We start from the raw sequence: 117,334 nt of genomic DNA on the forward strand, positions 1-117,334 counted from the left end.
ATCTAAAAATAGGCTAGTAAAAGGTCTAGATTGTCAACACGGACATTCTGACTCGTGTGTTGCCGTTTTAACGAGACGGACTGTTCTATGATATCGCTTCTCGACCGGTAGGGTTTGATACAAGGCTGAACAAGTTTCTTAACCCCTGGGTAAGGCCCAGGGCTGTATTAACCGTTAAGCAGACTAAGCACGTGCTTAGGGCACCAGGGCCAAAGGGGGCACCACAAAGTTGAGAAAAGGGTGAAAAGAAAAAAAAAAAAAACGAATGAAGATTTGTAAAAAAAAAAATGATAAAACTAGTGCAAATTGATCATAATGTTCTGTTTCTTGATCATGGTGCACCCTAGGGTTATCTTCCCAGGTGTACGTGGAAAGGATGGGGCCACCAAGATTTGTCAGTGCTTAGGGCACCAGTGAGCCTTAATCCGCCCCTGGTAAGGCCACTACCGCGTGGTTTCAGCTAATTTCATGTTAACAATTGGTGAATAGCTCCGACCTCTCAGCCTATCATAACTGTCCAAAAATTGAACACGGCACGGGAAAGGTAGAAGGAAACTCCGGCTACAGCTTAACAATTAACCTATCTGAATCGGAATATTACTTTCTTCGAGAAAACCAGATACGCGTTTGTTGAATGTCAGTATGACTTATACATACCGATAGGTGCAAATTTCAGGCTATATCATCACTAAATGTCCCATGAAGCCCTTGCCCCAGGGTAGCTTTCTTGTCTTTATGCTTAAGATCCATATCCTCCATTTTCTGAAAGAAGAAGGAAAATAGACACAACATCTACAATAACTATATTTGTTATGTATATGCCTTCAGTCTATGCGACGAAATATCAGATTAAAGTACATGTATAGTATTGTTGCTGAGCCTTTACATGGAAAATAAATGTCGAAAATGTTCTGTAAAATCTTTCTATTCAAAACGCAATATCTATAATCAAACTTTACATGAAAAATAGATGACCAAAATCTGTCTATTCAAAACGCAATAATTGTATCCACCCTTTACATGAAAAATAGATGAACAAAATCTGTCTATTCAAAACGCAATAATTGTATCCACCCTTTACATGAAAAACAGATGACCAAAATCTGTCTATTCAAAACGCAATAATTGTATTCACTCTTTACATGAAAAATAGATGACCAAAATCTGTCTATTCAAAACGCAATAATTGTATCCACCCTTCAAACGAAGAATAGATGTATACAGCTCAAGAATAAAACACGTGTGACTCACGTAGATACGTGTTGTGACTAATGATGTAGCAGTGACATTACCAAAAGCTCCAAACACTTATAATTTTCAAGGTTCACTTTTCTGAGTGCTATAATCCTAGATAAGAGGAAAATAAACAAGGGTGGACTGGATTACTCGAAATAGTCTTTGATTCTTTGAGCAGTGTATTTTTGGGTCTGTGTATTGATTGACTGCACCTTTTTTAAATGTCGTACTAGACCTAATTAGTAACGCAATTTCTGGTGTATACCGAGCAATCAGCTGCAAACAACGCACACCCATATCTTTATATGTTCGCTCTACTAACAATTTCAAGTGTAAAGCGTAGACACAGATATGTGGGCACACTGGCTAATACAGATCCGTGTCGATTCTGCTCGAAATTTAATGAGTAATTCATGAAGGTTCATGCACAGTGTATATATATATATATATATATATATATATATATATATATATATATATATATATATATATATATACTGACAGAGTTGACGTTGTAATGGATATTTAGTAATTATTGTCATTGTGCACAGAATCACGTTTGCCGTATAGCTACAGAATCACGTATGCCGTATAGCTGTAATACTATTGCGAGAAAACGTTTCAACGTAATATCTAAGATATTTTATTCAAGAAACGGTCCAATGCATGGGTGTGCTGAAATTTTACCGATTAACTCCAACGAAGGCTATAGGTATGATACTCATTAATGCCAAATTTGGATTTATCTCAGTTTCAAGCAGGCATTTCTGAAGTACAGTTGACTGTAGTAATAAAAAATAAAATGATTTTTTTTCATCTCTGGTATTAAAGAATCGTCGAAATTAAGCGCACCCACTGTATCTCAATTAATTTATTGAAATTTTAAAGTTTCATTGCAAAACTTAAGGTAAATTAAAAATAATGGTAGATGTTGAAACTGCTTCGCTGCTAATTAAACGGGCAATTAAACTGGAAAAACATGTATTACCTTTCCTGATTATAATGAAAAAATAGTTGGGATACAATGGCTAAGCTATGAACCCAAACACCCCCCCCCCCCATAATACACACATCCACAGTCTTCGTCGGTGTTTTAACATTCCATGCATTTTATTGTGATAGCAATATTTTGTACTCCTACACGAGTTGCCTAATATTATAAAATGCTACAGTATGGTAATAAAGTTCCCGTAGAATTATTTTGAAGAATGTATAGAGCAATAAACTAGGATGGAAAGTAAATTAACAATTCCTTGTATTTACTGCAAGAAATGAGAATCGCATTGGTAACGTTTCTGAGCAACATGTGTAATGATCTAAGACATTATGATGAAGTATGATGATTGGATTTTAAAAATGTGGTTTATGTAAGCGCTAGAATGGCGAAACAAAAACAGGAGACATAGAGATATAAAACAAACAATATGAACGTGGAAAGTTTGGTCCACGAGAGAAACATATTAATCAAAACTCCACAATAAACTAATGATGGTAAATTTTGTAAAATAAAAACGCGGATATTATTATGATCGATTCAGATATATTTAATGTGCCATCTGACAACGCTTGAAAATGTCTAGCGAGGCAGCTATTAATATCATTTTTGTAAGTCTTTGGTATGACTCGACCGGGGTTCGAACCCACGACGCTGTAACCACTAGGCCACCGAAACGGTCCGTAAAGTTTAAGTACATTAGTAAAAACATATTTAAAAAAATCAGGTGCCTATAAAATACTGCATACATAAAATTTCAATAGGTGTCCGATACAAGTTGAAGACGATTGAAAACACAAGGAAATTAATATATTTGTAGATGTGCATGAGTAATTAAAAGTGTGGGAGGTGGGGGTGGGATGAAACTAGTTTAGACCAGTAAGAGTTTCAAAGTAATAAGCTTACGCATGGGGACGGGTCTAATGAAAGAAGTTCAGTTAAATTAATATCCACAAGGATACGTATTACGATAGATTCAAAATGAACAGTTTTCAAATCAATTAGATATAAATGTCAGATATAGTAGATGTATACATTGTAACGAAGATTTGTTCGAATGGTATCTGTCCAATAAAAACTGTGATCGAATAAAGAGAATTTAAACCTATCACTAATAGTAGTAGTAGTAGTAGTAGTAGTAGTAGTAATGCACGTATTTTCAGAGCTTGAAATAGACCCAAACATACCGTAACAAGCCAGAGTGGTTTCTTGACCGAGCGATGTCAACTCTGGCCCGAATCCCGTAAGAAGTAATATGTTTCCCCTGATTCAGGACCGCTCCAGTGGCCAAGTGGTTAGATCATTCGCCTCGGAAGCAAGGGATGTGGGTTCGAACCCCGGCCGAGTCATACCAAGGCTTACAAAAATGGTACTAACAGCTGCCTTCGCTAGGCGCTCAACATTAATAGGCTAGTCTTATGACTGGTCGGCCTGGTGTCAGGATAATGTGAATGGGTGGGACATCACGCTACATGTCTGCGGCATCATGCCCCAGTGCTAGACATCACTATAAACTGCCACACTGCAGACATCGTATCGATATGACAGAAAAATTGTTAAAGCTACGTTAAAAATCCAGATCACAAACACAAACCTAACACAGGGAACTATTTTTACTACGCCACCTTAGGTCAGTCAAATCACATTTCGCCTTTAACTCTATACCTTTTGTTTTACAACCGTAGCAACAATAAACGACACCTGCCTATGACGGAACAGCCCCTTCTCTTTTATTCCATTGTAGACTTTAGCAGTCTCAATCGTAAATACTGCACCTGGAGTCAAACAATCAATGTACACAATTAGATTTTCAAAGGGACTACTGTGTGTCAGGGACACTCATACGGCTCTGACCTGAACTTACCAAAAGTAACCATGGCATCATAAAGTCTCACTACGTGACATTTGCTGCTAGTAATTAGTTAATTGTTCTGAAGACTATTTCCCCAGCACCGGCTTCCCATAAGCAACAAATAATCACAAAACTCTAAGAAAATGGAGTACTAAAAACAAATGCGCATGCTCCAAATTTATTACAATACGCAGAATCTACAAAAATGATACACGAAACATATACTACCCAATAATGTCGGAGGTTCAGCATCCAATCTCCATTTAGATATATAAACATTAGACCGATTAGGATGAAAGAAAAAATAAATGAAGCATCTACGAAGTCGAATACCGTTGCACATACAATGAAGTGTTTTACGGAATTCCTCAAGTGTTCCTTCAATATCATCAACAGAGTTCTCTAAATGTTCCTTAAAAAGAAATTAAAATACACCTCAATGGAGGAGAAGAAGAAAAAAGAAGAATTTTTATCTGAACATCAATCTCACGAAGAGGGAGGAGACACAATAAAACACACACAATAATGAAAATACTGTGAATATAGTTATTAATGAAATGGAAAATAAGATGAATCATTCATATATAATTAATGAACGATATCTACGAAAATATCAGAGTTAATTAGTGATAGACAATAGATGCGCATGCTCAAAGAAAAGGCAGTACTGGTACCAAAACCACACATATTATCTAAACCTGGTACAAAGTTAAATCCCCTTGTGGCGTGTCGGTGTTTGTTATGCCGACACTGTGGTAGGTGTGGGGTGGCGTGCTTCGAATATTTATTTAAATTATTATAGAAGTCCCACCCATGCTCGAATTTGGTTGGAAGTTAAATTAGTGAAAGATGGATGTAAAGCTCCGAGGCCCCAGTCAGCAATGCCGACGGTTAAATGACTGAATATACAAAAGGTGAAAATCAACTAATAGCAATTTAATGACAATTCAATAGTCAAATGATTAAAAATTCCCAAGTACTCTCCTTCTGCTCGACCCTGTGATAGCCTATTGCATCAGTTGATTTGTAGAGTGAGATAGCTTTCAACCTGTTCTTGTATTCTACTAATCTGTGTATTCTTCTCTCCTGTTCCTTCAGTTCCTTCTCCTCTTCCTCTCGATTTTCTCCAAATTCCTTCTCTCCTGGACTTCTCTATACATCTCTTCCTTTTCCACTTTCTCCTCCTCGACTCCTTTTCCTCCTCCTCCTCGACTCTATACCGACTTGACTTGTCCACTCCGACTCCTCTGCTAGTCTTGCTTCCGTCTCCCCTCTTAGAGACTCGGGACTTACTGAACCGGAAGTTCTGTCCCCCAAAAAGTTTCCTGTGAAAACACAAGGACGGTTATTATTTTCCTGAGCCCTCTTATCTCACACTACACCCAACCTATCATCAGAAAGCGATATTAAATTTCTTTCGTCACGAATACGTTCACATAGAAATACTCATACGTCCTTGTCTGGTAAAAACAACGTCGTAATACAAGCACAGTATCAATTACTTCTCATACATACATCAATAAATTGCGTCACATCAGTACATATTCCTAATCCCATTATACAAAACAATATCACAACAAGGTGACGCATTTCTTTACATTACAACTCATGCAAAGTACACAAATATTTAAATATCCACTCTCTGATATATCCATATTAACTAATTAGACACACTTCAACCATATTTCCAAATTCACAATTCAAGCATGTGTAAATTCTAGCATATCACATGAATAAATGCGCTAGTTTACTACGAAGTAACCTATTAGCGAATTACAAAATTAATTCTGACCACAAGCAAGCAGTTTACATAATTGTCTACATAATACTCAAATACATTTCTCAAATACGCGTGTAAATTAAACACCACAAAGGTAATTTTAAGTACTAAACGATCATAGTAATTAAATATACATACTACACATAATTACAATTACAATGCCGTAATATTCTGCAAAAAGCGACAAAATAACTTACTGACCTTTAAGAAGTTTTGTCTTCCTTAGAATCTCCTCTCTAAGTTTTTCCGCCAAATTACGAGTGGCTCTCTCGGAGTAATCCTATTTCCCCAGCAATCTTCACAGAAAAACTAAATTTTCACTTGCTAGTTGGTCGTGTTAATTCGGATAGAAATTGTTACCACACCCTCCGTCTAAATTCCAACCAGGATGTCTTTTTGATTCGATCCAATTAAACTTAGAGGACAATGTCCTTCTTGCTGTCTGTCCACGTGGGGACGGATTTAGAACACGCCCCGGTCCCTCGTTGTTCCTCTGATCTTGGGACAAAGCTGTAACATCCAGGTAGAAAGTCGCTCGATCTACCGCCATGCCGTTTCAGGATGCCGGGTCGTCTCTCTGGTCACGGTAACCTTGTGTAATAGATTAACTCTAGCCTGCGGCATGTTCAGACATCAAACATGGCTTGTAATAATGATACCTTAGTTTATACACGACTTACGAACTGGGGTTGAACAAACGTGACACCCCTGTTCAGCAATGGTATACAGAAAAGTCTCATTCAAAAGGCATGGCTTTGAAATTGCGGGATGGGTTGAAACAGTCATTGGACGATAATATAAGTTTGATGATGAATTAGAAGATAACACACAACGATTGGTTGTAACAAATGATACTTTAACCCTATATCAAGTCCAACACGATTCTCACCTTTCACTCAAATACACTTTAGAACGATGCATGTGAGGAGTAGGCACAATGAGAAATTTGATGAATTCGTTGTACTGATTGGTAACACTTTATAAGCCATAGAACACAAACAAAGAAAAGCTAACACATTAAGTTTACTCAATTTCTAAAGAGTTGTGTAATGAAACACAAACTGTCATGATTAGAAATATTGAATCGTGAAATGAAGTGTTAAAGTCCATTACTTGGCAATAAAATATTGCGATGGTTCACAAATATTTGCTCTGTCATTTAATCTGTTCTAAGGCGAGGCTATTCTAAGCAGCGCCTGACGTTAAAATAGAAGAATCAAAAGTAGTACCTGTCGAACTAAATATAACAGTTTTGACAATCAATTCTCGTGATAAATACGTCCTTGCGATGTTATATGTTGAACAATTTCATGCAATACATGAGTCAAATGAAGGGCATTATCAACGATTTGTGTCGGGCAGCACTTGACACAGCTTTTATCTTGTCATACAGAATGTTGATGGACAAGCGTTTATATTTTAAGAATAGCCTACAAACTACCTTTTTGAACATTTAATAAAGCAACTGTACGCTTAGCAGACTGTAATATTTTGTAATGTAGGTAACTCATATAGGAGAAATGGAGTTTTACTAGAACATTGTACTATCTGGAGTGAAGACAACTCATGCACAAGTACAGGAACATTACAAAAACACTGTAATAACTGGAATATAGACAATTCATGCATAATCACAGGAAGTTTGCTAGCACGCTTTCATATGGTATGTCATTTTTAGGTTTTAAGTTACCAATTGTATCTCTATCAATTTAGTTATGCTGATCTGGAAGAGCAACAATTATTTTGCCAGTTTAATTGATGTTACGCGTAGCAGCGAAGCTTCACCAACACCTTTCAAAAGTTTGAATTTACTAATTTTTTTAACAAGGATATGTTTTGAATTTTTAGAAATAAATAGAGACACAGTGGGTGTTTAGAAAGCAAGACACATTTTGGAAATTTCAGGAAATACATCACGATACAGCGGGTGTGCTAGAACTCTCTGCTTCTATACTACTATCTGTCTAACTCTTTTTCCTCCCTCCCTCCATCTCTCTCTCTCTCTCTCTCTCTCTCTCTCTCTCTCTCTCTCTCTCTCTCTCTCTCTCTCTCTCTCTCTCTCTCAGTAATGCTTTTCAAAGTTGTGATACAGATGAAGTTTTGAATGCGCAGCACAAAAGTGCATAATGGCGGCTTTTCTGGAAAAACGTGGGGGAATGGCACATAATTTTTGCCTTTCTCCACCAGTTTTTCATTTGACGCGTATTCCTAACCATGACGTTGCACGTAATACATCCATACGTATCTGTATTGGCTGTGATCGTTTTGTATTGAATTTGCAAATATAATTCTGTTTTGACTACTTTGCTGGCGGCTACATTTTGAATCGCGAGTTGTAAACTTGTTATGCTTTATGTGACTAAAAAAGGAGGCGTATGCACTCATCTTTGGTAGGAATGAGTGAAGAGGTACAAATACTATTCCATTTTAAACGAAGTATGTCATCTGCCTTGTTTTATCGCTTGTAACTGATGGTACCTCAATGCTAACGTTTTGTGAAATAAATATACTTTCTATCCTACCTCAGCATGCATGTCACACACTGTCATAGAGAACAATTCTAGATTATCAATTTGACAAGGACAAAACCAGGTACTCCGCTGCATTTAAGAGAGAGAACTTTGCTGGAACTAGACAAGGGTAAGAGTTATCTAGTCACAACAGTTTTTTTACACATGATTTTTCATTTTTGCTGGTAAAATAGTCAATATTTGGTCAAAAACAAATATATTATGTTTACATAACTTATTTTGTTCCATGTATTCAAATCTAGGAGCTGACAACAGACATAAAGGCATTAGGCAACACAAATATATTTCTGTCAAAGCTATAGTTATCAAAAGTCCCCATCCAAAGCCAATTTGTGCTATTTTCTGAAGTTTTCATACATTTTATTCTTAAAAGACTTTCAATATTTGACCAGAACTGTTCAGGATCCATTTGTTTTCCTACAACAAACTAGTACATTTCATAAAGGATGCCCACATGTATGCGTTTCTATGGATACACTGCGTGGCTGTTCTTCCCTTTAGGTATCACGGCACCAATTGTTTTTCCACATACCTCAATGATAATGTTTTGTGAAATAAATATATTTTCTATCCTACCTCAACATGCATGTCACACACTGTCATATTGAACAATGGTAGATTGTCAATTTGACAAGGACAAAACCAGGTACTCAATAGCATTAAAGAGAGATAACTCTGATGGAACAAGACAGTGGTAAGAGTTATCTAGTCACAACAGACACAGTTTCAGCCATGTGCACCACAATTTAAAAACAAAAATCTTAAAATATACAAAATATGATCTAGTTATGAATTAACATAATCTCACATGTTGCCAAGAGGCACAACTTTAAAAAAAAAAGCCTAAGAGAAAGTACAACTCTTACATAATGTACCAATCACTGCTAGTGTTGTTCTTTATTTCTGAATGTATTGTTACCTACACTTTAGGCTCCACCAACCTGGACTTGCGCAATTGGTACCGTTATTCCCGATGCCTATTTAGGGAAAATGTGCGTGCTTCCGTTGCAGATACGCATGTCTAATGCACATTTTGATTTTCTTGGATAAAAGTTAACGGTGTCGACTTAGTAAACGTTGAAGGTGCAGACACAACGCTGGTCTTACAAAGAACAGATTTTATATCAGTTGCAAATCCCCCCACCCTCCAATAAAGTTTTCCTTAAGGTGAATGTGCAAAAGAAAAACATAACAGGAAGACTCCGCAAGTAAATGTTTATTACAGCAGGCATACTTACAAACTCATTGACATCGTAGAAATTAGCTTATCAGTAAAGTGTGTTTTAGCCATTTTAATCACGTGATATGTGCTATAAATCGCGAACAGAATTATTTGGTAGACAAAGAACCCGGGAAGAACCACCGACCCCAAAGGAACCTACTGTCAAGTTTTCTCACATACCCACGAGGACATTGATGAAATCTGAATGATCTGTAAAGATGAGCGCCTTAGATCACTCGACCACCCGGTACCTCTTTTACGAGAATATACCATGATTTGTTCCTAAAAACAATTTTTGTATGAAATATTTGTCTATTTTTGTTTTTGTTTTTTTTGTTCTTGACTTTTTGCATGAATGTATGTCGAACAATCGTTAATAATAATAATAATAATAATAATAATAATAATAATAATAACAATAACAATAATAATAATAATAATAATAACAATAATAATAATAATAATCAAAATCAGTGACACACTATATCATTCATTAAAATATATTAAAGTATGACGTTGTATTGGCATTATAGCACATCTTATTCAAGGGTAAAAGACTACGGCTGAAAATACAACACACAATTCAATATATAAAGATATACAAGTGTATGACGAATAAGTATTTGAATACATGCAGAATGCATTGTTACGACTCTGGTCTTAAACTAAGTCACAGAAAAAGCTAATTCAACAAGTTTTAGAACATTAAACAAATATTTCAATTCACAAATTCATAAAGTGAAAATTTAAGAGGGACTTACAGTATTGCGAATTGTATTGCGAATTAAATCCCAAATAAACGTTATGCCACAATTCAAAAAAGTTATACTATTGAAAATGATTTCCAAGTCTTGAATGCACCAATGGTTTTGAATGTGCCAAGGTACCAAGAGTCCTGTTGTATAACTTTATTATTCAGAATGTCTTTCAATGAATTCACAATCCAGACAAGCATGCGCCTTCGATCTTCTTTTGCACGTACTGCGAAACGAGGTCAATGCTGTTGGCGTACTTGACTTAAATTACCTCTCCTCTATAATAATCCTCTGGCTTCACGTACTTCTGGTCAACAAGGGAGGGGACACTACACCCCGTGTCGTACAAGATGGTGGCGTCTTCCCCATTGACGGTGGCGGTTGCGAGGTTACTGATTTACAGGTCGCCTCGGTCCCACGTTCCCCCCCCCCCCCGGCAATATCATTTACCTGGGTCGACCTTCCCTTGGGGTAGTCCCTGACAAATTGCCTTCGAGTTGTAGCCCGTCGGCGGCACTCACCGTCCTGCAAAGACGGTTTTCGTTGTCGAAGCCTGTCCGGGTCGGTGAGTGGAACGGTAAGTACCCGTATATAGACTTCCGACCTTCACGTGCTCAGGACGGTTACGTATGACTGGCTCTCCCTCAACCACTCGGCGCGATTCAGTGAACGGGATCTCTCCATGCCATCATAAACTCCAGTCACTGAGTGCACTTGTTCGTATCTTTCCGCCATGCTTACAGTCTCTCCGAGAGTTCTATGCTCTCTCTCTCTCTCTCTCTCTCTCTCTCTCTCTCTTCGCCTGTATGCACCCAGAGCGTGTTCCTGGAGTATCGCCTCACGTACACCTTCATACGACCGTTCGGCATCTGCCATTTTCATCCACATCTCAAGTAACCCGTGAACTCGGGTGTGAAACTGAGAATGGGTCTCCGCTGTCTTTTTCGCTGACTATCGAAAATGTTCCCGTAGGTTTCGGCGTCAGCCGATAATGGCAAAGAAGGGCCTTCTTCAGGGTGTTGTAATCGTCTGTTTTTCATACTGCTAAGATGTAAGAAACTTCTCTAGCTGCAACTTGTAGAAAAGTCTAAACGTTGATTGTCCAATGTTGTTCACGAGTCTTGTGTACGCAGGCAAGTTTTTTTAATTGAACGTGGATATAGTCAATATATTATTCCTTTTCTTAAATCGCGGGATGTTTATCTGGACAATACAGTGGTCAACAATTGGTCATCCATTTCCTACAGTACTCGAAATTGTGTCCTCTCTGTCTGCTGTTCTAGCCGCTACTTGTAGTTTTTCCATCTCGAGAGCGTGAGCGAGCTCTCTTTCCTTCGCAGCAGCTTCTGTCCTCGACAGCTTCTCTCTTTCTGCTCCTTCTTCTTTCCCAAACGCTCGTCGTTCTGCTTCTTTCTCTGCATTCCATTCTTTAATTCGTCCCTCGATGAACTCCTCGATGCGGTCACCCACGTAAGCTAAGACTTCCATGTCAATGGCACGATACTCCTTTATCCCCTGCCTTTCCGTCGTCATCGTACAGTAATACTATCAATAAGTGATACCTTGCCTCAACTTACTACAGTCAACAGATGCTACACAATTTTATCAGCGACGTATTTTCGCGTTTCCAACGAACCAGCGTGTCTCAGGTAAGAAATCTGCCCCTTATTTGTTTCACCACAACTGTAAGTAAATGGAAGCTAACACGCATGTAAATGTGAAAATACAAAATACACAGAATAGAAAGTTGCTCTTAATATTTCAATAATACTTCGTAATAATCTTTCTTTGCTCTTAAGATGATATGTATGCCAAGTTCAAATCCCGGACGATGCGCCCACTTTGTCACGTGCCCATATGGAATTATTACTAACCCTGGAAAAGGACGGACAGTTAAAAGGTTAAATAGTTCCGAGCCCTAAGTCGGCAAAGCCGATTTTCAAGGTGTATGAAATTTAAAATTAATAAGGTGAAAGGTATAACAATTTAATAAACTATATCTCGGCATTAACAATTACAGGACGAGTTTTATATGCAATTGCTTCCAGTTGATACAAGACATGTCCAAATTACCAGTTATTTCATCACGCGAAATTAAAGTTGAGAGGGTTTACTTCCAGCGTCCATTCTGTGTTACTCTTCTGTAAGTTCCGTCTTGTATTCCTGTGTCGGTACTTCCGGTACCCTTGCTTCCGTTCCCCCGGCCTCCTTGGAAGTACTTCCGGTACCCTTGTTCCTTTCTCCCGCCCCTCCTTGTCGGTATTTCCGGTGAACTTGTTTCCGTCTCCCGGTCCTGCGCCTTCGCACAACTGCCTAATTCCACTTGCTCTCCTCGTCTCCGTCTCTCTAATCTTTGGGTCGCGTCCTATCCCACCCGGAAAGCTTCCTGTGGATTAGAACGGACGTACAATTTCGCCTCCTTGTTCAAACACAGGAGAATTAACCCACTCTAAAAGACTTTTCCTATGCATGATGGCAATTAAATCATTAGGTCAACTCATACACTCACATCTAAATATTTCATAATTAAGGCTATAACAACAACAATAATATCACGACTTCTGATACATACACGCAAATCCCTAATTCTCTACATAGTGAACTATCAAAATATCCCGCAGTTTTGACGTTATATGCCGTAGTTAAGACATCATATCCCATAGTTTTGACGTTATATGTCGTAGTTTTGACATTATATGCCGTATATTTGATATTATATTCCGTAGTTTTGTCATTACATGCAGTGGTTTGTCATTATATGCTGCGGTTTTAACATTTTACATGTGGTAGTAACACCTTTATTCCTGTGCGTAAGTGTTTAGAGCGGTTGCGTCGGATACGGGAGATCACGTATTCGAACATCGGCCGAGTCATACCAAACGCTTATAAAACTGGTTCTAGCAGCTGCATCGCGTGGCACTCAGCATTAAGAGGTTAGTGTTAGGACTTGTTGGTCTGGTGTCAGAATTATGTGACTGGATGGGATATGATGCTACATGTCTGCGGCATGATGCCCCAGTTACAGACATGACTAGAAACTACCACACTGCAGACATCGTAACGATGTGACTAAAATTGTTAAAGCTGCGTTAAAAATCTAAATCACACGCGGACACTCACACAAACACACAATCGCCTTTATATTCGGTGTCTTTATTGTTATATGCAGTGGTAACATTTGTATTCGGTATCGATATTATATGTCGCCCTTTCGTTATTATGATGATGCAGTAACTCGTATATTTCCAGGAATCAAAAGAGCGCCATTGAAATAGAATAGAGTGAAAGGTCTCACACTTAATTTCTTTTTAGACATACATATCAGATAGATGTATGTTTTTGCTTGTTGGTGTATCCAAGGCAAATAAAACAACGTAGTCAAAATAGAGTGAATAAATAAGTCAATAAAAAAGATATTTGATATCACTTGTCATAGATTCACCATGTTCAACAGGTTTTAGCAGAGATAAACATCAACTGAACTCCACATAAATTAAGTGGCGTATGAACTGAATATATAATGTTTACACGGGGCATGTTAAAAACATGTGCAGATGGCAATAGGGATCGTGCTAACCACGTTGACGAGAAATCTTTGTGGTCTCTTGTATTTTTGTTTGGACTAGCATTAATGTCTAATTTCCTTGAGATGGCTAAATTTTATGAAAAAAAAATTAAAAAGAACGAATTTGCAATGAAGTAAAACTTATTTGCATACAAGTATTGTCTTTATAAACATTACTAGTTGAAACTCTTCCTTTTGACGGGTTTTCGTTTGAGAATTTTTCATTCGTTCTATTGCTAATAGGATTACGATTTCGACGCTTGACCCAACTAAGATACCGCCGCAGTCATGGTTGTCTTCTTTTGAGAATGTAGTTTTTCTCCAAGTTGGCTAAAGGTACGTGGCTACTGAAATCGCCTGCTACGACTACATCACCCCTAGTATTGCATTCCGCTAATAATTACTCAGACTATTCCAACACTTCCTTATAATTTTCAGGAATAATATTTGTCGATGCCAAGAATACTCTAAACATGTAACAAAAAATACAATGTTTGCTTCCAAATTTTCAATTCCTGTCATTCGATCATTGCAATCACTGCACATAGGGAAAAGCGCGCAAGATTTTATGCACACGTTGGCCATATGGATCTCCCGTAAGGGTTTGCATGTATCCGTCTATCTGTCCGATTTAAACATGCAACGTATGCATATTCGAAGAAGAGCCAATTTTAATTAAAAGCAACAAGTTGAAAGATCATACTTCCTATATGCTATACATCATTTTTATTTACGTTAAATGACAGTGTAGTCAAGAATTCAATGATAAATTGTCAAAGCTCTATTAAAGACATAATTTAAAGCAATCAGAATGCTCATATGTTCTGTAACTTCTATTTTTTGGTAAATCTTTTTGGTACTTTCTCATTTATATCTACCAAAAAGTGAATGGCTGTGTCTCATTTTCTAGCCACAAGAAAAGCAATCGCCTTTGACGTTTCTCCATTCGAAAGGTCATTGTCAGTAAGTAATCTGTTCTACACTTGGTCATGTGTTGATAATATATGTGCACACAAATTTATAATTATTGAATTGTACAATGGCAAAACCTTGTTCAGAAGGGGCCTATACCGAGTTTAGGACAGTTCATAGCTTTATTCGCTTGCGCTTGTTCAGCTTTATGGATCTGTTTATTTAATTCTATAACGCTGTCTGTATCGATTTTTTTATTGTTTCTTTATCCCGATCTAAATAATTGTCATTACTATTTTAATATTTTATTTATCTGTAACGATTTTGATTTCATTTTTAAATTTTATTAAGAATATTTCGTCTTTTGATATTTTTGAGCATGTACATAAAATAAACATTTAGACAAATAAGTATAAGTGTATATGAAAATTATGGCTGTGTGGATGTGGGAATTGAATATACTTTGAAAATACGTGTTGTGTTATCGTGTGCAAAAGGTGAAAAATATTGTCGATTCAAATTGTTGGAATCGATGTACAGAATATAGGTATGTATGTATGTTTGTATGTATGTATCCATGTATGTATGTATGTATGTATGTATGTATGTATGTATGTATGTATGTATGTATGTATGTATGTATGTATGTGTGTGTATGTGTGTATGTGTGTGTGTATGTATGTGTATGTGTGTGTATTTATGTCTGTGTATTTATGTGTGTTTACATGCGTCAAACTGTTCTTAAATCTTCGTGCTGATACTCTCAAATGTCTACATTTTAAAATAAATGCTTCGTAATTATGTCTCAACTAATGTATACCTGTTATAAAGTTTTCATCGTGAACTACATTTTTCTGTTTGATATCTGAAGCTTCATTTGTTAGGTGTCACTGCGTTTAATCATTTACGGTCTTTCCGGCGTTCATTTCTCGATGCATGTGGTAAACTTATGTGAAATTATGTGTAGATGAGTAATTATATTTATTGTTGTATGTCATATCAAATATCAAAATCACACACGTGGCACGAAGATTTATATCCAACAATTAAAGAAGAAAATTAATATTTTCATTTAAACGTTACCATTTATTCGACTCGTGACATGCAAGTACTTGCATAATCATGTCTAAAGTTATACAACTGTGTTCAATGAATGTCCACATGAATCCATTACTTTGCTTGCATATTGCCCAAATAATGATTGCAATTGAAAGAAAAACCATAAATCACATATTGGTACTTGCTACTATATTCCCATAGCACTCCCTCTTATTTATTAATTTAAATGTAGTCAAATGTATCGGACAGATACCTTTATGTTGGGTAAAGCGTCCGCCTCGAATGCGGGAGGTCGAGTTTTCGAGTCCCGCTCGAGTCATACCAAAGACCTATAAAAATGGTACTAGCTTGGCGCTCACCATTAAGAATTAGTGTTAGGACTGGTCTTTCTGGCGTCAGGATAATGTGACTTGGTGGGACATGATACTACATGTCTACTGCATAATGCTCCAGTGCTAGACATCACTATAAACAGCCACACTGCAGACATTGTAGCGAAATGACTGAAAAATTATTAAAACTACGTTACAAATTAAAAAGCACTCCCCCCCCTCACACACACACACGCACACATTAAATTATCTACGATACCGACAAGGATCGCGTTATCTTAGTAGTTAGTTTGCCGGACACGGCACCAGAAGGATAGGAGTTCGAATTCTGCCGAGTCCAGTCCGTGTCGGGCGCAAGACATTTTTTGATCTCCTCGACACGAGATAACCTTCATCGCAGTTCTGAAGAATGAAAATGATTACTGACGAAGATGCACCAATAACTGCTTCTTTAAAAAATAGAAAGAAAGAAAGAAAAAAAGAAAGAAAGAAAGAAAACCATACCAGTCCAGTAATACACCGTCTCAACATTGACACGAATATATTTCGTCTGATTCGAGTCGGTAAATTTAATTCGGTCTTCGGGTTCGTTCGACTTGGCATTTCTGCGAAAACATACACAATAAACGTCTAGATGCTGTAATGTATTAAAAATGCAATGCTCGTGGTATTTTTAGTTGCCTGTTTCTTTTCAACATAAGTTTATAAGTAATGTTGCAAAACCAAAATGAAAACAAAAATAAAAATACAAAAGAAACATTAGGAAATAAAACGATTGCTAGCCCTTCAATATTTGACATGTTAGTCAGCTACACAACGCAAGTTATTCTTACAATGACCGCTGGTCAATCTGTGTTTCTCGGGCAATTTGAGCCAATCTCTAGCAACTTCAATGAGCATATTATCGGGCAAAATTGTCTCTGAAAATGTCCCTACCCCGGTAACATGAGTGAGAATATATCGTTCGTGAATGGCGAGACGTAGGTCTCTCTTTTATGGCGGTGAGGGAGGTGGCGTCAACAATGATGACATTCTATATAAGCTTTTTTCAACGTCACATACCTTCTACATCTCTATGTTCAACTTGCACTATGGTGTTTTGTTACAAAACGCCATAATACAGAACATGTGTTTAAGTTATTTGTTGTATTAGTTTGCATCATAATATGCACTATTTCCTCTCTCGCCTAAGTACGCAGCAAGCTACGTTTCTATAATGCCGTTCACAAGCGAGATATCGTGTTTTCAGAATACTTATTTGCATGGGTTGGTTGACTAGCATCAGTGGTAAGGTCACGTCTTGACTAGCATCAGTGGTAAGGTCACGTCTTGTCTCTCCAGTGAGTATATACGTCTCGTGGTATTCAAGTTTGATGGACCGAACCAGGTTTGCAAGTAACAATCCCTCCTACTCAATACAACACAAAATAATTTACTGCTATCGGTGTATCTTTTGTCATTATCAAAAAATAATTATAAACTCTCATTGGTTGAACAAGGGACCATATGAAATGACACTCCTAGCAGCTTATGTCATAACGCAGAATACACCTTGGAGAAAGAGCATAAAAACGAAATGTCTGGGACTAATTTCAAAATGATTTCACTTTTACTGCATGGATTACTTTTTCTTTTCTTTGGTAAGTTGGCTCGATAGTCTTTTATTGTCAGAAAGTAATAGCTTGTTGACAAAATGAAGAACACGAACACTTTTTAAATGTTTCGCTTCCTCTTGATTTTGTATTGTAACAGTTCTTAGACATTGTTTGATACCGGTGTAAGCATAGAGATATTTGTTTAGTACTAATAAGTCGTTACAGTGCCGATATATCGTTAACGTCAATAAATAAAAAAATCGATCACCGTACTTTCTTAATCAGTAGGCAGAGCTCTCTGTACGCATTTCCTGAGCATCCTGAGCTTTCAAACGCTAGTCTCCCCCCGCTCCATGTTCATTAATTGTGCATCCTGCTGACCAACAGTAATTAGTCCTGGACACCAAGTAGGCGAGATTTTGAATCCCGCTAATATTTCTATATAAGTTATAACATTACAAGGGTAGAAAGTTATACCAGGCATGTCACTGAATTTAAATAACTGATTTGCATATTCACGAAATTGAAGAATACATAACAATTTACATGAAAATAAATGGTAGCAATAATCAAAGTCAATAAAATGTAATAAGCAAGACAGTATAATTTGCAATGAATGAAAAACTGTCTAATACCGGACCCTCAGTTTTTCTGTCAGGACTGACAATTCATGTAGAGAGAGGATCTATGACTCCCAATGTCGAAAGCCTATAGAGAGCTCTGATAGACAGCACCATTATCTGGTATCAATTAATATGTGTCAAATATACTTTTTAAAATTTATCTTCAATATATAATAATGTCTGGCTATTTTCATACTATTTACAAATCAAAAGTTATATATATATATATATATATATATATATATATATATATATATATATATATATATATATATATATATATATATATATATATATATATATACTAGTGAAAGCTCTGATAATTTTAGCCTTGTCCATCAAGTATACAAATTTGTCCATACTTTTATTTCTGTAAAATAGCATGCCAGGTAAGATAAGAAAATTGTATTATAATGACAGGCGCTTCATAAAAAATATTATAAATACAAAGATAAGACCTTTACATGCTAAAACAGCTGGCTGCTGTGGACTTATATATCTGTCTAAATGCTAATAGTAAGGAAAACGCAATATATATATATATATATATATATATATATATATATATATATATATATATATATATATATGATAATAAACTGAAACATTATGAACACTTTCGTAAATGAATTATTATGTGATTATGACCAAGAAGTATCATATGCAAAAGACTGCATTCATTTAATATTTAATTAGTTTATAGAGTAGAATTTATTCTATCCGTTTATATTGCTATAAGGTATCAAACTATACATTCTTTTTTTGAGAAATATACATTTCTTAATATTTCAGAATCCGGAAGTTATTTCTTTTTGAGAAAGTTTTGTGTTAAATTATTATAGGGAATATACGCAAACAAGGAGTGACTTTAATCTTCAACTTTTGTTGTGATTATACACTTGAGAGTATCAATGCTTTGATCTGATTACACACTTGTCAGTATCAATGCATGGTTGGGGATTACACGCTTGATATTGTGACTGCATTGTTGTGATTGCACACTTGACATTGTCACTGCATTGTGATTACACACTTGACATTGTCACTGCATTGTGATTGAACACTTGACATTGTCACTGCATTGTGATTGCACACTTGACATTGTCACTGCATTGTGATTGCACACTTGACATTGTCACTGCATTGTGATTGAACACTTGACATTGTCACTGCATTGTGACTGCACACTTGACATTGTCACTGCATTGTGATTGAACACTTGACATTGTCACTGCATTGTGATTGCACACTTGACATTGTCACTGCATTGTGATTGAACACTTGACATTGTCACTGCATTGTGATTGAACACTTGACATTGTCACTGCATTGTGACTGCACACTTGACATTGTCACTGCATTGTGATTGAACACTTGACATTGTCACTGCATTGTGATTGCACACTTGACATTGTCACTGCATTGTGATTGAACACTTGACATTGTCACTGCATTGTGACTGCACACTTGACATTGTCATTGCATTGTGACTGCACACTTGACATTGTCACTGCATTGTGATTGAACACTTGACATTGTCACTGCACTGTGATTACACAACTGACGATGTCATTTGTATGGTGATTGCACATTTGACAGTGTCGTTGAATTTATTTTTGTAGATGGACTTTCAATTGAATTCATGATTTAAAATACACATATAAGCGGTTGGAATCATGAAATTGACATTAAGATTCGCTGCAATTATCGAATTAATTATTCCGTTATTATTTTAAAACTAAGTAACTGCTAATAACCTCATTTGCATCTTAGAGAAATTTAGAATATTTCATATTAGTCAGCATCGGGACTGCCCTGATTTCAACAGTTAGTGCAAAGGTTGTTATTTTTTAAAATAAAATATCTTTTTCATAGCATTTCTCCAGCAAATATTGATTTTCTATCTTAATTACATAGAGCTACATTTCCTTTTCATTAAAGACATCCTGGTGTTTGACATTTTACGACAACAAAACACAAGTGGATCTTTTAATGCAGAGGCGATTTGAATAAAGTGCCTTGCCCAACCAGAAACAAACTGGTTCGTAGAGTAGCAAATATAAGAACAAAGAACATATGAATTATGCAGTATTGGTTAGTGGTTCATATATATAGATGCAAGAGAATCAGCGCTGGGAAAGCGGTTGTCGATATATATGTGGTTCGAGTTTGCTGATGATTCGGGTGAGGAGCTGAAACATTTAAATATTGCAAGCATACTTTGGGCAACGTATTTAGCAAGATTTCGCTACTTTGTCCATCTTTCAAATTTCACTGTTTTTTAAGTAACCCACTAAGCCACATACCGGTGCATGAAAACACTATTTATTGAAAAGGGTCTGCTATTTGATAGACCGCGTGTATGATTCTATAAGAGTTGCCCAGGAAGGATACAAATTTACCAATGTCATTATACAGGATAGTAAATACTAAACATTGACTTCATCTACATAATCAAACCCACGCAGAATACTGAAATCCTCTGGGTAAGAAAATGCCCCTTAATTGTATTATTTCATTACGTTTTCTTTTTTCATGTTGTATTGTGAAAATTATATTAAATTATTTGAACCTTATTTTCTAGGTCCCCTAGAAGTTTCGGCAGGTGATGCCGACTACTGTGATGACAGCTCAGCCAGCCGATTAGGTATTACTTCTTTTTGTTTTCATTTTCGATGGAAAGAGTCCAGTAGATTAATATCATCCACCATGCACAATAAAGATGTCAAAATATTTTTTTGATACAACCATGACAAGAACCACCAGCAACAAGATGGACTACTGCAACAACAACAGTCACTATGTCAATAGTAACGCTAATTTTTCTTTTAGTAAAAGTTCTGGCAAATTAACAGACCTATTAAAGGTAAGGTCTCGGCATAAGGGATCTTCGCACTACTAATACTTGCTTGATACAGCCACTACTACTACTACGCTCCGGTGACCCAAGTAGTTAAATCGTCCGCCTCCGATGAGGGAGGTCGCGGGTTCGAATCCCGGTCGAGGCATATCAAAGACTTATAAAACTGATATTAACAGCTGCCTCGCATGTCACTCAGCATCAAGAGATTAGTGTTAGGACTTGTTAGCCTTGTGTCAGGATAATGTAACTGGGTTGGGGGGTGGTTCTGCGTGTCTGCGGCATGACTGCCACACTACATGCATCGTAGCGATATGCCTAAAATTGTTAAAGGACACACGGTACTAATTATACGGAAGAACTGTGAACCAGTCTAGAAATGGGTGAATAAATGATAGAGTATTTACAGGTTTGGTGGTCCATAATTGGTTAATAATGAAAATTAAAATTTTAGGAAAAATATCTTTTGAGAGCTTGTCCTATATGTAATGTAAAAAAAATATTGACAAATTTCTACTGATGCAATTTTAGCATTTTTACAGGCTTGACTCAGGAGTACTCAATACTGAAAGTAGCACCTGATTCATTTGGTGCAGAATCAATAACACGTGTTTCATGCACATGTATGTAAACAAATTGCCGCGGGTCATATGGTGTTCTCCACACATAAGCTTGCACCAAGGTTAGATGTGCACGAAAAATTATAGGTGTCATTATCAGCACCCATAAATTTTAAGTTATTGAATTTTGAATATGACAGTGTTTCCATATGTTTACCATTGGAGTGGAATTAGTACCGTGAGTCCTATATGCGACCTATACCATAATAGGAGTTTGTTGTTTCCATGGTTACCACGTGCATCCAGGGTATCAATTTGGTGGTTTTTACATATGACAGTGATAATGGAGTCTTTTTATCATGGTTTGCATGTGATTTTGGAGAAAAATTCTATACAAAAGACAGATGGGAATGGTTTTATACACTGGAGAGTGGAAGTATATAGCTCAGGCCATAGGGAAAAGAGCACAGTATGGCCTGATGGCAGAATTTCATATGATGGTACCCATAGATTGGCCTGTATGGTTAAATACCATTTAACACATGCAATAATTCCCCAAAATGGGGTGGGGTGGGGTAGATTTTATATGTAAGCCACTTATGTCACAATCACTTATGTATCAGTACTGATCATTTAACTTTAGAGACACACTCAGCAGATCAAAGCAGAGAACATTGTAAAAATAATGACTGTGCACAAAACTGCACATGCTGCATTGCCTCAACCTGTAAATTGAATTATTATATGTCGAGTCACATTGAATATCAGTTATACCGGTCTTATTTCTTATCCTAGAATTAAACTCCTTGACACCTATTCTATGTTCAGCATGTTTCTCATATTGGTACATTACATTTTTGGGCAAACAGTATTGGAACTTTTCTGCATTCCTTTTGTTGAGGGAGCAGGGAGGGACATTTTCACTTAAAATAATAGTTTTCAACCCTTCATTCCCAATATAAGTCTGCAAAAGTCCTATCTGTATTGCATTCTTTACACAGGCAGTTTTTCTACCCCAACCTCCCTTCATACAGTTGAAACATTCTTGATGTATAACTGCATGGTGAACATACTGCTCTCTCCCACCAAACCAGATCTCTTTTTTCTTCATGTACCAAGTCCCATGATAGAAAACCTTTATACTCAGGGTGTTGCAACTTGTGGTCTCAGAACACATTATTCCAAATCTCAGCATTTGATTACTGCGTGCACTAAGTGATATGGGTTTTCTTCACCATATATGTTGTTGTGAATAAATGAAAACAAGCTTCATGTCAGAAATATGGTTTCATATTTGAAACAAAAGCTATTTATTAAACCTACATTGCTCTGTTCTTACCATCAAGTAATAGTAAGGAATCATTTAGCTGTAAATTAGAGCTTGCTATTTGGTTTGCCAATTCAAGGTGTATTACCTCCCCTTTGACTGTAATTGAGTGATTGCAATGTTTGCTTTGTTTCTCTTTTGTTCAATAATGTATGCATTTTTTCAGCTTTATATTAAAAAGTAAGTAATTTAACACTGCTTATAGTGGAAAGTAGCCACAGTAATGATTTTGAGACTTTTTCTTAACTTTTTATGAGCTTTGGGTAAATGTAGGTATATGTTTATGTATTAGGCAACTTCAATATGCAATTCAATTCTATTACTTAAATTTAACAAGTAGTGTATTCAGTGACAATTTTTATCAGTGTCTGCATATTGCATAGAGACATGAACTTGTCTTGGCATAGCAAAGTTTTTCACACATTTCTCCACCTCCAGCATACTTAATAGCTTGAGTCATAACAGTTTGTGCATACACTTTCTGTCTCCAACATCAATGTCAGCATTATAGGAACTTTGGATAGCTTTTTCAGATTTGTCTCTTGCTGTCATTATGTAACATACCTCATGCTGATGTGTTATTTGGGTTGATACACATTCCCCCCACCCCGTTGTGGGGAACATTACCAGGCTTGAAGAAATTACTCTGTCTATTCTTTGCTTATTCACCCTTCCCCATAGTTTTATACTAAAAAGTAGCACTATGTTATTTAATTATTCAGTATAATAAAGCTTATGGAACTCTTCCTTGGCTTTTATACCTTTTTATTAACATTTGGGGGTCATGAATCACATGTGATGATAGTTTAAATAAGTTTGGAATGTCAGCATCTCTTGATGCTTCATGGGTGTGTGTATATGTTTTAGTCACAAAAGGGCAATGGCCTCTTATCATTTTGACCTGTCATGTGGCACACTTATTTGTTTTGTTTGATTGATGTGAATAGGGATGCACTGTATCTTATTTCTGTGAGAGTCAGCAAGAAAAGAAATGCAATTTTGAAATTTAAAACATTTAAAACTTGTCTTATAGCCAGTGAGAGATGAAAATACAATGCGTCATGTAATTTGATACCCTGTGATGTCATACTTGCTGATGTCAGCATGCTTGTGTTTCTTTTGTGTAGCATGCATGCCATAGAAAGATAACATGAAGATACAAAGGCAGAAAACAATTATTTTAATAACAAGAATAAGCCATTAATAAGTACAATACAACACAGCAACATGTGATGCGGATGCAATTTAACTATAGATATTGGTATCACATAAAATGCTATTGCACTATTATCCATGCACAAGCATGGCCAATTCTTTCTTACAATTATGCCCTAATATCAAGGAGTAAAATACAACTTTTTCAAAAAAAATTAAATCTGGTTATAGGACACACGGTAATAATTATACGGAAGAACTGTGAACCAGTCTAGAAATGGGTGAATAAATGATAGAGTATTTACAGGTTTGGTGGTCCATAATTGGTTAATAATGAAAATTAAAATTTTAGGAAAAATATCTTTTGAGAGCTTGTTCTATATGTAATGTAAAAAAAATATTGACAAATTTCTACTGATGCAATTTTAGCATTTTTACAGGCTTGACTCAGGAGTACTCAATACTGAAAGTAGCACCTGATTCATTTGGTGCAGAATCAATAACACGTGTTTCATGCACATGTATGTAAACAAATTGCCGCGGGTCATATGGTGTTCTCCACACATAAGCTTGCACCAAGGTTAGATGTGCACGAAAAATTATAGGTGTCATTATCAGCACCCATAAATTTTAAGTTATTGAATTTTGAATATGACAGTGTTTCCATATGTTTACCATTGGAGTGGAATTAGTACCGTGAGTCCTAAAGCTACATTAAAAATCGAAATCACACACGCACACACACACAGACAAACGCACACACACACACACACACACATTACTGCTACTACAAATACAACAATTACCATTAATTACTTCTTACTTTCACATTGACTACCATTACCACTTACCCGATATCAGATTACTACGTCTACTACTACTACTGGTGCTATTGCTAAGTGCTACAGCCACAACTACCTCCGCACTTTGGTCCACATTATTTATACAATAAGATATTTTAACCTGTATGTCTATAACTAAGCAACCTTTTTGTTTTTAGCCCTAGATATATATTTCTTTCAAGTTAATAAATGCGAATTCTGCAAATATAATATTTCTGCTGTAATTACTGACACTAAAGATTATATTATTATTATTATTATTATTATTATTTAGGTGCAACATTTTTCTAGTTTTTACGTAATACCCCATGTAAGAATGACATTCAAACAATTTCTGTCTTCAAATTCACGTAGGCTGTTGGCGTAGATAGTTTCACCATAATGACATGGAAGCTATTTGCTGTCAGATCCAGGCAAGTTGTTTCGATCTTTAATTCCATTCAGACCATTTCACTCTTCGAATCAATGCAGGCTATTTCAGTCTTCGAATCCATGCAGGCTATTTCAGTCTTCGAATCCATGCAGGCTATTTTAATCATCGAATCCATGCATGCTATTTCAGTCTTCAAATCCATGCAGGCTATTTAATTCTTCAAACCCATGAAGGCTATTCCATTCTTTAAATACATGCATGCTATTTCAATCTTCGAATAAATACAGGATGTGATCGTCGGCAGTTGCATCTGATTGGAATTTATACATTAAACTTTTTACTTACCGCTCCGGTGGCCTAGAGGTTAGAGCGACCGCCTCCGATGCGGGAGGTCGTGGGTTCGAACCGAGTCATACCAAAGACTTAACAAAACCGGTACTAACAGCTGCCTCGCTTGGTGCTGAGCATTAAGAGGTTAGTGTTAGGACTGGTCGGCCTGGTGTCAGAATAATGTGGTTAGATGGGACATCATGATACAGGTCTGCGGCATGATGTCCCAGTGCTCGACATCACTATAAACTGTCACACTGCATACATCGTAGTGATATGACTGAAAAATTGTTAAAAATCTTAATCACACACAGACACAGACACACACACACACACACACGATTTACTTCAAACAGCATACCGTATATACTCACTTAAAATTAACTGCAAACTGCACAGACCCAGATCTGCCGTCGCATAATGCGCCAAAAGATCTGGATCTGTTCAGTTTGTAAGGAATAATTAGTGGAACAATCACCATAGACACAAGTCTATGGGTGTATTGTGTGACGGAAGATCAGTGTCGATGATATTTGAAGTTGGACTGCCTATAAGCGAGTACATACGGCAGTACTGACTATCAGACTTTGAAATAAATTATGCCAATCAAGCATTTTTCGTTTATGAATTATTTTAGTTTAAAAAAGTGTATAGAACATTAAGCATCGAATGGACATGTATAGTATCTGGCTTCATTGAGTCGAAGTTGTTCTTAGAATATTACTTTGGAATTACTAAACGTATTTACTACTCTTAAGCTAAATAAAAATAAGGACTGTTAAGAAGGAATCTTTAGATACATGTCTATGAGGTACTGAAATACGCCTTCTTCTTATAAAGACCAAATTACCAAGATAGACTCAGCAAAATTGTCTCCTATCGCCACTTTTTCTCTGCTTTCAGTCTTATGCGACACAATAGAGGTTTCAACAGAAACCATTTGACACAGTAATTGCACAACCATAAAGCTGTCAATTCGTTAGAGGCTATACAAAAAGTTAATACATCCATTCAAGATTAAATCTGATATAATGTGCTTTCTTTCTTTCAGGGTTAAACCCATACGTCTTTGCGGTCATGATGATTAGTGTCGCCATCTTTGTCATTTGGATTCCTTCCACAACACATTTGGTGCGATGATTGTTCAGCTTTGTGTCGAATGTTGGACCGCCCATGACCATACGTAATCGTTTAATTGACCACTATGACTTTCAATTTAATTCCCTGCCTGCTCAACAATGAGTGAAATTGTTCGTTTAAGACAGAACTGAGAATAATTGTCTGCAAAAATGTAATTGACTGAAATTGTTATAAATCAAATGAAATTAAAGTTAGAATGTAGTGTAGTACACATAAAAAGGAGTCAAGCTTACAGGCTCGTGAATTATCATTTAGACCACTCCCTGACAGCAAAACATACATCATTTGCCCCGGATTAGTACCATTTGTATGTTGAAGAGCTTAAATATTATAAATATAATATTCGTCCGATTTAATTTTGTGTCAATATTTTGAAACGTCTGGCTAAAATTAAAATGTAACTACTCATCGGTTTACTTACAAATTTAATGCAACTGTTTGGCATATATTGTAATATTTTATATAGTTTTCGATGTGACACATTATTTTAAATAAAAGATACTGTTGATTTCCATCGTTTTATTGATGATAATCATCTGCAATCTTATTCCTTAGAGGCATGTTTGCACACGTATTTCATAGCTTATTTTAAAAACGAGCACACATTCATATATAAAAAACACATTTTCAGTTCGATCTTAGTAGAAACAGGAGACCATTCACCAAGAGATGGGCCATTTTAGGGTCAATATTTAGGTCGTCATCTTACAGTATGACCCTATATCGATAAAGAGGAATGTAACTTTCGTCCATAGGTTTAACATTACGAGCCGTTATGATCATAAAGACGGTAGTATGTAAATAAACATCTAATGGTTGAAAAGAGTGGGACGGTTTGGGGAACAAAAGGAAATGTAATGTGAGAAACACAGACACAGACTGACCAACACACCGTCTTATTAACCAGGACTTATATCTACAGACCAATACATCATCGTAATGACCAACATCCACGCTTACTGCTCGACGTTGGTCTTTTTAACCAGCATCCACATCTACCAATCAACACTCACACGTACTAACCAACAAATTGTCTTGTCAATAATGTCAGGTTTCCGTGTATTTTAAGCTTGCTACATCATATATTGTTCTGCTACTTGACTGAGAAGGTAAATGATAAAAAGAGTAATACGTTGTTACTTTGTCAATAAAGGTCAGAATATGGCGTAAGATAGTCTAAGTGTTAGAACTAACCAATGTCCATCCTCCAAGACAAATTGTATTCGGTCACATTAACCCAACAGAGAAACGGGTTTTAATATGTTATAGGACATTCACCGGCGAAACACTAAAACCCGATATCTTATAGTGATGTGATTAGCTCTCCTTTATTCTGCCTTTCAAAAAACATTCAGGTGCCCTGTAGGTGTTCCCGCCTGTGATCTTGAGTGCCAAGATATAAAGAATTAAAAAACACAAGGAAGCGCCAGTTTAGGTATGTTTTGGTGATAAGAGCTTTTATGCCAGGAGTTCGTCATTTCAAGAAAGTAATATTTTAAGTACCATTAAAAACTTTTGAATATCAGCTTTTAAGTTTACAACATTACTAGCGAGACAGTAGGGTCACATTAGGAAAAGGAACTTACGCATGTCACCGTCTTGTTGTTGTTGTGGGGTTTAACGCCATTTTTCAGCACAAAATAGGCTATACATGGCGGCCGGTATTAATGGTAGAGGAAGAACCCGGGAAAGCCCGGAAAGAACCACCGACCCACGAGAAGCTACTAGTAAGCTTTCGTAAATACCCACACAGGTCGAACCCGCGACTCGAGCCCACGCAGCCAGAGGTGAGATGGCAGTGATCCGTAACGATGAGAGCTTTAGACCACTCGTGGCCCCTCACCGTATTGTACACATACAATTGGTTGTGCACACATAACTCTTGAATAAACGGAACTAAGGAAAGTTTAAGTTTGAATTTAAGTTCAATTATTGTAAAAGTTAAAGGTCACACAAATTGCAATATCTGACTAGATTCACTCCGCAGTTCACAAACATTAAATCCCCGACAACGTACTGATTTGAAGAGTATTCTGTAACATATATTTGATTTATTTATATTTCATTTGATTTGATCTTTTATGGGTTCTGGATTTTTTAAAATTTTCTTTACATGTCAATGTAATGTAATTTTGTTTACTAGGAACTTAATATTTGATATTTTCTAGAAAATTCAGTTTGACCGAGTTTTCCCTTAGATACATAATAATAGAAACACTTTTTTCTATTTTGGACTTAATTCTTGGCCTCAACTGAGCGTCAAGTAAACAACTTGTTGTAGGAGCAAAATGATTGGTTCTTAACAAGGATATACAGATGCTATGTGACTTTTACATGTAAACATGATCATGTGAACCTCTATTTCGCAATTAGGCATTTCCGAAATTGCGAAATACTTAGTATTAATACTGATGTTGAGAGAGAGAGAGAGAGAGAGAGAGAGAGAGAGAGAGAGAGAGAGAGAGAGAGACCGGGCTTTTAAACACTTGGTGTCAATTTGTTTTCTCTTCGGTTGTGGCCAGTATTAAAGTATTGAAGTTCTGAGGTTTTGAGTTAAATGGTAATTTTTCTTCAAGTGTTTTCGACTCTAGACGATTAATTCGTTTCTCTGGAAATATTATTGTATTCATACAGAACTCTTGAACAAGGACTTTTCTTGAAACTTTTATTTGGATTTTCAAGACCGGAGGATTAATTATTATGTTTCTACAAGGAACTGTAGACGTCAACACAGTAGAGGCTACAGCAAACGTCATTGCCTTCCATCTTGGAGTCTTCGTCAGGACTCGAACTTGGAATCATTAGAACATTTCAATATTAGGACTTCAAAACTTTTATTCATGGATTATTCTCGTGTTATTTTTTTATTTGATTCTGGAAACCGTAGGTTTTCATATTGTTTCATTTTTACAGTATTTTTCCAGATAAATACATTGTTATATTTTTCAAAGCCTGCTGTTTACACTCTTTCTAGTGTTGCTGTTTATTCGAGCCTAAACAAGTAACACTTCCAAGCTTACGTTATCTGTATAAGCATTACTGCAAGTGATATATTTAGTTACATATACACTATTTAAACATTTGTCGATAAAACAAACTATAAATGTGTCTATCAGTGTGGATAGACACTATTGTTTCAACTTAAATGGAGTAAACATAGACTCAAACAAATCAATCATTAACGGGTCCAAGTCCTCTACTTCGGACCGAAAATCCTCGAGTTTGACAGTATAAGGATGTTCGATCGCTCGAAGTTGTATCGAAGTAATTTTTCTGGTAGGTTAGATAAGAAAATAATCATAGGGTGCTGCAGTGCGACTTTCACTAATGACTCTCAGTTTCACTCTCTTGTTCACATTATACTACTTCGAAAATTTTATTTTTGACAAGTACAAACATGCCCGTAAATCTGCAACAAAGTGAAGAACCGAACTGTTTTCTACAAATAAAAGATCAGCGAGGCGGCATGTTGTTTTTTACTATTTGAAAAAAGCCCATACAAGAAGTGAACAAAAAGAAACTGCCAGTCACTTAAAGCATGTTAAAACAGAAAATGCTGACCTTACTTGATATTTTAGAAAAGGTTCAGTTTGTTGTTTTCCTGTTTTTAAAGAACAAACACACAGAAAAACAGAAATATAACAAACTTAAAGTACATGAAAATCTTATCTTACGCCAAGTCTCTCTTTACTTGACAGCGAGCAAGGTTTTCTAGTTGTTTTTACTAACAACGCACTGCCGAATTGCAACAGCGCTGCTTATGAAACTTCGATCTATTAAATTTACCATTCTATTGTAAAAGTAAGCTACTGCTTGTCGCTAAGTGTGCGTTCTTCTCTCCATACAATTCAGAATTGACAGAAGGCTATAGTGCCCCTTAAGGTTTAATTCCCATTGGGTTGTTGTTGAGTAGATGTATTGCTGTTAAGTGAAGCGGCGTGTTGGTCAGTAGCGGTGGGTGTTGGTCAGTATGAGTGATGAAAAGTACAGGTGGGTGTTGGTCAGTGGGAGTGGTGTTTGTGTCACTTGGATGCTTTAATTAGATTTTTTTATTTTGTCTTTTTTAAATCCAAAAATCAGAACTGTGTCTTCCAAGCATCAAATCACATACACGAAGGTAATTATTCCATGTTGGTATGAAATAGATCTATGTAATCGCATATCTTTTATAGTTCACCAGTTAAATTAGGAAACTTATGACAACATGGACAACAAAGAACGAACAATGTTTGCATGGAATATTTGACATATTGGAATTGTATATTCATTTTGAAACAAAACTACACCGAATGGGATTTACTGAAAGAACTATATATAGGATCTACATGATTAAAAGTCAAATACACAAATATCTGTCGATTTATTAAACCCTTAAACTTTTAATTAATATGAATATTTCGCGTAACGGGTAATTTCTGTGATACTTTCAAAGATATCCCCATTATGGTTTCGGTACAAGGTGACCCTGGCTCAGTTAAGTATCGCCAGTTGGTAGGTGAAGGAAATTCACAAAATCTCTCTCTCTCTCTCTCTCTCTCTCTCTCTCTCTCTCTCTCTCTCTCTCTATCGGGCTAACTTTGGCAGTTGTGTTAAATTAAGCTTCTATTGTCATTTGTAAAACTCCCTTCTAGAAAGTTATATCCAGGATTCATTTTATTGCTTGCCGGTTAACTAGTGCTTGATCTATCCCAATATTCAAAGCTATTTGATGATTTGAGACGGTGCCTACTCAGACGAGAAATATCACGTAAGGAGTGTGCACTAATTGTCGCACATAATCTGTTACCACACCTTCGTTATTTATTTGCGACACTGTGCAGTATATTTCATAATGACAAAAGAAACGTTTAGTACGTACTGTATATTTTATCTCTACAACAAAAATAATGCCGAGGAGCAAGAAGAAATAAAGATTTACGGTAACAGTTTCTGTGTCATATACTGCAGATCCGCCAGAATATTCGAGGAAACAGCTGCTGACAGCGATATTGGGCTTCATGCTTTTCCGTTTTATTTAAAAAATTTAATAACAAAATCTGTTTGAGTTCTACGAGATGTTTTAGAAATAAACTTCGAATAATGAAAAGTCCGTGCCTTAATTTAATATTTTCATCATGACCTGCCGTCATACAGTAAGAAAATAGACACTGAAAAGATTCTTCCAAGGAAATTTTATTACAGGTATATCACATGGACTATACTTAAACAATATTACAAATCTTGTAGCATAACATCTATTGATACAATATTGAAGTCCACATGCAATAATGAAGTCTACATACAATATTGAAGTCTACATACAATATTGAAGTGTACACACAATAATGAAGTCTACGTACAATAATGACCAGGCGGCATACACTCTAAGAATGGACACTGAAAACATTTTTTTTCAAGAATACTTTTTGACACGTATATAACGTGGACTATATTTAATGATATTGTATGAACTTTAAAACTTATACAATAACATATATTTATACAATAATGAACACTACATGAAATATCATTATTTCTTCTTTAAATACTATGCACCCCTCTCAAAAAAAAGAAAAAATAGAGGACAAACAAACAAATCAAGAAGATATTTGAATATATGAGTTCATGAGCTATTGATTTCATTCGATATATATTATTTTAAAACACACCAATCTGACATACATATCACTGTTCCAAGAGAACACATTTTGGATACATTTTCTCGTTAAACATTCAAACGAGATCTTACAAAAGTACTCTAGTATCTGCTGACGTTGGCGATTATTACGCAGCATAGAAGTTAACATCAAAATGTGCGGCATATTACGAACTTTGTTTAAAACAATCTCAATCCCTGTACCCTAAGTACATCCATATACAAAATCGAACCAGGATTTGCAGCTTCAATCCGAGTCATTGACAGTGAAATTGTGCAGTACGTCTTAAAACCTCTGCAGCAGAACACTACGGTTAATTTTAATTTCTAAACTTGATAAAACATTATAAATAATGTAAAATTGTTGATAGAATGTGTTATACCTATAATTGCCATTAAATATGTCCAGCACTCGAAGTATATTGAGTTTTCTTTCCAACAGAAATGAATAATGTTTTCTAATTTATCGAGTATTAACATAGGATTAAAATTTTAACTGACCGATTTCATATTTGTAATGTTATGTTTTTGCCGTGCTAACTGAAGTCATAAATTATTTTTATTTAATAAATATACTTTATATATTTTACTTGTGTATATCATATTTTGGATTAAATATTGTATAAACGTGTCACCACCTTTATTTCTTTGCATAACGGTATTCTTATGTTACAATTGCTGATGGTCAAATAGATAAACAAATATCGTCTATGTTTGCACAGTTAGTATATATATAAACGGGTTTTAAAAAAAAACTGTTTTGGCAGCTCACGTCAAAATACAGCGGTGAATCGGTATCATAACCTCGGTACGCTGTTTTTGAAGATATGAAATTTTCGCGAGATTTTCTTTCTTTTACTACAAACCCGGTGGCTTAGTGGTTAGAGCGTCCGTCTCGGATGCGGAAGGTCGTGGGTTCGATCCCCCGCCGAGTCATACCAAAGACTTACAAAAATGGTACTAACAGCTGCCTGAGCATTAACAGGTTACTTTTTGGCCTGGTCGGCCTGGTGTCAGGATAATGTGACTGGGTGGGACATTATGATACATGTCTGCGGTATGATGCCCCAGTGACTGACATCACTATAAACTAACACTGCAGACATCGTAGCAATATGACTGAATTTTTTTAAAAGCTAGGTTAAAAAATCCAAATCACACATACACTTTCTTTGACCATATTCAACTCAAGACAAATATTTTATTTTTCAAAATCAAACACGAACTCCTTATGCTCCTGTCTGAGATTCTGCTTGCGATATATCTAAAATGAGTGTGAATTACTGAAGGCCAAAGGCAATCAAACAAACATTTATTTATTCTATGCACACATAATAAATTATGTTTATTAAATGGTTCTATGTCCATATTCTTTCTTAAAATAACGAAGTTAAAATCTGAAGTAACAAAGAAAACCCCCGACAAGACAGACGTACATTACATAATAATTTATGAAGAATATTTCGTCGAAAAATTACGTGTATCAGGGTTCGGAACTTAATTACTCCTTGCCTTCCAGGGAGATTGCACCACAAGGCATAACTATATCCAATGTGTCTAATATAACTTGAAAAGTATAATTCATCATAAATTTTAAAATACAATATTAACTGGTTTTCGATTGGATTCGAACACTCAAATCCTGCATACGTCAACACCTATACTACCACTCGCACCATGACCATCAATAAAAAGCATGTCAACAACAATTACTTCGTCAGCGTTCACTGACTAAACTAATATTTCACTTTGTACGGATCATAACAGGACTTGAAAACAGATCAGAAACAAAATAACGGTCAGTATACATCAATAACGTGCTTGTTATAACGTCGTTTGACCGATAAAGCGCACATCAATTTAATGTTGATTGGCCGATAAAGCGCACATCAATGTAACGTCGATTGACCGATAAAGCGCACATTTAAATTTGTAATAAGTACTGATCAGTGCAAATTGACCGCTAAGAAAAAGAGACAGCAAGTATTTCTTCCATCGTCCCTGGCCACTTCATATTGTCATAATCAGAATATTTTATTTTGCAAAATTCAACATCACACAATCAACTAACGTTAAGGGTGATAGATACTCATATTACATTAACGTTCGAAAATCGAACCATTTCTTCACATGCTTTGACACAAAAAAAATCATTTAAAGAAAAAATATTTTCTCCAGCTCTTACGTGCAACGAGATAAGATAAAACGGGGTGGGTGGATGGTATTTTGTTTATTAAAAACTACATATATCCCAAAACCCTATTTAATTCTGATACATCGCGATGCCCTATTTAATTCAGATAAATCACGATGCCCTATTTAATCTAGATATAGTGTATATTTGTAACTGAAAAACGTTTTGTCCCAGCAATATAAAATGTATCGCCCTATTTTGTTCTGCGCTGTTGGTTCTACTAATAAATACAACTAATATCAATAGTTATGTAACGGGTCATACCAATGGTCAAAATAGCACCACGTTACAACGATGATGTTTTAATATTTCTGCATAAACTATTTGAAAAACTATATGCTTGTGGCAGAAATAGAGTTGCGCGACCAAGCAACTGAACGTAACACTAAATAAATAACGACCATTGTACGCTATGGTTTGAAAATGTCATTTCCTGTTGGTATACAGTTGAAATGTCTGTCTGCGTTTATCCTTTTATAAACAGTCAGCTGCCTATCACAAAGCTTACATATTGGCATTATTTGCTTCCTGATTCGACAATTAGTCGGTAATAGACAGTAGTATGCAAACTGCTGAAGCTGTGTGACTCGGCAATTGGTAGAAAATACGAAGATAAACACTGAAAAACAACCTGAAACTCTCAGATGATTTCAAGCAAATAGCCACGACCTTGACCAGGTAGAGGATTCTGCGACGGAATATCTAAGTTGATGTACACAGCTGATGTGTCCTTTATCCAGATAATTACGGTAAATATCTACTGTAAGGTTCGTTACCTCCCTAAAATAATTTATAATATGTTGATCAACAATAAGTAGCTCTCTCTCTCTCATATATATATATATATATATATATATATATATATATATATATATATATATATATATATATATATATATATATATATATCAGTAAACATATACATATATTCATCAACAGTCAACTACTGTTGTTTTGCAGTTACTGTCCAAATATATTATAAACTGAAACAAAACTACCCACGTGCGACTTATATACAACTGTCATTGTCCACATTAATAATCATTGTTTTAATAAATATTTCAATATTGGATAGAGTCCACAGATCAATAATGAACGTATCTTTGACACAACTAAGCAACTCATTAAGTTCATTTCTCTGCGTTTCGACATTAAAATAAGGCCCACGCTTTTATTAATGGAAAACAATAACAAGTCAGTTGATCTTACTTGAAGAAAACCCCACTATATCTTCTCCTGTTAGTAATTTTTAAAATTGCTGACAAAGGTTGAAGTTCTTTACTGCCAATACGGGTGTCCTGTTTTAAGATGAAAATGGTAGACGAATTTTACATGACAGGTGTAATTTTAATGCAGAAAAATATAACAGTAACCTGTGTTTCAACAATAACTGTAATATAAAGCAGAAATAATTTAACCAAACATAATTTCTATAACGAAGACTAAACTAAAGACTGTTGCTTTCTCAAAAATTATACATTCATTAAAAAATTAGTGCACGAATATGTACTTGGTATTTCGTTTAGAATGTCAATGGTAGACTGAGAATAGAAACACACGAACTATTCAACATGCGTCGGTTGTGCATGGTAAATTACCACAATGGGCCATAGAGAGTGATCATGGGACTTGGGATTAGAAACTCCCGGGCCTATCCCAGTACTTGTTCAAACAAAAGTTTTCTTTTTTAAATTATAAAGTGTTGTTCGGCCCGGGGCCCCTTACGAGCCCGGGGGTTATATCCATTGTTGCCCCCCCCCCCCATCATGTCGGCCTTGATTACCACTTCAAACTGTACGGAGGATCTCTCTCTTTCTCTCTCTCTCTGGTAATAGCGAAAACTGCAAGTTATTTTATGTAAGTTACTTTACTTTAAATTTTCTCAGAGCTCAAACGCCCATAACATTAAAATAATTGCAAAATGCAAACCTTCTGGGAAATATTAAAAACACATATATATAATTTATGATTTTTAAAAATAGAAACAAGCATTACATTTAGCGAAAGGCATGGCGTAATTCCCACTGCCTCTGCACTAAATAATCTCATGGTGTTGCTGTGCCGTAAAGAACTAAACTAAACCAAATTGCACGAAGGGAAAATACTACAGCGAATACTTACAGAACCAGTAAATCTTTAATTTGATTTTATCATCACAAATTAAACATCTTCAAATTCTCAGTATTTTCAGTACCATAGGCTGATTTATTGGATATCTAGTTTTTTATTATTATTATTATTATTATGTATATTTTGAATTCTGAACTCATTATGGCTCCATTCTTAGCTGCGAATTCATGGATTGGTAAGAATAACAAGTGCTTTTAATAAAATATTATAGATTTTTGTTCATGCGTAGGCCTAACTTAAAGACGACTGTGACACAGTTATCACTTCAATGGCAAATATAGCATACAGTTTTAATTGTCAAGAAACATGCGAACAATTAACAATAAATTAAAAATTTGATCCTGAGTGGGGTTGCGTTATAACGTAATACATAAAAGAGTTGACCGAATTCTTTGAGGACATGTAATCAATAATTACATACTTTACAAATGTTTTACTTACCTGGACTTCACCACTTTCATGGGATACTAATTTTCGTGGATTTCAAGGTTGCAATAAACCACAAATTCAAAGACCCAATCAACAATATAGGTAATAACTAAAATGTAAGTTACGTCCCTATAATAAATACTTAGACTGTTCGAGGTTTTACGACGATCAGATGATCCGAAAAGTGAACAATACAATAAGTTAGCTTTTCCACATTGTATTTACTGTCGTTTTCTGTGGCCTGAACCCAAAATTCTTACAGATGATTTTCCACATTGTACTTACTGTCGTTTTCTGCGGGCTGAACCCATAATTCTTACCGATGATTTTCCACATTGTATTTACTACTGCTCTCTGTGCGTAGAATCCATAATCCGACTTACATGCAGTCATTCTCTGCTGCTGAACTCCGTGGGTAGAACCCGTACTTTTTACAGTTCCTTTTCAACAATGCATTTACTGTTGTACTCTATGGGTAGAACCCGTACATTTTACAGTTCCTTTTCAACAATGCATTTACTGTTGTACTCTGTGGGTAGAACCCGTAATTCTTACATGCACAGACTAACAGATTACCGACAACTGCAGGCGGTGTCATTTCTAATAAAGATATTTTAAGATCTATATTATCTCTTCTGAACCCTCTTAGATGGATTCATGCAGGATTATTTTGCTTTAGAAAATCTGCCCTGACTTTCAGCGTTATTGTATCTCAATGTTCTTGTTGTTTTCGTTTTAAGTTTGTAAGATACAGTAGCGCAGGGTGTAGACGATCGAGTGAAACCAATGATTTTTATAACCATTATAACCAAAAGAAGTTTGAACAGTGTATTTTGAGAAATCCTTTACTTATTACAGTCGTTATATGGAAAAGTTTGTAGCATCATAGGAAAAAAGCACATAATTTATATCTTTACAAACATTTTAATTAACAAATCCTGATTTTATGGCAGCATACGATATATACTTTTATTCAGCAAATGCTAATCTGGAACATGTTTTAATAATTACAATATCTATGGTATATTTGTCTTTAATTTTAGGAGCATAATGTAAGCTAGCTGTTAGCTAATTAAGACATCATGAAACATACAGGATGTTACCATTAACTTATTAACAATAATTATTCTGTGGAAACAACATGACATTTTCCAAATCCATGAATTCACGAAGACGAACAAAAAGGCAAATATTTCCCAAACCACGTAAATCGATACAAAAAGATAAATGAGTTCCGATTATTTCGAAGAAAAATAAAGAAACAGTAGAACTATAAAAAAAAGCCCATGTGATATAGTTGATGATCACGGAGCACATACCAAAATCCCATCAACGATGTACGGAAAACCATGTACGACACAGCAAACACTGTTAGTCCTGAACTCTGAGAATAATTTTGTAATAGTGCATTTCTATGTATCTATATTCTATATTAGTGGTTTCTAACATATGGGCCGCGGACCCTCCCCCCTCACGCAGGGTTATTTCAAGGGATACGCAACTGACTGCATATGTCTTGCACATATACTAGTATTTTTCATATGTGTGTATTTATTGTTGTGCTGAATAAAATGTGAATTTAATTTACAGAGGTTACTGAGTTTATATTAGTTCTTTTGTCATTACGTACTTTCCCAATTAAGTCTAAAATCACAACTATTAGCATATGGAGGTCTGCGAAATGTATTGAAGTTAAAAAGGGGTCCTCATATTCGAAACGGTTTGGAACCACTGTTCTATAACGGTCAATTAGACTTCACAAAACTACACGCTTCGTTTCGGTCTTGTCTTGATATAGTGTGACAATCTATCATCATTTTCTATCCTCCTCCGGTGTGCAAGTAATTCAGGGTGGTCATCAAATAGATCCGGGTGGTTTTCAAGTGGCAGTGTCCATGTCTCAAAAACACTCAGATCTGCTAACGTCAACTGAAATTATACAACCTATAATTTACATACGAAAGAAGCATTCAACTACAGTCAAAATTATAAGGAAACCATTTGACCATGAAACGATGGCGAGGTTTAACGTGGCGATTCCTTACAATGACATTGGCACTTGACTGGTCATTCGAAACCAATCCTAGATGGCAGCATGAGATAGACTAAATGCGGACAAGATATATTATTACTTAATTGCTCAAAATCTAAGAAATGATCCGCTTCTCTAACGAACTGAAATAATACAAAACCATTTTTGTTTGACAACAATGAAAGCTTGCTGAGCTTAATCATTACTGCCCTTCACTGTTCCCAAATCTTATGTGGGCATTTGCGGTGGCGCTGTGACGTCATCTAGGTCAAGTCTGAACGCCCAAATATGAAAGGGACCTTTCAACATGTATAATACTTTTTAGGATTTACAAGCCATTAGAGTTTTAATTAGGATCTGAATAAACTTACTTGATATATAAATGCACGTTACGTCAGAGTTAAATTTTCATATTCAAAAGTACTCGTACCATGTATAATTGATTTCTGAAAAGTAAAGTTTAAACTTATACGGTGTATCTGGCTTCCATATCTTTAAACAAAATGTTTTTCTTTTTAAAAAGACGCTCGCAGTTCCGACGATTCGTGTTTTAACTGGAGTTATTTCGGTCTATGGGAATTTAAAACCATGGTTTTCGTTTGACACATCTTGCCATTGTTGGTTTATCAGCTTAAGAATATATTTGTCAACGGGACAAGCATAGTGGAAAAACTATTTTTCCCATGACAGAATTATTCGAGATTGCAAAATAAAAGTAACCACCAAATCGATCTGAGTTCCGTGGAAGCAAACAAATTTAACCAGGTTTTCAGTTTCATAATAATCAAGTTTTCTTTGAGAAGGGAGACGAATATATTCACTTCCATACCAGTATATATTAACCTCGCCATCATTTTAAGATTGCGTGAGATGGGTGACGTCATGTTGCAGTAATAATAAGAGAAAAAAGTGCATAGAATATACAATTGAAATCGATGAACCAGCATGTTTGCTAACCTAAAGGTCAAGTGGAAAGACTAACTTAACAGCAATGTAGAGAAAATCCAAGGCGTTGAAAACCTGCAGCATAAGTACCGATATTAAAATTAAACTCATCGTTGAGAGAGAGAGAGAGAGAGAGAGAGAGAGAGAGCTATTTGAAAAGAAGCATAGTCAGATATTTAAATGGGTGATATATGTCACAGAATAAGGCAAGAAATAATTTGGTTACGCCTTAAAACGATTTGATCATTTTCGTCGTACATTCGTACAACGTTACCTGGGTTGGAAAATTGTTTTCCTAGGTAAACTGAACTAACATATGTCTCGTCGCAGATCGTTTGCGGCGAGAGACACTAAAAGCACGGTATGCACGGGTATTTTACTTTTACCAATACTCACTCTCCTGTAGATTTAATGCAAGTTATTTTTCTAACTGACACACTGATCTTTTGAATCTTGTCAAGGGGTGAACGTTCTCCATTTTTGTTCTACAGCTATGGGGTAAGTTTTACATTTGTATTTTATTTTATATGTGAAGCATATTCTGTTTTTAGTATCGTATCGTGAAATGATGCCTTTACTACTACGTGGATTTGAAATGTGAAGTTTTGAATTGTTACAAGTTGCTATTAGGGGTTTAATTTAGTAGCATGTATCTATATATTTTAATTCCTGTTATTATGACCAGTTTGTTTTTATTGTAGCTGTCTGTGCGCACGGTTGATCCCTGAAGGGTGGATGCGGTCAGTACAAGTGGGCCAACCCAATTCAGGAGAACTGTTTACTGTCTGTAGGTATGTGTGCGGGTATATCAGTCTGTCTGTTTGGCTGTATGTGTGTCTATATGGACACGGAAGATGATGTAACCGCTAAGGCCGTACAAAGACGAAACCGATAATTTGTAAACTTGAGTGCATGCTGGGTCAATGAAGGGTGTTTGCGGCCGATACAAGTGTGGGCCAATTGTTTGCATACTTGTTTAGATTGTGAAAGAATCACTGTATTGGTAGAATATATAATTTGTATTCATTACATCTTTCATCACACTGTGTTGTGTTGTCACTTGATCCAAGCATACATTCAGGTCTATCCTGTTAAAATATAATAGTAATGATAAAAAAGTAGTATTGATAATACTCCAGCATGTGGGCAACGCGCATCATTATTCATTTATGCTTTAAAATTGCGACTCGTGAACATTCGCAGCTTCAAAATAAGAACCATACAAGAATCCCACGAAGGAACTGGTGCTCTGACTTGCATTCTATTGGGGGAAAAGGATTTCCAGGAATTCAAGATAAGATTATTTTTTAACTGTCGAGAAATGAAACCATCTCTGATATTCTTCAGCAATAACAAGATTTTCAAATCAGTTGCTGTGGTACACACATTGGAGGCAAGCTTGGCACCATTTTCATTTGGGGCAAAAGTAGACATAATTATCAGTCTTTTGGTAAAAACCAAATGGCATTATCATCCTTCATTCAGAGGATGTAGCGAGGTAAATGTTTCTAATACACTCATCATGGCAGTGGAATTAAGAGATGAAAATTTAAATGACAAAGATAACTTTTGATTGCTTTATTTGTATTTTATTTTTAATGTGCCGGAAAAGCATAATCCATATACGTACACGCATAACATACAATTCTCTGACAAATAGGTAGTGGAAAAAAACAAGAGTAATGATTGGCATATATGTATGTTGGATACATAACTGGCACAATTTTCAATTAGTACCAATTATGTATCATAAAGAGTCTATTAGTGAAAACCTCGTGTTATAGCCTAGTCATACATTTGGAGAGGAAAGATAACAATAGACTTCCAACTAGGAGAAACAGTAATAACACGACTTTCAAGACTAGTCTGGTTTATGACCGGACGAGCTAATAAAAATTGAAGAGAAGAAAATATTTAGCAAAATTGAGTTTTACAATTACTCGCTAAATACGTGGACATAAAGATATAAACTTTGTTCGACGAAAATTTTTCCTTAAAAACGAGAGCGTTTGTTTGACAGTCATCAGCCACTGCAGATCTTGCACCAACTTTTATGCAAAGACACTATAACTGTTGTCAATGCTATTTTCTTGCTTTATGTACAGACACTTAATTATTTCCCCCACATAAATATGTACTTTTATTATACTTTAATGATTGATGACTTCACTTTTAATTACGTCTTACCCTGATATGCTGTCGCATAATGCACCAGCATATCATGATCCATTCTGTTCATTCTATGGTTACTCCTATGAAACTGCATCAATCTGGGTCTATGTTGTTTGTAGATGAACATGACTTACTAGCAAGTGTATACAGCAAATATCTTACCTCTTCTCCCAAAAAGTACCCGCTATTACATTTATTTTCGCTGAGGTAGTGTTCCAATATTCCGATATAGTTTGGGTAGACTGATTCATATAGGTTTGTTTGGATGTTTACCTGAAAGAAAATAATGGATCATCAATGTCCTACCTGGTGCTCCAGACCAAATCCTTTTCCAAACGGTGATTAAGGGGACGTAACTCAAAAGTCCCTTACATATATTATGAACCATTAGTTATTAATGTATACAAATAGTCCGTTAAGAAATATTCACACTCTCTGCAATTACAATTTTGTGTATTTCATATTTGATCTCCTTCAAGGAACTCTGTAGGAGTGCAATACAATATATAATCCTTCTAAAAAAAATATGCCCCCCCCCCCCCGCGGGTCTGCGGTTGCAGAATGCAGAATCGGCCCGATGCGTCTTCGCTGCATGTCGGATTGCGACACTTTCCGAGGGAGAAAGAAGTCACGGTAGTTGAATAAACGGGAAACCCACGAGTGCCTGCCGATGCACCAGTTTGGCCTCTACTTTGGGCCCGGTCTCGACAAATCCGACTTTTCACGAGGAACCTTAGGAAGGTTTCTTAACATGTTTTTTTCTGATTTTTTTATCTTCAACATTTTACCCCTGTAACCCTCTTGATACCACCGCTTCCCCAAGAGATTTCTTTTCACCCCCGTTTCCTCCTCAGAAGACTTCACAGAAAGTGGTGGCAAAATGGTTAAATAGGGAGTATACGACATGTATATCCCTAGCACTTGATCGGTGTCCCTGTGTCGGACTTTGTGGTGGGTGGGTGAGCATGGGTGCTGAATAAACATGTTACAACTCTATGGTCTTAAACTAAGTAATAGAAAATCTGAACACTACTGAAGTTAGGAATAAGTAATTCTAATATATACAACTTAACACAAGGGCTTAACACTCCATAAGAGGACGAGGATGAGGGAAGTTGTCAAGAAGATCAGGTCTATTACCAAAAGTTTAGTAACGAATATGACAAACATCAGGTACACTAAGAATTCGGGAGTAAGAAACCAATATTCTGAGTTCAAATCCAAGCAAACATGCCTACCTACAAATAATTTTCTTAAAATATAATTTACAATTATAGACAAAAATTAACAAAAAAACAACAGTTAAACCCAAACCCCTACCATCAATTATGAACAAAGGTCTATAACACAATATAAATTAAATATATTTAATCAAACAACAAAACCATAATGAAAAATCAAAAGAAAAATAAAATGAAAAGAACATGTGCCGCGGATTAATATTCTCGTTTCATGGTATTCAGGCAAAAGACGCATCCAGCCTCCTTGACGCACTATCTCAATTTGTAGTCAAAACGACTTTATCGTTGGTAGTCGGCACACCGAAAAGTGATGGTAGTCATTTAGTGGGCTTGTGAACGATGAGCGAAGAGGACAGACTGTTAATATCCAAAACGTTACGACTTTCCATGACATAATAAAAGTATCATCGTTTGCTCACTTATCCAAGGGCGTGTTTTGCTGCCGTGACTTGGTTGGAGTCAGCAACACGGAAACATTGAAGGCATGAGATGACAATTCATCGAATCAAACGCTGCGGAAATCAGCGAGTCACCTTACACCATCATATCCATCTTCAATACACCCCATGTAGAGGACTTTTGCAAGTCAGTCTTTAAATAAACAAACCAAATCCACTTTGATGTTTCAAGTGTCAGAAATACAGACACCACGAAGATAGAAGCCCCAACAGTCCCGTTGTGGCGCTGTGGAGACTCTTTACATCGGGAACCCGAGGTTAAAACCACCACACTATACACTGTGAGAAAGATCACCACAAAAAGTCAATGGACTGAAAAATATGGAAACAGGGGAATGAAATTCAGAGGGTCAGATACAATACTCATAAGGAACCTCATTAGGAACCTCCACTCTTGTAAACAAGAGGGCATCCTATAATACCATTCATTTAAACGCAAATTTACAAGCCATTGTTGCAAGCATCAAGCTTCATCGACTGATTGCATTTTGCTTCATTTATATACCACCAAACATCAACCTGCAACTAAATGAACCAGACAACCTCGTTCACCAGCTGCCTATTCGATTTGTTCTACTCAGGATTTCAATGCCAGTAACTTTATGGGCATCAAAGTACATAAAGGACAGAGGCAATAAGGTAGAACATTTAATATTCAGACACGATTTGCGTCTATACAACACCCCGATATTTTTACACCCAGTAACGGTTATATATACGGACATGTATCTGACAATCTGTTCCTGTTCGCTACTTTTAGACTGTGATTGGAAGTAGTTTATGAACTTCAAAGCATAGGCAAGTTGCCTATCTCTCTAAAGAACATTACCGTTTTCATCGACGAGCCAGTTATATACCGGACTTTAAAGAAGGCCGATTGGGCCAAGTTTGAAACTCTCTTCAAAGTTAGACTTCACATAGATATCTTTGTAAACGTCCATGTTCAACATTTTATTTGAGATTGCAGAAGAACTCATTCCCAAGTCCTCATCTAAATTAAAGAGAAGCCAAACACCCAGGTTCACTCAAAATTGTAAAGAAGCCATTAGTCTTATGAAAATTTAAGTAGGTACCTCGTATTTCGGGCAAAAGCTCGCCGCACAATTATAGAATATAGGAGAGCATCTTTTATACACTGTTTGTACTTTAAACTCTCGTTCCTCCAGAATGAAAGTACGGGACACGATCGGCAAAATAAATGGGTTCATAAACAAGGGGAAACAACTCTTTCCGAGAGCTAAAATTAAACAAGCGAAAATTAAATCCAAACATGAGATAGGATATGTACATGTTCATAACGTTTCTAAAACTTTATCACCAACAAATTATACAGCAGATTTTAGAAGGCTGAAACGTCAAATAGAAAAGATAATTTACAGTTTAAATCAAATAATTATGAAAATTATGATCACCTGTTTTCATGTTTGGAACTTAGGGATGATTTAAATAAGGCCGACGATACATCCACCATTACTGACGGAATACATTTTAAGTTTTTGAAACACTTATTGTAACCGTCATTAACTGCTCTTTGAAAACTTTTCAGTGATTTATGGACCACTGCAAATATAACAAAAACTTGAAAGAGGCTACCATAATAACTGTTCACACCAGGTAAGAATCGCACAAACACTACCAACTACTGTCTCATTGGTCTGTCTGTAAAATGATGGAAGGAAAAATCAATGCAGGGCTTGTCGGGTATCTAGACACTAACAATTTAATATCTGATTTTCCAAAGTGGCTTCCGATGTGACTGTAGTACCAAAGATCATCTGATTAGGCTTGAAACGTTCATTCACGATGCTTTTATCAAAAAGAACATTTAGTAGCTGTTTTCATCGATAAAACATGGAAGTATGATCTGGGTTTAAAAGGCCGTCAACCCACTTTTATATCTAACTTTCTTTCAGATAGGGGATTCAAGGATCGAATAGGCTCAAACATCTCTGATAAATATAAGCAAGTTGCCCCGGGGCAGTATTTTTATCTGTAACGCTTGTTAACATTGAATATCATAACATCATCAAGTTTTGGGGTCCTGGTGTAGATTCAAAATATTGATGATTTCCTAATATGTCATCGATCGAAACACATGAACTGGAAGACAATTATAAAAACTCTAAAACAAGATTTAATATATGGCCACTGTAAATAATTTAAAATTCTCAAAACCCAAACAGTATGCATGTATTCTGACTGCTCCGAAGCCAACGCGATTAACCTCGATTCACGCTGGACGGAACACTCATACCCTTTGTTGAGAAAACAAAGTGTGTAGATACTGTCTTCGACAGAAAACACACCTCATTCCACACATAAGAAATTGAATGCTAAATGCTTGAAAGTGCTTGATTTACTGAAAAAAAGTAGCGCACAGTGACTGGGGTGCTGCCAGAAATGTGGTTACCCTATAGAGAACCTTTTGTTAGATCCAAACTGGACTATGGTTGTGTTGTTTATGGTTCTGTCAGAAAGTTATATTTAAGGACAATTGATCAAATTTACCACCAAGCAATATGAATCGCTTTGAGAGCGTTGTTGACCTCACCCAAATGAAAGCCTTTGGATGAAGCGAACGAGCAATCTCTATCACATCGCAGAGAAACAATATCTTTACATTATGCCCTAAGCTTAGGATTCTACCCTTTCAACCCTGCTTTGGGGCCCCGAGTGGTCTAAAGCGCTCTCCGTTACGGATCACTGCCATCTCACCTCTGTCTGCGTGGGTTCGAGTCTCGGATTCAGCCAATGTAGGTATGTGAGAAAGCTTGCCAGTAGCTTCTCGTGGGTCGGTGGTTCTTTCCGGGGTTTTCCCGGGTTCTTCCTCCACCATTAATACTGGTCGCCATGTATAGCCTATCGTGTGCTAAAAAATGGCGTTAAACCCTACAACAACAACAACAACCTTGCTTTTACGTCTATTTTCCAACCGAAATACAAAACACGATATTAACATGAGTCACATGAGTAGTGAAAGGGGTCACCCTACGGACAATGGGAATTAGCATTACAGGGACCCCTGGGTCACTCTACGGACAATGGAAATTTAACATGGCGAAAAATCGTGGGTCACTCTACGGACAAGGGGAATTAACATGGAGAAAATCGTGGGTCACTCTACGGACAAGGGGAATTTAACATGGCAATAAATCGTGGGTCACTCTACGGACAAGGGGAATTTAACATGGGATTTTTTTTAAAATTTTTTTTAAAAAAGGGGTAGGCAATTCAAAGACTATCTCTTTTCGAGAAATATGGCTGGCCCTGAAAAGGGCCTTTGATTTTTATGTTAATGTATTCATTAACATAAATGGCACCGCATTGGTCTTCTTCTTGTCCTTAGGCTGCGTCTTACTGTTGGTCCGTACATCAGCACTCTTTTCAGGCATCCTTGTCTTTCGACGTAGATCCTACGTATCCACAGGCTGGTGTTGGTCCTGTGGACAACGGTCCACTTCGATCGGACATACATGAGCAAGTCTGTCCGAAACATCATGGAAGACACAAGGGTGGATGACTCAACTGTAGTCCACATCTTGAAGCGACGAGAACAGGTGAATCAATGCATTGAACGGCGCTTATTTATAGGCGGAGGAAGGATTGAAACGGATTGAGTTCATTTACCAATCCGAACACGCGTTACAGAATTCAGTCAGCTCGCATCCAATCCGAAGAGACCAGTCTGTGACGTCACGTAGTCTATTTAGATTCGCTAGCGCTTGTGTGCAGTCAATCTATGCGACAGTGATTCAACATGACGGAAACTCAGAAAACGATCCATTGGGGTGCACCAGCAGGGGAGACTGCCCAAGGGAACTCGGACTTACTTTCAGAAGAGGTGAATTGGGATTTTGTGGATTTTCTCTCCTCGCAAGAATTTGTTCCGGAACCTTCGTTACCTTCTTCATTACCGCAAGTGGAGAATTTTAGACAGAGACAGAAAGAAGAATTGGAGAAATTTATACAACGACAAAAGGAAGCGGAACAGGCTTTTCTCCTACAGCAACAGCAACAAGAAGAAGAGGTAAGAAAAAAACAACAGCAAGAAGAAGTAGCAGCAAAGAAACAAGAGGGTGAAAATCAAACGGTCACGGTACTGTTGGACATTTTAGCGGAGTTAAGAAGTCTGAAACAAATGTATCAGACTTCTTTATCACGACCGAAGAGAATACGACCTTCCCGAGCTAAACACGTCAACCCTGTGACTAAGCCTACCGTACCACCCTTAGTGATTTCAACCCAATCATTATCATCATCATCAACATTACGCAGTCCAGAAGTAGGCCTTGGCCGTGGCAAAGGCATAAGGCAGTTAAAGTTGATTGCTTAAACTCACCCTTTCACCATGAAGAAAAAGGCCCTTTTCAGGGCCACCCACATTTCTCGAAAAGAAATACAATTTCAATTTGCCAATAACTCAAAAAAAAAAAAAATAAACCCCACCCATTTTACCCTTATTGTACGTGTCTGTCTATGAGTGCGTGAGTGTAGCTTCTTATTTTAAAATCACAACTCAAAGACACTTACCTTATATCATTCATTTATTCTTTTCTCCATTTTTTACAATCCAATTCACAATTCACAACACAACACTTTAATGAAAAGTTCATTGATTTCTTCTTCTCTCCTTGTTTAGTCTCTCTGTTTTTTGAATTTCTTCACCGTCACACTCTTTTCCTCTTCTTCCTCCTCACTTTCTTCCCTTCTTCTTTTTTTCTCCTGTTTCTTTTTCTTCACCTGTCTTCTTTCTTCCTCAGAAGAATCCCTCTCTTCCTCTGAAGAATCCCTCTCTTCTTCTGAAGAATTCCTCTTTTCTTCTGACTCCTCTTGTTTCTTTTTTGGGCAATCTGGAGACCAATGTCCTTTTTCTTTACAATAATAACAGGTATCTTGACTTTTGTCTTTTTTATCCCCTGTTTTTTTTCTTTTTTGACGGTCTGGACACTCTGAAGACCAATGCCCTTTCTTCTGACAGATATAGCAAGTATCTTGACTTTTATCTCTAAAGGAAGGAGAGTAGTCCGTAGGCTGGTCTGAAGAGAATTTTCTAATGACCCCTCGCAAAGCTCTGACGAAACGTTCCATCTGGTCAGTCTCTTCCATCGTTGTGTTCGGCTTGAGAGTGAAATGAATAGTGAAAGGACAAGACACACACCCTTTTATATACGCTGGTCTGCTATGACTATAAAGTAGTTTATGGTGTTTGAACTTGAGTCATTTGACTTTTTGCTTTCAAGATGAAACGATCCCATTCATTCGAGAAGAAAGAAGAAGAAAGTAAGAGGCAGAAACGTGATCTATCGCCTCGTACCAGGGCTGAAATCTTGGCACAAATTCATGCCAGTGATTTTGAAGAGGACATGAGTGAACCAGAATTTGAAACCTCTAAACCAAGTTCACCACCCTTTGTCAACCCTGAAAAGTACTATTCCATTCGAGAGACGGAAAAGCGCTCCTCTAGAAAATTTAGAACCACGGCTTACAAATACACGGTGAAGTTTAAAGATTTCAAGGCTGAAGTGCCGTTAGAGAAAGCAGAAGTGTTCATCACCGAGGTGTGGGATTCTTTGCTCACTTCACTCAAGCAGCAATGTCAACCCAAAGAAGACGATCGCTTGAGACTTTCCATACAACACGACGGTTTGAAATCCCCTGTTTGGATCGAGTTTAGCACCCCTGCAGAATTGACTGCTTCCAAAGTCATGGACAAGATTCAACACGTACAACAATCTAATGATCAGTTTGACATCACCGATGGTAAAGCCACACTGGACATGACCCACGTCTCTCCTCCTCAAGGGACAGGACGCAAAAAGATGTTATTGGTGGACGACCTTCGCAACACCAAAACGAGTCTCGTCCGAATTAACAACCCTCATGACCAGATGTGTTTAGCCCGTGCCATCGTGGTGGGACGAACCTATGCCAACAAGAACGACACGGTAGAATGGAAAAGAACCTGGGACACTATTCAACGTTCCGACCGAGCCAAACAACGAAATGAAGCAGAACTCCTGTTACAACAAGCCGGATTGCCCAAAGACACACCCTGTGGCATTCCAGAGATGCAAAAATTGCAAGATGCCCTAGCTCCACGATACACCTTGAAAGTGCACCCTCAAGAAGTGCGCGGACCTCTGTTGTTTCGAGGCCAAGACTTTAAGGACGGAAAATACATTCACCTTTATCATCACGATGACCATTTCGATACCATTACCAGTATCACTGGATTCCTGAGATATGTTTATTATTGTGAGAAATGTGACTATGGTTATAATAATCGAGAGCAACACAAACATTGTGGATGGAAATGCTCAGGATGTTTGGCCTCTCCACCCTGTCTGAGCGAAGAACCAGTGCCTTGTTCCACTTGTCTGCGCACGTTTGTCAGCCCTAAATGTTACCAACAACATTTGAAGACGCAAGGTTCACAGAAGAAATGTGCTTGTCAACTGCTGAGATTGTGCTCTACGTGTGAACAAGTCATACGTACCAATAATACCAAGGCACACGTATGTTCAGGAAAGAAAAAATGTCACATTTGTCACCACATCGTGGACTTGGAACACCAATGTTACGTGCAAAAATACCAACCCCCACCAGAGAAAGAGGACGGTCACAAGAAGAAAGGCAATTTCATCTTTTTCGATTTCGAATGCATGCAAGAGACTGGCATTCACATCCCTAATTTCTGCGTGGCTCATCGAGCGTGCGAGAAGTGCATTCAAGAACCTATCTTCAGTCATTGCCCTCACTGCAGCAAGATTCCTGGAGGGCGTGAAAAAATCTTTCGGGGACCAAATACGTTAGCCGATTTTGCCCAATGGGTCTTAGACCCCGTCGACAAGACGTGGAGCCAAGAGGACATCGAACGTTACGGAGATTGTCATCGTCATGCCACGGTGATGGCTCACAATTTTTCCGGATACGATGGACAGTTTCTTTTGAGGTACTATACGGAACAAGGCACCGAGCGTCCTAAAGTGACTTTGAACGGGGCCAAAATCATTTTCATGCAAGTGGGACAAGTACAGTTTAAAGATTCGATGAGCTATTTGGCCATGCCTTTGAGTCGAATGCCTAAAACGTTTGGAATGACAGAAATGGCTAAAGGGTACTTTCCACACTTTTTCAATACGGAAGCCAATCAACATGCCGTTCTACCCCATTTACCTGAGGCTCACTATTACGACCCCGACAACATGCGTACCGAACAACGAGAAGCTTTCTACGCTTGGTACCAGGCTCACGCCTCGGACCCTTTCGACTTTCAGGAAGAAATGCTAAAGTATTGTCGTTCCGACGTGGACATTTTACGGCGTTGCTGTGGAAAATTTCGAGAACTGTTCATGGAACACGGAGGGGTCGATCCTTTGAAAGAAGCTTGCACCATTGCCAAAGCGTGTTCCTTAGTGTATCGACAACGATTCATGCCTGAAAACACCGTGGCTGTCATCAGTCCTCAAACGACCCACTTTGTCAAACGTCAATACTCGGTCAAAGCCCTACGTTGGTTACATTACTTGTGCGACAAGGAAGACAAGTGGATTCAGCATGCCCGCAACGGAGGGGGCGAAAAGACCATCGGAACGTATTCGGTCGATGGCTGGGACTTAGAAAAGCCCAAGATCGTGTACGAGTTTAACGGTTGCTTATTTCACGGATGTCCCGTCTGTTACCCTGACCGTGGTACTAAAAATCAGTTTTTGCAACGAACCATGGAAGACTTGTACCAGGACACTTGTCAGCGACGCCTAAAGTTGGAACAGGAAGGATACCAAGTGGTGGAAATGTGGGAACACGAGTACGATCACCGTATGAAAACCGATCCCGAGTTTAAACGTCTCGTGGAAAGTTACAAGCTGATGGACCCGCTGAACCCGAGGGATAGTTTGTACGGAGGAAGGACCAATGCCACCTGTTTGCTGTACCAAGCCGACGAAGAGAAAGGAGAAGAAATCAAATACTTGGACGTGTGTTCGCTGTATCCCTACGTGTGCAAATATTCTCGCTTTCCTGTAGGGCACCCGCAATTGTTGACGGAACACATCGACCTGGTCAACATTCGACAATACGAAGGCTTGATCAAGTGCAAAGTTTTGCCTCCCACGAACCTATACCATCCCGTCTTACCTCACCATTGTCAAGGCAAACTGATGTTTCCATTGTGCCGTACTTGTGCCGAAACGTGCAACCAAGACCAGCCTTGTCAGCACAGCCAGGAAGAACGGGCCTTGACGGGAACCTGGGTCAGCGTGGAATTGTTCAAAGCTCTGGACATGGGATACCAACTGTTAGAAGTGTACGAAATTTGCCACTTTCCCAAGACACAACAGTATCGCAAGGGTGACCCCACGCAGAAAGGCATTTTCGCAGACTACGTGGATGCCTTTTTGAAACTGAAGCAAGAAGCTAGCGGCTATCCTTCCTGGTGTCACACTCCCGAAGACCAAATACAATTCAAAGAGAAATATTACGAACAAGAAGGTATCACTTTAGACCACATCGAGAAAAACGAAGGCAGGCGATCGTTTGCCAAAGTGATGTTAAATTGCTTGTGGGGTAAAATGGCACAACGACCGTGTTTACCCAAGACGGAATATTTGACAGAACCTTCCCGCTACTTCCAGATGATTCACGACAAAACCAAATACATGAAACACGTGGACGTCGTTCGAGAGAATTTGATCTTGGTCAATTACGAAGAAGATCTGGACTTTGTACAAGACGACCCTTTTGGAAATGTCATCATTGCGGCTTACGTGACAGCCCATGCTCGCTTAAAATTGTACGAAGCTTTAGAACTGTTAGAAGAACGCGTCCTGTACTTTGACACGGACAGTTGCATCTACATCCATCACCCGATTCAACATCACCCTAGCATCGAAGGAGACCGTTTAGGAGCCTGGACAGACGAGCATCCCGACGACAAGATTCTAAGTTTCGTCAGTGGCGGTCCCAAAAATTACGGCTACGAATACCGGGACAAACAAGGAGAAGTGCACACGACGTGCAAAGTGAAAGGACTGACTCTGAATTATCGTACCAGTCGAGTGGTCAACTTTGGGGTATTGAAAGAAGCCTTGCAATCGGGAGAGGATGGAAACTTTAAAGTGACCACTCACCAACCGAACAAGATTGTACGTTTACCCACTCACCACATCGTCAGTCGGCCCTTGGAAAAAGTCTATCAAATCGTGTACCAGAAGCGAGTTCGACTTTCCAATCATTTCACCTTACCGTATGGACACGTTGGTATAAAACATTGGTTGTAAGAGGATAGTTACCCCACCAGAAAGATGACTTCGCCACAGCAAGAATCGAGTGAGAAACCCGATGAGAACTCCAAGTTCAAACCCTACCATTTTCCAGTCTTCTTACCTGACTATTGTGATTGTGCCCGTCGATTGGACACGTTTCAGAAATGGCCTACGGATAGGGAAGGATTACCTTCTTCGCATGTTTTAGCTAGAACAGGATTTGTCTACTTGGGACCTAAGTCAGGATTGGGATACGAGGTACAGTGTTTCGCTTGCGGACTGAAGTTACGAATGGATCTATGTATCTATAAAGATTCAGCTATTCTGGAGCATACTCGATGGTCTCCGCACTGCCCTTACCTTTCTATGGCCTTTCCACCCATTACACTACGGTACAATGTTGACGGTACCTTAGAGACGGTACCTTCCAGAACAGGACATAAAAAACTTAAAAAAGGAAAGATGTACAAGTTGGAGACTGCATTGAGACTAGTATAAAAAGGGGGGGTTATGGTCAAGATCGATAGTTCATTGTGACTACCAAGACCGAGCGAACAAGATGAATACTTTGAAAAAGACATCGTTTCAGTTTGGGGATTGTAAAAAAGTTGTATCTTCCTCTAGTGTGACTAATACTGGATGGATAAGACCCATGCATTGCGACGGAAAATGTCCGGAAGGAAACTGCGATTGTCCATGTGGTTACCATTGTAATTGCGTAACGGAGTTTGCAGACGAGTGCGATTGTGAGCCTTGCGATGGGACCGATGCTGTACGTTGTGACCTGAGCGATGCCGTAAAGCATCATGGGAACTTTAGTGCTCCTACCCCTGTCATGGAAAGTGATGCTGTGCGTGTCAGACCTGTGGGATGCGAAAGTGATGCTGCTCGTCCTCTTGGACATTTTACTGGGTTTCGTTTTAAAGGGGAATGTCCACCTTCACGTCTACCCCCTTACGGATGTCATCCAGCCCTGAGCAAACTCCTGTTCCTGTCACCCAACCCTCATCGAAACGAACCTGTGAAAGACGAATATTCGTTCCCTGTGCGTTTGTCGGAATACTGCGACTTTGAAAATCGTCTTCAATCGTTCAAAGGAAAATGGCCAAAGTATCTGGGAGGACCGACCCCCGAAGAATTAGCCAGAGCCGGATTTTTCTACTTGGGCGAAGGAGATAAAGTCAAGTGCTTCAGTTGCGGTGTGTCACTTCACCACTGGGAACCGCAAGATTCGGCCTACGTAGAACATGCTCGATGGTCACCGAATTGTCATTACTTACCTTTAGTGGGACCGAGACATTGAAGTAACTTCTTACCATAATCATCTGTTCATGGATACTTTACAAGAGAACATTCGTGCTTTGCCTGTGGAGTTGAGAGAACGCATTTACCGAGAGCTGGTCAAAATACAAGTGAAACGTAAAGAACAATTGCATCCGATACGTCACCGGTGTTTGAACCACTGGTACCTGAAGGCTATACAAGGACTGATTCAATTGAAAGTGTTCCATTGGACAGACATTGATCAACGACCTTCTGGTTATAAAAAGGAATGGTTTGGTATGGACGATTGTAGTTACTACATTGTAAACGTATTGCATCGAATTCCAGAGGAAGAGTTAACGAATTACAAACTTTTTGAACACAATGTCAACTTGGTGAAAGAGGAAACTTCTGAACGAATTGTAATGTGTAGATTAGTGACTCAACAATTTAAATTCGACACTGAAGTGAAACCATGTTTGTGCAAAGAGTACATTTCTTGTGTCAGACCAAAGAGGATTTAGTATGACCTATTCATGGATACTTTACAAGAGAACATTCGTGCTTTGCCTGTGGAGTTGAGAGAACGCATTTACCGAGAGCTGGTGAAAATACAAGTGAAACGTAAAGAACAATTGCATCCGTTACGTCACCAGATCTTTAACCACTGGTACCTGAATGGTATAAGAGAACTGATTCGTCAGAAATTCTTTCAATGGTCAGACATTGTTCAACACTTTGAGGTCGCTAATGATCGACATGTTCATAATTATGGTTACTTCGAGATTCACCTAGTGCAATGCATTGAGGAAGACAAGTTAAAGGATTACAAACATATTTTACGTGGAATCTACTTAGAGGAAGAGGAAACACCTAAACGAACTCTGACGTTTCGGTTACAGTATGCAAGATTTAGATTCCCTACTGGAGAACGAAGATCTCTGGCTAGAAAGTACGTCTATTGCATCCGAAAAAAAGAGAATATAAAAAGAGGCTGCCATGCCACGGTTTATGTCACATGTCATCCAACAGATTCCGTGGAAGGAACTCAATGACCATATTCAAACCGTGGATCATTACCATCAATTATTACAAGAACTATATCCATTCAATTTTGGACGACAAGTGGTGTGTGTCTTAGTGACTTGTTTTCTGGGATTTCGTTTACCAGCCGATTCTTTGTGGACTCTTTACGATCAGTACTTACCACCTCCATGGCCTTAAATGGTCACGAAAAACTCCTTTTGTTCAAAGCCTTGCGTTTTCATCTGGATACTTCTCGACCTCAACAGGAAAAAAAGATTCGTCAACTTTTAGCGACCCAAGACGTGTATGACGATGTGTGTGTAGCTTGTGACTTACACCCTCATTGGACAGATGTTCGTGATTGGAAAAAGGGGGGTTTTGAGGTTTGGACCCAAGAAGTGGCCCAGTATGCACAAGAGTTGTTCAAGGAAAAAAGTTACTTTTCAACCCGTGTTAGTGACGGTGCCAGAAGAACCCGTCACCGAGAACAACCACTCGCTTCAGGACAGGACTGTCATGGACATGCCTGAAAGGTCATTCCGGGAGGACACTTGTGTGACAATACCTCATGTAGAGACTGTAAGAACATTACACACTGTCCCTAGGACATCTTGGTTAACCCAAACATGTTGTACAGACACTTGTTTATATTCCACTTTGATCGCTTTGCTGTGTTTTATATTCCTATACATCACTATTTGGGTTGTATGTATTTTTGTCTTTCGTGTTCATATTTGAAACATTCAATAAACGTGTTCTGAAAAAGTATATAAACTCTTGTCTTGTTTGTTTTCGTGTCACAAGTGACATTTCTCACACCATGGCTACCTCTGCTGTCTCTGCTCCCTCTTCCTCTACTGTCAAAGTCATCGACGAACACTTAGATCGTGCCAGTTGGGAGGCTTTGTATCTTCGCCATCCCTTTAACATGCTCATTGCTGGACCTAGCGGTTCTGGCAAAACCGAATTCGTCAAACGTTTGATCGAACATAAACATCATTTGATCGATCGGCCCCCTCAACGGATCGTGTGGTGTTACAAAGAGTGGCAATCGGCGTACAACCTCTTGCGAGAAAGTCAAGGCGATTCCATCGTGTTTGTGGAAGGCATTCCTAAAGAAGACGATGGCATCGTCTCTGACTCCCGTCTAACCCATATGGTCATTTTCGACGACATGTTAGGAGAAGACGAAGAAGAAATTAAATTGTGGTTCACGCGCAAAGGGCATCACCGTAATGCCAGTGTCGTTTACATCACCCAAAATTTGTTTCAACAAAGTAAAGCCCATCGCACCATCAGTCTCAATGCGCATTACGTGGTCTTGTTTAAAAGCCCTCGAGATAAATCGCAAGTGCAAGTCTTAGCCAAACAGTTAGGAACGCCTTGGCTGACTCAGGCGTACGACGATGCCACTCAAACTCCACACGCCTATTTACTCGTCGATTTGAAACCTACGACCCCCGAGGATTTGCGATTTCGTACCCACTTGTTTCACCACTGGTGCCAAGACGGAGGGCCTGTCCTGTACACGTCTCCGTCCTCGACTTCATTTCACTCCTCCCATGAAAAAAATCTATAAAAACCTCAGACCCTTTTTCGTCTGTCTCACACAGTGTGAACATGACGTCCCTTCAGTCGCATCTTCCCGTCAAATTGATTCGTGCCTTGTATGGCATCAGCCGAGAAAAAGATCCACAAACACGAGCTCGTGTCTTAGAAGCTAGTCTCAAAGAAGTCTTACGATGGTTCACGGTGACGGCACGTCAATTACTCCAAGGAATCATTCAGATTCCTCATCAAACCCAACGCTTTTTCGATAGAAACAAAGTCGCTTTGGTCCAACTGGCCGATCCCCGCATCGACACTCAAACCAAAAAACAAATCATTTTGAAACCTGGAGGGAGCGGTACTCTAGGAGGGGTCATCATTCGCTCACTCTTAAGATGGGATCCTAATGCCCCCAAAGTTATCCCTAAGACAAAAGTTCAACGAAGCCCCAAGAAGAAAAAGAAAAAGACCAAGTCCCCAAGAAGAACTTCTCCAGTGGCAGGACCCTCCTCTTACCAGACACCACCATCACCCCGGAAAAAGAAAAGAAGCCCCCAGAAAAAGAAACAGAGAAAAAGTCCCCAGAAAAAGAAAAGTCCACAGAAGAAGAAGAAAACTAGTCGCAAGAGAGGCACTTCGGCCAGGACGCAACCTTACACTCGCAAGCCACGACCTGCCACAGCGTCTCCGGCAGCCTCACGTTTGTCCACTTCTCCGTTGATGTCACCAGGAACTGAAGAGTACTTGGAGACGTTGATTACACCAAGAACTTCTCCGTTGATGACCCCCAAAAGAACTTCCCCAGTGGCAGGACCTTCCAATTTAGCGGCAGTGGCTGCTGCTCACAAAGTACCTTCTCCCAAAATCAAAGTCCAAGAAAGATCGGGCATGTTACAAAGTTTACTGGATTTGTCCAAACAAGAACTGGCTCGATTTAGTCCGTTACGTACCCCTGCACGACGTGTCATGCCTGTCCTCAAACTGATAAAACGTAAAGACAATCAGTGGCGACGCGTTCCAGTATAAAAAGACCTGTGACCAAGTCGGGGTATCAGTGAACTTGTAAAAGATGTCACCTCCAAAAAGCCACAAAAGAAAGAGACAAAGGCAGACGCGTCATCCGACAAAGCGCTTAGCCAAGCATCGACGTTACCCTAAAAAAAGACACAGTCGTTCCAAGAAAAAGAGGCGCCAACAAAGGGGAGGATTCCTTGGCGATTTTCGGAAAAACATTGTTACCTTTATGACAAAGCGATAGTCCCAAAAAAAAAAGATAAAAGGGTGTGCGTTAAGTCATCGACGTTAGTGTCTGTTCGGTGAATGTCCCGGAACCCACAAGCAAAAAAATGTCACCCTCCAGAAAACCCCAAGGAAAAAAAAGGAAAGGACTGCCACCACGTTTAGCCAAACATGGGGACATGTTATCTGTCCTGTCCAAAGCTTCTCCACCCCTACGAAAAAAACTCATTCAAACAGCCTCCAAAGAGGTCATCGATACCGTGTGCGAATGTTGTTTGAACGTTTTGAAAGGCACGATCCCTTTGTCCAAACACCAGAAACAATGCTTAGGCAAACATCGTCACGTTCTTCGGAAAATGGTTCAAAAGAAAATTCCCATTCGTCAAAAAAAGAAGATGTTGGTCCAACGTGGAGGCATTTTACCTCTCTTGTTAGGCCCCATACTAAAAGGAGTCTTGGGAACCATGTTGGGAGGACTGATGGGAGCAAGATAAAAAGGCCTTCGGAAGTCCCAAGATCTCAGAATTCACCCCTGACAACCCCATGGAAGGACGAAAACTAGCTTTAGTGCCTTACAAACGATGGATGGAATACCATCGGTGGCAAGAACAACGCACCCCGCATTTACCTCCCAATCCCAATTTGAGCGAAATGTCCCAGTTACAACACGAATTGCAGTCCTTGATGGATCGTCAAGATTTGTCCGAAACAGAAAAATCGCAAAAGTATGGTCAACTCTTGCAAAGACTGCAACTCTTTCACCAGAAAGCTTTAGACGAAACAGCTCTACCCACTCTAAAAGATTTTAAGACCTTGATGAAAAGTCCAGCACCATCATTACCACCACCACCACCACTACTGTCATCCCCAACCGTCACCAGAGATGCTACCCCACAAAGACCTGAGGAAGAAGAGACGCGCGAAGTGTTTCAAACACCGTCAGCAGCTCCCATTTCGAGTAAGATTGCAGGATCCTTGTTGACCCCGTCCCCCACACCCCAACGAGAAGAAATGAAAGCTTGGGTTAAAAAGATGATGTCCACGCCTTCTTCGACAGAAGTGAAAAAGAAAGAAGGGAAACCAGAAGTGAAAAAAGAAAAGAAAACCAAAGCCATTCCATTGCCACCTCCACCACTACCTTCGACTTCTACTCCCGTAGCCCATCGGACACGTAAATCCGTTTCCAAACCACCCTTTCGACCCACCCAAAGTAGCATCACCGAAGAGTGGGTGACTTATTAACACACCAATACAAAATAAAACAAAAATGGAAAAAGTCTTAGCCAGCATTTACTACGATCCCTCGCATCCTGCAGGTTACGCAGGAGTTCAAAAATTGTATCGTGCTGCCAAAACGCGACTGAAAAGTCTCCGTTTACCTCAAGTGCAACGATGGTTACAAGAACAAGCTACCTACACTTTGCACAAACCCATTCGACGCAAGTTTGCCAGAAGTCGCACCCGAGTGGAAGGCATCGATCATCAATGGCAAGCCGATTTAGCCGATGTCTCTCATTTGGCCAGCTACAATCGTGGTTACAAATATTTGTTTTGTGTCATCGACGTCTTTTCCAAATTTGCCTGGGTCGTGCCCTTGACTTCCAAATCCAGCAGCGAGTTAGTGCGAGCCCTGCAACGGGTGTTGAAACAAAGCGGTCGTCGCCCTCTTCGATGGCAAACGGACAAAGGCACCGAATTTCTGAACCAAGCTTTCCAAAAAGAATTAAAGAAACGTGACATTCATTTTTTTACCACTGAGAATCCCGAAACCAAAGCCAGCATCGTGGAACGTTTTCAACGCACTTTGAAAGAACGCATGTGGAAATATTTTACGCATCACCACACTCTGAAGTACATCGACATCTTACCACACCTGGTGCAAGCGTACAACCAATCTTACCATCGAAGCATCGGACGTGCCCCGCAAGACGTGACTCCCGACAACGAAGTGCTGGTGTTTGAGCGCCTGTTCGGTACGTCCCCGACGAGGGCTGTCCCCAAGAAAAGTGGAGAGTTGACCGTAGGAGATTGGGTGCGCATTGGCAAAACCAAACGCACTTTCGACAAAGGTTACTTACCTAACTGGACGACCGAATTGTTTCGCGTCACTGGACGAGTGCATGGCCGTCATCCTGCCGTCTATAAATTGGAAGACATGAACGGAGAAGTACTCAAAGGAACGTTTTATTTGCCCGAGTTACAACGTGTCACCAAAAAAGAAGACGACGTGTACGACATCGAAAGCATTCTCGAACGCAGAACCCGTAAAGTGGGCAAACGACGTGTCAAAGAAGTCAAAGTACGTTGGAAAGGATATCCACCCAGTTTCGATTCTTGGATCGACGCTTCGCAAGTCATCGACTATAAAAAGAAGAAGTGACCATCATGCCCTTTCACACAGCAGCAGACGCAGCTACGTCGACCACTCCTTCTTCCCCTAGTTCTTCTGTGCAAGATTTACAAAAACAACCCTTGTGGGTGTGGTGTGGAGAACGTGTGCCTAAAACGCAAATCGTCTTTTTCTGTCAAATCTTCGTGGTGTATTGTGTCATCGGGGCAGCCATCGCCAATTTGAGTTTGCAACAAGGAGACAAACAATTGTGGACCATTTTATTGAGCAGTTGCATCGGTTACCTGCTTCCCAATCCCTCCCTGAAATTCTCCTCGAACGGGAACGTTGTGTCCAGTGCCAGTGCCAGTCACCACTCCAACAACCACAACCAGAACCCCATTTTGGGCGGAGACACGCCTCTGACATCCACTAACCCCTCGGACAGCCACAGAACTCTGGAATTATGAGTCACGAAAACCAATTTTACTTAACCTTACCCAGTGACAGTTCCATGGAGGTGTTTCCCAACAACAAGTTGTGCTGTTACACGGCCAAATTACCTCAAGCCATCCCCTTAGATCACGAAGCCCATTGGGAAGTGGCTTTAGTAGAAATGATTCACCCGACCCAAGTCCTCAATGTCCTTCCCAATCAAAATAAATTTGATGTGGAAGTTTATGACGAACAAATACAACAGTGGATGGATACCCATAGCAAATATGACAAGAAAAACCGTAACAAAGAAAATCCAAAGTGGACTGACTATCAGTTGTTCATTCCCCCAGGCTATTATTTTAGTGGTCAACATTTGGTCAGCACCATAGCCACCAAGTTTAATGGCGTGTTTGGGGAAGCTTTTAAGAATGTCAAGAACAAAACTGTCACCCTGGAATACCACAAAACAGCTCGTCGCTTCCTGATGAAATTTCCTGAGGGGGAAAAAATCATGGGTTTCTATTTTAATGATGAATTGTTTGACATGTTGGGTGGTGACATAAAGATGAGGAAGAAAGTAGAACAAACACTATCCCAAAGAACCATCATTTACGACAACGAGTCTTTTGTCAAGTATTTTCGTACCCCGGTAGAACTGAACCAAGGACTGAATTTGATGTTCGTGTACTCCGATGTGGTGGAGTATAACGTGGTGGGACACACCTCTGTGCCGTTACTGCGTGTCATTCCTTTCAAAGTGGATTCTGCCACAAACGCTGACGAGGAAGGTGGAAACACTTACCACGTCCACCGCGAATTTGTCCATCCTCACTATTTGCCGGTCAGCAAGTCGTATTTGGACACGGTCAACATTACTATAAAAGGAGATTTGGGACAAGATATTCCATTCACCAAAGGAAAAGTCACGGTGAAACTCCATTTTCGAAAACGGTTCTCTCACGATTCGTAAGTAAGTCATGTATCCAGTGTACCGAGGGGTGGCACGACAGCGAGGACACGGTTTAGGAGACATGTTAAAATCGGCCTTTCGTTCGGTGGCCCCGGTGTTGAAACCGATGGTGACACGCGGATTGCACGCCTTGAAAGATGCGGCACTGACGCAAGGCAAAGAATTTCTCCAAAATGTCATCATCGACAAACAAAACCCTAAAGAAGCCTTCATGAGGGCTGGCAAAAATGTCTTGCTGCAAACGGGCAAAGACATTTTGGGCCGACGAGACACACCTATAAATGCCCTGCACGCTACCGAATCAGGCATTCAGCAAGGACAAGGTAGAAAGAGACGAAGACGAAGGAAACACCCTTTCACCAGACTTCAAGCTAGAAAGGCCAAGAAAAGAAAAACCGTTCGAGACTTAGACGTTTTCGATTATTGAGAAAGAGAAAAAAAATGATGCACCGAGAGTCTTGCGCTTGTTCCAAGACGGAACTGGATCTGTTTGCCATGCCCCCCACCATGATGACCATGCAAGAATCCCAGTGGGTGGAATTTCATCCCGTCTCCTCTTTGACCGATTCTGCTCCCATCGAGTTCGAAATCAAAGGACAACCCGAAGATTACATCGATCTGAATAGCAGTTACCTGTACTTGAAAGTCAAAGTAACCGAAGCGAACAACGGTGCCATAGACAATGATGATGTAGTAGCTCCCGTCAACAATTTCATGCATTCCTTGTTTAGCGAAGTGGACTTGTACTTGAATAACAAACTGGTCAGCAGCAGCATGGATACTTACCCTTATCGAGCCTACCTAGAAAATCTCTTGACGTACGGAAAAAACGCAAAGGACAGTCATCTGGATGCTTGCGTGGTATGGAAACCTGACCTAGCGAGTAAGTTCAACACTATTGTACTTGCTACGGATGCTTCACATTCAAAGGGATTTGTAGACCGACGAGCGAAAATTGCACTAAGTCGTAGTTTAGAACTGATGGATCGCTTGCATTTGGACATGTGGTTACAAGAGAAGTATTTGCTGAACGGGGTGGATGTCCGCCTGAGACTGAATCGGAGCAGTGCCGCTTTCCATTTGATGGCTGCTGCTGATGCCACTTACAAAACCATCATCCAAGAAGCCAGACTCTACGTGCGTCGTGTAGAAGTGTTACCTAAAGTAGGTAACGACATCAGTCAGACGTTGAGCAGAACAACCGCCAAGTATCCGATCCGACGTGTGGAAGTGAAAACGTTCACCATTCCTGCTGGACAGCGATCCATGATCCAAGATCATCTGTTCCAAGGACAGTTACCCAAACGTTTGATTGTTGGTATCGTCAAGAATTCAGCCTTCAACGGAGCCTACCACGAAAATCCTTTTGAGTTTCAACATTACAAAGTGTCCAAGATTGAAGTCAGTCGCGACGGCAAGACCTTGTGTACCCGACCTTTCGAGCCTAAATTTGAGCCCGAGAAGAATTACTTGAGATCGTACTTGTCCCTGTACGAAGCTACCGGACAGTTAGGAACCAACACCAGTCACGGTATTACGTACGAGGATTATGTAGGAGGCTACGCTTTGTGGGCTTTTGATTTCACTCCAGACCAAGGCAGCGACGAGGGACATTTCCACCCTATAAAATCCGGCCAGATTCGTGTGGAAATTCAGTTTGCAGAAGCTTTACGTGCAGACAACACGGTGAACGTCATCCTGTATGCAGAATTTGACAATACGATAGAAATCAACAGTTTGAGAGAAGTCATTCTAGATTATTAGAAGCCATGGAAGACTGTTATCCCTCTTTACAAAGTGGAGAAACTTTGGACATGAAATGTGAGGAGACTGTGGAAGAAGAAGTGATCATGATGAAGTCGAGATGGCCAGAACAAGAAGCCCATTTAGTCTCCTGTTTTGCCAAACACTTGGTCGACAAAATGACGGAATTGATCAAGAAAAATTGCTATGGATGTCAAAACGATCATCCCAGTCAAATTCAACACGATAAATGCCTAATGTTGAGTCAAGAAGAAAAACTGGACGAGTATCTGGACGAAGCTTGGAGTCTCATCTCGAACAAAGACGTGTTGCACCAGTGGTATAAAGACTTGCGTGAACATTCTTGTCCACCATTAACCACTCAAGAGATCCATCGTATCGAAGCTCTCCTGAATCAGAGTGAGGAAACAGAACGAATAACCGTTTATTCGTCAGACATTTTCAAGCAAAAAGTCAGGATCGAATTGACGACTTATTATTACCTGTGAAGAAGAAAAAAAACACACAAATCAATGGATACCTGGGAACTTTATTACCTTTTGAACCACAGTTCGTATACGGCTTCTTGGAATCCCGTCGTCTGTGCTAAAGATGAACTCCCTCATCGCAAACCTAAAGACCATCAAGCTTACGTGATCAACACGGACGAAAGTCATCTCCCAGGAACCCACTGGGTAGCCGTCTACTTTCCTCAAGAAGGATGTGTGGAATATTTCGATTCGTACGGATTGCCCCCTTTGGAAGACGATATCATCGACTTTATGAGAAGAAATGCTCAAACCACCCGATTCAATAACGTGAAATTACAAGGCACAGATTCCTTGGTGTGTGGACAGTACTGTGTGTATTTTCTGCATCATCGCAGCCTGGGCTATTCCTTAGAACATTTAGTGACTCATTTTGATCCTCGTTCTTCTGCTAGAAACGATGTGAAAGTAGATCGATGGTTTTGTGACCATTATGCTTATCTTTTGTCTCAAGCTAGGAAACGTAGTGTCCATCAATGGCCTAATGATTTCCAACAGTGGAAATCACAATTTCATTCACAACGTTGTCAGCCCTGTTTAAAGTAGATCGTCCATTGAGAAAAAAAGTGTTTGTAATTTGAAAAAAATTGTTTGATGTTATCATGTTGGATTATTGTTAAAAATGTTGATGTTTAGTGTTAAGTGATTTTTTGAATAAAAAATGTTGTGTTTAGAAAAAAATGCCTTTGTGGTTTGTTTAGCTATAAGAATGTTGAATTGATGCTCTTTCATTTCTTACTATCCCTCTCATGAACGTTGCGGCTCGAAAACCGTGTGGGGGATGTTTTCCTTCACGTCCGCGCTTTCACTTTAAGAACCGGGTTGTTCCCAGTCTAGCCATCCATTGTCGACTCATCCTCCTAAGAAGATGTGCTCCAAACTAGCTAAGCTCAACGAAGCCTACGTGAATCTGCATAGGGTCAGACACAGTCTGATACCGAAACCAGAAGAAATAGAGAATGTGAGAATGTTAAAAATCACTGAAGACCTGATAGAAGAGCTCTTCAGAGAAGAAATGAACAGGGAGAAAGAAGAATGGACAGAGAAGTACAGACTTCAGAGACAGCAGCAACAGCAGCAACAGCAGCAGCAGCAGCAACCTGAAGCTGACAGAGGCTTTGTCGATTGTCGTATCGACACCAAAGAATTCTTCTTCTCTTTCCGAAGAAGCAGACCTATCGCCAGAAAGTCTATCCTCAGAGGACATCGCATTCTTAGAAACTAAAAAGAATGCCATAGCAAAAAAAACAGCCCTTTTAAGGGCTACCCAATACTCTAGAAAAGAAATAACTATTAATTTGCCAATGTGAGTAGGTAGAGTAGTGTGAAAATAAACACTAACTCTTTCTTAAAAATTTTGAGGGTATGTGTTGGTGTGTTTGTGTTTGTAAGTGATAAAGTAGGTTGGTGTGGATAGTAGATTAAAATGATGTTAGTTTTTTGGGCTGTTTGAGGTGTATATTTGGGGTTAGATTGGATTGCTTTGCGTATGTGGATAGTCAATTAAAGTGATGGGTAGCATAAAAAAGTGAGCGAGTGTTTCTTTTAGGTCGGCGCGTTGTTGTTGTTTTTTGGTCATGATCTAGGTAAGATCAATTTTATGTTATTAGGGGATGTTTTCCTTCACGTCCGCGCTTTCAGTATAAATTGAAAGTCGTTAGGCAGTCCAGCTACCCTTGTTGATTGATCAACACCAAAAAAAATGAACACGAGACTTGAGAAACTGTTGGAGCTTCATGTGCATCTGGAATATGCCAGGCGCATATTAAATGAACTGGCCGCGGAAGCCATTGTCGAGGAGGGAAGGATAAGAGAGGAGGAAAGAAGAAACAAAGAAGAAGAAGAAAGAAGATATAAAGAGGAAAGAAGAAACAAAGAAGAGGAGGAGGAAAAGGAGAGAAGAAATTTCAAAATCCCGGAGAGCGAAAATTGGGATTCTGAAGCAACATATCCTGCCTCTGCTCTCTCCCCCCAAAAGGTAAAAAGTAACTGGGGGATAAGATGCGTATGTGGCGCCAGGCCTGGAAGGTGCCACCATTAACCAGGTGCCCATGAAGTTCCAAACAAAACAGCCCTTTTAAGGGCTACCCAATACTCTAGAAAAGAAATAACGATCAATTTGCCAATGTGTGTAGGTAGAGTAGTGTGTATATAAACACTAACTCTTTTTTAAGATAGTGTGAGGGTATGAGTTTGTGTGTTTGTGTTTGTAAGAGCTCAGGTATGTTTGTGTGAATAGTAGATTATGGGTTTCTAACGTATGTGAAGAGTAAAGTTAGGGTTTTATTATATGAAATGAGAAAGTAGGGGGGATGTTTTCCTTCACGTACGCGCGTTGTTGGGTCATGATCTAGGTAAGATCAATTTTATGTTTTTAGGGGATGTTTTCCTTCACGTTCGCGCTTTGAGTATAAAACTAACAGTGTTGGCCATTGGAACCCATTCTACGGAATAAGCAAACAAGAAGATGCCAGCAGCTTCAGCTTTATATAACAATCTTATGGGAAGTTGGTATTGGATGGTAGATGGATTGAGTGTAGTAGAAAGGGTTGAACAGGAATGGAGGTATGGAGTGACAAAAGACTTCGTCTCAAGACAAGTAACCAGCCTCCACTTATCCGTAAATATTGTAAAAGAAATGATACAGGATGAGGAGAAGAGAATCAGAGGTTTAATTAACCCACCGTATGTCAAAGTGGGTAAGTTAAAAGAAGCGATAGATCATGTGACGAGTGCAAGGTGCTTTCTAGAAGACATTGTAGAATGGACAGATTGGTGTTTCGCGAAGTGGGGGTTAGAAAAACTTAAGAAAGCTGAAGAACTAATGAGGAATGTGCTGACCGAAGAGGTCAAGAAGATCAAAGAAAAGTGGTTAAAGGAAAGACAAGAAGAAGAAAATAGAAAAAAAAGGGATGAATTCGAAAAACTGAACACAAACTGGATGAAAATCCAAGAGAAGTTCCGGGCCATGGGCCACCCGGACTGGTTGCCGGAAACAGAAACGAAAAAGAAGAAAGGAATGATGGACAAAATAAGAGGATGGTGGAAGAAGTTAAGAAGTTAAAAGAAGAAGAAGAAAAAACCCAAAGGCCCTTTTCAGGGCCAGCCATATTTCTCGAAAAGAGATAGTCTTTGAATTGCCTACCCCTTTTTAAAAAAAATTTTAAAAAAAATCCCATGTTAAATTCCCCTTGTCCGTAGAGTGACCCACGATTTATAGCCATGTTAAATTCCCCTTGTCCGTAGAGTGACCCACGATTTTTCTCCATGTTAATTCCCCTTGTCCGTAGAGTGACCCACGATTTTTCTCCATGTTAAATTTCCCTTGTCCGTAGAGTGACCCAGGGGTCCCTGTAATGCTAATTCCCATTGTCCGTAGGGTGACCCCTTTCACTACTCACATGCCACTCCTATTTTTGCCATTAGAATATAATCCGGTCTTGGCAACTAAACCAAAGTATTTTTTATGCTAAAGGAAAAACACCCGAGGCACAGCGATCCATGTGTGTGTGTGTGTGTGTGTGTGATTTTGATTTTTAATGCAGCTTTAATTACATTTCAGTTATATCGTTACGATGTCTGCTGTATGGCCATTGATAGTGATGTCGAGCACTGGGGCATCATGCCGCAGAAATGTGGCATCATGTCCCACCCAGTCACATTACCCTGACATCAGGCCAACTAGTGTTAACATTAACCTCTTAATGCTGAACGCCAAGCGAGGCAGCTTTAGCACCATTTTTAGAAATATTTAGTATGACTCGGGCGGGGTTTGAATCCGCGACTTCCCACATCCGAGGCGGACGTTCTAACCGCTTAGGCCACTGGAACGATCTTTTCCATTTGTCATAACTCCTATAAGAAAACTGTATCCAAACGTAAGAACTACACGATAATTTCCACTGAAGTCTCAAAAGATTGTGAAAAGCCTGTTGCAGCAATCATTAGTGTAAATCACTTTACAAAACGTGCCAGATGGTACATCAATATGTTCACCGAAATCAAAGCAATAAACTTTCCCTGAAATATATCGAAACCAAACATATTTTCAACTATATCCTTTTCTCTGACTGACTTTCAGTACTTCAATCAATACACACTAGGATGTTGGAAAACCCACTATTGACCATTATTCTCATCACATATACCGAGTTATGTACCTCTCACAATATAATATACTGTTCTTTACCCGGCCATGTCGGTGTTAAAGGTAATGAAAAACCAGACATCGCTGCTGACATAGCCCTATCTCTACAACCACCTTATTTTAAAATACCACACACTGATTTTCAAGCTAGTATAAAAACTCGTTATCTAGAAAGTGGCAGGCATCATTGAATGATGTCAAAAAACAAGCACAATGTGATCAAACCTACAATAGGCGAATGGATTCCGTCCTACAGAACACTCTAAAAGGACGATGTAGTCATTACAAGAATTAGAATTGGCCATACCTATACAACCCTCTCCTGCATAATAAACGGTGGAGACCCACTAGAGTGCGTTTCTTGCAACCAACACTTCACCGATAAAAACTTCATCATAGATATTTTCGATCTCCAACCTACACGCGAAAGTTACTACAATGTTCAAGAGATGAAGGAACATATTGATAAGTAAACGTGACTTATATTTGAAATTTCTTGAAAGAAGTTAACATATTTTAAAATATCTTGTGTACAACCTAATGCCCTTGAGTATTATTTAACCATACGTATACTGTCAATCATCCTAAATATCTTTAATTGTCTAATTACCCTTTGTAAACATTTGCATTCTTCGCTGATCGTAAACCTTCATGACCGCTCCGCTGGCCTAGTGGTTAGAGCCTCCGCCTCGGATGCGGGAGGTCGTGGGTTCGATCCCCGGCCAGGTCATACCAAAGACTTACAAACATGGTACTAACAGCTTCCTCGCCTGGTGCTCATCATTACGATGTTAGTGTTAGGACTGGTCGGTCTGGTGTCAGGATAATGTGACTGGGTGGGACATCACGCTACATGTCTGCGACATGATGCCCCAGTGCTAGACTAAAAACTGCCAATGAAGACATTGTAGCGATATGACTGAAAACTTGTTAAAGCTACATTAAAAATCCAAATCACACACACTCGTCATGATGTTTTTGCACTTTTATCACTATTTGGTAATAACCCTCTTTTTATCATTTAATCTTTTTCGTGGCGCAATATAGCATTACTGTGCTGGTGTGCCGTAAAATCATTACTGTGCTGGTGTGCCATAAAATCAATAAATCAATCAATCGATCGATCTCGAATATGATACCATATGATCAAACTACGTACAAAGTTTAGTGTTCTATAAAACAGCAACACAAATAGTTATTTAGTGCATAGGCAACTGGAGAAAAATCTATTTCATAAAGACGTACGACGGAAGCCGACCCCACGGCTGACACAAGGATAGGATCTGAACACGCACCCAATTCGATCACGAGTCTGGAACACCAAACACCAAGCCACAATGGTTACTGCGTCCATTATCACCTTTTACACCAGTTATGGAATATTTACCATAGCAGTTTGGTAGAGATTAAGTTGCATATTGATGGGAACTATATAGGTATCACGAATTCTGTCTACCCCCACCTATCAGCCCATGTGGATCATCATTGTCGTCGTCGTCGTCGTCATCATTATCATCATAACCTGTCATGTAAACCTTATGACATAAAAACATAACAATTCAACAACAAAATATCGAGTAACCTGTATTGCCCAGGGCAAACACTGTATACACCACGCGTGATAATCTTAAAACAGAGAAGTGTACCTTTCATTAGAGTTATTAAAACAGGTGATGGGTTACACAGGCCGTTGCTTCTACTGGCGTTTGTGTGAATTTGTTATAAGGTAGGCAATAATAAGCATGGAACAGCGTTTTATTTGTATAATTGTTTTAAAAAAATTGTATGATATACAGGTTTTTGCCATCTGACATGTTGATAGGATAGAAAGAACTATCATCTTATCATGTTCCAGATATATTACATAATAACAGTTACGGGGGCCCCCAGTGGCCGAGTGGTCTAAAGCGCTCTCCGTCATGGATCACTGCCATCTCACCTCTGTCTGCGTGGGTTCGAGTCTCGGGCTCGGCAAATGTGGATATGTGAGAAAGCTTGCCGGTAGCTTCTCGTGGGTCGGTGGTTCTTTCCGGGGTTTTCCCGGTTCTTCCTCCACCATTAATACTGGCCGCCATGTATAGCCTATCTTGTGCTGAAAAATGGCGTTAAACCCTAGAACAACAACAACAACAACAATAATAACAGTTACGCATGCGTGTATAAGCTGAAGAACAATTCTACCATAGATTACTCACCTTTTTGTCTGACTCCTTCTCATGAATCAATTTGGCTATTTCAGCCCTGAGGTCGTCCATGCAATCTACTAGTTCTTCCACTCGAGCCCGCTCTAACGATGTGGTACCCGTTAAACCTGTGGGAAAAACGAGTAACGTCAATGATAACAGGGTTTCGCCTTACTACGATAAAACAAAACGAAAGGTTTATCAGAGTACATCAACCTCCAAAACTGTACGTTGCGATAAACTTATCAAGGATTAGATGATCGTAAAACCTTAGTTGATACTGTAAAGTGTTTTTGAGACCCATATATGGTTTTCGTTTCTGAGATTCTTGTGTCGCATGTCTTCTGCCAGTGCCTCTGCCTTCCAGATTATCTGAAAAATCTTAGGACTGAAACTGTGGAAGAAAACGGAATGAATTTAGATAGATGACTGCACAGTTTTGAAGACATTTTCAAAATAAAGGATTTAGTAGGTTTACGAATCTAATAATTCTCCCATTTTGAAGTCATCTTTAACTTTAAAGTTGTCGCTCTGACCGAAACTGGAGGAATATTTCACATGTGGGCAGTATATCTTTCAAAAATAATTTAGTTTGAGTTTATTGTCCTGAATATTTACCAAATTAAGAACAAATAAAATCAAAATCAATATATTTTAAGGAAAGTGATATTTCTAGCTTTCGCTTCAATGATATGAAAACGCGTCTTCAAACGCATCTTAATTTGAGAAGTTAGTACAGGAACATTAATGACAATTGCTAAAATTACGATTCTTTATTCAAGATTAGTATTTTTATCTATATTGAAAATAATTTTCTTTCTCTTACCGAATTCCCGAGACAAAAATCTCGCAATCGTGAGACTTTGCGAGATCTGCACACCATCTACTTCAAGAACTGGTAGCACTTTCTGTGGAACCGCTGAAAGAGAGAAGGTCATTGAGTATTACATGTAACCTTTCCCTGAAGCATGACGGTATACTTCTTAATATTTTAATTGTAATCAGAGGCAACAGATTTCTTCTTTTCTTTTTCGTTTCTGGCAAAATCCGTCACCTTGGCAGAAAAAGTCAGGAATCTAGTATTTTGTCTGCGCAGGTGAGGATCTACCTTTCGATTCTGTTTAAATTAGATGCAGGGGAGAAGCGCCGTTAGTGCAAGTCATTTTGAATGAAAATGTTCGACTTCTCTGTCAACAACATTACATAACAAAAAGCCCTTGCATAAGACGTAAATCCCCCCCGCCCCCGTATTTGTACACGAAATTTGTAACTCAGATTTGTTTGATTCCTCAACAATAGTATGAAAACCTTCACATACAACCCAGCCACTCACAGTCGCAACTGTAAATAATGATCGCCACATCAGCAATTAAAACCCATAAGTATGTCACCCCACCCCAGCCTGCCTGCGGGCAATACATGATTAGCCATATATAAATAATTTGCCCGACAGGGAATGTTTTTCGGCAACATATTTCAAGGTTTCACACGTTAATAATCAAATTTGAATGGCATAAGATGAATGCAGATCTGTGCAGGAATCTGGCATTATAAGAAACTTGTTATTTGAAAGTTTGTTCTCCAGCAGACCTTGATTTGGTCCGATCCGTCCTTACATCTCTAGCCAGTTCAGGGGACTTTGCTGGTACGATTACGCAAAGAATCTATATGGCATAGACCTATTAAAGTTAGCAGGCGTATGTGTGTATATATATATATATATATATATATATATATATATATATATATATATATATATATATATATTTATATAAACACTTGAGACGAAGGATACTTCGGTGCAAATATTTGCAAAAAACACCGCTTTATTATGGGAAGCCGAAGTTGCTGTGTTGCTAGAGAGTCTGGCCTTAACTGTGGACTTGATGCCCGCCTTGGCCAGCCTGTGTCTGCTGATTCTTGTGCCATTGGACAAGGTACTTAGCACCATTTCCTCTCTGTGTGTGTGTGTGAACACGTACGCGCGATCTTTCCGTATGTGGATGACCTGACTAGAATTTCATGTAGTTTGTATGACTTTTTAAGAAAGAGTTTGACTTTTGTTTTAAAACGAAAGATTTGCCTGAACTATTACACCGATTGTACCAAGGACGTGAGGTTCCCTATGTACTTTGATGTACATAGCCTGATTAAACTTTTTACTATGTAAGCATATCTTACCCGTTTTGCGATGTTTTTAGACTTTCTGAACAGTGACAGCAAACGTGCTCTACAAACACAAATTTTTTAAAGGGGTAGAAGAGGAAAATGATTTTTTTTCCATTAGTGTATAATGCTTAGTTATAAAGGAGCAATGCACATGTCAAAATTAAATTAATGTAACAAGCAGAAAGCTGAATCATCTGTTTTTTTCGTCTTACTAATATGGACTATTTTGTTCGCTCAAGTAGTTTTGGAAACATTCAAATAATTTGCACTCCATATATACTTATAAATTACGTGTGTGTATCAGACTATAAAAATTGTACCTAACCTGTTTTTTTCTTGGATAAGATAGAGACTGTGTGTGCCAATAAGAAATGCAGCATTACGTTTGTGGCAGATATTTAATGTGTGACACTTGTACCTGTTGGGTATGACCCCTTCTTACGAATAACTCAAAAAAGCAAACACACACACACACACACACACACACACACACAAAATAATTAAAAAACATCGCGTATTTCTTTTTAATGAAAAACTACACACGTCATGACCTCTAGATTGTTAAACTGTAAAATGTAGTGATGCTTAAATATGCACAAATGATACAAGAACTAAAATGCGCAAAATAAAGACCCTTTTATGACGCAACGGACAAAAATATATAATCATGAATGAATATTTGGAAAAAAGAAATGACATAATACGCGTCATTAATTGTATACTGGTATGTAGTAGACATAAAAACCAGGAAGGTATCATTCCCTATTTTATTTATTGTAATTTAATGGAATTTGATCTAGAACGTGACAACAATTTGTCTACTGTGTAAATCACAGCAGCCTTAAAAGCAGGGAAGTCGTGTGATATGGATTTTATTGTTGAGGAAATAGGTTACCAGCTAACGTAATCATGCTCTCTAATTGCTCGTGCATTCGAATTGGTAATCGAGTCTGGTCAAATAGCTCATATATTTAATTTTAAATCGTCTCTTCATACTCTTTAAAGATATGCAGCCGTTCATCTTTATTGTATTAGTGCATTATCAATAATTTAGGTGCTATTTGTTTTCCAAATATATTCCATTTTAAACTTTGACTTCATGATTAAATCACTGACGGAAGTACCCCCTCTCAATTGCTCTATCTGGGCCTTATCAGCTTGCTTTCTTCCACTCGTTCTAACGTTCCACATCTCGTCCTCTCTTGCTCACTTTATGATCTCTCCAGCACAATCTCGATTACTACCTCTCAAACTCGATTACTACCTCTCAATCTCGATTACTAACTCTCGAACTCGAATACTAACTCTCAAACTCGATTACTAACTCTCAATCTCGATTACTAACTCTCAATCTCGATTACTAACTCTCAATCTCGAATACTAACTCTCAAACTCGATTACTACCTCTCAAACTCAATTACTAACTCTCGAACTCGATTACTTTCCTCATCAAGACTGAACGAACTGGAGCTCCCCAACGTAATGAAAAGTCTTAGTTAACACGTCGTTAATGTCGGTTATGTCCGTGAACTCTGGATCAAATAAACCCGCAGAGGAAGTTCAACCTTGCGTCTTTTACATAGAAACGATAACCCATAAGCATGATGACTGGGAGTTACTCATAATAAAAACATATCTCTGTAAAACTGAAACTATTAGATTTTTTTAGATTTCATATCTAAAAAAACTGAGGCCATTCTGATCACAACACAAAGACTCTCATTCACATCCTTTACTTCAAACAATAAATATCAGCAACGCCAACGTTAAATTCACACAATCATTACGAAACCTAGGTGTTACTCTGGACAGTACTCTCACATTACACCAACATGTCATGAACATATGCAGGGCTGCATATCTTGAGCTGATACGCATCAGCTCAATTCGCAAATTTCTTTCAGTTGATGCCACTAAAACACTTGTGTGTTCATTATTACTTTCAAGACTGGACTACTGTAACTCAATTCGGTCTGGTTCATCTCAGTATCTACTCCAGAAACTTCAAAAAACAGCTGCTCGGATCATACTTAGAGTACCACGATCAGAGCACACCTCCCCGCTGCTCTGTACCCTACACTGGTTATCCATTCGATCCAGAATCAAACACAAAATTTGTTCTCTGTGCTATGTTTCACTGTCGGACTCAAGTCCAACATACACATCCGACCTCACTCATGTGTAGACACCAGCAAGATACTTACGCTCCTTTTCTGACAATCGTATACTCATTATTCTCACTATGAAAACAGTCATATGGACAGCGTACTTTTGCATACCAGGGCCCAGCAACGTGGAATGAATTGCCCACTGCACTTAGACACAAAGACACAGTGATCACATTCAAGAGGGCTCTCAAAACTCACTTATTTCGACTGCAAGAACAAGGTTAAAGACCTAATAATGTTTCCTACCTGAAATATTCTCAGCATGTTTTCTATTTTTTAAATGTTTTTCTACTTTCATGGTGTTTGTTTTTGTAATAATATTATTACATGTTTTTTATCTTATAGGTGTTGTCTAATGTAAAGCACTTATTCTAAAGATTAGGCTCTATATAAAGTCCTCATTATTATTATTATTATTATTATTATATAATGACGTCTATACTTTATACTGGGATGAAATTGACATAAGAACAGTGTACTGGCATAATTTTTATTTCCTGTCTGAAAATCCCAGTCTATGATCAGTCAGCAGTCAATCGATCTATCTAACCGGATCAATCGTTAATGAATACATTTTTTAAAAACACTGAAATAAAACATAATGGAGGTGGTCAAATGATTCTATGAAAAACATTTACTGATTATTAAATTATTACGTCATATTATGTATCAAGATTATATTAAACTTTTCATAAACGGAAGTTCTTTTTATGTTTTGTCAGAGATTGATTGACTAAAACAAAACTCGTGGAAACAGATAGGAAATATGAAGCATTTCCCAAGTTGGCGAAACATCACCAGCCAGCCTCAATAACGGAGAGTTAGATAACCTACGTGTATTTTAGACATTATTTCACAAATTATCTTTTTCTCAGGACAGGTTATGTTTTATCAGACTCTCGAGTTTCCATAAAAAGCATTTCATAGCTAGTAAGATTTAGTACAAACGGAAGAACGGGATCATAAGAAATCGTTTTGTAACTTTCCATCACTTCGTATTTCCAGGGCTGACATATGCACTTGATAACCTTAACTAAAACGCTAAGAAGAATGTTATTTGAAGAAATATACAACTCTTCAGAGAAGTGTAGTGTTAACACAGGTGCATTTGGAGGGAAATACAATCCGAATGGGGTGTTGTAGTGCTTTCTCACAAATACTACGGTAGAGGAGAGATCTTAAGTGTTGAAGTACCATCAACCATCCAGAAAAAGAAGACGGTGTAACAAGTCATGACCAAGATCCAGCACTGAGAGAATTACCTCCAATTAATACCTGCCGTTTGGGATAAAACATAATTTCAGTAAATAAATAACCTTTGAGGATCTACTCAATCAAGGAGAGTTCACGTATTTACAATAATAATTGGATATTCAGACACCGAATATATGTGGGGCTGAGACTTAAGGAACTGATTTCATTTTATAACAGGTGTTTGATTGGGTACAAAGCTATTTTATCGTTTGAAATCAGAAGGCTGTTAACACAGGGGGCGTTTCTACTTAACGATACTTTAGAAAATTCACCCGTCTATAAACCGTTTTCTTTTATTCATAAGCATTTTAAATATTAAAGTAAAGCACGCATATCTGCTTCCTTATTTCTCTCCCACCATTGAAATCCTCACCCTTGGTCATGGTCACCAGGGGTGGGGCAAAAATGCTCAAAACGTTCTGTATAGCACACTTAAGTATATCTCTAGTTGCGAGATATTTTTAAAATGGTTTAGGCGAGTTGCAGGACCTAACGACCACACTAAAGCAAAACACTCACTACCAAGAAAAAGTTCTTGTTTACTATTCTAAAAGCATGGTTACAGAAATCAAATCTCATTATATTTCAGTACCGACAGAGCGGAGACGGTGGGAGTGGAGCGTGAAATCAACTTTATATCTAGGAATACGCAATCGACGTTATCAATTAATGATGTTTATGAATGAATATTTTGATGCCTAGGTAAATACCTGGTAAAAAAATTGTATCCTTTAGCTTACGAAACATCACAAACTAAATCTTAAACTGGATAGTTCAAAAGTGTTTTGCTGCAAACATACATTTATGCGCCGGCAGAAATGGGCCTATGCATTTTGCAGTTTGACTCGACTTATAAGCGAGTATATATGACACTGTCTTTGTATATGCTTGTAATGTGTGGATGTGATCCGTGAAGCTGTGATTAAGACCTACCTTGTGGATGGGTTTACTCTAACTTATTCCTGATGATAATGATAGTTACATTTGTAAAAAAAAAAATGAAAACTCGGTTACTTACTGTCTTTTGTTATTCGGACGTCAACGTCAAAATGATTTTTAACTCCGGGTTCAGACAAAAATGATATCAGTAATTTTAAGATACGAGACAATACCGTGCTTACGATAATACCAGAGTCTATGTCAAGAACTTAGTTCAGGTTTCACATCTAGAACTATGCTTTTACGGCAGCAAAGAAAATTGTAAACACAACCCTACCGCAAAAACTCACCAAAAAGAACTAAAGGGTTTATGGTTATTTTCCAAGGAGATATCTTTATTAAGATGGGGAGTGTACTTCCTTCAACGTTTCAATTTAGGAAACACTAAAATGTAGAACCTACCAAGATAAATTTGACACTTTGTTAAAATGAAGGTTACAGTTTAAATGCGTATTTGGTCGAAGTTTTTCAGACTACTGGAAAGTAGGGCTTTGAGGTGGGTACAAGTCGAGTCATACTGAAAGTTTATGTCAACAAGACCTCAAAGCTCTGAACTCACTGATCATTGACGAAAACGATTTCTGTAAACATGGTAGAAAATCAAGGTTTATACAAGAATCTGCACTAGTTGAATTGTACTACAGTACCTTTCAACAAAATAAACAGGTGTTCAGAGGGTTAATACAAAAAATATGTGCTGACATGCGCTGGTTCCTGGTAACTCTGAGAAAATAGGAAACATGATCTGATATCTGAAACGGAGTCCCGCCTAAAGGGTCGTTAATAGATCATTTATTCACAAACAGATGCATTTTGATTCATAAAAAAGTATAAAAATGCAAGGATTTCATGAAAATATATTACTTAAATATGACAAGGTTTTGATGATGTGGAGCGGCGTAGACTGGGCATAACAGTAAACTGTCAAATACAATTTTAAGTACTCGACTGGCTTTTTTTTTCTGAGACAATGTTACCAATGAACATTTCATTTATGTGGCATTCAATCGGCTTGAATTTTTCCATTTAAAGCTGATCACGAGTGAATAAGAGGTTGTCTTCCCTTCAAGTCATTATGACTAAATTGGACGATATCACGAATATATGCTTACAAACTTTCATTATTTTCTGTCTGAACCGCTTTTTCGAATACAATAAATGCACAACTAGATATAGTCTTAAAATGTCGACTCTCAGAATCTGTTTGAATTTTCTGTGATTGAAGAATTAAATTTTATTCCAATGTATGTAAGCATAAAGTATATACAACATATCATTCGTACAAGAATGGTATTACTTACTGTTGTCCTACAGTATACATACAAAATATAGCTTGAACTTCAACCAGGTGGTTTCATGAATTGTCTTGACATGCGAATGAACTATAATTAAGGCAACAAAGACATCAGTAAATACTTATCTCGCAGATAAAAAGAGGCTCTTGGCATCAGATGTGTAATTATGGAGGTAAAACAGATGTTCTCATTAACATAAGAGAACAATATTGTGTACTAACGATGGAACTCATACTCAATGACCTGTGATAAGTGAGCGATACACCATAGAGTATCATACATAACTGCGTCCCAGCTGACCTCTACAAACTGAAACTTGTTTATCAAACGTAACACCAATGAAAACGCCCAGTAGGAACCGAGGTAGCTTAAAGTGCCGGACTCGCGGCCTACAGGGTGTGGGTCCGAATCCTCCCATCGCACCAGCTTGGGCCAGCTACCGTGGTGTGTCCATGGGCAAGGCTCTTTACTCCAATTGCCTCGGCATTAATCAACCTACTAGTGTTGAAGTGCCCTGAAGCCACCCGCTACAAAAGAAAATAAATCTACGGATCACAAGGATTCTCTCCGGCGCTGGTTTATATTCAAATGAATATCAAAAGTATGTGTTCGGTGTTGTGTTATATTTGTTCAATTTAATTAGATAATTAAATGTTAGTTTTTCTCCATGATTGTATGTTATAACTGTATCTTGAACTTGACCTTATTCAAAATTAAGTTTATGCTGTATCTGATCATTAACTTTTATTCTTGTAAAGAAATAATACACAGCAAATATTTTCTCTATGAGTGTAGGTTAAATATTAAGATTATCAATAACAGTAAGCATATTTATTAAAGTCGGAGTCAATGATAGTAAAAAATACCATGCTCTTTATTATAATTTTAGTAACATAATCTTCTACAGTGGAAGTTTCTATTCAGTAAAAGTTTCTTTTTAAAAAAATGCTAATTGTAACCAAGGACAAGAAAATTGCGTTATAATCTTGTTTATGTAGAAATTATTCATTCTTGCTTTTGTATATTTAAGCAGAATTAGTCTTATTGTTGTGTTCAGTATCTGGTTTGTGCTGGAATTATTTATTCAAATTATTATTCTCTTGAATTACAAAGTGCTCAATACTATTCTTGGACAGAAACATTATTTGGAATTCAAGTGAATTTACACAAGGCTATCTGGAATTATATTACTGTGATTCATCCAAAGACTCTTGGTACATCATCAAACTTTACACCACTGGTACATTACTACATTCGGGACAAAAGGCACATCCACGCCTTCAACGTTGAAACTTATATGCGATAACACCAACATTTAATTAGAACATTATTTATTAGGACTGGTAATCAAAATGTTTGACTATTTTGGGATTTAATTAGCATTAAACTTTATGGTCATTTTGGTCTTTTTATTACTCAGTTTAAGACCATTGATTCGTAAATACTTTTTTCCACGTCCTGAATTTATACTATGTGATCATATGTTAAAGGGCTGTGATGTATTTTGGGCCTACTCAAAATCGAGTTATCACAGAGACACATGATATTCTCAATTTCGAGTGCTATGATGCCGATTCGAATCAATTACAATGATTATAATTTTGTCATTGGTTCTTACGTCTGAAAAATCGTGAAATTTAGTTACCTTTTGAGACATTCCATGCGAACAGACTCACATGGATGTAAAATGACTTAAATGTCTTGACCGCTGCCTTAAGTTAAATTCCAGTGTTTTGTTTAAGGTTTTCATATCTGAATACAACAAGGAACTTGTAGTGCTAAAATAAATAAATAAATATATATATATATAGATCCTCAGTGGTCATATTGGCTACTCAGTAGTCATATTCCTTATTGCTGAAGAATAACATTACTCTTCAGGAAATGTAAATTTCGAACTCTGCATTCTCCAATACAAAAACGGTGAACAAGCTTTATTTGCAAGAGAAAAGTTTTCTTTTTTAACAAATGTGCAATTTTCTTTTTCCATATTTACATTATATTTGCGTTAGACAATGACTAAATGCAATTGTTTGAACTATAAGCCATACTTTACAACAGTCGGTCATACGGTGGGTGTAAATACAGTAACACCATCAGGTATTATAAATACAGTAACACCATCAGGTATTATAAATACAGCATTTTATTGACACTACAAGGGACAGTGAGTAGCATAAAAACACACCAACTGACCTGAACTTACAGCTGGGAATTTCACGTTGATATAGTAAATTTCATCCAGGCTCCATTGTAATCAAGAAATAAAAGTAACAAAAACGTGTGATCATAATTTCGAAATAATTGACTACTGATCTCATCTAGATAAAACGAAGTAGATTTCGATAAGAACAAATAAGCACACTGAAAATACAGTCCGTGTATTGTTCCTTAGACTAGCCATAAAATTTAATTTTCCCCAGATTTGGACTGTCCAGACAATTCTTGATTGATTCAAAGTTTTAGAGGTTCTTTTGACAAACTCGTGTAAAAATTTCCAAACTTTATATTTATATTATTACTTTTAACTAAAGCAAACACATTAGAAAAATGTCCACACATGCGGCGCTCTGTAGCAATAATAAGATATGCGACTGGCTGCCACCCGATGTCAACTTTTTATGATGTGCATGGGTTTATAGTGCTTGTCCTAGTTAACACTCCAACTCAACCTCAGAAGGCGCGTGGTCGCTATTAACAGCCTGTCTAATCTTCATTAGTTTTGTCTCCTTATATTTTGTCAAAGAGTTATGTTAGATGCATAAAAAATAACTCGCATTATAAATCTGAGGTTTAAAAGTCAGGCATGCACATGCCCAAGTTCGTACTTAAAATTTAGCTCGAAGATATAATAGTTTTAATTTATCATATAATTTTCTGACATTTTAAATTATATGTGCAGTGATAGTGCAGCCAACAGACAATGCATCAAAAATTATATAGACATTCAGTGATTAAAATTGTCACCTGGAAAGTATTTGGTCCAAAACTTGTAGCCCAAAACTTGTCATTCGCTAATTAAAACTTACTTTTAACGCTCGATCGAAGCGTTAAGGTATGAAAAATCTTTTAATATCATCAAAAATTCAAAAATACAGAAATCGTTCACAATATTCTAAATCACGAGCATTAGGATTACTTCGGACATTACGGCAATACTTTATGTCCCAACCAATAACAATTTGTCGAATTGTTGGAAGAATCAGTGCCCCCCCCCCCCCCATAAAAAAACAACAACAACAAGCAAACATGCCGAAATAAATGTCTGCCACTTGTGTTTCACTAAACATGACTCATAGTCACATTACTGCCAGAAAGGTGCTTCGAGTCCGAGGCGTCCATTTTGGAAACATTCTCCATATAAGGCATGTTTTTGCTTCTAATTCTGTAATGATCAATCTTGCTGCAAAGATTATGTAGCGTACTGAAGATACAAAAACAGACTGTATTATCTTATTCAGCTTTCATGTCACTGTTTGTCAAATACTGACTGTTTTTCAATCGGCTGAGAATGAAAGCAATAATGACCGAATTAATTCAAATGCTCATGACATAGGATAGTGATACAATAAGGTATTTTTTTTATTTAAATAAAAATTAAACAACAATTATTGCTTTGTTTAAATGTTTGTATAGGTATGTTTGTATATGAACATGTTTCATACAAGACAATACTGTAATCTTAGCTCTGAACATTGTTCCTTAAAGCAAACATTTACATTTAAGGTGCTTATCACCTGAAACGACAACTAAACCTAATCAAAATAAATATTCCATTTTATTCAACTCCTGTTATTCAAAATCAATATTCCATTTTATCCAGCGAAATCACTGATATAAAATTTATATAAACCGATTTTGTAGTTACTTTAACAGAAAGAAGCAAAACTGCAGCAGCAGTATTCAAACATATCACTCATTTGCTACATAAAAAGGAACTACAATTGATAGAAAGAATACGATTGAATTATTCAATCTTCAAATCAGTTATTCATTTTGGTTACAGTCATATTCACAAGCTATGACTGTAAGTTGCATACATTTTTACTTTACCTACATTTTGGGGAGTACAGTGTACTTAATAGTACCGTTTTGAGAGTATAAATAGCACCGTTTTGGGAGTACACTATATTAAATATCGATATTGACTGGTGTTTACGCTTGACACTACCAACGACACTTGCATCTTTCTTATAAGCATTAGCTAGGGTTAAATGTGAGTACAATGCGCTAAGAATCGCACAAAATACTAGCATCACCACCAACAACTGCAATGTAAACAATCCAAGTGACCGCGCGCCCAGTAAACTGATTTGGCGGAGTCGGGAATTTCAAGTGCCCTCTCGTAATTTTGTCCGGACTAAAAGAGGTGCCTGACCATCTGTTGCCGGAAAATCGGTTGTTTACCTGTATTTTATATAGTACATTATATTAAATAGTACCGTTTAGGGAGTAAACTATATACAATAGTAGCGTTTTGGGAGTATACTGAATTAAATTTTACCATTTTGGTAGTACACCATTAAATAGTACCGTTTCTGGAGTATACCGTATTAAATAGTACAGTTTTGCAAGCACACATATATTCACATTAAATACTACCCGTTTTGGGAGTACACTGTATTAAATAGCACAGTTTTGGGAGTACAATATATTAAATAGTACCTTTTGGCGAGTACTCTATATTAAATAGCAGCGTTTTGGGTGTAAACTAAATTAAATAGTACCATTTTGGGATTACTGCATATTAAATAGTACCATTGTGAAAGTCAATTATAATAAATAGTACTGTTTCCTCAATTTCCCGAAGATGCTTGCATTATATTTATTTCATGTACGTTGTGTTTTTGATATAAAACGAGATGGATCCATTTTCCATAGGGCACACCAGCATAGTATTACCGGTATGATATAACAATGTAGAAAATCTAAAGTGTACACATGCTATTATAACCCATGCAATTATAACAAATCTGGCTTCTTCTAGGTTACTTGGTGTAAGTTCAACGTTTACATTCTCCCTTAAGGTACGAGAGAGAGAGAGAGAGAGAGAGAGAGAGAGAGAGAGAGAGAGAGAGAGAAGGGAGGGGATTCCTATAAAATTGTGAAATGGGACTATTAGTACTTTTCTCATATGTTCACATTTTTTATTATAGATTAAAAATTAAATAATAGTCATCACTCATCTAGAGGGTATAACAGCAATAGTCGACTGTTAAGACTATACTACGAATCCCTACGCCATGGGCAAATCACAATATGATATACCAACATTAATGATATATCAAAATATACCAACACTTTAAAGTCCATGTTATTTTTAATATCCCTCCATCCATTCTCATCCCGTCTCTCTCCACACAATACATACATGCATATATATATATATATATATATATATATATATATATATATATATATATATATATATATATACATGCATAAATACATACATACATACATTTTCAAGTTTGGTATATTTCTCTCCTCAATTTATTACAGATAAGAGATGCAATTTGTTTCGCTAGAACGCTTCAGATGTCGAATCTATTAGCATCTATTCCTCTTTTTATGTTTAAATTTCACCGACGAACGTAACACTATAGTTCCTTGTATGATATAAACTTGGTAATGTCTTACTTGCACGAAACCGATTTATTAAAAAAAAAGGAAATCATGCTGGCATGTGTAATTAAGATCTACGAATGTCAGGGTCTAGGGGTCTGTGCAACAATGGCTTGATAATTGTAATTATTTTAGAGAAGTCAGAATTACACCTCTCATATGTCTGTAGTTGTATAGTTCCAAATGACAAAGAGTTGACTGAGGAAGCCATTGGGTAACTCTCACCAAAATTTGGAGTCATTATACATCTCGAAAGTCTAAAGGTTTAAATTTATTTTTTAAAAGACCAGACAAGATATGGCAATATATATACTTTTTATGACGACAGTTCCCTTCGTGGTTAAAATAATGTAGTCCAGGCCAGAACGGAAAAAAGGCGGTTAGACGTATGTCCATCACATTTGCTTCTACAGTTATTCGAGGCAGTACGGTACACCTTTAACAGGCAATTAACCCCTCGTGACAGTAATGCTGTCTTCTCAAGGTGGGAAAAAGTGTATTAGGTGCGTGTCGCCGAGTGCACATACATACATACATATTGAGAGCCTGTGTAAACATTTCACAGAATATTTTCTAAAAATATCCTTGTCAAAAGTAGGGAATAAATCTCTAACCTATTTTAAAGTTTGGAGAAAACTTACGCAATGGCGAACTAGCATGGCATTATAGATTTGCATCATCGCCCTAAATCATCAACTTAAAGGCACGGAGAACATGAAGGAAAATTAAACATATCAATAATGATAGGCCTACCTTTATCCAACTAATCTTTTGAAATATGATCGTTCCAAGATTATCAAATAATATTTACTTTAGATTTCTGGCCTTCATAAGGCCAAACCTCTGTCTGTCTGTCTGTCTGTCTCTATATATATAGATAGATATATAGATCAATCAATCGTTGCAATCACAATTTGAGAACTGACATTACAGCAACAATGTATATTAAATATTAGAACTACGATGTGCAGTGAACATTAATGAGAATTTATAGTAAATGTTGTAACAATTTATAGTGATCATTTATAGCAACGATTACAAAGACAGTTTATTGTGAACATTACAACGACAATTTTAACAAACATTACAACGTCAATTTATAGTGAACATTACAACGGAAATTTAAAGTGAATATTGCAATGACAATTTATAGTAAACATTACAACGACAATTTATAGCAAAGATTACAAAGACAATTTATAGTGGACATTACGAGAACAATTTATTGTGGACATCACAACGATAATATATAGACAAAATTACAGCGAAAATGTATTGAGATTACAACGACAATATATAGTGGTCATTACAACAACAATGTATAGCAAAGATCACAATGGCAATTTATGGTGAACATTACAACGACAACTTATAGTGAACGTTATACCTATAAAACATAGTGAACCTTATTACGACAATAAAAGTAAAGTAAAGATACAATCTTTGTTTTTGTCACACCATTAAATTCTCGATAATAATGACGTATACAATATGCATTTTGTAGTTTTATCCCTATAAAATGTTTGCCTTTTTATTTTTCTGTATTTTGTAACGAGCTGCTTAAGTTTTGAAGATATTGCATTCATTATTATTAAAACTACTTTTATATCAATAATAATAATAATAATAATAATAATAATAATAATAATAATAATAATAACATTATTATACATTACTATTCTTCTGATTTATTGTACTGTCAACTCTCCTCTCCAATAACTCATTTTACAATTGACATCTAACGACCTGTATTTTTACACTTGCATAATTTTTCAATTATGTTAAGGCGTTTTACTCGTGATACAAATATGGGTGTGACATTAATTAGAGAATGGCAAAATGAATTGATTTCGTATAGCATCTTGCCTTGTTAATTTACTCAGGTGAAATCAGTTTGAATTAGAAAAATTAATATTTCTAGCCCACTTCACGCCATCATAATTTTCTTTTTGTTAGCTTTTTGGAATTTATGAATAAACCCATCCCTTTGGGAGTTCTAAAATTTATTGTGGCAAACATCCTATTTTATATTTCAAGAATTAAACTTTAAAATACACTGTCAATGATATTCAGATCATGTGCTCTCACTATGTGACTGTACATGTCCTAGTGTCGCCCTCACACATCTTAAGTTTGCATAAAGTTGCATCATATTTGTACCGCGATCCTTAGCTACAGTTACGCTACGAAATCACGTTTCATTTCGTCGTCCTTGGCTACTGTTACGTTAAGAAATCACGCTACATTTCGTCGTCCTTGGCTACAGTTACGTTAAGAAATCACGCTACATTTCGTCGTCCATGTTTACTTAGACTATTTAAATCGTAGTGGGATTTCAGCTATAGATTTTAAGTTTTTTACATCACATAGCTAAAGTTTCGATTACTGTATTTCGCAAACCAGTGGTTTCTTGTTAGTCTTAAATTTCTAGGCGCTATACTGGATAACCATTTCATGGTTAGTATGTCACAGCTTGAAGTGTTTTGTTAAATCAATAAATCCCCTGTAAATTCACCCTACCCCAAAAAGTTGTGATGATCACCGTCAATTCACCGTATCATAAAAGGGAGTGATGATCACTGTTAATTCACCGTATCATAAAAAGGAGTGATGATCATTATTAATTCACCGTATCATAAAAGTGAGTGATGATCAATGTAAATTCACCGTATCATAAAAGGGAGTGATGATCACTATTTCCCTGAAGCACCTTAAGTATGCTTTTTTGTTGTTGTGAGGTTTAACGCCATTTTTCAGCACACGATAGGCTATGCATGGCGGCCAGTATTAATGGTGAGGAAGAACCCGGGAAAACCCAGGGAAGAACCACCGACCCACGAGAAGCTACTGGCAAGCTTTCTCACATACCCACATCGGCCGAATCCTAGACTCGAACCCATGCAGACAGAGGTGAGATGGCAGTGATCCGTAACGGAAAGCGCTTTAGACCAATCGGCCACTCGGGGCCCCGCTCCGTAAGTATGCACAGTACTCATAAAAGTTGATTAAAGTTCCTGGTTCCTGAAAGAAGGAACCAGAAATGTACAGGTTAAAGAACAGAATGCGTTTCCTTTGTCTTTTTTGTTGTTGTTGAAAATAAAACAGATTTCAGCAATTATTTGTATGGTTGCCAATGATACAAATGCAAAATGCAACCGCAGAAGGCTGAGAGCGAACTCGGTTTTCAATATAACTACTTCATACTGACATCTCAAAAAGTTCACGAAGTTCGATTTTCTTAAAACAATTAATCACTGTGTGTGATAGTTAAACCAAGCATGCTATTCAAATTAATCGGTCACATACCTAGTAGCAACGGGTGGGTATAAAAATTTGGACATTTTATTATTGATAAGGCATCTAATATCCCACTCCATGCAAGGTTTTGGCGAGACTTGATATTATTTGAATAGGAGTCAAAAGGATATAAGAGGTTCCAGTATTTCTAGGTTAAATAAAAAAAGAAACAAGACCGCGTTGTTCAGACGTGACATTGTTGGAACCTAGCAAAATAAAAGTCAAAATTAATTTGCACAGTTTTATACTGACAATCTTTATCGTGCGTACGATCCATGGTAAAGGTGAAGCCGTACCATAACACATAAATTGAGAAGTTTTTAACCCTTTAGCGCCATCGTTCGTGAATATTGTAGAATCAAAAAATGATTATCCAGTATATCAACTAAGAGTTTCTTTCCTATATTAAATGTACCTTATCATGAAAAAAGATTGGAGATTTCGTTTGAGGAATCACAACGCTGGAGCAAACCCTAGCAAAGATGAAAACAAAACAATGCCTGGGACAAACCTTTTTTTTAAAAAAAAATTAGTATAAACCTATATGCATCCAAAACCAGTTTTATAGGAGAGTAAGAATACAATTCTGCCTGAAGAGGTAATTTGGAAATGAATTCCCAATATTTTGTGTTAAATACCTTATGAATGGTTTAAAGTGCATGGACTTTATTCCAAATAGTAGTTGGTACGTATTATTACACTACAACAGACCTGCAGAATTCAACGGAATTCCACCATGCTGCCACACAAAATTTCATAATCTTGAAATAAAAACGTTAGTCTTTTAGTATTTTAACAGAATATAACAGGTGTTATGATCACAGGGGATCTCAAACGATGCAGCTGACACTGTTATAAAACTATTATCATCTTTAGACAACGTTGCATTTTATTTAAAGAGATTCCTATTCTAAACAATACTATTTTTATTTTTCAAAAAGTCAAATTTACGTATGCAAAAACGTCAGTCAAAATGCAATACAAATCGGTACTATAATTCATAAGATATTATGGGATAGAGATAGGAAAGTTAGGTACCATATGTTTACACATGAGCAATGACCGGTGAAGTACGTAAAAAGTTCTTATCGACAAGTGTCAAACAATGTGTGGAAACCTTACAACTATCAATCCAAACAACTAATCGGATCCCGGAAAGGAGCAACTTTCATCAACGATAGCTACACTTGGACTGACTCATGGTGAAGTTTCTGCCCTTGTATAAGATGGACGTTCAGCCTTTAAGTCTTTTTATTTCTAACAAGCTTTCAAGCCGAGCGTGGGAAGGAGGAAATAACCAGAGCTGTATACAGCGATTTTATGCTGTCTGTAGTACTCGGATCGATGACATTTTCAATGAAGTTATCAACAGATTTTGCTAATTTTTTCATTGCAATTTGCTTTTACTTTGAACGTAATGATAGCAGATTCATGTATATACCAAATAACAATCGCAGGAGAAAATTTAGCATAGCGGATCCATGTATATATCAAATAACAATCATATCATGTGTGCACATATAAGTAGAGGATTTTGCACGAGTGCTCACTGGAAAAGAAAATTTACGAAACGAGACGTATAATTTATATTTCTGGTGAGCCTTCGTATGACGATATTTATAGAGTACTGCATTGGTGTGGGGAAATATGAACGAGGTTTATCGGACTCCACAAGGTCGTGCAGTATCCATCAAACAAAACGAGATCGAATTTTCCAATATAAATGTAGTCTTCTTTTTAATATCAGCCTACAAAGGCTTAATAATTTTAAAAAAATACACTATAAGAAACTAAGTAACTGAAGTTATGATGTATTCCAAAATAAATACACAAGCACAGATTCATCAATATACAACAACAATATTATTGCGTACATAACTCCGCCCATCAAAATTTGAACTTACACGTATGCTCGACATCACTTTCTACTTATTATTGAAATTTAGAGTCATATTGTGAGTAAATGCGCATTGCAAAAACTTGTCCAGTTGGTCTGGAAGGAATGGTTATTTTTTTCTTTTAAGTCGATTCTACTCAATTCTGCTGGACCTAGATTCATTAGCTGTTTCAATTCTGCACAAAATACATGTTTCTGTGATTTGGGCAGAGAGGGACGTGTCTTGACTCGGCTACATGTGTGTGTCTGTTGTCATTGAATGCTTGAAATCATAATGTGGGAAACACATGAACTCTTTCAATTCTAATTATCAAAACAACGCTATGGAATAATAACTTATTTTGAGTGCAGTAGGGAAGATGTTATTGCACTTGAAACGTAAGCGAAATTACAGTGCAATTTCGAAATGTGTAATCAAGCTTTAGAACCCATGACATAGCTCATGTAATTCGGATTTGCAGAACTAAGAAAGTACATTTTGATTAAATTCAAGATGCAAAAATTTAAGTATATTTTTGCCATTCTTATTACTAGCTAAAGTAGACATATTTATGCCAGGGCACTTGCATGCTTCCCCAGCTAATTTATGACATGTATGGCGTCTATCGCTAGCCTAAATCCGAAACATTGTACCAAAAACATTAATGCAGAAAACTGCAAAGATGCACAATTCATTCAGTCAGCGGAAATAAGAATTCATCATCGTCTTGGCTTATTGACTCTGAGTCCCTTACGTTCCTACCAAAACCTTCATTTTTTTCCCTACGAATTTATTACTTTGACTTATAAACGTACTAAATGCCTATCTGACAGATATGCGATAGCTCATTTCCTCAGTATGTTTTTCTGTACTATTTGTATTATACCTTAGAGGGCACTGGTCATAGTCTGAACCATTCCATTGACGAAAAGTTACGAACATCTCCTAAATTAATATTTAAGTGATGGTATTTTCGATTTTGCGTTTTTCTCGTTTGTTGTGGACATTGAGAATATCACGTTCAGTAATTTGCTTGTTCGAAAGTCAGTAAACTCGTCCACATTGTTTCACTTTATCATTTCTACTTTCAAATAGACGAAACAACGGTTTTAGTTCATTCAGAAACAAACCTAATAAAATTAAACCTAACGTCTACTACAAGAGTGTACATGATTTGTTTACGAGGCATTTCCTAATACATTATAATATATTTAGACACACGTGTCTTGCACGTGTATGCAATCTCAATGTGTTCAGTATCGTAGAATACTGAACGATTTGGACTCTCTCTCTCTCTCTCTCTCTCTCTCTCTCTCATCGTTACAAAGCATTGCAACAACTTTTCCATTTGATCTGGAATGAATAGATTTTGGTATTTTTCTCGATTCTAGGAAACTTCGAAATGTGTAATCCAGATTGAAAACTTAGGACATGGCTCATGTAATTCGGATTTGCAGAATTAAGAAAATACATTTTGAGGAAATTCAGGATAAAAAACTGTAAGTAATTTTATTTTCCCATTCTTATCACCAGCTAAAGAAGAGAGTATATGACTTGTCACTTCTATGTTATTTGTAAGGACCTTATCTTGCGTCTGTTATATACTGTAGCTAGCCTAAATCCGTAACATTGTATCAACGCGGAATGTGCCAAAGCAGCTGGTATGTGGCAGTCTACGATACATCTGTTTTTGTTCATTCAGAAACAAATTTAAACAACCACAACGTAAAGAGCCTCTTACGCGAGTGTACATGATTTGTGTACAAATCAAAAGTGCTAGCGTCTGTGTCCATTGTTTGTTTACAATAGAAAGTAGTGCCTTTATGCACGTGAATGCTATATATGTATTATCGCGCGAGTTCAGTATTGGGTAATACTGAATGATTCTGACAATGTAAAGTTAACGGAGAATAAAATGAGCATATAATAATTATAGGTTACTGCCTTTGTATGGGAAAAAAATGAACGAGTTTTGCGATGGAATACTGCACAACCTTGGGAGTGCAGTATATCCTTCCGACAAAACTAATTCATATTTTCCCATGCAAAGGCAGTAACCTTTTTTTTATTATATGCTCATTTTTTAAAATTCTACCTAAGGTTTACTTATATAAACATAATACACTACAAGAAACAACGTAAATGAATATATGCCGCATTCCAAACTAAATACACAAGCGCATATTCATCAGTACACAAATCAACAATATTACTGCGCACATAACTCCGCCCAGATAAATCTGAACTTAGACGCGCGCTCGACATAACTTTCGAAAGAAAATGGAGTGTCTAGTTAAAATTGAAATTTGGAGTCATACTGTGAATGAATGTGCATTGCAACAACTTTTCCATTTGATCTGGAATGAATAGATTTTGGTATTTTTCTCGATTCTAGGAAACTTCGAAATGTGTAATCCAGATTGAAAACTTAGGACATGATTCATGTAATTCGGATTTGCAGAATTAAGAAAATACATTTTGAGGAAATTCAGGATGTAAAACTGTAAGTAATTTTATTTTCCCATTCTTATCACCAGCTAAAGAAGAGAGAGTATATGACTTGTCACTTCTATGTTATTTGTAAGGACCTTATCTTGCGTCTGTTATATAATGTAGCTAGCATAAATACGCAACATTGTATCAACGCGGAATGTGCCAACGCAGCTGGTATATGGCAGTCCACGATACATCTGCTTTGTTCATTCAGAAACAAATTTAAACAACCACAACGTAAACAGCCTCTTAAGCAAGTGTACATGATTTGTGTACAAATCAAAAGTGCTGGAGTCTGTGTCCATTGTTTGTTTACAATAGAAAGTAGTGCCTTTATGCACGTGAATGCTATATATGTATTATCGCGCGAGTTCAGTATTGGATAATACTGAATGATTCTGACAATGTAAAGTTAACGGAGAATAAAATGAGCATATAATAATTATAGGTTACTGCCTTTGTATGGGAAAAAAATGAACGAGTTTTGCGATGGAATAGTGCACGACCTTGGGAGTGCAGTATATCCTTCCGACAAAACTACATCATATTTTCCAATACAAAGGCAGTACCCTTTTTATTATATGCTCATTTTTTAAAATTCTACCTAAGGTTTACTTATATAAACATAATACACTACAAGAAACAATGTAAATGAATGTATGCCGCATTCCAAACTAAATACACAAGCGCATATTCATCAGTACACAAATCAACAATATTACTGCGCACATAACTCCGCCCAGATAAATCTGAACTTAGACGCGCGCTCGACATAACTTTCGAAAGAAAATGGCGTGTCTAGTTAAAATTTAAATTTGGAGTCATATTGTGAATGAATGTGCATTGCAACAACTTTTCCATTTGATCTGAAATGAATAGATTTTGGTATTTTTCTCGATTCTAGGAAATTTCGTAATTATGGAATGGATTTGTATGTGACGATTCCACATGAAATACATGAGATTTAATAAGCTTGGAAGAAGCGTGTTGACATCTGCAAATGTGTTTCTGTTTCTGTCATTGAATGTTTGACATCATAATGTGGGAAAAATATTAAGTCTTTCAATTGCAATTATCAAAAAGACGCTATGGAATTTAATGCTTATTTCATTTTGAGTGCAGTAAGAAGGATGCAAATGCACTTATCATCGAAATTACAGCACAATTTCGAAATGTGTAATCCAGATTGAAAACTTAGGACATGGCTCATGTAATTTGGATTTGTAGAATTAAGAAAATACATTTTGAGGAAATTCAGGATGTAAAACTGTAAGAATATTTTATTTGGCCATTTTTAACACCAGCTAAAGAAGAGAGTATATGACTTGTCACTTGTATGTTATTTGTAAGGACATTATCTTGCGTTTGTTATATAATGTAGCTAGCCTAAATCCGTAACATTGTATCAACGCGGAATGTGCCAAAGCAGCTGGTATGTGGCAGTCTACGATACATCTGTTTTTGTTCATTCAGAAACAAATTTAAACAACCACAACGTAAAGAGCCTCTTACGCGAGTGTACATGATTTGTGTACAAAATCAAAAGTGCTGGCGTCTGCGTCCATTGTTTATTTACAATAGAAAGTAATTCCTTTATGCACGTGTATGCTATATGTGTATTGTCGCGCGAGTTCAGTATCAGGTAATATTGAATGATTCTGACAATGTAAAGTTAACGGAGAATAAAACGAGCATAATAATACGTCATTTGTAACGTCGTGACGTGTTATTACACACGTTACATAATTAGAAAGTATGATATTGAGGGTGTCTATGTTTTTTATTATATAATTTCTATTTAATTACATATTTATTTGTTTCTGCAGTATGTGTTAATACAATTATTAGCTGCATTTGTACATCTATAAAAAAAGTTCCGAAATTATACAATACTTTGAGGAAAACGACGTTTACAAATTCAGATTGCATAATGCTTCAAAATGTATATATTACTGAAATTAATGCATGTTTTCATGAGGAAAAGCTTTTAGCAATTTTTTTCAATTTTTGTTAACATATTTCTTGCATGGACTGATACAGTCAACACTGCTGCTGAGGGGATGCTATAGCAACATGACAGACTACACCAACATGCTTCAGTCAGTAATATCACTAAACAACGGATTTTATTGACTGAGTTTCCTTTAAGGATTTTAGATGCTTCTCTGTCTATTTCTGCATTTTGACGTGAATGTGCGTTCGTAGGCCCTCGGCCTATTTCTAAAACAGACGTTGCACCCAATGTTCCATCATCACTTAATTTCTGTTTTTAGTCAACCCTAACTAAAACGTGGTTTCTCCATGGTTTTCAGACATGATTATTATAGTGATGACAGTTAAAATCGCTACTTAGCCAATTTTATTACTATATGTAATCAAGTCTTTTTTAAAAAAATGTGCAAGATATATGTCATCGAGTTTATCAGGTACACATTTGTATGGATGAGATCGAATATAGGATAGCAGCCAGTAATGTAAGTTAAATCACCGACAAAATCTGTGGAAAACTAATTATAAAAAGTTAACACTTGAAGTATGCTTTGTGTTGTATTTTTAAAAAATGAGTTGTATGCATTCCTGACGACGCCTTTGGACTGATTACATACATGTGTACTAAAGCGTGTCCGCAGTCTCGACACATTTCAATCTCTATTTACCCTAATAGGAAGAGAGAGGAAGGACGAGAGAGAGAGAGAGAGAGAGAGAGAGAGAGAATAAACTAGGCCAAAGTATGGAAATACCTGTCTGAGAAACATACATTCAGGGTAGATATACTTCCTAAATGTAAAAATAGGTCCAAAAGTAATATAGCTAGTGTGGGAATAACAATTTTCTCCCCTCGTATATATTTCAGTATCTCATCATGGAATATATAACAAATAGGTATATTAACGTGAATACCACATAAGTCATATGAACAAGTATTTTAAACAATACGATTTGTGTTGTGAATAGAATAAAATAACCAAATATGACGAACACTTAAACTCATTAAGTTTGAAGAAAAAAAAACACACACAAAAAACCCGCAACTATTTAACATTTGTTGTATCACGAATGTTTATGGAAAACAATTAGGTAGATCGACGTGGACTATTAATTCGTATCTACTTACTGACAATTGGCTTATTTGCCTAATTATTTACACAATGATATAAATATGATCAACTGACTGTTTGACCCAACTGACACGTATTAGAGATCCAAGCAGACACTACTAGACAAAAGTGTTCCCAAAGTAGCAACTGTATCCTGATGCACTTATATACTTCTGTGAGGAATGCATGGTACAGTTGCACATTAAATAAAAAAGAATCTGATTTGCTTTCATCATAACAAGCCATAAAAACTCTGGACATGTACTTTTTAAAAAATAATTCTGACAAAAGTAGGTTAATAGTTCGACGTCGGAAAGGAAGAAGCTTTTTATAGTTTTTTTGCCAATTATATAAAAGAAGATATAGTTTTCCGAAAGTGGCCTATCGGAACCGAATTATCATTCGCTCTGTGGTTGCTAATTAGAAACGACGGCAAGTGTTTATCAATCTGGTGTTTAGTTCCCGAGTTCAGAGTCAATGTCCGACCTAATCAGAGATGAACGCGAGCATTTGTTTTGTTTTAGAGCGGTTATGTAGTAACGAAGGTATTATGAATAGTGAAATCTCTGCGTCCATGACCAGCATTAACCATTAAATACGTAAGCAGACTTGAAAAGAAAAACAATAAATTAAGATATATATATATATATATATATATATATATATATATATATATATATATATATATATATATATATATATAAAGTAGGTGGCCGTTTACATTATTTAGCAGCTTTAACATATACACTATTTACAGAAGTACACAATGCGTGACATTATTAAATATAGTTTTTAGACATGTTTTATTTTAATCTTCATATCAAAAAGGGAAATTACTTGTGTTTATTTAGCCTTGCTTCGATTTAAATGGATCTTTGACAGATCTGATGTTGAATTTGATTGAAATATTTATAACAAAAATTAACTGTATACATTGGGAGTTACAAACTAGGTTGCATTTATATCGTTAAAATGTGTACCTGTTGATTTGGATACAGAGTGCAAAATCAGAAAGATTGGTATCGAGATAAATTTTCAGCAACTGTGTGAGAAATAATAATAATACAGCACATCGTCATTGGATAAGTTATACAGAATTATGCAATACACTGAAGCATTCTTCCCAGATATAAATAATATGGTATAAAAGAAGCTGCCGACGTCAAAGAATTCAACTGTGAGTGGATAATTGGTGAAATCCAATCCTGTATAACGAAATAAATTAGTTTCAGATATCAGTTTTCATGATAGAAGTAAGTTGCTAATAACTGTCAAGTTTAAATACAAACTCCTAATCTCAGTATGTAAATATATGCATTATGTATATGAACATTCATGCAAATTAGCAATACTCGTTTCGTTATGCTCCCATTACAGTTTTAGAAGCTATCTTTAGAAAAAAGACAGAATTGAGTGAGCTTCAAAGTTAGGTCAAATATCCTTTCTAAGTTGGTTTAAATTATCTTGCCGAAATGTTACATACTGGCTCTCAAATGGGTAGTGATTTTAATAATGAATGTCTGAAACTCGTTAAATAATTGACTGCGTTTGCCAGTCTTGGTGAGCAAAAGAAAGGTGGAAATTATTCAGTCAGTTTCAGAAAGTCAAATAACCGTCTGTTCGGCATTATAGTACACAACAGCTCAATAATTTAAAAACACGTTTACAAGACAATTTTCATCAAAGACATTTAAAATAGCAAATGGCATTCTAATCAACATAACATTTATCACGAACAAGACAATTTTCATAACCTATTTATCTGTTTTATTAATGTAAAAACAATAATGGTGTTGGTGTTCTAGTCACACGGGATATCTAAAAGATGCAACATTTTATAATTACTGTCTGCAACAACGGCTTTCTTAAGGTCTGAATGTGAAAATTATCACTGTTTGACAACACAAAGCTATTATATTATTTTTAGAGACCTGTTGCTAACGTCATTTTATGCCATGAAAAGAAAACATGATTCAACATAACCATAGCAAAGTTCGTAGATATAAAACTTGCATATATTGTTTATAGGCTGTGATTTCCTCGTCTTAAAATTTATTTGGATAGAAGAGGATTAAAGAAACAGTAAGGAAATGCATTTCATGCGCAAGTTCCAAATCAACAAATTAAGCTACACTTAAATGAATACAAATCTTTTAGTATGATGCATATATAGACCTGAAAGGGGGCTAGAGTTCATCAAGGGTCGTCGAAACAAAACTGAAAAAATTAAATATATAAACCTCAGCTGTTTAAGTGTACAAAATTGCATATTACGTATGTTTAAAACTTAAAAGTCATAAAATTAAAAGATGTCGAACAATGTAATTGTTACTCACAAAACTCAGGACATTCAATTTGCTGCAGTTGGACAAGTTTGATACATGTATTTGCACAACCTTAGTTTCGCATTTGATGTCATATCCAAGGGACCACTTGAAAGGCTTTATTCATAATAAATGTTAATAAAATTGTCTTTCTCAATTGTCGCCGGGTAATGTTTTATCTTTTTTGTTCACAGATCTTAACAGGTTTTTTAAGTGTTGTTGTTTCTAGGATCTCGAACTCTGTTGAAGAATTTGCATTGAATGGATCATGATTGTTTTTCGTTTTTATCCTATCAGAATACTAGTAAATTAACCTAATTAGTGTCGCAAATATTGCTATATTCTTGCTAAAATCTGAACCAATTAAACTGTATTATGCGATAATTATTAGCATGCTTCCGGTAAAGAATGTTGTATGCACTTTTATATTTGATAGCAGAATGTTTTTTCTCTCTTAGTTATGCAATGGCATTCAGTAAAGTGCCTCAACCTTTTTTTAACCAACAAATGTAAATCATAAAAAAGTAATTTAACTTGGGTTATAATTTTATACCGAACAAAACTAGTTCATGTTGTGATTTTTGTGTCTTGGATTTATTCACGTGTAAGGGGTTGCGTTATGAGAATCCCGCCTCTGTGCCCAATTAAGCATTGTAGCTCAACGCCATTATTTGATTGTTATCTTTGCTAAACCTGGACCTCCGTACCGCTCTTTGGTAGGTTTCTATCCTAAGTCTGGACAATTTAGCCTTTTAAGTGGTGGAGCACTTGCTTAATATTAAAAATGAATACAGTTTGGGTGATCAACACGATAAAAAGAAACTCGCAGATTGATTTCATTCCAAATACAAACATAGCTGACTTACTGACTGCTCTTCAGCAACTTTGAGCGAGATTTGTTTAGTCTTTTTATGCGCGCAAAAAGAAAACATAAATATAAAATAAATGCCTTTAGGATTTGTGCGGAAAAATGAAACATCTAAATTATCCTTCTCTTACTCCTGTGAACGAAGATGGTAAAAGTAAGACAATAGCAATCAGACAAACACAAATTAGCATCCAAAACGCATGTCATATCCAATAAAACAAGATATTGCAATCACACAAACACGAATTAGCATCCAAAACGCATGTCATATCCAACACAACAAGAAAATAGCAATCAGACAAACACGAACTAGCATCCAAAACGCATGCCATATCCAATAAAGCAAGACAATAAGAATCAAACAAACACGAATTAACATCTAAAACGCATGTCATATCCAATAAAAGCAAGACAATAGCAATCAGACAAACACGAATTAGCATCCACAACGCATGTCATATCCAATAAAACATAAAAAAACACAAAAATTTCTATAAAAAAAACCACCGCTAAATGCTTGATAATGCTAAGTTTCTGTAAAAATAACGATAAGAATTAAGTATTCTCTTCAAAAAACTTTTCAAAAGAAAAATAATTTTGGATAAACGAATCACACACACACACACACACACACACACATATATATAGAGAGAGAGAGAGAGAGAGAGAGAGAAAGAAAGAGAGAAAAAGAGAGAGAGAGAAAGTGAGAGAGTTAATTAGGATATACTGTAATCATCTACAGACATATATCTTAATGATTTAGAAAAGCATACAAAAGTAACATAATTTATGTTGTAGTCAAAGGTAATTGCTATCCTTTATTGCCATCGATACTGTTATCCTTGCAGATAACAAAACAATCTCGATAACACACTGAAAGAATTCTAAGTATAGTGTAAAGAATGAAGATTCAAGGTTGACAAAACAAAAATAGTTATATTTGGTCCAAGGGAATTAAATGCTTTACACTTATATTTGATAACACATCACTCGAAACAGTTTATCAGTATTTATAATTACTGTGTCCTTTTTTAAACACTATCGCTCGTTTTATTGCATAACGAAATATTGCAAAGCCTTTCGATAAACATGCTTTTCCTATACAAAAAAATAAATAAAATAAAAACGTATCTATACCATCGGATTTAAGAATGTAATTTTTTGTATACTACTTCTGGCCGGTATTTTTACATGAATGTGAGGTCTGAGGTTCTCTTGATAATTATTTTGTTTTACATTTACACACTGATTTCTTATCAAAAGTTTTATTTTAAAAAAGCAAACCACTATATATCCTGCATTAAGAAACGGGTATTTTCCTTACATTGATTTTGTAAATACAAATTAGCATTGGTATAGTTCCTGCTAAAGCTGTAAGCGCAAAATATTAGAATTTTTTTAAAACTTATTGTACGACATTATGTTTCACAATGATGTAGCTAGTACGTGCAATTTAAGTAGGTATCATTTATCGCGCAAACTTTAAGTGATATAGGTATGAAAAACCTTTGGTTTATCTCAGTTATTCTCCTTTGCTGATTAGTTAAACAGTTAAACTAGGTCACAACGAGACTGGGAGATCAAAGTATATAAAAAATATTTTAGTGTTTTCAATTCCTCTAGAGGTCGAACTTATTGAGTACTGGACAATGTTAATTGTGAATCCTGATTAGCATATGCTAGAAAAGAATGCAATAATTTCAACAAAGTTCCTTTCAACGAGTCATTGGTTCCCCAATGAAACTGGACGGTAGCAAAACCTGGATGTATCTCAATGAAAATTTATATTATGCACATAATAAAATATGGGTGATGAATATCACTATCTTTTTCAATGTCTTTTTATACGCTATAAGAAGGTTCTAAACAGGTTAATATATGCAAAATTAGTGTGCCGCTAATTGACACAAAGGTTAACGTAATTTTGAGATTATTTAAATCAATGGAAATCATATTTTATTCATTGTGTTCGTATGTGATCTCAAAATGGTAGCGTCTATCATAATGACGTATTACCAATTTGTTACGTCTTTTCACCATGTTTACCTTAATATACCTATTTCTACCCTTCTCTTTTCTACCCTTCTTCATCCGCTGTTCCAACACCCATTAATAATTTATATTTGTACTTAATTTCGCACGTCTATCGTTAGACCCTAGTTGGTAATGAGGCTACGTTGTCTTTTGTTCGATTCTCTGCGTGGTGAAGATGTACTATTCATAATGTGGCAGAATTAGTGAAAAATGATATACCTGTAGACTGGAACAATGCTTGCCCCTAAAATTCAGTCCGTTATTCTCGCAATGCAATCGTGCTAATCTTCTTATCCCCGCTACACAATTAATATGTAACACCATGCAAATAATCTTATCCCCGCTACACAATTAGTATGTAACATTGTACGAATAATCTTCTTATCCCCGCTACACAATTAGTATGTAACATTGTACGAATAATCTTCTTATCCCCGCTACACAATTAGTATGTAACATTGTACGAATAATCTTCTTATCCCCGCTACACACTAAATGATATGCAACATGTACATAAGGATATACGTAGAGCACAAGTGTGTGATTTGGATTTTTAACGTTGCTTTTAAAAAAATTCAGTCATATTGCTTGCTACGATGTCTGCAAGTGTGACAGTTTATAGTGATGTCTAGCTCCCCGGCATCATGCCGCAGACATGTAGCATGATGTCCAACCCAGTCACATTATCCTGATACCAGGCCGACCAGTCCTAACACTAACCTCTTAATGCTAAGCGCCAAGCGAGGCAGCTGTTAGTACCATTTTTGTAAGTCTTTGGTGCGATTCGACCGGGGATCGAACCCACGACTTCCGCATCCGAGGCGGACGCTCTAACCACTAGACCATCAGATCGGTCGAACACAGTAAAGATCATTTATACGATTATTTACTTTAAAATTAGAAGTGAACGACAAAGTAACGTGTAATATTTCAAATATAATGGCATCACCATTGAGTCTGCATTGTAAGAGAATCGTTGTTCAATTCGTTGTAATAAAATCGCCGTCATAAAACAACCAATAAACGTTATCTATGAACAAAACAACGATTATGTCTTGAATCATCTGCTATCTCATGGCAAGTACTGAAACTGGCCGCAGGTCTTGAAATAATGTCCGAAAATCTGAGTTAAAATAACAAATTTAAGAGCACTGTTGTCAAAAGATAACAAATATTACAACCAAACAGACTAAATTCATATTTATGGAAAGCAATGGTCAAATCGTGAATCGTTTCGACATTATGTTTGACTATTACAAACATCAACATTACTGCTTTAAATAAATGAAACAGAGAAATCGATTACGATCAATTTCTATAGCTCCAATTTCTCTCATTTGAATGGCTGACATTGATATAAATAGTGTTGCCGGTGCATTTTATGAATGACCAGTATGACAAATATGTGCATAAACTCGACTTTGTACATAATAAAAAAACAAATTCGACTAAATTATATTAGTGTAACCTATGCTATAATATATGGGCTACTAAGTTTCCTACAGGAACAAAGATTTCAGAGGTTTGTGCGAGTTTGACTTTATCAACTCACCATCATCATTATGAACGGATAATTGTATTCTTAAGTGTTGATTTTCACCCTACCGTCTCATTATGGAAGTCGACGGAATGTAAAGATATGCAAGATATGAAAAGGAATATCGGGCCTTGGCAAATATTCGCGATATTGCTAAACACGTATAAGGTAAACTCAAGTGTTGAAGTGAATCAACAGGAACATAATGCCTTGTATTTTTTCAGATGTTTTCATACTGTAACAAGAAGCATCATGCAAGGTTTTCATTGTATACTTTGAATAAGAATGATTAGATAAACTTGAGATATACCTTAACGTTCTGTTTACCTAACCTTAAGCAACGAGCAGGGTCGACAAGGGGGGGGGGAGGGGCCTGGGGTTATATCCTCAAGGCCTGGGCCCGTAAGGGTGCCCGGACCGAACAACACTTTAATTTTTTATAAAAGAAACATTTTGTTTAAACAAGAATTAGGACAGACCCAGGTGTTTCTTACCTGAAGGCCCGCGATCGCTCTCTATGTCCCTGGCGACGAGTTTGACACTTTCATCTGTAATTCATGTTTGTCTGGTCTTAACGTTACTTGAGCATTGTCAGTGATTATGGCAGGCGTTAGTGATTTCTAATGTAAATTGTAAATGATGAAAACTGCAAAGTGGTCAAAGATGTTGATGATAATGATGCTGGTAATTTACTGTCTAAAGACTTAGTAACTATGCAAGTGATTAAAATGCTGACGATAATTAATCGCTTTAAAATTTGCTAGCAAATGATGATGACTTACCGCGCTTCAACGTTATCCATTCATTAGTCTGTATCCGCACGTCTTCATAAGGCACACATGCAGCAGCGAATACAAGGCGCGAGAGTTCCGCCCGTCCCCGTACATCAAAGTAAATCAGTTTATACCTTGGCATGGCTTTGCTTTGGAATAACCCTTCTTCCTGACTGCTTCTGCTTTTACCTTCCACCACCCTGCTACAGCTGTCGGTCGGCCGTACATGACACCTGTTGACTATTTTATAGGCTTGACTACGTATCACCCACTTCGAGGCCGCGGACAGAAGCCGGTGAACTGTGAATTTCATACCAATAGAAATTAGTCTTCCATTCACCGGCTGTCAGGACACTGCGACGTGCAAGTTAAAAGCACATAATGGTTACTGTTATTGTTGGTATTCCACAGTCTACTGTCCAAAGAACCGATTCGCACCGAAGTTACAAAGTTCAGTCCCAGTGCCCGAATTTTCAGAATTAATAGGAGTCGTACATTACGCATTTAGCTTGATGAAGAACATAGGAACATAACTCTGGTACAAGTAGTAATATCAGTAATATTGTTATTGAGAGATGGATGAATGATTACTGTTAGATAAAGCACGCAGTATATGAAAAAAGGTTTAATTGGCGTTCGATGGATCTGTATTTTGTACAGATTTACAGACTGTGTCAATTTTGCACGAAGATGTTCCATGTGTCTTTCTTTGAAGGAAATTTATAATGCAGATAAATGATTTTCTTTTCTACGAAATCATATATCGCCCCAACTCGTAGTAATGAATTATAGTTAAATGCATAAACTGGAACTACCTGCAGATGGGCATTTAATATAAGCATACATATTTATTGATGCATCATATCCATGTGTATGTCTCATATACAACATATATTTATGTGTTGGGCTGGACTTTCAAGCGAGTGCGACTCTGTGTGTGTGTGTGTGTGAGAGAGAGAGAGAGAGAATATTTTTCCTTGTCTGATTACAAGCATCAAGATCTGTGTTGTTAATGTATCTGGACTAGAAGAAGGTCATGGAAACAAAGATCGAACAAATGAAAGAATATTCAAAATGTCACGCGAATGTAACGATGCGTTTGATTTAAAGATTTTTAAATAAAAAAATACAGCAAACTTCACATATATTGAGATCTGTTATAAGGATGAATTGCGTGTAGGAAGCATGCTATCGTATCCCGGTATGATTTTGTGCCCCGGCATGATTTCGTACAACGGCATATTGAAACTTATTTGAATGCGAAATGTTGAAGAAAACCGTTTTTTTTGTTAAATATGATTAAACTACGATATTCCACTGATAACGTTTGTTTATGATGACAGCCTCAGCTTCTGAAGAGGTCCTGTCGTAATAAACGTATATTCAGTTCGCTCGTTCGATAACAATTTTATGCGTTTTAACACTTTTGCACTACATTAAGTAGATCAAGATGAACACCTACGTTAGTTGACTAAGTTCTTCAGACAGTAATTTCTACGTAAGAAAAGAAAAAAACTGTAAAATCAACACAACATATTTAAAAACAATGTTAACTGAGTACCGCTATATGAGAGAGAGAGAGAGAGAGAGAGAGAGGGAGAGGGAGAGAGAATGAAATGGAGTGAGCAGTTAGTTATTAACAATATGTATGAAGAGTTGTAATGTTTATGCAATATAATTTAACAAATCTTGCAAAGTACGTGTACGTTGAACCTAACAAAAGCCCAGTTCTTGATAGCATGGGGGTTCTCAAACCTTAATGAGCATATTATAATTTAGCTGCCAATTTGTACGACTTGCATACTTCAATGAGCATATTATAATTTAGCTGCCAATTTGTACGAAATGCATACTTCAGTGAGCATACTATATTTAGCTCGCTGCCTATTCGTAAGACATGCATACGTCAACGAGCATACTATAATTTAGCTGCCAATTTGTACGAAATGCATACTTCAATGAGCATTTTATAATTTAGCTGCCAATTTGTACGACTTGCAATTAGACTTGTTAGATTAAAAAGCTTGTTAAGACGATTACAGACAAGATCTGAAAGAGGCAATAGCCGCAAATTGTAATAAATGAATAATTTTAACTAGATCGTTCATGTACTGTCAAAATATTGTAAACTTCTAACGTATTATGAAACTGTAAAAGTTAGTGTATTAAAAGAACGATGCTTATAATTAGTTTTTAAAAATTATTAAAATCCGTACAAGCCCTCATTATGCTCAACACCAATGCAGGAGGGTAAGTTACCACCCGCCCATTTAGCAGTTATCACTATTAGTTATTTGTTCTCATAACCACAGTTTATCTTTCCATATAAATCTGAATGCATACCACGTACACACATACAGTCAGTGCCACATTAACTGACAATATTGATTGTACATAATACAATCTGATTTGAGTCATTCGGTCTTGCCACAATTACAACACTTTTCTGGTAGCATGCAAATTAACGTACTGTTTCTATAGTTTCATTTGATAAATTTTCAATGTGGCAATAACGTGGTTCATACCAGCTTATTCTAGTTCCAAAGAATTTCCCCTCTTATATGCTCCTTCCTTACATGTTAAAAAAATTGGTGAATAACTGAATGAGGCATTTTCAATAACCTTTTGTTCATGCTGTTCACAGAAGACCAGGGGCGGCTAAATCAGACCCCCAACCACCACCATACCAATACAGGATGGGTGACTGATTTATAGGACTGAACACAATTATCGTGTTCATAATCACTTGTACAATGAACATATCGCCTATCCTATGCGCGTAAATACACAAGCCAATTATTCTAATTTTGTTTTATTTTTTAAAATCTCCTCAATACCAGATCGTGTTATGATGAACTGTACAGATGTACAGTGGAGCCTCGTTAATCCGGACTCCGTTTATCCGGAAACCTCGCTATCCGGACATAATTCAACGGGAACGGAATTCCTAAATGTTAATTTGCTCCGTTAATCAAGAATCGCGTTCCAGATCCGGAAATCAAAATCGGGGACCAAAGTGTAAAATTACATTAAAACTTGTCTCGATAATCGGGAAATAATCTGTCAAAAAAGAAGAAAATTCGAAAAATCGTATGTGAAAATACAATCAGAAAAATAATACATAAAACAGTAGTGAAGCCCTTGAGAATCTATGGCCACTATCAATAACTAAGTAGCGTGACCATATTGTAACCAGCGATTGTAAAAACAATGTCTGTTTTAGCTAGTCGCAGACGGAGGGGGGGGTGTTAATAATTAAATAAACACACTGGGATCAAATCGTCCACGCTTTTTGACATAACATATGGTAAATAAATTAAAAGTGTCATTAAGCCTCTTTGTTGTTTACCAATTGTATGTAATAATCACAGTTTATTGTTTGCTGTGCAAATACAGTTGATATTTTTAAGCAGTGGACAGTATAGGGCTTCAAAGAATCCAGGCAAACAAAGGTTACAACCTTCTTCAGGAAATTGACATAATAAATGTATGCACAGTACATACATGTACATGAACATAGTGTGATGTGTTCGATGTGTTAATTGTCTAAACTTCTATTTACTGTATATGTACGTACAAGCACATGCTATAATAATGTGAAATAAACACAAATTAACAGATGTATTCATTAATTTATTTCAACCATTATTGAATATACAGTACATTACATTTAAAGCTAGCATATATATACGGTGTGATGATATCGTAAAATAAAAATGTGCGTGATTCAATTATCCGGAAAACTCGTTAATCCGGACATATTCGCTGGGAACGAATGTGTCCGGATTAACGAGGCCCCACTGTATATGTGTGAGGGATTAGGATTTTTAACGTAGCTTTAACAATATTTCAGTCATATCGCTACGATGTCTGCATTGTGGCAGTATATAGTGATGTCTAGCACTGGGGCATTATGCCGCAGACATGTAGCATGATGTCCCACCCAGTCACGCTACCCTGACACCAAGCCGACCAGTCCTAACACTACTTAATGCTGAGCACCAAGCGAGATAGCTGTTAGTACCATTTTTGTAAGTCTTTTGTATCATTCGGCCGGGGTTCGAACTCACGACCTTCCGCTTCCGAGGCGAACGCTCTAACCACTAGGCCACTGGAGCCATCTACAGATGTATAATGACCCGAAAGTTCATTTTATGGTATCTGGGTAAGCCAAACACGTTTAAACAACAAGCTTTGAAAAATTTAACAAATAATTTGTTTCTCTTAAAAGAAAAAAAACACTGTAACAATTGGAAAAAAAGGAACTTACGGTTTTAAGAATCAAATGCCAAAATAATCCAAGAATAATCCACGAATTAAATTTTGGAAGTCGTAGTAATGAAATGTTCTAATGAATTCAAGTTCGAGTCCCGACGAGATATCCAACACAGAAAGCGATGAATATACTGGTGCTAGTATTGTGCAGGTTATGTCTACAGTTCTTTGTTGTTTCACAGTCAATAATATTCCGGTGTTTGAATTTCAGAATAAAATTTAAATAAATGTCTTTGTCCAAGAATTCTGTATGAGCACTCAAATATTTCCAGGAAAAAGAATTTATCTTTTAGAATCCCAATAGTTTGAATAAAAGTTATAATTCCAAACTGTCACAAGAAAATGAACATCTTTACGTCCCGGTGTTTGGAAGCTTAACTGAAAAATATCTCTGTAAACAAAGGTTATGTAGCAACTTCAGCTGTAAAACAGATTCCCGGATGAGGGTAGCGTGATCATATTCTAGAAAGGCTTGGAAGGAATCTACAAGTCTAATGGCACGTAAACCAGTACAGCCTCGATTCCACTATTATGATTCACACATTAAAAATGAATAAAAAAAGCAGTTGTTTATTTGATCCTCAGTCAAGGCCAGGAAATAGGTCAGCATAAGACACAAAATTCGGTCTTTACAACTAACTTTTAGGTCAAACTAATTTCTGGAAATTATCAAATCCTTTTGTAAACAAATATACATTATTTTGAAATATAATGAAATTTTAAAAAAATATTTGTTTTTTTACAACTTACAATCAATTAAATTAAATCAAATGTAAATTAAATCAAATATACATAACATAATAAAAACAAACTTAGTCACTATTATAATATCAGACGTACTCGATGACATTTCTTTTCGTAAAGATGGGAAACATTGAAAAGAGTATTTCTATCATATTCTGTAAGAAAATTGAACAATATCGTTATTAGAACACCAGTATTGTAACATAAAGAACAAATCGATACCCACACTTCCTGAATCGGCCCCACCCACCATTTTCTTTTAAAGAAACAATATGATTTGCTGTTTCAAGACACTCTCTGTAATGGTGAAAAATATTGTATAATGATTTCGCAATACATTCACTGGTTGTCAGCTTAGTAGTAAATGGGGATACCCTAGCGACAATGGGAATTAGCATTACAAACACCCCTGGGACAATCTGGCGTCAAGGGAAAATTAACATGGAGAAAAATCGTGGGACAATCTGGCGACAAGGGAAATTAACATGGGAATAAATCGAGGGACTGTTGAGCGACAAGGAGGGAATTCAACATGGAGAAAAATCGTGGGACACTCTGGCGACAAGGGAAATTAACATGGGAAATAGATTTTGGAACTGTTGAGCGACAAGTGGAAATTGAATATGGGAATAAATCGTGGGACTGTCTAGCGTCAAGGGGAATTGAACATGGTGGGATTGTCTAGGGACAATGATGGTAGAGGGTCAAACACAACAGAGACAGAAACATACATACACTAGTACAAGCGTGAGATTTATATATAAAGCATTACGAAGACCTGAAATCTTGCTGGGGTGTTCAAAAATTTGCATAATTGTAATGATGCTATAAATAGCTATAATCAAGGAAATGCTCAACGACAAAATGGATGTGACTAAAAGTAACGTTAAAATGACGAAATTGTCCCAGAATTTAAAGGAAAATAAACATATCCCCGAAAATTAAGTTACAATGGTTTAGACTAAAATGGATAAAATTAGTAACTACTTACAATATCAACTTCTGTGACGATCGTGGATAAACACCTATGTATCTATAATCAGCTGAAATTCCTATGAAATCCCACTATCTATTTATAGCTCCAACTTGTGGGTTTTTCCTTTGGAAAATCCCACTATCTTTTTATAGCCTCAGCTTGAGTGACGTTCCTCTTTATGAATTCTAGTATATATGTATAGTCACAAAATGTGAAAATCCCCAAGTCGATATTTATAGTCTCAAAATTTCCAGCGTCAGTGACGTCACTGTAATGAACACTAGGGGATAAATGGCAACAGTGTTGCAAGTGGCTGACCTGAATACGCGCTACTGTAGGTAGGTAGGTAGAGTGTATCTGATAGGGATAAAGTGAGTTTTATAGGGATAAACAGAGACCAATACACACACACACACACACACACACACACACACACACACACACAACATACGCGCGCAGACTCACACACACACACACACACACACACAGAGGGAAGAGGAAAAAACAAACCCCAAAATATACTATCCACACTCGGGAGGAAGAAAAAAAAAACAACCAAATATACGATCTACACAACGTACGCGAACAAACACACACACACACACACACACACACAACATACGCGCGCAGACTCACACACACACACACACACACACACACACAGAGGGAAGAGGAAAAAACAAACCCCAAATATACTATCCACACTCGGGAGGAAGAGTAAAAAAAGCAACCAAATATACGATCTACACAACGTACGCGAACACACACACATACACACACACACACACACACACACCCACAGAGGGAAGAGGAAAAAACAAACCCCAAATATACTATCAACACAGAAGGGAGATAATACAAACCCCAAATAAACTATCCACACAAACGTACGCGAACGCATACAAACCCCAAATACACTATCAACACAGAAGGGAGATAATACAAACCCCAAATAAACTATCCACACAAACGTACGCGAACGCATACAAACCCCAAATATACTATCCACACAACGTCGCTAACGCATACAAACCGCAAATATACTATCCACACTCGGGAGGAAGAAGAAGAAAAACAACCAAATATGCGATCTACACAACGTACGCGAACACACACACACACACACACACACACACACGCACACCACAGAGGGAAGAAGAAGAAAACCATTATACACTATCCACACGCAGTAAAGAAATAACCCTTTATATATATACTATCAACAGAGAGTGGAGAAAATAACCCATTATATTCCATCAACACAGAGTGAAGAAGAAAAAGTTTTTTGAAAGCACCTAAGCCCTCACCTGCAATGACCAACTCTGCCAAACACCTACACCCCACCCACCCCCACTCCCAACACTACAAAACCCATTTAACCCGTTATTTTATGGCATCAGTGTGTGATTTAGGAAACATCAAGACACAAAATGATGGACGAATAGACTGACTATTGTTTACGGACTTGCATGCCTAAAGAGCGTGCGTGAAGGAAAACATCCTTCCATTTCAATTCTAACTTAAACATGATCCAGAGGGATAGAGAGAGGTGAAAGAGCACAATTTCATAAAGTGTGAGTAAAAACAAAACACGCCATCCTTATTATACAATGTCAAGACCAAGAGACACTTACGTTTTCTTTCTGGTCTATTCTCTTTTAGAAGGTAGTATGAAATTTCACATCAGGGCCAACGCATCGGCTCACATTGTCAATTTTTCCATTTCCATGTTTTTACTGGCACAAGTTCTTCATCATCTTCAATTTCTTCTTCTTCTGAATCCCTCTTCTCTGTTTCGTCTTGTTTTTGTTTCTTCTCTTTTCTCGTAGGGCACTCTGAATTCCAGTGTCCTTTCTCCTGACAACGATATTAGGTATCTTGACTTTTGTCTCTCTTTCTTAGACGAAGCAGGTATTCTGGAGACAAATACCCATTTACCTTTGCAGATATAGCAAACTTCATTAGCACTTACACACTTTCGTATGACTCTCATCAAATCAACGACCAAAAGAGTAAGTTTTGTTGCCACTTTCGCATGTGAATTATGCTTTCGTATGACTTTTAGCAAATATTTGACCAGCAGGTCGATCTGTGCTGACTCTTCCATCTTCTTGATCGTTTGAGAGCGGAATGAATACTCTGACGCTAAGACACTCTCCTTATATACATGGACCTGCTGCGTATGAAACCTAGTCAAATGTAATTTTGCAATAAGATGAAACGATTTCATTGAGGAAGTAAAAAGCAATGATGTACCGTATCGCCTCACACAAAACCTGAAGTTTTAGTTCAAATCCGTGTCAGCGATTTCGAAGACGACATAACTGAGCTTTAATCAATGCTCTCCAATTATGCCACAAAACCACGAGTCCTGATTCACGCCAAAAGAAATTTCGTTCGGTCCATAAAAAATAGTATCACATCTGAGAAACGCAAAAACGAACTTCCAGAAAACTGAGAACGACGGCTTACACCTACAACGTAAATGTGTGAGTTCAAGTAGTGCGTAAAACTTAGTCAAATTAGATTTTTATAGTCAAGACGAAACGATCTCTTTTCGAACAAGAAAGCAGACACCAAGCGACAATGGCGATCCGTGTCACACAACACTTTTCAAAATGTATATTATCAGAGGTTTGTTCTAGCGATCTGCACGGTTAAATTAAATGTTGATGTATTTTGCAATAAGACGGACACAATTTCCATGGGATCGCCCATGGTACGATTGTTCGTGCATTAGTTTAATTTTTAAAAATATTTTTTTTATATAAATCGCCTATAGGATAGACCCAGTAAAGCATGGCCATTCTCGTCACTGTCTGAATAGCTACTCAAGTCAATTCGAAGCGAACGCGGTAAGAAAATAAGTATAGCCAATGAAATGGCTTACAACGGGTGATGCATTGTTTTGTTCTAGGGCTGTGTGGCATAATACTCCCTATGTTCTTGCGTTGTTACCATTACAGTGCAGACAGACTGAAATGTGAACTTACAAGCCCTCTTTGTGTGTGTTGTACCATTTCCTCTTACCACATCAAAATACTGAGCGTCACAGTATTGGTTCGCGTTTTCAAGCTGACCATTTTTTTATATCTCACTTAAACATTTCGACATAAACACTCACATCGGTAGAGTCAGAACAGACGTGTTACAGTATTGAGGGGCATGTTATCTTTTCTTTTTCAAACTAATAAATTTGGGGTTTGTATGAAGTAAAGAACCGAAAGTACAGTGAAACTCAAGGATGATGACCCAATCTGTCTGTCTATTGATGCGTGTATTTACTTAAGAAGAAATATGACCTCTAAAACACAAAGAGATACGGCAAGCATGATTAGATTAAACACAACGATGTTTTCCTTCACGCCCGTGTAATTTAGAGTTTCAATCGTCTTTGAAGACAAACTTGGTCTCCTTTTGTAGGGCTTGAAATAATAAAAAAAACTGAAAAATCTTAAGCACTTTGCTATAGATAATTTCATCAACAGACCAAACAACATAAATACCGTTACAACAATAGAAAGCCTTAAATCTTCTATCAAAAAGAAATGCATGAAAAAAATTAAAGATTAACGATAACTAACCAATGAAACCGAATTTAACAAAGGCAATGACATGTGAAGAAATGCCTCTCACTTTGGAAAGGTAGGCGAATGTACTCTGTCATGCACCGTCAACATGAAAAAAATTATAAACAGAGAGAAACCTGAATTCAAAATTCAGTTGTTTCTTTCTCTTCAAAATTATTTCGTTTCTTTTTTCTTTTTTTTTTTGGAACAAATCTAAGCACTAATATAGAGTGGAAAAGGGAAAATGCACATACAAGCTTTGATATTTCTGAAAAAAGGAGGGGATATTCCTAACGTTCATAACCACCTATATATACTTGGACTTGTCTGTGACTTATCCACAAAACAAGATATACATATTTCTGGTCAAGCTGCAAGTGTGTGCGTGTTTTTGAAAATGGTAAAAATTGGATATACAATTTTCTCGTGACACTTATAAAGTGAAGAGTCTGTGCAAGTGTCAAAAGCCAAAGTCATATAAGTTTTGTATTTTGTACGGCTTGTAAAGATTTCTACTTTAGAAAATGTGAAGTATCACAAGTTATTATCACAAACAGAAGTGGAACATAGGGGCTTGCAAGAAAGAAAATAACCCAGACAGTTGGTGTCATCAAGAGTGCTAGAGACGGTACCCGAACTTGCTTGCCTGCTTACTTGAATTAAAGTGATTTTCGCTCTAATGGAGCATGTATCACTGGTTTAATAACGCACCGCGTGATTTTTAATTACTCCTGGGGAAGGAAAGAGAGCCTCATCCCCCAGGCTTGTATGTACTCACAGACTATTTTTAAATTTAGCCACTCAGGTGTAGGACTAACTAGTCCTTAACAACCTGACTGAAAGACTTTAAACATGAGTGGGAATTGTCTCACCACACACTCATTTTTCTGTCCGAGCGTGGTAAAGGAGGAAAAAGGTGCTCAGCAAGACAGCCATGGATGTTAAGTACTCACCAAAACGCTAGCCCGTACTTATTTCAAATCAAGTCCCGTTTTTGCTAATGGACAATAAAAGGTACCAATAATGTGTTAACCACCTGTGCAATTAGTTCAAATCTAACGAGTCTGTTAAATTTCCTACTTCCTAACATATCTGTCTAATATTAGTACTTAGTGTACATACAAATAGCCATACTGATCTTATTTTAAATTATTATGTCTAAGCGACATATACCAGTTTGGTCACTGTTAGGTTTAAAAAGTTAAGTTTGTTGTGGTGTTCCAATGGGTCAAGTTTGTTTCGAGAATAGTTTAGTCAAGGAGGGATACCAAGCCAAATATGGTTCCCTATTTAATAAAAAGCAATCTTTTGGAGCCCTAAAAAAAAGTCTGTTTTTTTCTGTTAGAAGGTAACACGTTTCTCTTTTGCTTTCACGTTCTTTCCCGCACTCCTAGTCTCATGATTCTTGATATCAGGAAATGCGTAGCCATGATGGGCGGTAATGTAAGCAGCGGTTTCTACCAGTTGACTGAGGGGGTATCCAGTGTAGGCTTGTCTGTAGAATTGGGGAAGAACTCTGACCCCTAATCCCCATTGAGAAGGTCTTGGTTTAAAGGTGTCTAGAGATTTGTAGGCAACGTATTGTATGGCTGTAATAAACTGCCCTGCTATGTTGACGTCATACAATGCTTGATTTAGCCCCATTTCGGTGTACTTCTCAACGAGGGTCAGCGTCCCCCTCCTCCTCAACCGCCTCAATTTCCTCTTCTGGTTCTGATACTAATTCTTCAGTTGAGGTAGATAGTTTCAAATCCGCTGCTATGGTGTCTGTCGCTGTTATTGTTATTGTGGTTGTTCTTTCAGCTGAGATTGCCTGTAGTATCGGAGTGAGAAAAGAACGTAGTGCCTCCGATAATTATATTTGAGTTTGCCATACCGTTTGTGTAACATAATTGGACCTTTGTTTTGCCACCACTCTTTCCGGGACGGGTTGTTTGTTAGGTATAGTCGGCTGTTGACTAGCTGTTATTTGTGTTCTCGAGGTGGGTGGAGTGCTAACTGGCTAGGTCTGCATTTCTTGCTCCCGCTGCTGTTGCGTATATTTCTTCCCTCCACACCGAGTTCTGGACCTAATTCTTTAAATTTCGTTGTACCCGAACTTACATTATCCATATTATCAGCAACAAAAGAAAACAAAACGCACAGACCTAAAAGAAACACTCATTCACTTTTTACAGAACATTACTATTTTTAAAATTTTGATAAGCGACGGAAACGAACAACTTAGTCACACTTTCTAACCAAGATAAAGCTGCTGTTGCTGCTCTCTCTGCTGTTTATGAAGTCTGTACTTCTCCGTCCATTCTTCTTTCTCCTTCTTGAATTCCTCCTTGAAGAGCTCTTCTTTCAGGTCTTCAGTGACTTTCAACATTATGATATTGTCTATCTCTTCAGGTCTCGGTATCAGACTTGTCATGACCCTATGCAAATTCAAAATTGTTGTGTTGTGTCTCCAGTCTGTCCATCCATTGTCGACTCATCTTCCTACGAAGATGTGCTCAAGATAAGCCAAGTTGAACGAAGCCTATGTGAATTTGCAACAGCAGCAGCAGCATGAACCTGGCAGAGGCTTTGTTAACAGTTTTATCGACACCAAAGAGTTCTTCTTCTCTTTCCGAAGAAGCAGACCTTATCCTGTGAGAAAGCCTGTCGTCAGAGGAGGCCGTCATCTTATAACCTAAGCGATCGCCATAGCTTCAACTTCCCCAAAAAAAATTCAGGGCTACCCCATACTCTCGAAAAGAAATCACATTCCATTGCCTATGATACGTTAGTCAGTTAGAAGAAAAAATACAGAAGTGAGTCTATCAGCACATGATTTCTTTATCTTGGTTAGAAAGTGTGACTCTAAGTTGTTCGTTTCCGTCGCTTATCAAAATTTTAAAAATAGTAATGTTCTGTAAAAAGTGAATGAGTGTTTCTTTTAGGTCTGTGCGTTTTGTTTTCTTTTGTTGCTGATAATATGGATAATGTAAGTTCGGGTACAACGAAATTTAAAGAATTAGGTCCAGAACTCGGTGTGGAGGGAAGAAATATACGCAACAGCAGCGGGAGCAAGAAATGCAGACCTAGCCAGTTAGCACTCCACCCACCTCGAGAACACAAATAACAGCTAGTCAACAGCCGACTATACCTAACAAACAACCCGTCCCGGAAAGAGTGGTGGCAAAACAAAGGTCCAATTATGTTACACAAACGGTATGGCAAACTCAAATATAATTATCGGAGGCACTACGTTCTTTTCTCACTCCGATACTACAGGCAATCTCAGCTGAAAGAACAACCACAATAACAATAACAGCGACAGACACCATAGCAGCGGATTTGAAACTATCTACCTCAACTGAAGAATTAGTATCAGAACCAGAAGAGGAAATTGAGGCGGTTGAGGAGGAGGGGGACGCTGACCCTCGTTGAGAAGTACACCGAAATGGGGCTAAATCAAGCATTGTATGACGTCAACATAGCAGGGCAGTTTATTACAGCCATACAATACGTTGCCTACAAATCTCTAGACACCTTTAAACCAAGACCTTCTCAATGGGGATTAGGGGTCAGAGTTCTTCCCCAATTCTACAGACAAGCCTACACTGGATACCCCCTCAGTCAACTGGTAGAAACCGCTGCTTACATTACCGCCCATCATGGCTACGCATTTCCTGATATCAAGAATCATGAGACTAGGAGTGCGGGAAAGAACGTGAAAGCAAAAGAGAAACGTGTTACCTTCTAACAGAAAAAAACAGACTTTTTTTTAGGGCTCCAAAAGATTGCTTTTTATTAAATAGGGAACCATATTTGGCTTGGTATCCCTCCTTGACTAAACTATTCTCGAAACAAACTTGACCCATTGGAACACCACAACAAACTTAACTTTTTAAACCTAACAGTGACCAAACTGGTATATGTCGCTTAGACATAATAATTTAAAATAAGATCAGTATGGCTATTTGTATGTACACTAAGTACTAATATTAGACAGATATGTTAGGAAGTAGGAAATTTAACAGACTCGTTAGATTTGAACTAATTGCACAGGTGGTTAACACATTATTGGTACCTTTTATTGTCCATTAGCAAAAACGGGACTTGATTTGAAATAAGTACGGGCTAGCGTTTTGGTGAGTACTTAACATCCATGGCTGTCTTGCTGAGCACCTTTTTCCTCCTTTACCACGCTCGGACAGAAAAATGAGTGTGTGGTGAGACAATTCCCACTCATGTTTAAAGTCTTTCAGTCAGGTTGTTAAGGACTAGTTAGTCCTACACCTGAGTGGCTAAATTTAAAAATAGTCTGTGAGTACATACAAGCCTGGGGGATGAGGCTCTCTTTCCTTCCCCAGGAGTAATTAAAAATCACGCGGTGCGTTATTAAACCAGTGATACATGCTCCATTAGAGCGAAAATCACTTTAATTCAAGTAAGCAGGCAAGCAAGTTCGGGTACCGTCTCTAGCACTCTTGATGACACCAACTGTCTGGGTTATTTTCTTTCTTGCAAGCCCCTATGTTCCACTTCTGTTTGTGATAATAACTTGTGATACTTCACATTTTCTAAAGTAGAAATCTTTACAAGCCGTACAAAATACAAAACTTATATGACTTTGGCTTTTGACACTTGCACAGACTCTTCACTTTATAAGTGTCACGAGAAAATTGTATATCCAATTTTTACCATTTTCAAAAACACGCACACACTTGCAGCTTGACCAGAAATATGTATATCTTGTTTTGTGGATAAGTCACAGACAAGTCCAAGTATATATAGGTGGTTATGAACGTTAGGAATATCCCCTCCTTTTTTCAGAAATATCAAAGCTTGTATGTGCATTTTCCCTTTTCCACTCTATATTAGTGCTTAGATTTGTTCCAAAAAAAAAAAGAAAAAAGAAACGAAATAATTTTGAAGAGAAAGAAACAACTGAATTTTGAATTCAGGTTTCTCTCTGTTTATAATTTTTTTCATGTTGACGGTGCATGACAGAGTACATTCGCCTACCTTTCCAAAGTGAGAGGCATTTCTTCACATGTCATTGCCTTTGTT

General features: G+C 37.3%; 1 protein-coding gene, 1 long non-coding RNA gene and 1 other non-coding gene across 3 annotated transcripts; 2 read left to right on the plus strand and 1 right to left on the minus strand.

Annotated features, from left to right (window-relative positions):
- Positions 1-17,748: 17,748 nt before the first annotated feature.
- LOC149787500 (uncharacterized) lies at positions 17,749-27,551 on the plus strand. The gene is made up of 3 exons (XR_016424366.1): positions 17,749-17,878; positions 21,041-21,103; positions 26,955-27,551. It is a non-coding gene; the product is annotated as an uncharacterized LOC149787500 (long non-coding RNA).
- A 5,990-nt stretch (positions 27,552-33,541) lies between these two features.
- Trnap-cgg (transfer RNA proline (anticodon CGG)) lies at positions 33,542-33,614 on the plus strand. The gene has a single exon. It is a non-coding gene; the product is annotated as a tRNA-Pro (tRNA).
- A 2,184-nt stretch (positions 33,615-35,798) lies between these two features.
- On the minus strand, positions 35,799-103,015 carry LOC149787502 (glutathione S-transferase-like). The gene is made up of 5 exons (XM_089973626.1): positions 102,737-103,015; positions 71,803-71,895; positions 70,989-71,104; positions 42,743-42,853; positions 35,799-39,360 (listed from the first exon to the last, which is right to left on the minus strand). Exons 1-5 carry the CDS (start codon positions 102,867-102,869, stop codon positions 39,196-39,198), a joined length of 618 nt encoding a protein of 205 aa, XP_089829752.1. The 5' UTR covers positions 102,870-103,015; the 3' UTR covers positions 35,799-39,195.
- Positions 103,016-117,334: the final 14,319 nt, after the last annotated feature.

This window comes from Sinohyriopsis cumingii, chromosome 11 (genome assembly GCF_028554795.1).
Source record: "Sinohyriopsis cumingii isolate HCF-2022 chromosome 11, ASM2855479v2, whole genome shotgun sequence".
Classification (NCBI taxonomy): Eukaryota; Metazoa; Mollusca; class Bivalvia; order Unionida; family Unionidae; genus Sinohyriopsis; species Sinohyriopsis cumingii.

Coding starts and splice junctions, on each gene's coding strand:
- LOC149787502 (XM_089973626.1), bottom strand. CDS start 102,869: ATGCCAAGGTATAAACTGATTTACTTTGATGTACGGGGACGGGCGGAA. Junction 71,105..71,802: donor ATTTTTGTCTCGGGAATTCG/GTAAGAGAAAGA, acceptor TTTTTCCCACAG/GTTTAACGGGTACCACATCG. Junction 39,361..42,742: donor GGTACTTTTTGGGAGAAGAG/GTAAGATATTTG, acceptor GTATAATTTCAG/TTGACGTTAGCAGATCTGAG.